This window comes from Sus scrofa, chromosome 6 (genome assembly GCF_000003025.6).
Source record: "Sus scrofa isolate TJ Tabasco breed Duroc chromosome 6, Sscrofa11.1, whole genome shotgun sequence".
Classification (NCBI taxonomy): domain Eukaryota; kingdom Metazoa; phylum Chordata; class Mammalia; order Artiodactyla; family Suidae; genus Sus; species Sus scrofa.
The window spans coordinates 135,116,701-135,242,576 of NC_010448.4; the positions used below are offsets into that span (position 1 = coordinate 135,116,701).

Here is a 125,876-nt window from a genome sequence, read left to right on the forward strand (position 1 = left end):
TAGAACATGATTGAAGACAGTATGAGGAAAAAATGTGTGTATATGTATGACTGGGTTGCTGTGCTATACAGCAGAAATTGACACAACACTGTAAATCAACTATACTCTAATAAAAATAAAATAAAAAATAAAAAATAAAACTACACCACAACAACAACAACAAAATGAGCTTCTCTCAACCCTTTCTTATCCTTAGAGTAACTTTATCATTTATACATTTTACTAGTCTGGGATTTAATAGAAGTACGAGAGTACTAACATCAAATACTTAAGAACCCACAATTCCCTTTATAGCAATTAGGAATATCATTTACATGTGTATCCTTCATTTTTAAACTTTAAATTAGATTTTTAAATGTAGATTTTCAATTACTATGCCCTCAGGGAACCCTTAAGCTGACTAAGACATAACTTTCAAATTAATACTTTCAGGATTTGAGCTTCTATCTGATAAAAATTTTACTAAGTAAAGCATATTATTTTTCACATTTGCCATATAGACAAGGACAAGGAAGAAAAAGGTCTGAGTTGGAGAAATGAGTACCAAAAAGGCAGAAGGTAAAACTGAAATCAGGTGGTGAGAAACATTAGCAAAATTACAAACAGCAGTTAACAGGATGTCTGGTGAAAAAGAAAGCAAACGTCAGAGAATGATAGCTTGAGAATGACATGGAGAATAGACAAGGAGGCCCTACCCCCTTGTCCAGAGCAAAGGGTTAGTGCTAGAGTCAGGACTAGGTCTTAGTTAAGCTCTCTGAGGGTAGGCATCACAACTTTATGTCTCCCACATGTGGGGTGACACAGACCTTAAATAATAGGTGTTCAATAATTTTTTGAAATTTAAAAATGAATATTACTCAACCATAAAAAAGAACAAAATAATGCCATTTGCAGCAACATGGATGGAAGTAGAGACTCTCATCCTGAGTGAAGTAAGTCAGAAAGAGAAAGACAAATACCATATGATATCACATATCTGGTATGTAATACACAGCACAAATGAATCTTTCCACAGAAAACAAAATCATGGACTTGGAGAATAGAGTTGTGGTTGCCCGGGGGGGAGGAGGAGGGAGTGGGATGGATTGGGAGCTTGGGGTTAATGGATACAAACTATTGCTTTTGGAATGGATTAGCAATGAGATCCTGCTGTGTAGTAGCACTGAGAACTATGTCTAGTTGCTTATGACAGAGCATGATAATGGGAGAAAAAAGAATGTATACATGTATATGTAACTGGGTCCCCATGCTGTACAGTGGGAAAAAAAATATATTGGGGAAATAACAATTTTAAAAAATGAATATTTAGGAGTTCTCGCTGTGGCACAGTGGAAAGGACTCCAACTAATATCCATGAGGATGTGGGTTTGATCCCTGGCCTCACTCACTGGGTCAGGGATCTGGTGTTGCCATGAGCTGTGGTGTAGGTTGCAGACGTGGCTCGGATCTGGCGTTGCTGTGGCTGTGGCATAGGCCAGCAACAGCTGTAGCTCCAATTCGGCCCCTAGCCTGGAAACTTCCATATGCCACAGTGCAGCCCAAAAAAAGCAAAAAAAAAAAAAAAATATATATATATATATATATATATTTGGAGAAAAGTAATCTACCAGAATGGAATAGAAGAAAAAAGAAAGCCATGTTGTGTGGCTTGGTTACAACCCTGTCAGGTACAAGGCTGAGAATCCACGACCTCTTTGGATTATCAAAAGAGCAGGGTTTATAGGAAGGCAAGTTCCCAAGGCCTGATGTGCTTGCTTAGAGCAAGAAATATTTACATTCTTTGAGATGGCAGTAGAACATGTCAAAAATGAATTATTTAAGAACCTCACTGCATTATCCACTCACCTGGCGTTTCTTCTTTTCTGTTCCTAAAAACCAAGGGATCTTTCTAGGCTAATTAGGCAAAAAGAATGTTCATTTCCAATTTTTTTTTTCTAATCTGTCTTTCTACCACCTTGAAAAATCTTTTTGAGACACACACATCTAATCTTGGTGCCAATTAAAAATGTAAGGTCAGCTTCACTTTTTGTTTTTGTTTTTTGGGTTTTTGTTTTGTTTTGTTTTGTTTTTTTTGTCTTTTTAGGGCTGCATCCTTGGCATATGGAAGTTCCCAGGCTAAGGGTTGAACTGAGGACCCAGCTGCAGGCCTACACCACAGCCATAGCAACGCAGGATCAGAGCTGTGTCTTCGACCTACAGCACAACCACAGCACGCCAAATCCTTAACACACCGAGCAAGGCCAGGGATCAAACCCACATCCTCATGGATGCTAGTCGGGTTCGTTACCGCTGAGCCATGAAAAGAACTCCAAGTTCAGCTTCGCTTTAGCTTTATGGGAATTGTAATGCAATCAGAGGTCTGACGCTTCTTTTAAAGCCACAAAAATGGCTTTTATACATATATTACCAAAATCATATATAAATATCCAAAAGCCTTTTCACTTCATAGAGTACATTTGTACATTTTCTGGGAAGAAACCCAGGGTTTCATAATTAACATATGTGAAGCACCAATCAAATAAAGCTATCATTTCAAAGCTTTCAGAGCAAGAGCAGAGCTTCTGGCTTAGAATGTAGGGTCCAGAGAGTCACATCTGAGCAAAGTGTCTTGAGATCCTTCAAACTCCAATATTCCATCTGAAAGAGTAAGCACAGCCAATTTTGTGGACAGAGTCAGCTCACTAGAAAGCAGATATAGAAGGAGAGATTTCATTAGCATTGAGGTGTGATCAGAAAAGAATGGAAATCATTAACCACAGGGTTAGAATTCACTGAGTAATTTTCTAACCACTCTTACTAATGAAATCATAAAATCGGGAGTTCCCGTCGTGGCTCAGCAGGTTAAGAGCCCAACTAGTATCCAAGAGGATGCAGGTTCAATCCCTGGCCTCAATAGTGGGTTAAGGATATGGCATTGCCATGAGCTGTGGTGTATGCCACAGATGTGGCTTGGATCCTGCATTGCTGTGGCTGTGATGTAGACTGGTAGCTATAGCTCCGATTCGACCCCTAGCCCAGGAACTTCCATATGCTGCACCTGCAGCCCTAAAAAGACAAAAAAAAAAAAAATTTATTTTAAGGAAAAGTATTGAAGATTGAAAAGATTTCAAAAGATTGAAACTGGAACATTTCAATGACCCAACAAGTAAAATAAAAATGAAAGGAAAATGCAGTGGATGGATGCCCACTCACCGAGTCCCAAACTAAAAGCAGCCTTGATATGTCCCCTAACACCAAAGAGAAATGCAGAAAAACAGGTGTACCAACAAGTTGCCTCCCACCACACAACTCAACAATTAATCTATGAAACTCACTTTTACTTCCTATCTTCAAGAACAAAATCTTCTCATGTAGATGATTTTGTCTTAAGGCAATGGGATCTGCTTGGGTGGTACCGTATCATCCATCTATGTTCAATATTTTACCAACTTTCACATAAGCCTCTACAAAAGATATTATTTCTTATTCATTAAACTACTGATTTTATTTAGAAGTAGAAGCATGGCAGCAGAGATAAAGGAAAAACACTTTACCAATCTATATAAATATATTCTGGCTATCTGCTTACTACACATCATGACAAAAAAGGCTGGATGAAGAGTTCTTTTCATGACTCAGCAGAAACGAATCTGACTAGTATCCATGAGGACTCAGGTTTGATCCCTGGCCTCGCCTCGCTCAGTGGGCTAAGGATCTGGCATTGCTGTGAACTGTGGTGTAGGTCACAGATGCAGCTCAGATCTTGCTTTGCTGTGGCTGTGGTGTAGGCTAGTGGCTATGGCTCCAATTTAACCCCTAGCCTGGGAACCTCCATAGGCTAGGTGTGTGGCCCTAAAGAGACAAAAGGAAAAAAAAAGGATGCATGGATTTTTACTAATTGGGGAAGTGAGTTGACTCAATCTGACTTCAACAGACTATGAGTAGTGGCAAAAATTGTGGATTGGCATGGTCACATCTATTCCAATAATCTTACGTGATCCTTCTGATACTTCAATGGCCAAAAAGCTTTTATTTTCTTCAAGTTCCTTTGAAGCTATGGGTTATGGATGTGACTTAAGTTCTGCCAATCACATGCAATTAAGACTTGAATTCAGGACAAATTAATTGCAAAAGGAAAAGCACATGGCATCATTTGTGCCAGTGCAGCTAGAGCAGAGTGGTATGGCCCCAGAGTTGGTACCATTTTAGCAAAAGCAGCTTCCTGACCAGGGCAGCAGCTCTTTTAGCAAACCAGTGGGGCATCAAGGCTTTGAGAATTCACCCCAGTGTCTGCCTCCTCAGCTTAAAGTCTTCTCTCCAGTCCATCTAATAATTCTGAGACCTATTTAATAACTTATAATAATCCCTTTCTGCATAAAGCAACTTCAGCAGATTCTGCTCTCTATAACTGAAACCTAAGAGGATGATTTACATAAAGTTCAGCTTAGAGGAGTCCAGGGACAATGAGAGGTCCCAGATCATAAATCAAGAGAAGAATATTCCCTCTGGGGCAGTTGGGACTGATGCTTGAAGTGGAGACTTTGCCCTCAAAGAGATGAGCCATAACCCTCCAGATACCAGAAAATAAGGCACATGGATACTGACCCCTGTGACTGTCAAACAGGAGATACAGTCTCTCACTGGCTATTGAGATTTAAGCCCATTTGGCTGGGATGTGTGGTTCCAACAAGGAAGAACTATGCTATACCTAATAAAACTCTGTGGACAGAGAAAAGAGCGATGCCAAAATGAGCCACAGATCAGCTATGTTATAACAAGAGTTTAATGTCTACCATTTACCACCTAAGTGTCTATGCTATTCCTGGAACCAATTACTAAGCTCTAGAGATTATGAAATCCTTCTTATCAAAACAACATGAAGAAGTTGGACATTTAAAATAAGATCAATGCTTACAGCAGGGCTTTTCAGTAGGTCTAGTACAGGGAAATTTTCGAGAAGCCACTGATTGCTTTCAGCTTCTCCGTTGCTTTTATATCTCTATTCTTCCCCATGAGCCTCTGTCATACCAAGACCAGTTATGAAGCCCAGAGAAAACATTTTGCATTGGAGGTGCTGAATTGATGGATGTGATCTATAAGAGAGCAGTTGCATATTACGAGGATAGGAGACTATTACAATTCCAACTTTAAACACTCTTCTTTCTGACAAATGTGATTTAACTTTAGCCAATGGGTCTCCCAAGTAACATCAGGTGATAACAGAGCTAATATATAATAAGTAAGGAGCAAAATCCTATGATAAGCACAAAAGTGATGTACCTCAAAAGTGTTGGCAAATTATTTAAATGTGAAAAACACCAAGGAGAAGAAGTGTTAGTTCAGGTGATAGCTGTTGAAATAGTAGCATAGGAATCAACCTCTGGCCAGAATTCTAATTCAATGGAAATAAAGTTTTTAGTTAATTACTAAATCTGGGGAAAGTTCAATTTGTGTTATTTCTTCAGGCAAAGAACAAATGAATTCCCAATTAACTGTTTGCTCGAAACTTATTTAAAAGTTTTGAAGTCATGAATGAGGTTTTAAAGGTTTTAACGTACCTATTTAATTTTATGCTTGGTTTGAAGCCATCTATAACTTTCACAGGATATTAACCATAATTACCTCTGTAGCATTTCAGTGCTCAGTCATTTCTTCACCTCTCACGTCTAGAGGAACCTTGGTTGGTTTTGTAGAATTAGTCATTCGCTCTGAACGCTCTCTGAAACCACACGATATCAGCCCCAAGACTTCGAGGAGAAGTTATCTGGGTATCAAAGACACTTTAGCTGTCAAGGGACTACCCTTAGTGAAATCACAGATAAGCTCAAAAATGAGACTGTGGACAAGTCAGAATGGATACGACAAAAATGTAACAAATACCTGACTTGCTATTCTGGTTCCCCCAGAGGAAGAGAGACTTGAGGTAGCAGCCAGGGCAAGCAATGCCACCTACTGGACAGCCAAGGTAAATTTTTTAAGTTGCCTAGTGAATTCCGCCATATTGGACAAGGAGATAGCAGTGGAGTTTCTAATTAGTGAAATAAGCAATAGATCACCTGGAGGAATCTTTCTAGGAATGAATTAATTTATTTTTAAATATTAAACCAAGCTTATTAAAAATGTCGATCAAGGAAGTTAACAAGGAGAGCCATAGAACTACTCCTTGGAATTTTAAAATGATCGCTCTTGAAAATGCTGCTCCTCTCTATTTGTCAGTGTACCTTCCCACTTCAGAACGTCCTTGGACCTCATTTCAATAGGAATGCGATAAACATGTCCAAATTACAAATGAATATGTAATGCCCTGGAAAGGAACATGGTTGATATAATCTTTCAAAACACCGTAGTTACAAATAGTCTTACTTCCTGTTTAATATTGAAGAAAGCCTTACAAATATTCCCTACTCATCACTCTTAAGCTGATATGTTGAAATGGACCACTCATGTATAGAAAAGAATTGAGTAGGGAACATATTCACGGAATTTACAATCATCTCGATAAACTCACCCCTTCAGCATATAAATTAAGAGTTTTGGTCCAGAAATAAGTAGTCTTAAGCAATATAACTTCCCAATTCATTTCTCAGAACTCAAGTATCTTAGTCTTAAAAATGGTTAATGATGATATTCCATGCTCCATGAAACCCCAAATGCTAATGACATTTTCAAACAGTAAAAGGCACACAGAGCATTTGATAACAAGCTGCTACTTTTTAAAATTTGTTTCATCCTATTAAAAACAAGCCTGAAGATCACCCCTTAAGAGTTTACTGAAACATAAACAATAATGACTCCAGAGCAAAATACGCAGAGCCCCAGTCAAAATAACTAAACCATGAAATCACTTTAAACAGAAGTTTTTTGAAGTGATGTTTGGTTTTTAAATTTTTTTATTATGGTTGATTTACAACATTGTGCCAATTTCCGCTGTACAGCAAAGTGACCCAGTCATACATATATATACATTCTCATTCTTGTATTATCTCCCACCATGGTCTATCCCCGGAGACTGGATATAGTCCCCTGTGCTGTACAGTACAACCTCACTGTTGATAGATTCTAAATGTAGAGTTTGCATCTATTAATCCCAAAATCCCAGTCCATCCCACTCCCTCCCCCTCCCCTTTGGCAACCACAGATCTATTCTTTGATCAAAGCAGCTTTGAAGGATTTCAGTAGCCAGAACTCATTCTCTAAAAAATGGTCAGGACTTAATCTTTTTTTGTTGTTGTTCAATCAAACTAGCAATAAATTATTATGTCTGTGAGTACAAAAAAATCCAGACTTATTACCAATTACAATTTTTAAAGAACCATTAAAATCCTTCAGTATATGATTTCTAACCTAAAATCTGTCACTTAGCCTTTTAAGTCTACTCCTTGGCCTGACCCTGTGTAGCAGCTCCCTCCCTCAGGCCAAGGAGAGCTGTTAACAGAATCTATAGCTTTGTTCCCCAACTTTTGATCCCCTCCACACATTTCTTCAGTTGAGTGACTCCAAACATTGCTCGGGTAAAGTATTAACAGGATCAATTTTGCAGAAAGCTCAGGACTCAAAAGGAAGTTCAAATCTCGTCTTTGCCACTAATCAAAGAGGTGCCGGAGCGAGTTGTTTGATTTCTTTGGACCTATTTCTTCATCTTTAAAATGGGAATAATCTTGACCCATCTCAGGGGAGCTGTTGAGGGCTTTCCTACAGCTGGACACACAGTAGGCACTCAATACGTTTGTAATCTAAGTTCCTCATCAAATGACTTTTTAAGCTCTTGCTATACACCAGGCTCCATGCTAAGTGCTGGGGATACGATGATGAGAAAGACATAAACAATCCCACCACCAAGAAGCTCATCTTCAGTGGGGAATAGAAAATAAAAACAAACTAATAAAAAAAATTACAAATAACTGTGGGTTGTGATGAAAACAAACAAGGGCTGAAGTCAAGAATACAGAGAACTGGAATTCCCTGGTGGCCTAGGGTATTAAGGACCTGGCGTTCTCGCTGCTGTGGCATGCGGGGGGTGGGGGGGGCATTAAAAAAAAAAAAAGAATATAGAGAATAAGGAGAAGGAGGAGGTCAAAACAGCCTTTTCCAGAGAAGTGACATTTAAACTAACAAAAGAAGGATGACAAGGACCAAGCCGTGAGAATAGGAGGAAGGGTGTTCAAGGCAGAGAAAACAGCAAGAAAAAAGATCTGAGAAAGGACTTGGAAGTCAAAAGAGAGCTCAGTGTAACCAGAGCACAGAGCTAAGGGGAGTGTGGCAGTGAGGAGGGCAGGACTCTGGAGGCCACTATAAAGAGCTTGAAAGGGAGTTATGTGATCCCATTAACATGCCATTTGCGGATGTCCCAGTCAGGAACCTTGAGCTAGTTCAGGTTAGCCTTTCAAGTACAGAAGCAAGGATTTTTCCCTCAGGGGCTACCAGGCATCCAAAAGACTGTATCTCTTTTTTAAAGCTTATGTGTGCTTTAAAAAAAAAGAGAGAGAGAGCCTGGGGGAGTTCCCTGGTGGCTCAGTAGGTTAAGGATCTGGTGCTATCACTGCTGTGGCTTGGGTCACCACAGTGGCACAGGTTCAATCCCTGGCCCCCAAACTTCTGCCTGCTATGGGCATGGCCAAAAAAATTTGTTTTTAGGAGTTCCCATCATAGCACAGCGGAAACGAATCTGACTAGGAACCATGAGGACGCAGGTTCAATCCCTGGCCTCACTTAGTGGGTTAACGATCCCAAGTTGCCATGAGCTGTGGTTGTAGGTCACAGACTCAGCTCGGATCCCACATTGCTGTGGCTGTGGTGTAGGCCGGCAGCAACAGCTCCAATTAGACCCCTAGCCTGGGAACCTCCATATGCCGAGGGTGCAGCCCTGGAAGGACAAAAGACAAAAAAATAAATAAATAAAATAAAAATTTATTTTTAATTTTTAAAAAAAGCCTGGGGATAGGGCAGTCACGAGAAGAAGCCAGAGGTCCCAGCTGATGGGGTGACACTACCATCAGACAACAGGCAAGACTGGTGACAAACAAAACCCTCAGTGAACACTGATGAGAGAAGCAAATGGGGATGGGAAGTGCTGGTTCTAAGAAGGCTGGAGCTCTCTGGTCAATGACTCAAGCTTCTGCATGGGTCTTGGGTGCTCAAACATCACCCCTCACTAAGGGTCCTACCCCCTCTGCGTCACGAGGAGAGATCTGGAAACTTTGAAAGACTCTTGTTCCGAAAAGGTTTTGTTGCTCTAAACTCTCCATCTAACCATGATGTGCCTGCAGGAAAACAAGGTACCGTCCTCTTCAGCTTGGGCCTTTAAACACACTGCTCTCTCTGCCCTTCCTACGCACACACATCTATCCACACCTACACACACACCTACTCACACCTACATACACATCTACCCACACTGACACACTCATACACCTACCCACACATACACACCTACACATACACACCTACCCACACATCTACACACACATCACTCACACCTACACACACACCTACACACTCACACACCTACACACACCTACACACTCACCTACTCACACCTACACACTCACCTGCTCACACCTACTTGCCCTTCCTACACACCTACACACACCTACACACTCACCTACTCATAGCTACATACACATCTACCTACACCTACACACCTACACACTCATACACTTACCCACACCTACACACCTACACATCATACACCTACCCACACATACATATCTACACACACACACCCCTACTCACACATACACACCTGCACACACCTACACACACACCTACCTATACATCTACCCACACCTATACACATACACACACACACACTCACACACCTACACATACACACCTACCCACACCTACATGCACATACACTCACACACCTACACACACACACACACACACACACACACACACACTTTAGCCTTCACCCCTTTAGTCTACACCTGTGGAAGTCCTTCATCTTGCCTCCTTCCTGCTAGTTCTTTTACAGTAGACCCTGCGGGCATTTTAGTAGAAACTGAATCATCCAAAAACTCATGGATTTGAGTCAAAACTGGTCATTTTGAATCATCCAAAAACCCTTTCCCTCAAAGATAGAAAAAAAGCTTAATGCCAAACCTATCCAGAGAAGAAAAAAGTGAGGCACTGACATTTTCATTTTAAAGGGAGCTAAAGAGTTCCCATTGTGGCTCAGCGGTAATAAACCCAACTGGTAACCACCATGAGGACACTGGTTCAATCCCTGGCCTCGTCCAATGGGTTAAAGAAAGAAAAAGAAATGACGAATATACAATTATACAGCTTCTGTCACTCAGGCAAAAAGAAAGAAAATCGAGGGAGCTGAACATTCCTAGAGCGCTCTCGTTACCATGCAGCACAGAGCCTGCGGCGGCGGCCACAGGAGAAATGACATGTGGATGAAGCAGGTGACAGTGAGGCTGGTGAGATGTGGACATACGCGGGAGGCATCTTTGAAAATACAATGGAAAGGACTTGCTGCTGCATTAGACACAGTAGGTAAAAGAGCAGTGAGGTGAATTACGGTGCCACCTCCTGTCGCAGAAAATTGAGGAAAATAGGACTTTTAAGAAAAATCTGTTTTCCTCCTAGACACATTAAGGTTTTAGTGCACCAAGTGAAGATGTCAGAAGACAGGTTCCAACTGGTGCTACAGATTCAGGGGTTGACAAATATAAAGATATTTAAAGGCACGGGAAAGGATAAGTCACCTAAGAAGAGAGTGGAAGAGGGAGAGGAACTCGGGTCCAAGGTCTGAGGCATGGATGGAGGTGAGACAGGAAAGGAAGAGCAGGAATGGAATGACTGGAGAGAGGGAAGGGCATTGCGGGAAGGTGGCTGCAATGTTTCCCTTATCCCGTTATCGTAAAGTTTCATGGGTCCTCCTCCTTCATTCCTTAAATTTGTATGACCTCGTTTCATCGTTTTTCTCCAGTGTTGTTGCAAAAGAGGAAGTTGTCTTCTTGTTTTATGGGGAAGAGAGTCTTTGGTTTCTTTCATTTTTATATTTCTGTTTACTTTTCACTAGAAAGCTGTTCAAATTAAAACAAATTATTTCCACCATAACCTATATGAATAAGGGGACAGAAATTTTAACTCGGAGAGAAACCACTTTTTCAAAGCTAAATGAGTTCATTGGATCTATAATGTTTTTTTTAAATCCTAAGTGGTATTTCCCACATATTTTTAGATGACGCATAAGAGAATGAAGCATGAATCACATTCTGCATTCTACCCCCTATAGGAAGGGACCTCGATAAGAGAAAAAAATCTATAAAAGGAGAATTCCAGTAGCATTTTTACAAGCTTCACTTTTCCATAATCGAAACGCCAGCACCCACTGAAATTCCTCTCACAGAGAAAGGTCAATCTTCTTACCGTATATGTCAATTCCATTCCCCTGAAAGCAAAAATGTTATTTAGAAACCATTTGTTTCAGAGGGTCTTTATCTACAAACTAGACAAGAATAAAAAATAAAAACCTATAAGGGTAAGAGAAAGAGCCAATATTGCATCGAGGGTAAGCATCAAATACTGCATGTAAACTGAGGCAAAGCCATCACATAGGCTAATCCATAGTGTGCCAATTAGGGAGCCTATTTCTTTAAAATAACAAATTACAAATAATGTTACATTTAGATAATCACCCACCTAGTGAAATTAAAAGAAATCCTACTGGAGTTCCCACAGTGGCTCAGCAAATTAAGATCCTGACTAGTATCCATGAGGATGTGGGTTCCATCCCTGGCCTCACTCAGTGGGTTAAGGATCCGGCATTGCCACAACCTGCGGCGTAGGGTGCAGATGAGGCTGGGATTTCATGTTGCTGTGGCTTTGGGGCAGGCCAGCAGCTGTAGCTCCAATTCGACCCCTAGCCTGGGAACTTCCATATGCCTTTGTGCAGCCTTTAAAAAGAGAAAAAGAAAAGAAGTCCTACTGTTACATACGGCTTTTTTCCCAGTCTACATCCATGCATTTCAGCACTTAGCTAATTGCATTAAAGATCTCTTTTACGCCTCTCTTTACCTTGATAGACCCTGAGCGCTTGAGTCATAACCACTGTTCCACCCTAGGGCTAGGGCCGGATCTTCAGAGACGCTCAGTAAAGGTCCATGATTCACTTCAATGAGAACCATCTGGAGGAGGTGTCAAAATGCAGATTCCTGGACGCTGCCCCCACATATGTGGAAATAGCACATTTGTAAGGATTTCTAAAAGGCCTTCAAACTTTATCAAAGAGGGACTAATGACTCCAAAAGGCAAAACTAGGAAGAGCTAGGGGCTGGTATTTCTTCCATTTATACTACTGCTTCGAAATTACTACCAAAAAATTGGTTGGATAAAAGAGAAAGTGTCACCCTGGGTAAACCTTCATCTTATAACAGAAACCATTTCTGACTATTTCTTCTTAGTATGAACAGTGCATATCTCATGTATTTTTACTGCATCAAAGCAAATTTGGGGAATTTAAAACTAAGAGACCCTGGAGGCCATACCTTGTTACCAAAGATGTTAAGAAAAAAATATACCAAAGATATGTTAAAAACATAAAGGCCTTGACAATCGCATGTGTTATTCCCATCATTTAGTTAGACAAAACTCAAAAGTCTGATATTTAAAACTCCCAATCTTTATTGTTTTCATGATAAAAACATTCATCACTTTTTTCATGAAAAGGTTTTTATTTGAGTTCCATTTTAAATATCAGAAAAATCAAATTATTATAGCTTTACAAATAATTTACTTTTTGATCAATACATGAAAATGTACATTTAAGTAGAAATACAGTAAATATTACATTTTTAAACAATATCAAAATATAATTTCTAATCTCACATATTAATAGATTTCCAAATTCAATCTCAAAAACACAGTCTAAAGTATATGCTATGATTTTTATAATAGAGAAAATATTTCTTTCTGAAAAAGTAGAATATTTCACCTGTATATGGTCAATATTATATACATGGGACCAACAGGTCATAATATAAAATATTTACTTAAAACTATCAGAAACTTTTTAATTTCTCCTTTTTGTTCCTATAGCTTGAAAACATCTATGGATATACTTAAATCTCACAGAGATGTGATACGTCCAATTGAAATAAAAATGTCATACGCAACTTTTGCTCACCCTCCTAGCAGATAATAACCATCCTGAGTGATTTCTTAGACCTAGGTTTTCAGGTAATAGGTAGGAACGAACTGTGCCATTTGTATACTTCCCAATCTTAGAAACATTTTATGACCATGATACGTGTAAGGACTGGTAATTACTCTGATATCTCTTTCAATACATGTCAAGGGGATAATAAACATGCATTTTTTTATTACTCAGATGAATTTATCACATGTGTAGTTGTATAATGATCATAACAATCCGATTTCACAGGATTTCCTTCCCACAGCCCAATACATGCATTTTACACAGAGAAATAATACTTGGGTCTGTGAGTTGAGTAGCATCTCCTATCTCTTTAATCACTCAACAGTTTGGATAAAACACTCAACTATCCTTTTAACCTATCACTTCCACCAGAACCACAGCATCTGTATATTTTGAGATGGATCACAGAGTGAAAGGATAATCATAAGATCACTCTTTTACATCTTTGATGGATTAATCTGCTCTATTTAGAAGAACCATTATTTCGAAAACACCATTTTTTGTTTTTTGGGTTTTTTTTTGCCTTTTCTAGGGCCGCTTCCCACAGCATATGGAGGTTCCCAGGCTAGGGGTCGAATCGGAGCTGTAGCCACCGGCCTACACCAGAGCCACAGCAATGCGGGATCCAGGCCGCATCTGTGACCTACACCACAGCTCATGGCAACGCTGGATCCATAACCCACTGAGCAAGGCCAAGGATCGAACCCACAACCTCATGGTTCCTAGGTGGATTCATTAACCACTGCGCCAAGATGGGAACTCCTCGAAAACACCGTTTGCAAATGAAATCCATTTTGCTACTTGTTAGGGAGGCAACGATAAGGGATGGATCCAAGAAGGCGCTCTCTGGACTTGGCGGAGGCCTAGCAATAACATGGGCCTAAGCAAAATCTGCTTTACCTAGAAAATGTCTATTTGTAAAAGGTATGGGGGGAAAATATTGCAAATGAAACATCGTTTGGAAAAATTAAATTATCTCTATTTAGCTATTTATCGGTCACATTATAATATTGGCTATAGCAGCCCCAAACAGAGGTTAACTAATTACAGCTTTCATAATTGAATTCTTAAAGAGTTTCACATCATATAATTATATATTTTTGAAACATCACAAAAACTCACAATGGATGCATCTGTGGTCATCAAAATGTGTAGACCTGATCAGAGCCAAACTATGCTCAAAATCCCATTGAACCCAACATTCATTCATCCTTTGCCTTCTCTTCACACACACAAAAAAAATGTGCATTGCTGTGGCTGTGGTGTAGGCCAGCAGCTATAGCTTCGATTCGACCCCTAGGCCTGGGAACCTCCATATGCCCTGCGTGTGGCCCTAAAAAGACAAAAAAAAACGGAAGAAAAGAAAACGGCGTGTCCTCTTAGTGGCCACTGAAAGATGCTATTTTGCATGAAAGGAAATGAAGAAGAAAATGATCAAAATTTTAAAAGAATAAAACAATCCTCCTCCATTGGGGGAGGTGAGCGTAAGTTCTTAGAGAACCAGAGAAACAACAAAGGCTTTTCAAAAACATTTAATGGGGCCAGTGAAATGGCATGTTTTAAAAAAAAATGACTTTGTCTCATTGTTCCAGCAGAAGGGCAGCCTCCACCTGTGACAACTAGAAAGAAGCCCTGCATCCTTTCATGCACTGAGAATTTTACCAAAAAGGCACCAAGTTTGCAAAGAGATGTATTTTCAGGTAAGGGAACAAAATGAGGTAAAGAAACTGACCTCGTAATCAGTTGAGCAGTAGAGGTGAGAGAGAGGCATTTCAAGGGGGAAAAACCATTAGTATTAAAGCACCGGTGCCCGGGTGACAAGGTGCCTTCAGGATAATGCTCTTTTAATGCTAATAAGCAAGTTGTCATTGCAGCTGTACATGGCCATGGGTACCTTACACATCAAAAACCTAGAAAGATCATGATGAGCACACCACTTTGTGAATATGAGATTCCACAAATCACACAGAATCTGCACCAAGTGTCACATGTGCCCAAAGGGAAGGGCAACCGGACAGCCATCAATAACAAACGATCTGCCATTTCAAATCTAGCCATCTGGTGCCAAGAGATTTTTGTTGTTGTTGTTGTTGTTTGTTTGTTTTTTGTCTTTTTGCTATTTCTTGGGCCGCTCCCGCAGCATATGTAGGTTCCCAGGCTAGGGGTCGAATTGGAGCTGTAGTCTCCGGCCTACACCAGAGCCACAGCAACGCGGGATCCGAACCGCGTCTGCGACCCACACCACAGCTCACGGCAACGCCGGATCGTTAACCCACTGAGCAAGGGCAGGGACCGAACCCGCAACCTCATGGTTCCTAGTCGGATTCGTTAACCACTACGCCACCACGGGAACTCCGAGATTTATTTTTTTGTTTAAACTGAAATGTTTCTGTGGGCATCCAATAACTTTCCCATCCCTAAAAATATCAGCTCTTTTTACCTAGGTCCTTCTATGAAAAGCGGTATGAAGAAAATAATAGGTATTTGGGGACTGCGGAAAGAAATTCACTAAACAAGCGGCAACAAATGCCTACAGCCTGGGCTGGATCCTATTTCCAAATGATGGGCAAGGGCAATGCACATTCTGCAACTACTTTTGTTACACATCAAGGACTAAAGCAGTTTCTGTGCACGTTTCAGATTAATGAGGCAAAGACTATCAGCTTCATGGCATTAAACTTCTGTACAAAAGGGAGTGGAAGGCAGTAAAAGTGAAGTTGCACCAGAAAACAACAGCGTTACCTAAGCATTACCCCAGCATGAAAAGAGAACTACTTCTGATTTCCTAGAATACAGCCCTCCCAGGTTATTATTTCTGATTTCTATGGCAGCACACAGCATTTTCCATCTAACACTTTAGAAGAACGCTTGGTCACACCATGCTCTGCCTTATTAAATGATCTATGTTGAAACCATTCATTTCCATTTCTCTTACATCTGTAAGATGTCAAGGAAGAGTGATAAGACAGGCATTTACCCTCAATTTTCTCAATAATGGAAGGTTTTAGAGAGAGTGCATTAGAACTCTAAAATAATAGGCTAATATATTTTCTCATTTTTCCTTTCCTCCTTCATTTTCACTGGGGAGAAATCTATTTCTGATAGCATCTCCTCTCATGTTTAGGGGGCTTAAAAGCATTGCTCTTTAACCCCCCAAAATGTTCTCAAACATGGTTATTTTCCAAGCAACCATCTTTGAAAAAAAAAAAAAGTTCTACAAAGACCATAAATACCTTCCCTGGAATGCTTATAAAAGGTAACACAACAGGAAATATGATTGGAAAAGTAACACTGTTGTAAGACCTGCTAAAAAAATAACCAATCAAATATAAGTGGTTTCTACCCTATCTGCCTCTTTTTCACCTTCTTCTACACGTGCAAACACATATACCACACAATAGATTACAACAAGTTTGAAGAAGCAAAGAAGCAATGACAAAGAAGCGAAAAATAAGTTCATCATTGTTTTGCAAAGAGAGAAAACAGGCCATAGACATCAACAGGCTATAGGAATCTTCCTCCCTTGGTTCAGAGGATTTTAAAAAAAAAAAAAAGGTATTCCTAAACAATATTTTTCGTAGGCATAATTCACATTTCATATGCTGAAATATTCTGCTCAAGCTACTACAACAAAAGGAAGATGCTATGAGGCAAATTGTACTCCAATCCTAGTTTTCGCTGCGTCAAGGTTTTGCAAAAGAACTACAAAGCTATTGCAATCCACTACTTATATGTGCAAAACAAAACATGGCTGTCAACAGGGAACAAAATAACCTATCTAGGCAGTTCCTGCTGTGGCTCAGTGGTAACTAACCCACCTGATATCCATGAGGAGGAGGGTTTGATCCCTGGCCTTGCTCAGTGGGTTAAGGATCCAGCGTTGCCATGAGCTGTGGCATAGATCAAAGATATAGCTTGGATCTTGCATTGCTGTGGCTGTGGTATAGGCCAGCAGCTGCAGCTCCAGTTCGACCCCTAGCCTGGGAACGTCCATATGCCACAGGTGGGGCCCCAAAAAAGCAAAAAACAAAAATAATAATAATAACCTACCTAGAAATATTCCTGAAAACTAACTTTAAAAAAGCTTTTGAATGAATATTAAAATCGATCACTTTTTAGGCAATTTATATTAAGCATACTACATGTGCAACTGCATTAATGCCCAGAAATCAAAGTTACATTGAGAATTATACTTCGAACATGTATTTCATACACAGAAAACCAAACCAGAGTCCATAACAGTGTCTAAAACAGGTCTTACTGTTTTTTTTTAAGGAACCACGGTTCATTCCTCCAGAGACGATGATTCACATCATGGTCATTCTCGTTTGGCATCACCAATGACTCCCCAAACATCAAAAACAAATTCATCTGGGAACGCAAAGTCTCCAAGAGTTTCATCAAGTGCCACCGCAAATTCATCTGGATTACCTTTGTCCTTTCCAGCTTCAAACATTGTGGTAGCTATCAAAAATAATTTTTAAAAATTAATGATACACAAAACAGCATCAGAGGACTGAGAAAAATGATACCAGGAAAATTACTAAGAGTAACATGTAGAGCTACATACGTCATACAAATTAAAATAAAAAGATACTCTCTATCAATCACGTATCAAGAGGGCAACATGGGGGGGTGGTGTTGTGTTTGTTTTGTTTTTTGTTTTTTAGGGCCGTACCTGCAGCATATGGAAGTTCCCAGGCTAGGGGCTGAATCAGAAAGAACTGCAGTTGCCAGCCTATACCACAGCCACAGCAACTCCAGATCCTTAACCCACTGAGCAAGGCTAGGGATCGAACCCACATCCTCATGGATCCTAGTCAGGTTTGTAACCTGCTGAGCCACAGCAGACACTCCACAAAGATTTTTTTTAAATCATCTGTTCACTGCACCTAGGTTTGCAGCCCTACCCCTGCCCTCTCCTCCATCTCGGAGCCCATCAGTTGGGAACTTCTGGTGTCCCTACGGGTGGAACAAGAGAAAACCCCATGGCTGACCCTGATGGGAAACCCACCTCCCCATAAACACTAGCTCTCTCTGAACCCCCTGCCACTCCTCCACCCCCAACTATGAAAAAGGAGAAAGGATAAGAATTTGCAATAGGAGTCAAGCTGGGGAGAAAAGGAAGCAGAAGGTATCTGTCTACTCATGGAATCAAGGTAACTTTCTGAGGCCCTTTCCAGTTTGGGATAGAATGTGAAGATGATACCCTTGTTCTGGTTTTCTAATAAAGTGTCTGGACCTCATATTTTTTGTCTGGGGAACCAGCATCTTCAGGCGTACATGTTCCCAGGGGACCTGCTGCACCTGCCTGGGAACCCATAAGGCTCAGCTGGTTTTTTCTCTGGCCCCTATAAGTACTAGCTACCAGGAAGAGACAGTATGGGTGTGACTTGGGGGCTTGAGTGAAGCACCCCCAGGTAAAAGAGCACCACCAAAGCCCAGCCTCTTTCTCCCTCCCAGGTTAAAGTTGAACAAATCAAAAGTTGCGTGATTTCTCTGAGTGAGCCAAGAGACCTAGTCTTTCAGCTGAGATCCACTAGGGCTCTTGAGAGCTTTTCAGAGCTACACCTTATCCCAAACAGTTCAGTACAAACACAGGTAGGCTGGGGGGAGGGAAAGAGATGTGGCCCATAGATAGGCACCACAATCAGAGCATTAGTGCAATAGGGATGGGGTGACCTGGGCAGGAATCAAAGGCCTAGTTAGAGTGATAAAGGCCTCCCATGGCTACAGAGCCTGGTGTAGGGTGGAAAGTGCAGGCATGGTAAGGAGGGCATGGGGGAGGGGGAGGAAGACAGCGGCCACACTGATGAGAGATTTGTTACATATTTGAGCATCACAATAAATCATGAGGGTAACAGATTATAATTCCATTGAACAAAAAGGAAATAATGAATCCATAATGAAATGATTAGTTGATTGACAAATGGATGGATGGAAGGAAGGTTGGTGGGTTGGTTCAAGAGGAATGGAATATTTACATAGCTTCAAAATACCTTCCCTCCAAATACTTATTACAAAGAGAAAAACCTTACAGTTTTCTGTCTGACATTTCATTTACCAGAAAGCCCTCAAGCCTCATCCATGTTGTCACAAATGACAGGATTTCCTCCTTTTATGGCTGGATAATACCCCCTTGTACATATACCTCATCTTCTTTATTCATTCATCTGCCAATGAGCACTTAGGTGGGTTCCATGTTTTGGTTACTGTGAGTAGTGCTGCTGTGAACACAGGGGTGCAGGTATCTCTTCAACGTAGTGTCTTCATTTCCTCCACACATAAAGGAATCCATACTTTTTTTAAAAAAAGCTTAAAAACAAAAGAACTGTGTCTCCATTGTGGCCTCAGCAGAAACAAACCCGACTAATGTCCACGAGGATGCAGCTCAGATCCCTGGCCTTGCTCAGTGGGTCAGGGATCCAGCATTGCCATGAGCTGTGGGTTGTGAGTCACAGATACAGCTCAGATCCCAAGCTGCTGTGGCTGTGGTGTAGGCTGGTGGCTGCAGCTCTGATTCGACCCCTAGCCTGGGAATGTTCACATGCCATGGTTGTGGCCCTAAAATAAATAAATTAATTAAAGTACCCTAAGGATTTCCTTGTGGCTGGTTAAGGATCTGGTGTTGTCACTGCTACAGCTCAGGTTGCTGCTGTGGTGGAGGTTCAGTCCCTGGCCCAGAAACTTCTGCATGCTGTGGGTATGGCCAATAAATAAATAAATAAGCCTAAGATGCAAGATCATTTTTTTTGTTTTGTTTTGGTCTTTTTCAGGCCACACCTGCAGCATATAGAAGTTCCCCGGGCAAGGGGGTCAAATCAGAGCTACACCTGCCAGCCTACACCACAGCCACAGCAACATGGGAGGCCAGGGATCTGTCCTGTGTCCTCAAGGATGCTAGTCAGATTCATTTCTGCTGAGCCCCGATGGGAACTCCAGGATCATTTTTTTTAATTTCATAAGATACAGGATAATTTTGTGACCACTGGTATGGTAAAGTATATTAGATGAAATATTTGATGAAATATTTTGAATTTTAAATGTTTATTAATAATTTTGTAATAATTTGAGGAAATCTTTTTGTTTTAATATTTACTGAAAAAGCAGTACATAATTTTTATATTACAATCAACTCTGTTTTTATAAAAATATCTGCCACGGATGGGTAAAGGGGGAAGTGTGTGTTAAAGCAATTATATAGTAAAACATCGATGATAGAATCTGGGTGATAGGTGTAGAAGTACTCACTATGAAGACTTTTAACTGTACTACATGTTTGAAAATCACGCTAGGGAGTTCCCTGGTGGTCTAGTGGTTAGGACTTGGTACTTTGACTACTACGGCCTGGGTTCAATCCCTGGTCTGAGAACTGAGATCCCACATCGAGCTGCTGCATGCAGAAGCCAAAAAAAAAGAAAAAGAAAAAAAAAGAAAGAAAGGAAAAAGAAATCACTGTAATAAAATATTAGTGAGAAGACTCTCTATACAGACAATAGAAGAAAATTTAGTAGACATATTCAAATTGGAGGGAAAGCTTTTTTTTGTTTGTTTTTTTAGCTAGGGCCTTTTGGATGCAATAAAAACAACTATGGCTGATCTGAAAATTCTGTAGGCTCATGAGTACCAGCAGAATTCCAGAAATTATGTCCTAAGCCACTAAGATACACTCTAATGTCTATAAGGAATGCCTCAGCTCTTTCAACAGTCATAGCATTACCGTCAAGAAAGGAGGAAAGAACCCAAGCACCTATGGTCAACTAATCCATGACAAAGGAGGCAAGAACATACAGTAGAAGAAAGATAGTCTCTTCAAGAAATGCTGCTGGGAAAACTGGAATGCTATATGTAAAAGAATGAAAAAAGAACACTCTCTAATACCATACACAAAAATAAACTCAAAAAAGATTAAAGACCTAAATATAAGGCCAGACACTATAAATCTCTTAGAGGAAAACATAGGCAGAATCCTCTTTGACATAAATCACAGCAACATCTTGTTTGATCCACCTCTTAGAATAATGACAATAAAGACACAAATAAACCAATGGGGCCTAATTAAGCTCAAAAGTTTTACATCCAAAGGAAACCATTGGAAAAAAAAAAAAAAAAACGAAAAGACAACCCACAGAATGGGAGAAAATCTTGGCAAAAAATCCAACAGACAAGGGCCTAATCTCCAAAATATACAAACTCGTACAACTCAACAACAAAAAACAAACAACCCAACTGAAAAATGTTTTGCACAGCAAAGGAAACCAAAAAGAAAACAAAAAGACAACTTACAGAATGGGAGAAAATACTGTCAAATGATGCAACTGACAAGGGCTTAATCTCTAAAATATACGAACAACTTTTATAACCCAACATCAAAAAAGCTAACAACCCAATGGAAAAATGGGCAAAAGACCTGAATAGACATTTCTCCAAAGAAGATACACAGATGGCCAACAAGCACATGAAAAAAATGCTCAACATAACTGATTATTAGAGAAATACAAATCAAAACTACCATGAGATACCACCTCACACCAGTCAGATTGGCCATCATTAATAAGTCCACAAATAACAAATGCTGGAGGCGGTATAGAGAAAAGGAAACCCTCCTGCACTATTGGTGGGAATGTAAGCTGGTACAACCACTATGGAGAACAGTACGGAGGTACCTTAGAAATCTATGCATAGAATGACCATATGACCCAGCAATCCCACTCTTGGGCATATATCCAGACAAAACTTTCCTTAAAAAAGACACATGCACCCGCATGTTCATTGAAGCACTATTCACAATAGCCAAGACATGTAAACAACCCAAATGTCCATCAACAGATGACTGGATTAGGAAGATGTGGTGTATATATACACAGTGGAATACTACTCGGCCATAAAAAAAAGAATGACATCATGCCATTTGCAGCAACATGGATGGAACTAGAGACTCTCATCCTGAGTGAAGTAAGTCAGAAAGAGAAAGACAAATACCATATGATATCACTTATATCTGGAATCTGATATATGGCACAAATGAACATTTCCACAGAAAAGAAAATCATGGACTTGGAGAATAGACTTGTAGTTGCCAAGGGGGAGGGGGATGGAGTGGGATGGATGGGGAGCTTGGGGTTAATAGATGCAGACTATTGCCTTTGGAATGGATTAGCAATGAGATCCTACTGTGTAGCATTGGCAACTATGTCTGGTCACTTATGATTGAGCATGATAGTGTGAGAAAAAAGAATGTATTCATGTATGTGTAACTGGGTCACCATGCTATATGGTAGAAAATTGACAGAACACTGTAAACCAGCTATAATGGGAAAAAATAAAAATCATTATATAAAAAAAGAAAAAGAAAAAGAAAAATGGGCAACAGCTAAATAGGCATTTCTCCAAAGAAAACATACTGATGGCCAAAGGGCATATGAAAAAATGCTCTACATCACTAATAACTAGAGAAATGCAAATCAAACCTACAATGAGGTACCACCTCACACTGGTCAGAATGGCCATCATTAATCAATCTACATATAACAAATGCTAGAAGGGTATGGAGAAAAGGGAACCTTCTTGCACTGTTGGTAGGAATGTAAATTGGTACAACCACTATGGAAAAGAGTATGGAGGTACCTCAGAAAACTAAATATAGAACTACCATATGACCCAGCAATCCCACTCCTGGGCATATATCCAGACAAAACTTTCATTAAAAAAGATACATGTACCCCTATGTTCACTGCAGCAATATTTACAACAGACAAGACATGGAAACAACATAAATGTCCATCGACAGATAAGTGGATTAAGAAAATGTGGTACATATATACCACGGAATATTACTCAGCCTAAAAAAGACAAACTAAAGCCATTTGCAGCAACATGGATGGAACTGGAGATTCTCATACTAAGTGAAGTAAGTCAGAAAGAAAAGACAAATTCCATATTATATCACTTATTTGTGGACTCTAAAATATGAACAGGAGTTCCTGTTGTGGCACAGTGGAAGCAAATCCGACTAGGAACCATGAGGTTGCGAGTTCGAACCCTGGCCTCGCTCAGTGGGTTAAGGATCTGGCATTGCCGTGAGCTGTACTGTAGGTCGAAGATGCAGCTTGGATCTGACATTTCTGTGGCTGTGGCATAGGCCGGCAGCTACAGCTCTGATTAGACCCCTAGCCTGAGAACCTCCATATGCTGCGGGTGTGGCCCTAAAAGGACAAAAGACAACAAATAAAATAATAAAATAAAATAATATAAGATAAGATAAAATAAAATAAAATATGAACAGATGATCCTATCTAAAAAAACAGAAATAGGTCATGGCCAAGGAGATCAGACATGGCGTTCCTAGGGGGGAAGGGGGAGGGAAAGGGAGGTGGGATGGACAGGCATTTGGGCGGGGTTGGATGCAAATGTTATATTTGGATTGGATGGGCAATGGGGCCCTACTTTACAGCACAGGCACATGTCTGTGATTGGGTCACTTTGCTGTACAACAGAACACGAACACTGTAAATCAATTATACTTTCATTTAAAAAATAATAATAATAAAACTAAAAAGATCAGTAAAGCCAAAAGATACAAACTGAAGAAATGAAAAAAGAAAGAAAGAAGGAAGAGGAGTTCCCGTCGTGGCTCAGTGGTTAACAAATCCGACTAGGAACCATGAGGTTGCGGGTTCGATCCCTGGCCTTGCTCAGTGGGTTAAGGATCCCGAGTTGCCGTGAGCTGTGGATTGTCGAAGACACGGCTTGGATCCCCGAGTTGCTGTGGCTCTGGCGTAGGCCAGCAGCTATGGCTCTGATTTGACCCCTAGCCTGGGAACCTCCATATGCCGTGGGAGCGGCCCAAGAAATGGCAAAAAGACAAAAAAGAAAGAAGAAAGGAAAGAGGGAAGGAAGGCAGGAAGGGAGGAAGGAAAGGGAGGAAAACAGCCCTCAGATTGCATCTCCACACAGTGAAACAAGAAACCAGGTGCTCAGGAAACAGGACTCCAGAGACACTCCCCATAAACCTGGAGGTTCTGTGTCCCTCCTCTCCTTCGGTGGTCCTGTCTGGTGGTCTTCACCAGAGCGGTTCCAAACCTTCTCTTCCATCCCTGACTTCTCTTGAGTTCCAAGTACCCCGTTCTGAATAAACGGTGGACAACTCTACTGTTGTGTGTTCTGTCAGCATCTCAAACAGCATGTCCAGAAACCAAACATCTCCCTTTCTGAAGAAACTGCTGCTCCTTCTCTTGGTATCACCACTGTCATTAGTGGGGCCATCATTCTCCCTATTACCTCTCTCTTCCTGCCTGTGGACCAAATACTGCCTCCCCTTGATTCTCTCCTTGCAATGTCTCTAATTGTCATTGCATCCTCACTGTCACCATGCTATTTCCTTAGTCTCCAAGTCCAGTCAGCAAACTATCCTCCACAGACACACTAGATCTCTCTTCCTAAAGCACAGCTCTGAGCCTCTTAGGTAATGAGTCAAAAGGACCAGGAAGTCCCTTTCCACCTCTGAGACTGTCTGCATCATCCTTACACATGAAAATATTCCTTAGGGCACCAATGCATGTCTTAAAAACTCTAAATCCTAGTCTGGCCTTCTGATCTGAAGGACCCCTGCTTCCCAAATGCTCCTCTACACTAATGCTGTACCCTTATAAATCTGACAGCTCAAAACACCATCTTTCCTCCTTCCTGCATGTGCCCAGGATAACCTCCTCCTAATCACCAGCTCCACCATCAGAATCCTTTCACTCATTCAAGGCTCCTTCCTCCATGAAACCCTATGTCCCTGACTGGAAGTGATCTCTGCATTCCCTAAAATCTTCTGTCAGTGCTCTTCAAACTTGAATGTGCAAACAAATTGCCTGAGATCTTGGCAAAATGCAGATTCCAGTTCAGTACTTCTGCAGCAGGGCCTGCAATTCTGCATTTCCAATAACTCCAGGAAATGCCAGTCCCCAGCTACACTTTGAAAAGTAAGGTTTCACAGTGCCTATGCAGCATTGCTTTCTACTGTCATTATTGTCGCTACTAGAGAATAAACTCCCAACTGATCTTGAAAAGCTTACTCAGTCTTTTCTGCCCAGGGGAACTAGTCCAGTGTCTTATGTACAGTAAGTGCCGGTAAATGGGTAGGTACAGGAAGAGTCTTTGTAATTTCAAATAAATAATGCATTTAGCATGCATTCCAGAAAGTGAAGCTCAGAGCTCTGATCCTGTGTGAGAGCCACGATGTGAAAGAGGAGTAGCTATTACATAAAATACTGGAAAAGTAGGACTCATTTTTCAGAATTGTGCCTAGACTACAATTCTAAATACATCTCATGGGGCCGACAGACAGCATTTAGTGAGTTGGTTATCTAAAAATTATACTGACATATGGATGATACACAGTCTCATTGAGGAAGAAATAAGATGCACACAGATAAATTATATAAGAAAGTCTACAGACCATTCAGAAACAGAAATGAACAGTGCACATGATTGATGCTGTTAAGTGCTGGAGGAAACAATGTTAGGGATCAGATGTTCACTAGGGCACCACATCAACCAATCTCTCTTCCTCCCCACCCCCTCACACTCACACAAACACACACACACACACACACACACACACACACACACACGCACTGGCTAAAAGAAACAATTTGGTGCATGGTTTCTGGGTACGTCCAGAAGCTCAGCAACATGGTCTAACGCACTGAGCAGAGGACCAACATACCCTGGACAAGGGCTACTCCAACTTGCAATCCCTGGTTTGGGTCCCTTAGGCACAAAATGAGAAAAATGATGGTTTAAGATGCCCATACAATAACCTCATGGTCCAAACTATATAATCTCACCCAGGCACACCCATGCTAGCAAATACTAAATACAGCCTCAGAGATGTCAGACCTTCTACAGGTTCCACCGCTACTCCCACTGTCATTATTACTAGTAATAATTATTAATCATCATTGCTAAGAATGAGAGTAGCTATATACCTATTATTTATGATGTGACAGAAACTTTATACATACTATTTAAATAATGCCTTGGCAACCCAATAAGGTTGTTTATCATACCCCTTTTTCAAAGGTATAGAAATTAAGGTTCAAAAGGTAATAATCTGTCCAAGGGCAAATGCTATAAAATTTGGTTGTGATGATCATGGTACAACTATAAATGTAATAAAATGCATTGGGTAATTAAAAAAAATCTGTCCAAGGGCTAAAGCTTCAAAAATGATATTAAGACTAATAATCCCTGTCAATTTACTATTTTTGTGTCTCTTAAAAGACATTTAGTCAACAAACATTTACTAAGAGTTTACACTAGAAGAGGTACTATGGTAGGAGCTGGGATTAAAAACTGAGTTAAGTTATCTGCCTTCAGGGAACCCCTGGTCTTGTACAAACAATAAAAATACCAATTAGGCAGATTCATAGTTGTGCTGGAATTATTGTATGTAATACAGTGCTCCATATATCTTTTCAAAACCAGTAATTTGCTTATGTATTTTAAAAGAAATTAAGAATGGAGCATTTGGGAGTTCCCTTCGTGGCTCAACAGTTAATGAACCACACTAGTATCCATGAGGACATGGGTTCAATCCCTGGCCTCGCTCAGTGGGTTAAGGATCCAGCATTGCCATGAGCTTTGGTATAGGTCACAAACCTGGCTTGGATCCTGCATTTCTGTGGCTGTGGCATAAGCCAGCAGCTGTAGCTCTGATTCGACCCCTAGCCCAGGAACTTCCATATGCCACGGCTGCAGCCCTAAAAAGCAACAGAAAAAAAGAAGGGAGCATTCTCTGAACATGTATGAATTTTTGCTAATGGATAAAATATAAACATAGATTTAAAATATTTTTGCAAGAAAAATAAACTGGTGTTTTATCTTTTGATAAAAGGTTGAATCTCTTACTTAATAGGAACCAAAAAAATAAATAAATAAAACTTCAGCAAAATTAAATGCTTTTTAGAGGGTTATATTACATTAACATAGTGACAGCTACTAAAATGCTTTTAATCTGTTAGCTATAATAGACTTGCAATATGCTGCAATAATATTTAGCACCTGAATACAACCTTGCAAAAAATATTCAAACTAGAATTGTTATACTACATATAACAGCTACGTGCTGACCTCTAGTGGCTATGTTGAGAATATCTTTACATTATTACCACCAGCGAACAACTTTTACATAATTGATGACAAATTTATTTGTGATTATGGGTTAATCTATATTTTCCACTAAGTTTTTAAATACTTAGACATAATTTTTCAGATATAAGATGCTACTTCAGGTGAAAAATCTTGGTATCAAAGTCCAAATATTAATTCTCAATCTTAACTTAGCCAACTCTGGACAAGTTACCAAACTCCTCTGAATCTGTTCTCAAATCTAGAAAATGGCACAGAGTAGGATTTAAATAAAGGCTAGTGACCACCATTGTTAATTTAAGTATTACATCTGTGACTGTATCTCTCTACGGAAGGTCTTCAGCTCTTACTTTCCCCGTGATTTTCATAAATATCAACCCAGTTCAAGCAACTCACATAGGAGTCAACCATCAAAAAATATAGTCAATATAGACCACTGGATGAAAATCTATTTCCAAAAATTCATTGGCTTTATCTGAGAAGGATGACTTTCTATAATGTTCATTTTGTTTTGAATTCGGTGAAAAAAGAAAATCATCCCAGGAAGAAATGTAATTATCACTAAATAGCACTATCGTATGCTTTTTAAAGAGCTCTAGAAGATTTTATAGGGAAAAATTACTGAGAAACTATCATTCAGATTTCCTTCCACCACATTGCTAGATCTCTTTATAAATTAGAAATCCTAAAATTCTGGAGCTGGTTGGATGATCTCCAAACTCTTAAATTGGTATCATCAGAAGATATTGTTCTATATACACATACACAATTGCCTTAAATATTAATGAAGAAATTTACATGACACAACTTTTTTTTTTTTTTTTTTTTTGTCTTTTTGCCATTTCTTGGGCCGCTCTTGCGGCATATGGAGGTTCCCAGGCTAGGGGTCTAATCAGAGCTATAGCTGCTGGCCTACACCAGAGCCACAGCAACTGGGGATCTGAGCCTCATCTGCGACCTATACCATTGCTCACAGCAACGCTGGATCCTCAACCCACTGAGCAAGGCCAGGGATCGAACCCGCAACCTCATGGTTCCTAGTCGGATTCATTAACCACTGCGCCACGACGGGAACTCTGACACAACTTTAAGCTAGGCCAATCCCATATAAGGTCTTCCAGGACTCAAAATCTTCCAGAAACCATAATCCCCCATGGATAACATTCCAAGGAAAGCCACGTTGGCTGGTTCTGAAATAGTTCGCAGCTTTTCCCTTTCCCTCCAGGATTACATCTACCTAAACTCATTTGAATTGCTTTCCACTTTCAAATGGTAAATACATCCCAGTACTTTTTTTTTTTTCTCTCTTTTTTTTTTTTTTATTTTCCCACTGTACAGCAAGGGGGTCAGGTTATCCTTAGATGTATACATTGCAGTTACAGTTTTTTCCCCCACCCTTTCTTCTGTTGCGACATGAGTATCTAGACATAGTTCTCAATGCTATTCAGCAGGATCTCCTTGTAAATCTATTCTAGGTTGTGTCTGATAAGCCCAAGCTCCCGATCCCTCCCACTCCCTCCCCCTCCCATCAGGCAACCACAAGTCTCTTCTCCAAGTCCATGATTTTCTTTTCTGTGGAAATGTTCATTTGTGCTGGATATTAGATTCCAGTTATAAGTGATATCATATGGTATTTGTCTTTGTCTTTCTGGCTCATTTCACTCAGTATGAGACTCTCTAGTTCCATCCATGTTGCTGCAAATGGCATGATGTCATCCTTTTTTATGGCTGAGTAGTATTCCATTGTGTATATATACCACATCTTCCGAATCCAGTCATCTGTAGATGGACATTTCGGTTGTTTCCACATCCTGGCTATTGTGAATAGTGCTGCAATGAACATGCGGGTGCATGTGTCTCTTTTAAGTAGAGCTTTGTCCGGATAGATGCCCAAGAGTGGGATTGCAGGGTCATATGGAAGTTCTATGTATAGATTTCTAAGGTATCTCCAAACTGTTCTCCATAGTGGCTGTACCAGTTTACATTCCCACCAGTGCTTTTTGAGGATAGTATTTTGGACTTTAGTCACTTTATTGCCATATTACTTTTTAAATTTTTTATCAAAAACTTATATTGACGATTTCGAAACAACATGATTCTCAACATAATTTGCATTAGGAATGAACATTTCTGAAAGCTAAGAAATGCTTGGAAGATGAACAAGTAAATATATTCATTTGTCTGTTGAATCAGTGTCACATTTGTGACTCATATTTCATGCTAATCAAATCGAATAATGAGAGAAATTCCTAATTTAACAAATGGCTGACATTCTAAACACTTTCCTTAAACTTTACCTCCTTAGGTGACTGATCACATTGCTAATCATGTATAATGATAATAATGTTTTATGTCATTGGAGGAATTTGCTACAGATGATAAATTAAATTTATAAAGGGATTACTAGTTAATTTACAAGGAATTTGTGAAGAATGATTAGTGCCCTGAATTTGTCAAAGTGAAAGAAAAGCGATCCTTAAAGAACTGTTTCTTAATTCACTTATAATTACTTGTACGGTTGCTTAACACTCTTCCCTGTACACGTGTATATTTTAACAACAAAAGATTATTAAATATAATTTATTTTACTATGCCCAATTTATACTTAAGTAGCTATAAGACCTATGCCCAGAGTTAAGTTCTAAAGTTGAACACTGCTTTAATTCTCACCTTTGAAAAGTGTGGTTCTCCTCAGTTCATCAAGAGCCAGCAACTGATACCCTGGGTCCTGACTCTTATAATATTCATCCTGTGTAAAATTTGAAAACTTTTCGGAGTTGTCGTTGTGGCTCAGCAGTAACGAATCTGACTAGTATCCATGAGGACTCGGGTTCGATCCCTGGCCTCGCTTAGTGGGTTAAAGTTCCAGCATTGCCATGAGCTGTGGTGTAGGTCTCGGACATGGCTTGGATCTCATGTTGTTGTGGCTGTGATAGAGGCCAGCAGCTATAGCTCCCATTCGACCCCTAGCCCGGGGACTTTCATATGTCACGGTGCAGCCCTAAAAAGACAAAAAAATTAAAAAGAGAGAGAGAGAGACTCCAGATCTAACCATTCATGAACCCAGGATCTATCTTTGGACTTTTCAGCTATAAGAACCAAAGCATTTTTCCCCTTTCTTTCCCTCAAGCCAGTTGGAATTAGATTTATTGAGTTTTGTTTGTTATTTGCAATTTGATAGAGTCTTAATTGATAAATCAAGATTCTGACATCCTAAACAAGGTCTTACTGTATATAGCACAGGAAACTATATCCAATCTCCTGGGTTAGGCCATGATGTAAAAATTTTTTTTGTCTTTTTTTTTATTTTTGGCTTTTTAGGGCCACGCCTGCAGCATACAGAAGTTCCCAGGCCAGGGGTCAAATCAGAGCTGCAGCTGCTGGCCTACACTACAGCCGTAGCAACACCAGATCCGAGCTGTGTCTGCGACCTACACCACAGCTCACAGCAACGCCGGGTCCTTTAACCCACTAAGCAGGACCAGGGATCAAACCCACATCCTCATGGACACTAGTTGGGTTCATTACTCCTGAGCCATGATGGGAACTCCGGAAAATAATATTTTTAAAAAAGAAAATGATATTTTTTAAAAAGTTCCTTTGCTGTACAGCAGAATTGGCACAAAATTGTAAAACAACTATAAAAAATTTTTTTAAATAAAAAATAATTTTAAAAAGCATCTGACATCCTAATAATGATGTAAGAAATACATAGAAATTCAACTGCTCATATGACTTATTAGTCATATGACAAGTGTATCCACTTTCTTTGTACAAGGTTTCAGTAATCTTATTAAGTGGGGCACAGCTTTAATATCATATTAAATATAAAATTTGTCCATTAAATCTGATGTTAAATAATATTTTTCATATGTATCATTTATAAACTTTTTCACAAATGTTTTTCAATATATATTACAAAATGATCACCACAGTAAGCCTAGTTAACATCATCACATATATTTTTAAACCCATAAAACAGCCTATGTAGGATATATATTTATAACTTATAGATTAAAAGCTTAAGTTGAAAACAGCCCATACAGGAGTTCCTGTTGTGGCTCAGTGGTTAATGAATCCAACTAAGAACCATGAGGTTGTGGGTTCGATCCCTGGCCTTGCTCAGTGGGTTAAGGATCCAGCGTTGCTATGAGCTGTGGTGTAGGTGGCAGACGTGGCTTAGATCCTGCATTGCTGTGGCTGTGGTGTAGGACAGCAGCTACAGATCCGATTAGACCCCTAGCCTGGGAACCTCCATATGCTGCAGGAGCAGCCCTAGAAAAGGCAAAAAGACAAAAAGACAAAAAAAAAAAAGCCCATACAACTCAATATTAAAATAAATAAATAACCCAATCCAAAAATGGGCAGAAGGTCTAAATAGGCATTTCTCCAAAGACATACAGATGGCCAACAGGCCCATGAAAAGCTGTTCAACACTGCTAATTATTAGAGAAAGGCAAATCAAAATCACAATGAAGTATCACCTCACATTAGTCAGAATGGCCATCATCAAAAAACCTACAAATAACAAACACTGGAGGGGGTATGAAGAAAAGGGAACCCTCCTACACTGTTGGTGGGAATGTAAATTGGTACAACCACTACGGAGAACAGTATGGAGATTCCTTAAAAAAATATAGCACTACCAGATGACCCAGCAATCCCCCTCCTGGGCATATATCTGGAAAAGACTAAGCTCTTAATTCGAAAAGCTACATGCACCCCAGTGTTATGCACAGCAGCACCATTTACAATGGCTAAGACATGGAAGCAACCTAAGTGTCCGTCGACAGACAAACGGATAAAGATAAGGTTTATCTGTACAACGGAATACTATTCAGCTATAAAAAAGAATGAAATATTGCCATTTGTATAACATGGATGGGCCTAGAGAATAGCCCTCTGAGTGGAGATAAAGACAAACATTATATGATATCACTTCTATGTGGAATTTTTAAAATAATACAAATATTTACAAAATGGAAACAGACTCACAGACATAGAAAACAAACTTATGGTTACCAAAGAGGGAAGGTGGAGAGAGGAATAAATTAGGAATTTGGGATTAACAGATACACACTACTAAACATAAAATTCATAAACAAGGATTTACACAGAGAACTACATTCAATACCCTGTAATAACATATAGTGGAAAAGAATCTAATATATATGATTCTAATATATATCTGAAAATATAGTGGAAAAGAATCTAATATATATCTGAATCACTTTGCTGTACACCTGAAACACAGTATCGTAAATCAACTATAATTTAAAAATAGATAAAATAGGAGTTCCCTTATCACACAGCAGGTTAAGGATCCAGTGTTGCCACTGCAGCAATTCAGGTTGTTGCAGTGGCATGGGTTTGATCTGTGGCCCAGGAACTTCCACATGTCATGGATGCCAAAAAAAAAAAAACCTGAAGTTTAGAAAGGTTGGCTTGGGAGTTTCTGTTGTGGCTCAGCAGGTTACGAATCCAGCTAGCATCCATGAGGATTCAGGTTCCATCCCTGGCCTCACTCAGTGGGTTAAGGATCCAGCATTGCCATGAGCTGTGGTGTAGGTTGCAGAAGTGGTTCGGATCCTGCATTGCCGTGGTTGTGGTGTAGGCCAGCAGCTGTAGCTCCAATTCAACCCCTAGCCTGAGAACTTCCATAGGTTGCAGTTTCGTTGAGGAAGAAAGGAAGGAAGGGAGGGGGAGAGGGAGGGAGGGAGGAAGGAAAGAATAGAAAGAAAAGTTGACTTGGCTTTCAGGCCACACAACTAGTAAGAGCCAGGTCTTCTTTTCATTTTTACTTATGATCTTTATTTTCATTATGCTTTTCATCACTCCACAAATACTTTTTATCTTTAAAAGTATAATTGGCTATAAATGCAAGCAAGACACAAATAAGCACTGAATTCTGTCAAATTAATAAATAAGACTTTTTAAAACACTATCATCTTACCTAAGTCGATATCTCGAATTCCCATGTACAATTCAAGAAGATCATCAATCTTTTCAATTGCCTTTGTTTTGGCTTCAGAGGGCTTTATCAGAGAAAAGAAAAATAAGATTATATTTTTATATGCAATCTCTTGAATGTCAAGCGTACATAGGGGGAAATACGATGTGGAGCCAGTTCTTGGTTGTGTACTCTAATTTGAATGGAAATATATCTAGAATGTGCTCTGTAACTCAATACACATCAGTATCAAAATACCAATCTTTTGCTGTTTGCATTAAGTATTATAGATTCAAAGAAAAGCCAGGAACACAGTCTCCAAGTAGCTAACCTTCTAGAAGGGAGACAGGTGTAAAAATTAATAACTATTTAGCAATTGAAGGACAATTTCTAAAGGATGTCAAAGGCACAGAAGTATCACAGAGGAGGTAAATTTAAATCTCTGAAAGTCCAGAAGGACTTCCAAAAGAACGTGACTTAAGAACTGTGCTTTCAAAGATGAACCGGTGTCAGATAAGCCCGACAGGGCACTGCAAGTAGAAATCAATAGATAGGCAAAGTCTATGTGAGGCTGCAGAGTCTGATAAAAGCCTACAATGTGTAAAGGAACTGCAAGAAGTCCCATGGGATGGGAAACATGGCACCAGACACAATTAGATCTTCCCTGTGTGCCATGACGAGGGCTTAGGTCTTTGTCATGGAGAGACCCCATGTATTAACAGCTCACTCCAAGAGTAAAACACTCTGATCGCATACCCTTACTGTTTATTTTTTATTAATATTATTATACAGTAGTTCCCCCCTTACCTATGGTTTTGCTCTTCTCAATTTCAGGTATGGCAGTCAATTGAGGGCCAAAAAATATTAAATGGAAAATTCCAGAAACAAAGTTCATACATTTTAAATTACGTGCCCTTCTGAGTAGTGGAGTAAAATCTCACATTATCCACTCCGTCCCAAAATCCCCAGCCATCCCCATCATCATCCCCATCATCGCGGCTCCATGACAAAGATTACCCAGCAGATGACCCGCCTTCTGACCTGAACCAGAAGGTCAACAGTCGCCTAACACTGTGTCCCAAGGCTTACATCGCTCATCTCACTTCATCTCCTCACACTGACATTTTAACATCTCACATGATTGCAACAAGGCTGAGTATAGTGCAGTAAGATATTTTAAGAGACAGACCACATTCACACAACTTTTATTATAGTATATTTTATAATCATTCTAGTTTTACTGTTAGTGGTTGTTATCTCTTACGGTGTCCAGTTTATAAATTAAACTTTATCGCAGGTATGCATGCCTAGGAAAAAAACATAGTATATACAGGGTTCGGTACTATCTGCCACCTTAGACATCCACTGGGGGTTTTGAAACATGTCCCCAGTGAATAAGAGGGCACTACTGTATGTATTTTTTTAATTTTTTAAATAAATCAAACACATGTTTTACCACATTAATATACTGTGTACACTATAAAAATATACAAAAACAGAAATTTTATAAGGAGATGATGGAATATTTTTAAATAATTTTTGTTTTGGAGTTCCCGTCATGGCTCAGTGGAAATGAATCCAATTAGGATCCATGCAGTTGCGGGTTCGATCCCTGGTCTCGCTCAGTGGGTTAAGGATCCGGCATCGCCGTGAGCTGTGGTGTAGGTGGCAGATGCGGCTCAGATCCTGCATTGCTGTGGGTGTGGTGTAGGCTGGCAGCTACAGCTCGGATTCGACCCCTAGCATGAGAACCTCCATGTGCCATGCAGGCGCGGCCTAAAAAGATAAAAGACAATAATAATAATAATAATAATAATTTTTGTTTTATGTGTTAATGGTACCAAAACATTTTTTGTTCTTCCTAAAACTATTAAAAGTTTAAATGAAAAACATGATTGGTCACATTTTATTACTATTTTAATATTTGGTAAAGTCTGGCTCTATCATCAGTTTATTTCAATACTTGGTTTTAAATGGCTTCATAAGACATACCGCCAAAAAACACATGAAAAGATGCTCAACATCACTAATTATTAGAGAAACGCAAATCAAACCTACAATGAGGTACCACCTCATACCGGTCAGAGTGGACATCATTAACAAGCCAACAAATAACAAATGCTAGAGAGGGTGTGGAGAAAAGGGAACCCTCCTACACTGTTGTGGGAATGTAAATTGGTACAACCACTATGGTAAACAGTATGGAGGTACCTCAGAAAACTAAATATAGAACTACCATATGATCCAGCAATCCCACTCCTGGGCATATATCCGGATAAAACTTTCATTAAAAAAGATACACACACCCCTATGTTCATTGTAGCACTATTTACAATAGTCAAGACATGGAAGCAACCCAAATGTCCGTCAACAGAGGAATGGATAAAGAAGATGTGGCACATATATACCATGGAATATTACTCAGCTATAAAAAATAAAATAATGTCATTTGCAGCAACATGGATGAACCTAGAGATTAACATACTAAGTGAAGTTAGATAGCAAAAGACAAACATCACATGATATCACTGATATGTGGAATCTTTTCAAAAAGGTACAAATGAACTTATTTGCAGAACAGAAACATACTCAAAGACTTTGAAAAACTTGTGGTTACCAAAAGGGACAGGTGGCCATATGCTTGGCCAAAACGGACTTGCTGTATAGCACAGAGAACTCTACCCTGTATTCTGTGATAATCTACATGGGAAAAGAATCTGAGAGAATGGATATGTGTATATGTATGATGGGGTCACTTTGTTGTACAGCAGAAATTATCACAACCTTGTGAATTAACTATACTTCAATAAAACTAAAAAAAAATGGCTTCATAGCTGAAAAAGAAATAGCCCAAAGATGTTAAACACTCAACTATAGGTACAAATGTTGAATTTAAGATCATACTGCAAAAAATTCATAATACTTTAAATACTGTTGCTTCATATTCAAAACACTAAAAATATGCACCTTATTGCAAATAAAATTTTATTTTTATTTCCTTGAGAATATTATCACAAATTTCTTATATGTTTTTATATTAACTTGGCCTTTAAAATGATAAGATACATGATATATCACTCTTGCCTTCTTTACAGTATGTTTTGAATGGTCTGTGTAAAGTGACAGGCTATGCAAAGTAACTTAGAGGTTTCTCTTTGCATCTGTCCAGCCACACTGCAAGTAACTGTAACAAGTATCAGTACTTCTCATACAAAAATGGCCACCAATATTTTAATATTCTGAAAGAACAAAATAATGGCATTTTCAGCCTTGCGGATGCAACTAGAGATTCTCATACTAAGTGAAGTAAGTCAGAAGGAGAAAGACAAATACTATATGACATCACTTATATGTGGAATCTAAAACATGGCACGGGGAGTTCCCTTTGTAGCTCAGTGGTTAACAAACCCAACTAGGATCCATGAGGATGCAGGTTCGATTCCTGGCCTCTCTCATGGGTTAAGGATACCGTGTTGCTGTACACTGTGATGTAGGTCTCAGAGGTAGCTCAGATCCCACGTTGTTGTGGCTGTGGCGTGGGCTGGCAGCTGTAGCTTCAATTTGACCCCTAGCCTGGTGTTGCAAGACATGTTTCCTTGAAAATTCCATCTTGTCCTTCTTTACTTTATCCCATCTTCTTGTCTTACTTTATCCCATCTTCCTTCTTGGAAAAAGTCACAGTGCTGGTAAATGACTTAAGCTTAAGAGCAAAGACCTAAAGGCATAAGTGACTTAAGCTTAAGAACTGTTATGTGCCTAGAGGTCAGAGTAAGAGCTTAACCCTTTACCACCTAGGTGGCTTTTTAAATAGTAAAAGAACTTATATAATAGTAAACAAACCCTGTATCATCCACCCATAGCCACTCCTCACTTGATCTCACAATAAAAGCAGTGTGGTTTCTTGAGGCAGAGCGCTCTTGGTCCCTGAGACCTTGAGTCCCCCAGCTCCCACCTTTACTTAAGATAAATGTCTCTGTGTCTTGTTTTATGTTAACTATTTTTTCTTAAGTTCCACAGCAACCGTTCTTCAGCCCCATCCTGCTGAGCTGGCCCCGGCAGCCTGGGAACTTCCGTATGCTGCGGGTGAGGCCCTAAAATGCAAAAAAATAAAATAAAATATGGCACAAATGAACAGAAACTGACTCACAGACATAGAGAACAGACTTGTGGTTGCCAAGGGGAAGAGGGGAAGGAGTGAGATGGACTGAGAGTTTGGGGTTATTAGATGCAAACTATTCCATTTAGAATGGATAGAAAATGAGGTCCTACAGTACAGCACAGGGAACTATATGAATCTCTTGGGTCAGAAAATGATAGAAGATAATATGAGGAGAGAAGTATATATGTATAGATACATATGTATGTATCACTGGGTCACTAATGCTGTACAGCAGAAATTGGCACAACATTGTAAGTCAACTATAATAAAATTTTTTAAATAAATAAATGAATAGCTCTTGATCTCATTACTCCTCTTCCACTCATTTTCTGATTGCCTGTGTTCAGTCCTGATTTTTCTTAATTGAGATATAACCGACATATAACATTTCATACACATAATGATTTGATGTGTATGTATCATAAAACAATCACCGCAATGAGTCTAGTTAACAACCATCACCACATATAGTTATAATTTTTTTCCTTGTGGTGAGAACTTTTAAGACTAGTTTTAGCAACTTTCAAATATACAGTAGAGGGAGTTCCCGTCGTGGCGCAGTGGTTAACGAATCCGACTAGGAACCATGACGTTGCGGGTTCGGTCCCTGCCCTTGCTCAGTGGGTTAACGATCCGGCGTTGCCGTGAGCTGTGGTGTAGGTTGCAGACGTGGCTCGGATCCCGCGTTGCTGTGGCTCTGGCGTAGGCCGGTGGCTACAGCTCCGATTTGACCCCTAGCCTGGGAACCTCCATATGCCGCAGGAGCGGCCCAAGAAATAGCAACAGTAAAAGACAAAAAAAAAAAAAAAAAAAAAAATTATAAAAAAAAATAGATATATATACAGTAGAGTCTTATCAACTGCAGTCACCATGCTATACCATACATCCTCAAGACTTGTTTATAACCGGAAGTTTGCACTTTTTGACCCCTTTCACCCATCTCACACACCTGCCCCCAGCCCCTGACTCTGGCAACCACCAATCTGCTCCATTTCTACATGAAGTTTTTTGTTTAGAGTTTGGTTGTGGTTTTCAGGGGTTTTGGGGGGTGGGTGGGTAGATTCCATGTATAACTGAGGTCATCTAGGATGTGACTTTCTCTGTCTGACTTACTTCACTGAGCATAATGCCCTCAAGGTTCATCCATGTTGTTGCAAATGACAAGATTTCCTTTTTATGGCTGAATAATATTCCCTCCTCTTTTATTTGTAGAGGTTTCCTAATTGGTTTCCCTGTCTGCAGTCTTCACCTTCTCAAACCCACCCTGCTCATCATCCCATCCCCCAGAACCAAGGAATTTTCCTAAAACAAAAACTGTGCTGCTCCCCTTGATATTCTTAAGTACCCTCCTACCATCCACAGGCCCTTCACATCCTGACTCAGGCCTCAACCTGCAGCCTCATCACCTCCACCAGGTATTTCCAGCACCCACACTTCAGTTCTAGGCACATTTACAAGGTCCATAGTCACTTCATGCCTACGACACTCTTTTGCCCATCTTTGACCAACTCAGTATTTCTTCTGGAGCAAACTCTTCCTGACTCCCCTGTTTCCTGACCCCTGACTACAACTGATCAGCCCCTCCTTTGTGACATTAACCTTGCCCTTCTGGTTTGTTACAGCTTCTGTTCGTGTCTCTCTTCCTTTAGAGGAAAAAATAAGATCTTCATTTGTCTTTGTATCACCAGCATCTGGATTGTACCTGTCTCAAATCATGGTATACAAATTATGAGGCATGTAGGTGGAGTATTGTTCACAGGCTTTAGAATTTGTTCTAGTGTCCTGGTGGTCTAGTGGCTAAAGATCTGGAGTTGTCACTGCCATGGCTCAGGTTCAATCCCTGGCTTGGGAACTTTTGCCTGCTGCAGGTGTAGAAACACACACAGAAAAAGACTGATTTCAGAAATTGGTACAACATTGTAAATCAACTATAATTTTAAAAGAATTTGGGCTAGGTTATGAGGGTCTGATTTGTTTCAAATCTGTACATCTTTTAGTATTTGAAATTAAATCATAGGGAATTTGGATCAAATTTAATATTAGCACCAAACTAGTTTTTTCCGTTTATTATGAGCTATTTTAATTGACCTATTTAATGAAACAGGCTATGCAAATAAGAAGTGAGTTTTAGATGTTTATCTTCAAATGAATCTCTCCTGCCTCCTCCGGCAGATCTCCAGCTCTTCCTTTCATTCCAACACCTATATATAGCAGCTGCTCAACAAATATTTATTACCCATATTTAACTGTTAGAAGACAAGTCCTCCTACTAAAGTGACACAGAATTTTTCCTGCTGACCCCTCTTCCTCTATAAGCAGTCTGAAGGTCTGTCCATTTCTCCACCAGCCACCACCACACAGCACTGCTGGTAGCCCCTACACTTCTTCCATCCTCCTACAGAGGCCTTTCCTCCCCTGAAGTGTGTTCATCTGTCTAGCAAACATGTACTGGCTTTCAGCAATGCCCAGCAGGGTGCTGGCACCGGAAAAGTAAAGACTCCGAATGACCAGAAGTCACTGCCCTGGGTTTTTCCATCAACCTGATCACCGCTCACTCTCAAAAGGCTTTTGGCTCCCCCAGGCCTCTCCGTTGTCACGTGTCTCTGGATCAATCTTTTCATTCACCCAGGACCAAGGCACCCGACTGGGAAGCCTTCTCTGGCTTCCCCAAAACTGACAACACCCCGGGTCACTCCAACATTCAACAGGACAGCCTTGGCCTCGCGGGTTCCTCCAGCCGCTGCTCTGACAAGCCACGCCCCTAATGCTGACGTCATCCCCGCACGCTTTGGAGCCACTCTATGAAAACAGCCTCCTAACCATTCACGAGCCTCTCTCTTTCACCCTCCAAACATGTGGGAATCCCAGGGCAGCGCAGAGAGATGCCCCCACCCGCGGGAGCTCCGACCCCAAGAACCGGCCTGACCTCCCCGCCCCAACAGGAGGGCTTCATCACCGCTGTTTTTCATCCATCATCTTGTGAGCAGGGCTTCATCACCGCTGTTCTCCATCCATCTCCTTGTGAGCAGGGCTTCCTCACCGCTGTTCTCCATCCTTCTCGTTGTCAAGAGACCTGCCACTTGCCACTTTGCATCCTAACCATCGCGGCCCCCAAGCCCTGTCGCCCTCCTCTTCTACTCTCCTTCCCTCCATCTGTCTCTTCTCCTGGCTCTTTTCACTCAAATTCTGACCTTTATGTAGACAGTCAGTCATCAAAACCCTTACTCCTGTCAAGCTTAAATGAATCATACATTAACTCATTCATCCAAAGATCTGAGCCCCTTTGAAGTCCCAGGTACTGTTCCAGGTGCTGGGGACACAGCGTGAACAGGGACATGTGAGAACTGGGGACAAAAAGGAAACAAAGATACAGCAAGTCTGATTGTGTTCAGCACCTTGAAGGATGTGAAGGGGCAGGAAGATTGGGCAGCGGTAGGGGTAGAGGGACGACTATTTATACAGGCTGCTCTGGGCATCATATGGGGCTGGATGTGGACAGAAATTGGGGGTGGGAGGGCAGGGGCAGCCACAGGGAGTGAGCTGTGCCCACAAATGCAGCACATTCAGGGAGAGGTAAGAGCAATATGGAGGTCCTGAGGCAGGGAGCAATCTGCAGTGTTTGGGGACAGGAAGAGACTCAGCTGACACAATGGAAGTCAGGAGGGGACCAGTGGAAATGAAATCAGAGAATGACATAGTTGGGTCACACTGGGGCTTTTACTATGAGTGACAGGGGAAGGCCCTGGAGGATTCCGAACAGATTGTTACAGAGAAGTGACAATCTCACCTGTGTTTTGTTTTGTTTTGTTTTTTTCTTTCTGAATTAGTGTTTTCTTTTTTTTTTTAATTTATTTTTTTTCCCACTGTACGGCAAGGGGATCAAGTTATCCTTACATGTATACATTTTTCCCCCACCCTTGTTCTCTGTCGCAATATGAGTATCTAGACATAGTTCTCAATGCTACTCAGCATCACCTGTGTTTTTAAAGGATAATTCTGGCTGCCGTGTGGGCACAGAGGGAAAGCGGGCAAGAGAGAAGGCAGGAAGAGTGACCAGGGGAGTATAAGAGTCAGGATGAGAGGTTGGTGCCCTGGGCCGGGGTGGTGAGAAGTAGACCCACTAGGATCTCCCGATGGAAGGGAGGTAGGACATGAAAGAGGAGCAACAGGATTCCAGATTTATGAATTTCTGGAATGATTAATCCTTTCTTGTTTATATTAAAGCTTATCGAATTACATAACTATCACATTTATAAATGATGTGCTTTAAAGGTAGAGAAAAGCAGCCCCTAATAGCCAGGCATTAATGGCCAGGCCTCAGTGTTCCTAGAGCAGGTCCAGCCCTCACAAGGAAGCCCTGGTAACCTGGTGAGAACACAAACATATTTCAAAGAATACCAACAAGAGAGTTCTCACTGTGGCTCAGCGGTAATGAACCCGATGAGTATCCATGAGGATGTGGGTTCAATTCCTGGCCCCCGCTCAGCGGGTTGAAGATCTAGTGTTGCTATGAGCTGTGGTGTAGGTTGCAGACGCAGCTCAGATCTGGCATTGCTGTGGCTGTGGTGTAGGCCAGCAGCTGCAGCTCCGATGCAACCCCTAAACTGGGAACGTCCATGTGCCACGGGAGTGGCCCTAAAAAGACAAAAAAAGAAAGAAAAAAGAAAAAAAAAGAATACCAACAACACACCAGGATACTACTCTGTGATCATTATGAAGCAAGATAAAAACAGATGAAAAAACAACATTCTCCAAATGCCAAATACACCCTCCTTCCTGGCTAATATGAGTGGCTGTTATTTGCTTTACCAGTTATAACTGTAGCCCTGCTTCACTACCTCTCACTTTCTAGACAAGAATTATAAAATACCCAAACATTGAATTACTAAATTACTTAGTTCACTAAGGTATTTTGACTCCCTCATTACAAAAAGACAACAAAACCAACTTTGTCCCCCAAAAAAAGATGATTCCAAATGTTGTACTGAGGAGACTGAAGTTCATGAACATTATCTTTTTGGGATTTGTTGTTGCTTGCCTGTGGCATGTGGACATTCCCAGGCCAGAAATGGAACTCGAGCCATAGCAGTGACCTGAGCCACTGCAGTGACAAGGTGAGATCCTTAGCCCACTGCACCACAAGGGAACTCCAACATCATCTTTCATTATCAAAATCTTAAGTATGTTTACTCTTACAGGTGGTTTGGAGACTTTTTCTTAGATCTCAGAGAGCACTGGTTGATTTAAGTTTGTTGTTTGGGGGAGATTTGGGAGGTTTGGGGGCTACATTTGTGGCATATGGAAGTTCCCAGACTAGGGGTCATTCTATACTGCAGCTGCCAGCCTACACCATAGCCATAGCAATGCCAGATCCAAGCCACGTCTGTGACCTACACCACAGCTCACAGCAACACCGGGTCCTTAACCCACTGAGTAAGGCCAGGGATCAAATCCGCCTCCTAATGGATACTAGTCGGGTTCATTACCACTGAGCCATGATGGGAACTCCCTGATTTAAGGTTTTTTTTTTCTTGTTTATAATTCCCTGATTTAAGTTTTTGAACCAGTCCAGATGTCTATATACTCTAGAAAACATTGTCTACAGGTGGCTGAGGATTGCTCTATCACACTCTCTTCTCACCAACTGAGTTTCTATATTTCCTTCTCAAATGCCTTCAATAACTTTCATACTAAGTAGGCAATGAATTAAGTCCATGCTTTAATTAGAATGTATGGCATTTTATTTAACTTCATGATGTTACCGTTATTGCCAGCTCTAACATGAATGCCCATACATGTCCAAGCAGAATAGGGATTAAATGAACATAACGTACCACTTCTTCCACAGTGGCAGGACCTTTTGATCTCAGGCGAAGCGTCTCCCTTCCAGTACCAATCTTTTCTGTTGATGACTTTCCAGCTTTTGATCTGGGCTCAATTTCTATAAACATACAATGGATGGGGAATGGTACATATATTAAGATTGCCAATGGACTGTTATAAAAGCTAATGTAGTTTCCACCACAAATTTTTGTACAGTTATTGCAGAGATGTGAGAAAAGGCTGGGTCACCATGCTGTACGGTGGGGGGAAAAATAACAGCGTATTGGGAGAAAAAAATAAAGAACAACCCCAAAAAAAGCTACGCCTTCTGATAGAATTTCCCAAAACAGAATAAATTCACCTGTCATTCATTATTCTCAAATGAGACACTCTATGAGAGAGGTCTGGCTACAAAAAGAAAAGGGAATATATGAAATGTGCAGATGGGAGGGATGAACTTGGAAGGAATAAAGAATAAAACAGTTGATTTTATTGTAAGAGAAAAGAGGTATATGTGGCAGGATAGCGGAGGCGCGTGTGGAGCCAGACTTCATCAAGGTCATGAAGAAAAGTGCTGTGTCTTGAGAGAAGACAGGAAAAACGGCACTATTATTTGGGTATCTACCTTCAGCATGATGCTTTTTTGGTTTTGTGTTTTGTTTTTTAAGGGTCGCGCCTGTGGCATATGGAAATTCCCAGGCTAGGGGTCGAATCAGAGCTGCAGCTTCCAGCCTATACCACAGCCACAGCAACATCAGATCCTTAATCCACTGAGCAAGGCCAAGGATGGAACCTGAACCCTCATGGATACTGGTCGGATTCTTAACCCACTGTGGAAGAACAGATTAGCAGAAGATGCTCGCTCAGCACAGAGTTTCCAAAAGAACACCTAAAGCAAAAGGTGAGGTCAGTCTGCCACCAGCACTGTCCAGGATTCTTCACTGCCCAGCTTGGAGTCAGGTACAGACCTACAGTGGTCAAGACGGCCTCAGCCTGGGAGTTCCCTGGTGGCCTAGTGGTTAAGGATCCAGCGATGACACTGCTATGGCTTGGGTTCAATCCCTGGCCCAGAAACTTCCACATGCTAAGGGTACAGCCAAAAAAAAAAAAAAAAAGGCAGCCTCAGCTTCCTGATACTAACCTTTGAGATAAATAGTCTGACACCCCTTACTCTCTCTACAACACCCCCCACCCCCTGCGATTGCACCAAGCAACCTACAATTTGTCTTCCCATCTAAATGTCCTACATTCAGCTATAATAGAAACAATAAAAATCTTTAAACAATAAAAATAAAAAATGTCCTACAGGGTGAGAAAGGAAGTGCTCAACTTTTCGGCCACTACCTACACATTTCTTGTGGTAGATAACACGCTGGCATTCTAACTTATTGCCAAATCTTTTGTCAGTTTGGTAAGCGTGACATGCCCCTGGGAAATTGCAAATGTCTGGATACACTGAAGAAATATAAAGGGTTTCTGGGACATACGAAGCTCAGGACCCCAGACACTGAAACATGGGGACTTCACGGAGGGGTTGCTGTCCAGGCTTGAGAAGTTGGCCAGCTTCCCTAGATGATGTCACTACTTACCTGGCCCTGACCTGCAACACCAGTAGCTAAAAGGGAAAATGTAATGTGGAGTGGAAGATGTTTTAAGATAGGCTTTATTTTATTTATTTATTTATTTATTTTGTCTTTTTGCCTTTTTTAGGGCCACTCCCATGGCATATGGAGGTTCCCAGGCTAGGGGTCCAATCGGAGCTGTAGCCACTGGCCTATACCAGAGCCACAGCAACATGGGATCCGAGCCATGTCTGCGACCTACACCACAGCTCACGGCAACACCAGATCCTTAACCCCCTGAGCAAGGCCAGAGATCGAACCCACAACCTCAGGGTTCCTAGTCAGATTCGTTAACCACTGAGCCATGACAGGAACTCCAAAATAGGCTTTATTTTTTAAAGCGGTTATAAGTTCACAGCAAAATTAAGACAGAGATCTACACACCTCCTGCCCCCACATCTGCATTAGCTGCCCCATCATCAAAACCCCCACCACTGAGGTACTTTCACTATCATCAATGAACCTGCAAGGCAAGGAACATCATTATCCCCTAAAGTCCATAGTTTACAGGATGGGTTTGGAAAATGACATATATCCTTCAGAGTAATTTTGTTGCCCTAAAAATTCTCTGTGCTCTGCCAATCCCCCGATTTTATTTTGTTCTTGCTTTTTCAGGGCTGTACCCTTGCAGCATATGGAAATTCCCAGGCTAGTGGTCAAATCGGAGCTACAGCTGCTGGCCTACACCACAGCCATAGCCATAGGGGATCTGATCTGCTTCTGCGAGCTACACCACAGCTCACGGCAATGCCGGATCCTTAACCCACTGATCGAGGCCAGGCATTGAACCTGTGTCCTCATGGATACCAGTCAGGCTTGTTTCCACTGCGCCACAATGGGAACTCCCTGATTGTGTGTTTGTTTTTTAATCATGTGTTTGTCATCTCCTCCAGAGTGTTATCTCAAAACTAACCACTTGGTGGCACCAGAACAGAAGTTAAAATTTAAGTTCTGGCTTGGCCCAGCTTCTAAGAAAGGCAGTTTTCAATGGCGGAAGAAGCAGAAGCCATGTTTCTCTACGATCCTGATTCAGGGAAGTAAATCAACCTGTTTGTACATGAAAACAGGCAGGATGGTCCTGTTTTCCCACAGGGGGAAAAAAAGTTCTGTGTGTTTTCAATGTTTTGAAATGTTTTGAATCTGGCCTTCTTTTAGGGTGCTGGCCTGTCAAAGCTTGTCTAACCAACCAGGCCAAACCCTAAATCAGTCACTTCTCATGAATGGATTGGCATGAGGCTTCTCCTGGGGCTGAATGATGAGAGGGATATGGTTCACACGGTAGGCACTGGTAACTGGCCTGAGCTTGCTGGGCTCAGTAGACTCAGGGCCCCCCCTGCTGTGTCCTCAGGACACAGGACACTCCCACAGCTGGCTCAGACGTCACCAAGAAGCAGTCACATTTGTTCCCAAACCCTTTTGTGGCAATTTTATCTGTTACTCTAATTACATAATTTAATTTAAAAGTACGTGAGCTGATGAAACAAGTGTGAAACAGGAGTTATTATTGCTAGGAAAACTAGGTTAACTGCTTTGGAAAGACTCCATAAGGGTGAGTTGCAACAACAACAAAAAAAAAAGCAGGGGGGCGTGGACATGATAATGCTGGAAGATTAGGAAAAATCTTTAAACATCCAGCATTTCTCAAATCTGGCTTTTAGCTAGGAAACAGAACCCATAGATATGCATTAAAGTTCTGATTACAAAAAAAAAAAAAGAAAGAAAAACTTTGTAGAACTCCAGTTTGTGTCTTCTACCCAAAGAGCCTTTTACATCCAAAGAGTCTTAAAACAATGTATACGTATTTTAAAACAAAATGTTTATATACACCTCTATCATTCTTTAATACCGCCCCGCACTTTTCTTCCTTTCTTTTTCAGCCATGTCAGCAGCATGTGGAAGTTCCCAGGCCAGGAATCAAAACCGAGTTGCAGCTGTGGCAGTGCTAGGGATGGAACCTGCGCCTCAGCAGCAACCCAAGCCACCACAGAAACAACACCAAATCGTTAACCCAGTGTGCCACAGGGGCATCTCCTAATACCCTTTTTATTTTATTATTTTATTTTATTTTTTGGTCTTTCTAGGGCCGCACCTGCAGCATATGGTAGTTCCCAGGCTAGGGGTCGAGTCAGAGCAGCAGATGCCAGCCACAGCCACAGCCACAGATGATCCAAGCCGCATCTTGCAACCTCCACCACAGCTCATGGCAATGCCGGATCTTTAACCACTGAGCAAGGCCAGGGATGGAACCTGCATCCTCATGGATACTAGTCAGGTGCATGACTGCTGAGCCACAACGGGAATTCCATTTATACCCTATTCTAATTGGCATTTTCAAGAAACAGACCAACCCCCAGTCCCTGCTTCATGGTGAAGGTCAGTAGAGACAAGGGGAAATGAAGATGGCAGCAGGGCATCAGCCTCCAGTCCCACCCTGCGCCCCAGGGAAAGAGGACCGATACCAGCCAAGGCCCCATCTTTAGGTGGAGCGCAGGCAACGTAGCTTCGATCCCCAACTAACAGGGGGACAGTGGGGAGGCTGGGCATTCTGCCTCTGCTCAGAACAAGGTCTGACTCTGCTCCCATGGGGCCCGAGATGGCCTGGCGTACCCATCATCAAGGGGGCACACGTGGACACAGCCATGTCCGAGAGCTGGATACAAGAGGACAAGAGAGGGACTTTAGAATCAGAACCTGAGTTAAAACACAGCTTCTCCATTTACAAATTGTAAGGACTGGAGGAATAAGGCCGTCTCTGTACAACAAGAATATCGCCTCCATAGGGCGTGGTCTTACACATTCAAAGGGCTGCCAGAGGAAAGGTGCTTCGTCCAGGGGTTGGGCTCACACACAGGGGCAGCTGCTGCTTCCGCTGAACTGGTCCACCCTGGAGCGAGAGCAACCTGCTCTTCCCACATACTCCTCATCGCAACCATCTGCCCTGGTTTTCTCTGAGACTGAGAAACATGCAAAAGTCTCCCTTCAAATGGCAGAAAATCACCACTTTAAATACAAAGGTCTCCTTTTTATTCTCTCTTTTCTATGCAACTGCTCCTTAAGCAACCCTTCTAAAAAGACCTTCCAAAGCCTGGATGCACACTGTCCATAAGCAGCTCAGGCGCTGCCTTCCCTACCTCTGCCCCCAACACACATAGACACCCTCTCAGAACAGCTGCCATAAAATCTAGCTTTGCCCCAGAATTTAAAATTTTAACGGTACAGTCTCTTTTTCTTTTTTGGTTTCGTTTTGGTCTTTTGTTTGTTTGTTTTAGGGGCTTGGTTTTTGTGTGTTTTTTGGTTTTGTTTTTGGATGCACCCATGACATGCAGAGGTTCCCGGGCCAGGGATCAAAGCCACACCACAGCGGCAACCAGAGCTACAGCAGTGAGTGACAACACTGAACCCTTAGCCTTCTGAGCCACCAGGGAACTCCTATATACCCTTTTTCTATGTGTCCTTCCTCTCTCCAACATTTCTCAGGCCTCTTTAGAATAGCTATGAGTTGTTTTTGTTTTGATTCAGCTGGTAGGGTGCCGGGGGCTGATAAGAAGAAAAAGGAGATAAGTAGATGCCACAAGGCAGCTATCGGCTTAAAAGGGCTGGTGACACATTACCCAATCCACCACCCGCCAAAAAAGCCACACAAAGTTGCTCTTAACTGTTTGGTGAGACTGAACAAATGTCAGAAGTGAAATAACTATGCCAAAGATCTTCTTGTTCTTTAGGTAAGGTATCATTTGAGAAAAACTCAGCCCTATTCATAACTCCCTGAAATTACAGGCAAAAGTTAATGTGCATCTCTGGGATAGTTTTAATACAGAGGGGACTGTGGACCAAAAAAACCATTACAAGCCTCTAGACTCTAAATGAGGAAGTTAAAAAAAAAAAAAAAGATAGCTAAAATATTTTTGACCTTTTATACATTTTATTCCACGGTATGATTTCATGGGAATGCAAAAATCAAAATTGTTTACTTTTATTCATGGTTTATTAAATAGATTTTTCCCTCTAGCTTTTAATAGTTACAAAAACAATCCTGCCAGAGTTCCTGTTGCAGTTCAGCAGGTTAAGAACTTGACTAGTATCCATGAGGGTGCGAGTTCAATCCTTGGCCTCACTCACTGGGTTAAGGATCTGGTGTTGCTCTGAGTTGTGGTGCAGGTCACAGGTGTGGCTTGGATCCTGTGTGGCTGTGGCTGTGGTATAGGCCGGTAGCTGCAGCTCTAATTTGACCCCTAGCCTGGTAACTTCCATATGCCACGGATGCAGCCCTAAAAAAAAAATAAACAAACGAACAAACAAACCTGCCAATTTTAAGTCAATACAATGTAATCTACCACATTTCCAACATGGAACCATCTATAACATTAAAGAAAACTGTTTAAAATGAGTATAATCATATTTAAAAAACACTAAAAGCAGAATGATTTGGTTTCTCTACTTCCTAGACTAGGAATACTGGCCTTTTTAAAAATAACTGTTCTCTGGTTATAAAAGTTAATATTTATATTTAAAATCTAAAAAATACAAGAAGCCTAAAGAAAGAAATCATTCATAAACCCACCACCAGAGATAACTGCTAGTATTTCCATATACATATACTGCAAGTCATTTTTATTCAATATTTAAAGACAAGTTTTACCAAAAACAGGACATTACTGTATTTTATTACTGTACATTGTTTTGTAATCTACCTTTGTACTTAAATTTATCAGATGTTTTTCCATACCTAACTGGACCTGTTTGTCCGTTCTGGGGGTGGGGGGTGCCTTTTCTTTTTTTTTTTTCTTTTTCTTTTTCGGGCCACATCTGCAGCATATGGAAGTTCCCAGGCTAGGGCTCAAGTTGGAGCTATAGCTGCCAGCCTACACCACAGCCACAGCAACACAGGATTTGAGACACGTCTGTGACCTACACCACAGCTCACAGCAACACCAGATCCCAGATCCTTAACCCACTGAATGAAGCCAGGGATCGAACTCCTTCCTCTAGTCAGATTAATTTCTGCTGAGCCGTAACAGAAACTCCCGTCTGCTTCTTTTTCTGAAGACACCCTCTGACCACAGTTTTGAGTATAATTTGTCAGATCTATTTTCTTACAATTATATGACAACTCCCACTGTACCAATACTCTCTGGTAGAATATGTGTTGTTAGAAAGAGAGCAATGACACCAAGTTACATTATGTTCACACTGTGCTGCCATATTAAGGAAGCCACTTACATTTTAGCATCTTTTTTGATCCTTTCATCCCACATTGCTATTTTTTTTCTTTTTTGGCTGTGCCCACAGCATATGGAAGTTTCTGGGCCAGAAACTGAACCTGAGCCACAGCTGGAGCCTACACCACATCTGTGGCAATGCTGCATCCTTAACCCACTGCACTGGGTGGGGAATCGAACCACCACCACCAGATAGTTAACCCACTGCACCACAGTGGGAACTCCCCACATTGCTATTTTAATTACTAAGCTCAAAACCAGCTGAGAACCGTTATCCACCTCCCACTCCTGGTTGTTAGTCCAACGGCTCCTTAAACATTATAGTTCTAAGAAATCAATCACAGTTTAGGATAAATGACTTGGGAAATACAGATTACAGAGTTTTCAGTATTATAATAATTGCACTTTTCTTCCGCTAAAAACCTGAGCATTTAATCAATTTCCCCTTTGTGAGAGTTTATAGCTAGAGCAGAGTGAATATTTAGCCTGGGTCTTTATCCAGCTGAGTCTTCACACTGAAAATACATTTATCAGTTGCACTCAGCATTCATCCAACACATCTGCCACACCCCACAAGGGAACTTGGCTCTTCATTTATCTTCTCCCATGGTATCTTTGTGGTAAATACCAAACCAATGCCTAGCTAGATGTAAGAAGGGCAGAACAAACTCCAGGACACAAAAAGATGATTAAGGGACATGCTCTACCCCAGAATCTGTCATTGTGAGCACTTGAAACCTTTGCCGAAAAAAATATATATATATGTGACAGTGCCACACTGTCCTATAAAATGCAAAACATATAAAATGAAACTTCTCTCCTTGACTTTCTCCCAAACTGTACTAAACCAAATGCCCCATTTGCAATCATCACTTTTATCACAAGCTCGTGATAGGAACCTGAGGTCACATTTGCTTCCTCCAAACTTTCTCTCCTCCCTCTTCAGCTAAACAGCACCAATCCCTATGGAACAGATAAATAATAAGCTTCTCATGTGTACAACACAGGGAACTATATTCAGTATCCTGTAATAAACCATATGGAAAAGAATATGAAAAGGAATACATATATGTATATATATAACTGAATCACTTTACTGTACAGCACAAAGTGATACAGTGTAAATCAATTATACTTCAAAAGAATGTTTTTGGGGTTTGTTTTTTTTTTGCTTTTTAAGGCTGCGCCCTCAGCATATGGAACTTCCCAGGCTAGAGGTTGAATTGGAGCTTCAGCTGCTGGCCTTCACCACAGCCATAGCAATGCAGGATCTGAGCCACATCTACAACCTACACCAGAGCTCACAGCAACACCAGATCTTTAATCCACTGAGCAAGGCCAGGAATCGAACCTGAGTCCTCATGGATCCTAGTTGGTTTTGTTACTGCTGAGTCAAGATGGGAAAGCCAATAATTTTTTCTTTTTCTTTCTTTTTTTTTTTTTTTTTTTTGTCTTTTGTCCTTTTAGAGCCACACCTGCAGCATATGGAGGTTCCCAGGCTAGGGGGTCCAATCAGAGCTACAGCTGCCGGCCAACACCACAGCCACAGAAACACCAGATAGGAACCACGTCTGCAACCTACACCACAGCTCTCGGCAATGCCGGCTCCTTAACCCACTGAGCGAGGCCAGGGATGAAAGCCACAACCTCATGGTTCCTAGTCAGATTTGTTTCCACTGTGCCATGATGGGAACTCCTTTTTTTTTTTTTTTTTTTTTTTTTAAGAGCATTCGTGCCTTTGCGATATTACTCAGGCTTTTTTCTTTCCTTCCTTCTTCCCCACTGCTGCCTCCAATCCCTGCCCTTATCATTTCCTCCTGGACCATTGCAGCAGCCTCTTACATGGTTTCTCCTCTAATCAAATACAGCCGCATTCCCTCTTCTGATCTTAATTCTCCAAAGTGTATTTCATCATGACATTCTTTGGTTCTAGTATCTCAATGATCCCTTCTTATCCTCTAAGATGAGCTCAGGTTCCCCACCTCATTTTCAGAGCTCTTCTTAACACGGCCTGAAGCGGATTTTGCAGCCTGATTTGCTGCAGTCCCTTCCAGACTGGGCTCCTTTCCACAGGAAACCATCCTTCCTCATCTGTGCTTCCCTCGCCATCCCGCAAGGCCAAGTTCAAGTGCAGTCTTCTTAAGGACCCTTTCTCACTGACTCATCTCTTTTCCCTCTTTAAATACCCATTTAAATTTCTGTAGTGAATTTAGAATTTCACCCCACAATTCTGGAGAAAAGAAATGTCAGGGAGTTCCCATCGTGGCGCAGTGGTTAACGAATCCGACTAGGAACCATGAGGTTGGGGGTTCGGTCCCTGCCCTTGCTCAGTGGGTTAACGATCTGGCGTTGCCGTGAGCTGTGGTGTAGGTTGCAGACGCAGCTCGGATCCCGCGTTGCTGTGGCTCTGGCATAGGCCGGTGGCTGCAGCTCTGATTAGACCCCTAGCCTGGGAACCTCCATATGCCGCGGGAGAGGCCCAAAGAAATAGCAAAAAGACAAAAAAAAGGAAATGTCAGGAGTTCCCGTCGGGGCTCAGCGGTAATGACCCTGAGTGGTATCCATGAGGATGCAGGTTCAATCCTGGGGCCTCGATCAGTGAGTTAGGGATCTAGTGTTGCCATGAGCTGTGGTGTAGGTCACAGATGCAGCTCAGATCTGGCATTGCTGTGGCTGTGGTGTAGGCCAGCAGCTACAGCTCTGATTCCACCCCTAGCCTGGGAACATCCATACGTTGTGGGTACAGCTCTAAAAAAAAAAAAAAAAAGAAGAAGAAATCAGATTGAAACACTATTAGCCCCTGACGCCGCAGGTTTGCTGAGAAACTGTCTTGGTTTTGCTTTGGGAGCCTCCCCGCCTCAGGATCCAGAGGGCTAATGTTCTGTTCCGTCCAACCCAGACCCTACTTCAAAGTTCAAAGTCCAAATCAATGGCCAAGCCCAGGGCCCATTGGCCTTTCACCTCAGATTGCAAGGTCATAGCTCTCAAAGCTCTAATGTCCCTTTGCAACTCTACTAGCAGTCCCGTCACCTCTCATGGGGAGTTGCATGGGCGTGGGACCTGCTACTCGCCATCTGTCCCATGGCTTTCTCTTTGGGAAAATTCCTTCCCAATCTTGCCACTTCTCCCAGCCTCCACCACTCTCAGCCTTAGGACCTTCCCAGTCAGGACAAATGAGCTCTCAGCTGAATTGCACTTTGTTTAAATCTGCATCACAGCACCTATCATATGGTTTGCCTTAGAGTCTAAAGAGGCAGAAACACACAACGTTAAGAGCACATGCCTTGGAGGAAAGAGGAGTGGAGTACTGTGTTGGCACCCGAGTGGCCTCAGTGAGGTATTTAACTGCCCAAAGCCTCAGTTTCCCTATCTGGAAAACCTTCTCAGGAATGACACAAGGATTCAATCAGGCCAGGATAGTAAGAGTCCCAGTGGCCATGACTCACATTTACGTAGCGCTGTGTGCCACGCACTGTTCTAAGTGCCTTACATATATTAACCTATTCAACTCCCCACCACACTTTATGGATAAGTAAACAGGCATGGAAGGGAACATGTTAAGTGGTCCAAGATCACACAGGAAGTAAGCAGCAGAGGTAGGAATTAAGTCCAAGCAGTTTGGCTTGTAATTGCTTCCAATGGTGGCTCCTACTGCTACTGATAGAACTACTTGATTCTTGGAGTTCCCGTCGTGGCTCAGAGGTAAGGAACCTGAAGAGTATCCATGAGGACGTGGGTTGGATCCCTGGCCTGGTTCAGTGTGTGAAGGATCTGGCATTGCTGTGGCTATGGTGTAGGCCACCAGCTACCGCTCCTATTTGACCCCTAGCCTGGGAACTTCCATATGCTGCAGGTGCAGCCCTCAAAAGAAAAAGAAAAAAAGAAGGAATTACCTGATTCTTAACTGTCTTCTTCCTTATGTAAATTGCAAGCTCCTGAGGACAGCAAATAGGCTGATTCATCCATAACAGTCATTAGAAAGCTGGCTCTGGAGGCTCACTGCACAGGTTAGAAGCTTACCTACCTCCCTCCCTAGCTAGCTCAAAAACCCTGGACACACGGCTTCCCTTTTTTTTCTTTTTTGGCCACCCCACAGCCTGTGGAGTTTCCTGGCCAGGGATCAGATCTGAACCACAGTTGTGGCAACACTGGATCCTTTAACCCACTGTGCTGGGCCAAGGATTGAACTTTTGGCCCAGCACTGAAGAGATGCCTCAGATCCCACTGCACCATAGTGGAACTCCTGCTTCACTTTTTTTTTTTTTTTTTTTTGGTCTATTTAGGGCCGCACCCTCAGTATATGGAAGTTCCCAAGCTAAGGGTAAAATCTGAGCTGCAGCTTCCAGCCTATACCACAGCCACAGCAACTTCAAATCCAAGTCTTGTCTGTGACCTGCACCACAGCTCACGGCAACACCAGATCCTTAATCCACTGAGCGAGGCCAGGGATCGAACCCTTATCCTTATGGATATTAGTCAGGTTCGTTACCGCTAATGCCACAATGGGAACTTCCTGCTTCACTTTTTAGAATGGCTGTTAAGGATTAAATCATTTCTTACTTAGAAAAGTGAATGGCAGCTATGGCAATGACATACTGATATATTTCATTATTTGATATGAGATGTGATTTATCATCTGTCTTTCCAGGATCCAGAAAAGTGCCAGAGTTTCTCAACAAATGCTTGCTAATCACCAGCTCACCCACATTGTTTTTCTCCTTTCATATGGGTTCACCTTATTTCTAAAATTACTCCTTAAAGAAAGGGCTGGGAGTTCCCTGGTGGCTCAGCAGGTTAAGGATCCAGCATTGTGACTGCTGTGGTATGGGTTCCATTCCTGGCCTGGGAACTTACACAAGCCAGAGGCACAGCCAAAAAAATAAAATAAAATATGGAGTTCCCGTCATGGCGCAGCAGAAACGAATCCGACTAGAAACCATGAGGTTGCGGGTTTGATCCCTGGCCTTGCTCAGTGGGTTGGGGACTTGGCATTGCCGTGAGCTGTGGTGTAGGTCGCAGATGAGGCTCGGATCTGACATTGCTGTGGCTGTGGCGTAGGCCAGCAGCTGCGGCTCCAATTGGACCCCTAGCCTGGGAGCCTCCATATGCCACAAGTGTGACCCTAAAACGACAAAAAGACAAAAATAAATAAAATAAAATAAAATGTTCTTTTTAAAAAGGGGCAGCTATACCTTCAAAATAATTGTAATAATAGCAGCTAACTTTTCCTGAAGACCTACTATGCACCAGGGACTCTTCCATGACATTTTTCATGTGTTTAATCCTCACAATGGGCCACTGTGGTAGATACTATTATCTTTGCTTTTTGGGTGAGGAAACCAAAGCACAGAAAGGTTAATTCACCTAATGTCTCCTTATCACACAGCCCATATGTGGCAGCGCCTACGTGGTTAACTACATACACCTTGGTGTCTCTTTTGTCACTTTTTTCATATTCCTTGGGATAGTCCGTAGAATTCAGTATTTATAAAAAGCACCAAAAGCACTGCTTGAAAAAATGTTCGCTTGAAATAGCATGAATAACAGAAAGTATTTTTAAATGTTTGAAGTGTCTATCTAAAAAGTCATAAACCTTAAAAGCCAAAGTTTCTCCGAATAGCAAATAGACTTAGTCTTTGAAAATGATGGCCATCCATTAAGCTGAATCACAAAGACGAGGTCCGAGTTTTCCAGCTGTGAATGACTCAAAGGATCAGACGTACTTCACATACTGCACATCCTATTCTGATGGACACACAGCACGGAAAAAGTCCCTAAAAGAAGACACAGCCCAGAGACCTCTAACCAAATCGAACCCCCAAACAGAGACGATCAATGCTCCTGGAGGCAAACATTCTCTCAGCTCTTCAACACCCTTTCTGGCTTTCAAAACACTTTATGAAAACACTTCAGACCTCCTACCACAAACCTGTTTCCAAAAATGGCAACAAAGACAAATTTAAGAAATCCTCCAGGACGAAAGAAGCCTAGAGTCATCAAAATAAAACCGAATCAAAGCCTCGTGACATTTAATAATTACAAGGCCTCATAGGAAAACAAACCAGTGGAACTAGTCTGAACCGAGTGCCAGTTAGATGCAAGAGTGAATTCTCATAGCCTTGGGAAAAATCTAGGTTTACAGGGCAAACTCTGCAGGGTTGAGCTCATTGTGCAGACATGCTCCTTTGCCCTGGCAAAAGAGGAAAGGAAGTGAGCCATGCCCTAAAAAAATACCACTAGACACATTCCATCTGATACTCGATAAGGACTGGGAAGGCTGCCATGAACTCATGGCTAGAAGAAGGAAAAATGTGGATCAGAAAGCAGCTGACCAGAAGAAACCATGTTAGGTATGGCAAAGATTGTCCCTTAAATTACTAGTTTTCAACAAGGGGGTCATGTAAACCAGTTGCTTTCCAAAAAAAAAATGTCTTCTGCTATGACATATAGTGAGAAATATATAAATACTGAAACACACACATATGCATAGGGAAACATTGAAACCAAAACAATACTTACCCTTACTAGGCTTGGAGCAGTATGAAAGTCTCAGGTCCATTCTACCTTGTGTTCTTTTTTTTTTTTTTCTTTGTCTTTTTAGGGCCACATCCATAGCGTATGGAAGTTCCCAGGCTAGGGGTTGAATCAGATCTGCTGGTCTGCACCACAGCCACAGCAGCTCGGGATCTAAGCCACATCTGTGACCTACACCACAGCTCACGGCAAATGCCAGTTCCCTTAATCCATTGAGCGAGGGCAGGCATTGAACCCGTGTCCTCATGGATACTAGTTGGGTTCGTTACCATTGAGCCACAGTGGGAACTCCCTCTACCTTGTGTTCTAAACACACTGGTTTGAGACCGATGGACTGAAAAACCGTGATTTAAAACAGCAGAGGAGATTCCCAGGGGTCCTTTTTATGTCTCTTTTTTTTTTTTTTTTTTTTTTTTTTTTTTTTGTCTCTTTAGGGTTGCACCCATGGCACATGAAGGTTCCCAGGCCAGTGATTGAGCTGTAGCCACTGGCCTGCACCACAGCCACCACAACACCAGATCCGAGCCACATCTGCGATATACACCACAGCTCAAAGCAATGCTGGATCCTTAACCCACTGAGCATGGCCAGAGATCGAACCTGCATCCTCATGGATGCTAGTCATATTCGTTTCTGCTGAGCCATGATAGGAACTCCTGCAGATTCTTAACCCACTGCACCATAGTGGCAACTCACCCCCTGCAATTTTTTTTTTTTATTGCACCTGCAGCATATGCAAGTTCCCAGTCCAGGGATCAAATCTGAGCCACAGCTGCGATCTACAACACAGCTGCAGCAACACTGGATCCTTAGCCCACTGTGCCAGGGCAGGGATTGAACTGGGGAACAAGGCCACTGCAGGTGGACTCCTAACTCACTGCATAACAGCAGGAACTCCCCTAGGACCCAATTCTAAATACCCATCTATGTCTTACACATTTCCAACCAAACTGTTCCTCATATTTCAAATTCTTAAGACTCAAAATTGTGCTGTAAGTACAATTTCTCTTCCTATTGCCTCACACAAGTCTATTTCTTTTCCAGTTTTCCTCCTCTCAAAGAATGACACCATACTCAAGCCACAAATCTGTAGGTCATCACTTGCAATTTCCTTTCCTTTACCTCTACATCCATTGGGTTACCAATTCTACCTTCTTAGTGTCCAGTGTTTTATGCAGATAAATGTCTAACAGTCAGCTTTCCAGGTTTAAAAAAAAAAAAAAAAAAAAGCCTTGACCTGCAGCACCTGCCTATTTCTGTGATGTAAATGGCGATTTCAAGCAGCCAACTTGATACCACTGCACCAGGAACATAAAATTGTAAAGAGATGAGCACATAGGGCTCCAGCACACCCCTGTCTATTCCTCAGAACCACGTCTTATCTCCATGTCTATTGGCACTGCCTTAACTCAGGGTCTCATCTTCATTCTCCTCAACACAAAAGAGTCTTTATTGAGTCTTTATTGAATAAATATTGATTTATTTATAAATCAATAAAGTCATAATCCATAAATCAATAAGTCATAATCCATTCCTCCCTCTGACAGTCTCCAAATATAAATTTCATTATGTTTCTCCCCTGCCTAAACTACTTCAGTGATTCTCCATTGCTCATTTTCTATCTTCATATATCAGGCCCTCAATAATTTGGTCCCCACTGACTCTGGAGCTTCATTTCCTGCCACACCACCATCTATAATCTCCATTCCACTACATCAATATACATCACATTCCCAGCTATATGATACTGCCTCATGCTTCTGCACCTTGTCTTATTCTATTCCTACTCGCTAGGACAGCTTTCTCTGATTTGTTCACTGAGCAAGCCTCTTTTAAGATGCTGCTTAAATTCCTTCTCTGGAAAGTTTTTCCTAAATGCCTTGGTTGCTTTGGTGTATCCCACTTTGAGATGTCCAGTACATTCTAACACCCTTTTTGAAATTTTTTGATATCCATCTATTCCCATTAGGTACAAGTTATTTAAAAGAAAGAATTAGATCTTTTTATGGATATACCAAGCATGTAGTATAGTGCTGGAACCCAGTAGGGTCTCAATAAATAGTGACTAGCACCCCAGCAACAAGCACCCTAAGACCAGCATATGCTAATCACTCAAACATTCCATGAATGAAAACATACTAGTATGTATTTTCCATCTGCCCAAAGCCATAGGACTGCTAAGATACCTAATCTGTAACTTCTATATTGTTAGGAAGTCCAAGATCTACTGCCACAAAGAACTTGCACTATCTTTTCTTTTCTTTTTGCTTAATATTAGTTTCCTAGGGCTGCCATAACAAAGGACCACATGGCTTAAACAACAAAAACCTATTTTCTTACACTTATGTAGGCTGTAATTCCATTATCAAGATTTCACCAGGGTTGCTTTCTTCTAAGGCCTCTCTCCTGGGCTTATAGATGGCTGTCTTCATGTTCACATAGTATTCTCCCTCTATGTGTCTCCATGTCCAAATGTCCTCTTATAAATACACCAGTCATATTGGACCAGCAGGCTACACCAATGACCTCGTTTTAGGTTAATTACTTCTTTAAAGACCCTATCTCTAAATGTAGTCACATTCTGAGGTATTGAAAATTGACTTCAACATACAAATTTTAGGGGAAGCAATTTGGTCCATAATGGTCCCCTCCCAGAGTGAGCTTCTCAAAAGGCAGGAGCTATAGCTTAGTCTTCTTTCTTAGTATCTGCTATGGCTAGCACAGTATCTGGAACACAGCAAATTCTGAAATTTTATTTCTGGGATACATAAATGAAGGACCTTCCAAGAGTACAGTCCAAATCTACAAAGTGAGGCCCCTTCAAATATGATGGCTTTAGTCTTTTCTGAGAGAAAGCTTGATACTGTTATGGCCTCCAGATATCTCATTGCCAAATAACCATTTATACAGCACCTAACTCTTAGAATAATAAAATCCTTATAACAAGACACCCAAAGCCAGTTGCCAATACCCTCATCTCTCTAGATTCTGACACACTCAGACTGACAGCATCATGCATGGCTATAGTCAGATTCAAAGATAAGAGAAAACTAACCCTTCTCTGCCTAAAGAACAAGGTACAGCAGCTTAGAGAAATGGTAAACATCTGCTTTTTCCTACCCAAAGGAAACTCCCCCACTTTCACTGCTCTGTGTGATTTTGATGGGTCTTGTAGCCTGCCCTCCCACTATCAGGATGGACGCATAACCTAATCAGTCCCCTTCCACTCCAGGAATTTGAATCCTCAGTGAAGTAACATGAAAATAAGGAATAGGAGTTCCCCGGTGGCTCAGCAAGTTAAAGATCTGTCATTGTCCCTGATGTGGCACAGGTTTGATCCCTGGCCCCAGAACAGCCACATGCCCTGGGAATGACAAAAAAAAAAAAAAAAAATTAGGGAATAACTGGAAGGAGGCAACTAAGCCAGTACCATGAAGGGTTCCTGGTTTGCACATCCCTGAAACAGCCTTGGTTCCTACCTTCCCAAGACTTGATTGTCTTTTTGTTTCTGAGACCTACCTGATAGTCTTTCCAAAAAAAAAAAAAAAATGCTTTTTCTTTAAATTATAGATAGTGCTTATTCCAGAGCTCTCAAATAATCTTGACACAAAGAGTGGCCGCTACAAGAGGGATGTGGGTAGGGACCTAAATGATGCAAATAGAGCGGGCAATAAGGGTTCCTTTATCAATGGCTGAGAGATTGTGTTCATAACCTTTGTTATGCTCCCACAAAGCAGCCCCCCATCCTGTACTTTGGGACACTGTCTAACAAACCTCCCCAGAATAAATCTTGAGCGAAGTTGGTTGGAAAAAGTCAAAATACTGGAATGTGTGGCTATTTCCGACAGCTTTTGAAAAAGTCCCAGAAATGACTTAACTTCAGCCAAAATGGCCTATTTAAATGCAGAGAAAAGAATTTTGCTTCACTTTGCCCTTTCTCCTGGTAGGAATCCAAGAGGACAGAGTCAGACAATCATGAAGGACTTTAAATCTGAAGCAACGCATCAATGAAAACGCTAGAAAAACAGAGGAAGGAAGGACACAAAGCAAAAGATTAGACTGAGATGAAGAGAATGGAGCCAAGCATGGTTCCCCAGGTGCCTCCTGATATATGCTCCCTCACTGGAAAAAGGCCACGCACAGGAATGAGGCCACAGGATGAGGAACAAACTAGCATTACCTTTATCCTAGAGGCAAAAACATCACCAAATTTAAGAGCTGAAGGATGGGCAGAGCAGTGAGGCCTACTTCTAAGAGAGAAGTTCCCAGGCTAGGGCCCCAAAACAAAGATTAATCCACAGAGTGGAAAATGCATTTAGACCAGCAGATTTAATTGGGGTTAAATTGAGATAAGCTACTGTTGGGACCTTGGAGAATAAAAACTTGTCCCTGCTCCAAAATCAGTCTCCAGGTATCCTAACCCCCACACCATCGGAACATGCGATGCCAAAACAATATACTCTCATTAGGAAACTACTACTCTTTGTCATTCTCAGATTTTTTTGTGGAATTCATGTGAAGCAAAGGAGAAGGTTCAGGGAGTTCCCTGGTGGCCTAGCAGTTAAGGACTCAGCATTGTCACTGCCGTGGCTCAGGTTCAATCCCTGGCCTAGGAACTTCCACATGCCACAGGTGCAGCCAAAAAAAAAAAAAAAGAAGAGTAGCTTCAGGAGGCACATAGGCAGTAAAGTACATTAACCATCTACACATGGGTCTCAGATATTGAGGGGGAAAAATCTAATCATGGAGCGATAATAGCTAAACACAGTGACCTCTGTAACAACCAAGACTATTACCAACCTCACATTCAAGTTAAGGTGTATCAGCAACTTGCTACAAAAAGCCCAGGGACCACATGATTTACATGCAGGCAAGGAAATATAGGAAGAGATTAACTCTAGAAAACAGATGATGTGGAGGATATAGATGTAGAAAGAAATTCCATTCCTTGAGTTGTACTAAGAGAATAACTTTGATTTACAAAGAGCTTAAATCGAATACTTACCATCAGCCTAACCAACCTGAAAGTTGGTTACCAAACAAAGCCATTACAAAAGGACCTGCTGGATAGAAATCTGAGAGCTGGCCCACCTTCCTCTGCAGGAAGAGAGCTCAGATGCTGTTATACAACAGGCAGAATCTGAGTCTCTGCACCAGCGGTTCCTGGAACGGTCCCTCCAGGAGCAGCGCTAGGCAATAAGGCGTCCTTTTCTTACATTTTTTTTTTTTTTTTCAGAATTCTGTCTCCCATAAGCAATACCACTTACACTGTATTTCTAGTAAATGACAGAGAATTGCTTGGAAGCAGAGACAATTTCTCAATTTCAGATGGCTAAGAGTGGACCCTTACTTGCTAAGGGAAGGGAAATGTGTTTCCCCAGACCCACTGCATTCTCCCATCATTATCCTGAATTGCCCTGAGAAAATAGCCATTCAAGACAAATGGAATATTTATGTTTTGTGAGCAAAGGGAAGAATATTAGGTGGGTGGAGTTGCCGGGTGAGTAAGGGCAGGCCCAGAATGATTCTGCCGAAAAGTATTTTAACACTGATGAACACTAAAGCATCAGTTGGCTTATTAAAATAGTGCTGGGTAGAGAGAGAGAAGCTGGCACATTTTCCTGTAGATGAGATGGCCCTGGGGGTTTGAACAACAGTTGGAACACAGCTGCCATGGCTAAAACCAAACAAGTACAGATGTCACACCAAAGCAGAAGTAATTTCATATCGGTCCACATTTGCCAAATTCAAAAGGCTAAGGGAGGAAACGCATTGAAGGAAGTCTTTCAGATAGACTAGCTAATTCCTTTAAACACCAATTCTGTGTGTAGCTAAAGTTTTTGCTGTTAAGGTCCATGAATGACATTTACTACTGTTTAGAGAGCTCAATCGAAAATCTCCCTGCTCAGCAGGATGAATGCAATACAATGTGCTGTTCTTGGCATCTGGAACAAATTCAGAGCCACTAGACACTAGACTTTATAACTCCAAATGTCTTTTTAAGAAAATGTCCTTCTAGGCAATTTTTTTTCTCCTTCAATGCTTGTTTTCCTTCTAAGCAGTGCTGTCTACCATTTCCTATGCTCTTAACTGATAGGCATAAGCACATGGCGCTATATTCCAGGACTCATGTCCCTTAAAAGATAAGCCAGGGGAACATTTCACTCACCAAAGGCCTTTTTAGGTTCTATTAACTTCAAGGTAAAGAGTTCCTCTTTTTTTAATTCCTTTAACTTCTTGGCAACATCAAAGTGACGCCACCCAACGATATTTTCTCCATTGATGGATTCGATGTGGTCCCCCACACAGATCGTTTTAACAGAGTCAATTACACTGCCATCTTTAATTCTCTGAAAGAAAATTAAGGATAATGCTTAATATAAAATAGAACTGAGTAACATTACTTTTCATGTTCTTGAGACATTATATTCAATGTACTGACAATATCCATAATGCAGTGTAATGTTCCCTTAAAGACAGAAGACCAAGCAACAACAGACAACCGTCCTAAACCCAACCCATTCTTCTTGTTTCTTTGCAAAATTCAGCTCCATCACAGTCCCCACCTCCTCCAAGCAGCTTTTCCTGACACCTCCCAGCCTATTCCCTCAAGACTAGGTAAAGGGTCCTCTCATGCTTCTGCGGTATTTTCTGCTGGGCTCTGAGCTAAGCACTTTACATTCGCTATCTCGTTTAACAACCTTTATGAGAGACTCAGGTCATAGATCAGGAGGATCAGGTGATTTCACAGATTCAACATACCACAGTGCAATTGTTCATTTACCCCCTCAGTCTCTGCTGTTAAATTATAATATCCTTGGGGACAGAGATGGTCTTATTCACCATTGTACGCCCTGTGCCCAGCATAATGACCACACAGAAAAATCCCTCCTTAAATGACTGCTGAATCATTTCAACATGAGGTCCATTACATCAGAATAAAGCCTGAGTTTTTTCTACCAGCTATATTATTTCAACCTTAGCTACAAATGCAAGACAAGAATTGGTACAACCTTAGCTCAGAAAACTGGTACTTAAAGAGATAGGTGAGGTTTGATCCCTGGCCTCGCTCAGTGGGTCGGAGATTCGGCACATCTGTGAGCTGTGGTGTAGGTTCCAGATGTGGCTCAGATCCCACGTTGCTATGGCTGTGGCGTAGGCCAGCAGTTGTAGCTCCGATTTGAACCCTAGCCTGGGACCTTCCATATGCTGCGGGTTCGGCCCTAAAAAGACAAAAAGAAATAAAATAAGCGTTACATTGGAGTTCCTTTGTGGCACAACAGGTTAAGAATCCGGCATCACTGCAGCAGCTCAGGTCATGGCTGTGGTATGGATTCGATCCCTAGCCCAGGAAATATCACATGCCATGGGTGTGGTGAAAAATAAAATAAAAAATAAATAAGTGTTATATGAAACTAAATGAAACACTTTAAAGACATGTATGAATCTTATCACCTAAACAGCAGAGTAGCCACAGAAGTCCCCAGAACAGGGCTCAGACAGAAGAAGGAAAGGCGGTTACCAGAAGTCAGCAGGCAGCAAGGTGAGAATCCAGGTGGTCAAGAGAAATATGTAATGATCAGGGGCAGCAAATAAGATTCTGGGATGAAGAGAGGAAAATCAGGATAAGAAACTTAGAAAAGGGCACCATAAGTGAACCAGATATAGAAACAAAGTAGGAGACACTGATTGTATATTTTGTGGGTTACCTGGGCCTTAGCTTCCTAAATAAATAGATAAAGAATGAGGTAGCAATTGAGACAAGTTTCTGAAATCTAATATACTTTACTAATCATACCATAGCTTAATAGAGATGAACAATATTACTAGAACTCTGCTACTCGGGCACAAAGGACTAGCAAGGAAAAAGAGGCATTAATTCTCTATTTATCATTTACTGAGTCACTTAACATTCTCTGTAACACTTAGAACACTCCCACATCTCGCTTTGGAGCTCAGTCCTGCGAAAGGCAAAGACAACAGCAAATCTTTTTTGGACAATGGGACTCACAATACTATTCAACTTAGAGGTTCCCAAATATTTCAGACCATCATTATATTAACTTTCATTAATTCATCCCATATAATTAAAGAATTCTAGATTCTCATCACAGAACAGCAGAACTCTAGCATGCCAACCCACTGTCCATAAAGTCTTTTTTTTTTTTTTAAATGATTAATGATTTTTATTTTTTCCGTTATGGTTGGTTTACAGTGTTCTATCAGTTTTCTACTGTATAGCAAAGTGACCCAGCCACACATATATGTATATACATTCTTTTTCTCATATTATTCTCCATCATGTTCCATCACAAGTGACTAGATATAGAGCAGAATCTCATTGCTTATCCACTCCAAATGCTGTCCTCAAAGTCTTAAGCACTAATTCAAGATTGTCTGAGCCAAGCCTACTGCCATGGAGAGCAACTCAGAGTCTGTGCTGCTGACTCTCCAAACACTGGCCTCAAACCATGTTCATAATAATGAACATTCTGGTAACAACTATAAATAGTGATTTCATTTAGTCCTAACAAGCCTGGGAAAGGAATATGTATTATTCCATTAGTGAATGAGGAAATCAAGGCACAGTGAAGACATGGCTTAACCAAAATAACACAGCTAAAAAGCAACATAACTGGATTTCTTTTTTTAATGATTTTTATTTTTTTCCATTATAGTTGATTTATAGCGTTCTGTCAATTTTCTACTGTACAGCAAAGTGACCCAGTCAAATATATATATCAAATATATATACATCTTTTTCTCACATTATCCTCTATCATATTCCATTACAACAAAACTGGATTTCAAACACGGGGGGTATAAGACATCAAGAACTTTCCAAAAAACACTCCGGATCAAAAATGTCTAACTAAGAATTCCCATCATGGCTCAGTGGTTAATGAATCCAACTAGGAATGATGAGGTTGCGAATTCGATCCCTGGGCTCACTCAGTGGGTTAAGGATCCGGCATTGCCGTGAGCTGTGGTGTAGATCACAGACTTGGCTCGGATCCCACATTGCTGTGGCTCTGGCGTAGGCTGGTGGCTACAGGTCCAATTAGATCCCTAGCCTGGGAACTTCCATATGCTGTGGGTGCGGCCCTAAAAAAGACACACACACAAAAAAATGTCTAACTAATACAAGATCAAATGGCTAGTTAAAAAAGAAAGGGCCATCAGATGAAGAACCCAAGATCTTCTGATGCCAAGGGCAGACTCTGGGGTCAGAATTATCCAAAATGACTTATCACCTTGATAATCATTTTATGATATATAAGTGTATCAAACTGACACATTGCACAACTTAAATTTATACAGTGTTATATGGCAATTACATCTCAATAAAGCGGGAAAAGTGACCTATCACCTTTGAACTCCAAATTTTTTAAACAATCCCCACCCTCCTACTCCACTTTTTCTTACCTCTACCAAAGCTATTCTTCGTCTGAATCATGGCCTCCAGATCTCAAACGTTACCTATTTTCTCAGATTTCCACTTCTATTTTGGCTTTATGTGCCTCTTCTCAAAGATATCAGCTTGCATCCCAGAACCCCCTGCCCCCCTTGATTCGACCCCTAGCCCTCCATATGCCTCAGGTGCAGCCCTAAAAAGACAAAAAAAAAAAAAAAAAAAAAAAAAAAGAATTTCATCTGTGAGAACCATGCAGTACTATTAAATACAATTCTCTGCCATTGATCTCATCTCCTAATTACATGATGATATATTGTTGTTGCCATTACTCAGTATTAGCTTTTATAAGTACCATCAAACATTTCAAATGTCATTAGTTTACACCCAAATAATCATATAAAGTATGAGCTAATAGTTTCATTTGAGAGAAGGCATAGAAAAGTTTAATAACTTGTCCAAGATCACAAAGCAAGTAAATACATGGTTGAACCAAGACTGAAAGCAGGGAGTTCTCATCATAGCACAGCAGAAACGAATCTGACTAGAATCCATGAGGTTGAGAGTTTGATCCCTGACCTCGCTCAGTGGGTTAAGGATCCAGTGTTGCCGTGAGCTGTGGTGTAGGTTGCAGACACGGCCAGGATCTGATGTTGCTGTGGCTGTGACGTAGGCCTGCAGCTGTAGCTCCAATTCTACGCCTAGCTTGGGAACCTCCATGTGCCACAGGTACAGCCCTAAAAAGCAAAACAAACAAACAAACAAACAAACAAACAAAAAAAAACTGAAAGCAGGCCTGATTCTAAAGCCCATGGTCCCATGCACCACACTGCACTGCCCGCCTAATCATGGGCTCCTTCCTCCTTATCCCTGTCTGAATCCCACCACCCTGTCCTCCTACACTGACCCATGTGGACTTCCAGCCACTGCTAAATGCATAGCAAGAGCTCACTTCAGCAACACATGCACTAAGACTGGAAGTATACAGAGAAGATTAGCATAGTCCCTGAACAAGGATGTCACGCAAACTCTTGGAACATTCCTCTTTTTTTTTTTCTGCTTATCGTAGCCAAAAAACACTGGAAGAGCAAGCCAGAAAGTAATGAAATTGATGACTTTACAGAGTGGGGGAAATGAGTAATGGGGATGGAGGAAGGAGTGACATTTCCAAATACATCTTTTATTAGAGTTTTGACTTTCAAAACTATTATATGTATTCAGAAAATAAAACTAAGTTAACACGGGAAGAAAAACTCAAAACTCAAACCAAAGAAAAGCAACTGTATTTAACAGTACTTCAAACGAATAAAAATCATGGGGTGGGAGGAGGAGGGGCAAGTGAAAATCTATTCTAAGTAGCCCCTGAAGAGAAAAACTTTAATTATACACGGACATTTAAGGACAAAAAAACTATTTTGTATATATTGTATAATTAAGGAAATGAGGAAGTATGTCAATGATGTTAAAAGTAAATATCTTAGTGGGAAACTATATATAAAATAGATAACTAACAAGGACCTACTGTATAGCACAGGGAGGTCTACTCAAAGTTCTGTAATAAAATACAATTTTAAAAAGAATTGGCGGAGTTCCCGTTGTGGCTCAGTGGTTAACGAACCTGGCTAGTATCCATGAAGACTCAGGTTTGATCCCCGGCCTTTCTCAGTGCATTAAGGATCCAGTGTTGCCCTGAGCTGTGGTGTAGGTCGCAGACGCGGCTTGGATCCCACATTGCTGTGGCTGTGGTGTAGGCCAGTGTCTATAGCTCTGATTCAACCCCTAGCCTGGGAAGCTGCATATGCCACAGGTGCAGATCTAAAAAGACAAAAGACAAAAAAATAATAATAATAATAATAATAATTGGAATTCTTCTGTGGTGCAGCGGGTTAAGGATCCAGCCTTGTCACAACAATGGCTTAGGTCACTGCTGTGGCCGAGGAACTTCCACATGCCATGGACATGGCAAAAAAAAAAAAAAAAAGTAATAACCTATACGGGGAAAAAAGGAATGGAGATTTTACATATATATATATATATATATATATATATATATATATTCATAAAAATGATTCATTTTGCTGTAAACCTGAAGCTAATACAATATTGTAAAACAACTATACCACAATTAAAAAAATGTTTAAAAGAGAGAGAGAAAGGAAAAAACTATTTTAGTGGGGAAGACAAGGAAGAACCCTACGGGGTAGAATCAGACTTGGAGACATAATTATGATTTCATAATTTCTAAAATACATGTTTTCTAACTCTTCCTGCGATAACTGTCAGGACCTAGATACAGTGACACTCTGGTAGCAATAAAGGCATGCAAACCGGCATTCGGATCTTGATTTTGAAATATCAGTGTGCACTGAAAAAACTAGAGATCCCTAAAGAAATGGCTGATTCCAAGCCCCGGGGAAAAGATAAAAGATGAGCTTAGAACATCTCGCTGCACCAGAAAAGAAGGAATTGCTCAATACAATCACGGGAGCCAGGTCAAAAGGATACAGGAGTCAGCTGAAAGGGACACCTGCAAGGCCAGATCTCAGGGAATGTGAGCATCAAAATGCCGGTAATGGACACGTTGAATAAGAAATCTTGTGTCCACGCCAATAGATAATAAATAAGTAGACTGCTTTATAACAATAGAATGTTTTAAAAGGAACAGAAAGAAAATGATGGAATTTTTAAAAATCGCCAGTTTGCAACCATTAAAGACTGGGCCAGACAAGACTCATCAATAAATACTAAATCCGTGGGGTGCAAGTAGGAGAACAAGACATTTACGTAATCTCCAAGTATCTCCCCACAAGTTATTTGTCATGAGGGATAATATATCTTTGCTGTGAATAAGACTGGCAGACACGATCTCACTCAAGAGACAAAAATTAACGTTATGAATAATGAGACAAACCAAGATAATGCACTTTTGAGGTAATACACTGAGCAGAACACGACATTACCCATCTAATTTTCCTACCCAAAATGCATAACCTATTTCTCAACATGAAGGGACATCCAAAAATTCCAAATTGAGGGCTATCCTATAGAAGGCTGAGAAATTGTTCTAGAATAAAGATGACGAAAAAGACATGATCGCTAAATGAAATACATCATCCTGGATTGGCTTTATATTAGGGGAAAAAAATGCTCTCGAGGGCATTATTAGGACAACTGATAAAACTGCAATAAGGACATCATACCAGTGACAAAGTATTGGAGTTCTCGCTGTGACACAATGGGATCAGCAATGTCTCTGCAGTGCTGAGACACAGGTTCAATACCCAGCCTGGTGCAATGGGTTAAGGATCCATCGTTGTCACAGTTGCAGTGTCGTGCGAGGCTGCAACTCAGATCTGCTCCCTGGCCTGGGAACTCCATACTCCACATGCCTTGGGGTGGCCGAAATGCGGGGGGAGGGAAAGAAGTATTCCATTTCTGTTAAGTTTTCTGAATTTCATAATTGTACTGTAGGTGTACTGAAGAGAATATCATTCTTTGAAACTACCTTCTGAAATATTAAGGGATAAAGAGACAATGTATCCAATCCATTTTTTCCAATGGCTCAGGAAAAATTACATATATGTATATGTGTGTGTACATATACACACATGTGTGTGGGGGTGGTGGGGGTGTGTGTAAGAAAATAAAGCAAATTTGCCAAGTGGTAAAAACTGGATTTTTTGAGAAAAGGGTATTATGTGAGTTCTCGGCATTATTACAATCTTTCAGTAAGTTTGAAATTATCCCCCCCCCCGCCCAGATTTTTAAAAATCACATCAACTTTGTACACAGTATGATACTCGTTTCTCTTCTAAGTTGAACTGTGTGTCAGAGGGCTGGCTTAGGCTCCACTTTCTCTTTGTTACCGTGTTCCCTGTCTCCATGGGGCTAGTGACTAGGACTCTGAGGAAGGCGCATGTTTGACAGAGCATAAAAAAATAGAAACAGAAGCTCCGAACATCAGAGGTTAAGATCTAAAAAATCCCATGCGTGTTTGCAAAACTTCCAAGCCCTTCTCTGCTGACATTAGAAAGGCATTGCTACATGGGCCTCACGTCCTGAACTTCCCCCAGATAATCCCACATGACTTTCCCAACTCACGGATTTTCCATTTGGTCACCCACTCAACCTTCAGCACAGTCATATCTTTTGCAGAGCTAAAAATAGCCATTCTGTCAAGTGGGAAGTTAAATAAAGTACTAGTTACAGTGAAGAAGATAACTTCCCCAAGGCTATTTTTTTAAAATGATGACAATGCATCAGCAAATCAAAGATTTCGACAAAATAAAGGCATGAAAGGTGCTCTGTGGCATGGAGTTGATCACTAATTCTTACCTCAGTGGGTAGGATTGCCAGCTCTGGAGCCAGATCTCCCAGATTCAAATCTTGAATTTGTCCAGCTGCCTAACTTCACCTTTTTTTTTTTTCTTTCTTTCTTCTGTTTTTTTGCTTTTTAGGACTGCGCCTGTGGCATATGAAGGTCCTCAGGCTAGGGGCCAAATCGGAGCTACAGCTGCCAGAGCCACAGCAATGCAAGATCTAGAGCTGCATCTGCAACCTACACCACAGCTCATGGCAACACTGCATCCTTAACCCACTGATCAAGGCCAGGGACTGAACCCACATCCTCATGGATCCTAGCTGGGTTCGTTACCACTGCGCCACCATGGAAACTCCTGCTTGACCTTTCTAATCCCTGTCTACACCTGTAAAATAAAGGCTGTAAAGTCCCTACCCAGAGATGAACTTCACAGACACACTGAACAAAAGCCAAAAACAGGAGAGTATGTATTATAGAATTCCACTCATAGGAGGTTTGAAAACAAGTAAAACTGTAGTGATAGAGGTCAAAATATTTGCTACCTTTGTAGAGGGGAGGGTACGGACTGGAGCCTTCTAGGTGGTGGAAATGAAATTTCCCTTGATCTGGGTGTTCTCGACAGAGATCTGTAAACATTCATTAAGCTGTACATTAAAGGTCTGTTATACCTCAAAAACTAAATGAAAACACGGTACCAGACAAAATTGTTGTGAACATTAAATGGGAAAATATATACAAAGCACCTAGTACATGATAAGCATTCAATATGTCGTTAGTCATATTATTATAATATGTTATAATAATAGAATTGTTATGGAAGATGAATCTTTTTATCAGTCCTCAGTTCTTAAAAGTTTTTCATACCATTTCAAACTTCTTTCTCCTACCTTTGCAGCTTTATATTGCCCTTTAGATAAAGGGATTTAGATAAAGGGATTATAGAGTTCCCATTATGGTTCAGTGGGTTATGAATGCAACTAGTATTCATGAGGATTTGGGTTTGATCCCTGGCCTTGCTCAATGGGCTAAGGATCTGGCGTTGAGGTGAGCCACGTTATAGGTGTCAGATGCAGCTAGGATCCTGCTTTGCTATGGCTGTGATGCTTAGATAATGGGATTACAGTTGACTCTTAAGCAATGCAGAGGTTAGAGGTGCTGACCCTCTTCTCAGTGGAAAATTTTCATAATTTATAGCCACTCTCTTTACCCTCCCCTTTACCACCCCCACTTTCCCATGTTAATGGTTCCACATCTGCAGATTCAACTGCAGACCATGTCATACTGTAGTATTTGCTATTGAAAAAATCCATGTATAAGTGAACCCACAAAGTTCAAACCTGTGTCATTCAAGGCTCAACTGTATGTACAGTTTAGAAATCTTTAAAGAGCTTTTTTTTTTTAAGATGTAAAAAAGGTGGCCAAAAAGATGTGCACTTGGATAGGAGTTCCTGTTGTGGCTCAGCTGTTAAGAACCCCACATAGTGTCCGTGAGGATGCAGGTTTGATCCCTGGCCTTGCTCAGTGGGTTAAGGATCTCACATTGCTGCAAGCTGTGGCATAGGTCTCAGATGTAGCTTGGATCCCACACTGCTGTGGCTATGACATAGGCCGAGAACCCATATGCCGCAGGTGTAGCCATTAAATAAATAAATAATAAATAAATAAGTTTCCGTCGTGGCTCAGTGGAAACAAACCCAACTAGTATCCATGAGGACGCTGGTTTGATCCCTGGCCTCACTCAGTGGGTTAAGGATGTGGCGTTGCCGAGAGCTGTGGTGTAGGTTGCAGATGCAGCTCGGATCCCTTGTTGCTCTGGCTGTGGTGTAGGCCGGCAGCTGCAGCTCCGATTTGACTCCTAGCCTGGAAATCTCCATATGCTGCAGGTGCGGCCCTAAAATGACAAAAAGACCAAAAAAAAAAAAAAAAAAAAAAAAAAGTGCACTTGGAAATAACACTAAATCAACAGAAAGGATTTGCATGGAAGTCCCCAGAAGTTGGCAGGCTACAGATCTTCAAGGGCCTATGAGAATGAGTAAGCACCAGGGCTGGGCTTTCTGTTTCAGTAAATGCTAAATTCTAGAGGAAGTTTAAACTGAAGGGAAAAGGTTCAAGAAAAGACAAAAGAACAATGGAGTTGCTGTCATGGCTCAGTGGTTAATGAATCCCACTAGGAACCATGAGGTTGCGGGTTCGATCCCTGGCCTTGCTCAGTGGGTTAAGGATCTGGAATTGCTGTGAGCTGTGGTGTAGGTTGCAGATGCAGCTCGGATCCCGAGTTGCTGTGGCTCTGGTGTAGGCCGGCAGCTACAGCTCCGATTCAATCCCTAGTCTGGGAACCTCTATATGCCTCAGGAGCGGCCCTAGAAAAGGCAAAAAGACAAAAAAAAAAAAAGAGAGACAAAAGAACAATGTCTTTGAAACATGTTTTAAAGGAAACATTACCAGTCCTGCTGAGTCAGCTCACCCTCTGAAGATCATCTCGATTTTTCTTTGGCATGCTAGATTTTCTTAAATATTACCCTCAGTTAAGTCACACAGTTATTTTTTAGGACTTACCTTTATAAAAGCATAGCCAGCACCATTATCTGTAATAGTGAGACCAAGCGAATCCTCAGATTTATACACATTCACTTCTTTTTTGATCCCTTTCACATGGGCAAATATGAAATCTTCAAGACCTATCTGTGTTCCTAAGAGTTTTCCCATGTCAACTTTAGGTGTGTTTAAAGTGCAATATAAGATCTGCAAAGAAAAAGAAATATTTGAGGTCAGCATCCATCAGGAAAACATTCTGATCATTAGTTTATTCAACAGATACCTGAGTGAAATAGTCCTCCTATGGCTGTTTTAGACAAAAATGGCTAAATGAAAATTTTTAACTTTTTTTGTTACCGGAAGAACCTTTGCCACAGATATTGTCAGCCCTTCCTCCATTCCTGAGCCTTGCTTCAGCTCTCACTTCCAACCTTCTCCCTACATCCCTGAGTTTCACACCATTCCTGGGGCCCCTGGAACCTTGAGCTTTTTTTTTTTTTTGTCTTTTCTAGGGCCATATCTGTGGCAAATGGAAGTTCCCAGGCTAGGGGTCTAAACACAGCAGTAGCCACCGGCCTACACCAGAGCCACAGCAATGTGGGATCCAAGCCACGTCTGCAACCTACACCACAGCTCACGGCAATGCCAGATCCTTAACCCACTGAGCAAGGCCAGGGATCAAACCCGCAACCTCATGGTTCCTAGTCGGGTTCGTTAACCACTGAGCCACAACAGGAACTCCACAGAACCTTGAGCTTTTAACACATCTCTAAAACTCAGGAAACTCGGAAACTGTTCAATTGCTACTTGTTAAATGGCTTTTTAAGCCCTATCAAAATATGTCTGAGTTAGAACAGCTCTCCCTGCTCTAGAGGTCCAGCATGGCTGGCAAAGTCCTAACCAAAATCCCAGAGATGTTTGAAAGGAGCGAGTGATGAGGACAAGGACAAGGCCACAGGGGACAAAAAAAATCAATGCTTACAAGGAAGAACCACAACTCCTGCCCTTTCCTTTTTCATCCAGGTCTGTGGTGAGCGGGTGCTAACTGCTGGGGCTCTGATTTAACCCTTTGTGTTCCAGCAAGGACATTTGGGTTTAGGCAAATATTCCCTGGCATTAAAAATTTATTATTCACGGGGTGGAGGCAGTCATTTAAGCCAAGAACAGCTCCTATTTCGTATTCCAATTGGGAAGTCCGCGGTATAATTAGCCTGCTAACAAAAATCATTAATAATGGGTGGGGCCAGAAGAGCGGGCAAACGCATAGAAAACAGCTTTTCTGACTTCCTGTCTCAAAATAATGGAAGAGTGAAAAGAAATGAAGTTTTCACCCTGCTCTTTTTTCAGTGAATCTGTTCATGGTGTTCACAACAGATCCCAATCACCACTAATATAAAAGCAACTTACCAAACAGACAGAAAATAAAACATTAAAACATAATGATGATAAAACAGGGTGGAGGGGGAAGTCCCCCCAAAGGAAATCTCACACAAAATAAACATCTAGTTACTAAACCACTTCCTTTCTTTCAATTTTTTTACATGCTTCACTGCAGAGTAAATACTAGATTTCCTGTAGGTATAACCCTTTTCTATTGTGTTTTCTCCCGTGCAGAATAAAGTTCCATTCTGGGCAGCCAAAAGTTGGCAGGCAAAGGATTGGGGTTTTATTTTTTCCTAGAAGGAATGGAAACTCCACCGAAAGTTGTGTTGAAAACTAGCAGAAATGTAATGGTCACTGGGAGGTGGAGTAAGAGCCCTCTGCAGCATCAGGGAACCACATCAGTTACTCAAAGGAGGATAAAAACCCATCACTCACTCAATCTCAACACACGGCTACTAAAAATATATATAGGGATAGAGTTCCTGTCGTGGTGTGGTGGTTAACGAACCCAACTAGGAACCATGAGGTTGTGGGTTTGATCCCTGGCCTTGCTCAGTGGGTTAAGGATCCCACGTTGCCGTGAGCTGTGGTGTAGGTTGTAGATGAGGCTCGGATCCCGCGTTGCTGTGGCTGTGGTGAAGGCCGTCGGCTACAGCTCCAATTCGACCCCTAGCCTAGGAACCTCCATATGCTGCGGGAGCGGCCCTAGAAACGGCAAAAAGACAAAAAAATATACACACACACACACACATGGATTCAAACCCTTCTCACAGATACTGCATTTTGAACTGAAAAAGAAGTGATATACAATTTTCTAAATGCTGCAAAGTTCGTGCTCATTCATTTACATGCAATCATCTACTGGACAGGTGCTTTTTGCCAGGTTCTGTGCTGCACACCGGGTGTACAAAGAGTTCCTGTCGTGGTGTGGACCAGTCCCCATGCACGAGGAACTCCCAAGCTGCAAGCTGCTCCACTGAGGTACAGTGGGGAAATACAACCCAACTGTTGTGCATTAAAAGCCCTTGATATTTAGGAGTTACCATTGTGACTCAGCAGTCACAAACCCAACTAGTATCCATGAGGATTCAAGTTTGATTCCTGGCCTCACTCAGTGGGTTAAGGATCCGGTGTTGCGTGAGCTGTGGTGTAGGTAGAAGATGTGGCTCGGATCCCGCGTTGCTGTGGCTGTGGTGTAGGCCGGCAGCTATAGCTCTGATTTGACCCCTCGCCTAGGAACTTCCATACACCACAACTGTGGCCCTAAAAATAAATAAATAATAAGTAAAAAAAAAAAATTTAAAGCCCTTGATATTTAAACCAAAAAGGAACCTCAAATACATATTATGAACTTTCTGACCTCCATTCATACATTTTCTTCAATCCAAAAAGCCTGTCTGCCCGCCCCCCCCCCCCCCCACACACACACCCATGCCCTTGTCTACGGAGACGCTGCATGAATGTGCCTGCCCAGGTGGAATCACTCTTTCCACTTTACTCACATCGTTTAAATCTAGCACCTCATTTGAGTGTCTGAGTCACCTTGCCTTCAAGTCCAATTGGTGTGACACGTATTTGTCACCCTCGCTCAGAGAGATGAGAGCTCAGTCATCTTTCTCTCTCCTACAGTGGCTGACACAGTGCCCTGCTCAGTTATATCCAAATGGCATTTATAGTGCACATTCACTCACCTCATTTAATAAAGCCTACCTGTGTACTGGGTTTTATTAACCTCATTTTGCAGATGAGAAAATCATGACTTTGTCCAATTAGCACAGGTAAGAAATGTTTAATGTTAAAACGAAGAAAAAAACAAGAAGCACTGAAGTGCTTATCTAATCAATGTTCATCTAAGAAATGCTTGCTTCCAGAGATACTGTAGACAAAAGATACACTAGATAAAAGGTGGTATGATGTAGACTTGAACATCATTTTTTATATTCTCTGGTGAACAAATTAAATTAAAAGAAAGTACACTCAAGGTAAGATACCACATCAGGAAAAGGATCCATCCATTAGATACAACTTTCTGATGATTTTCATTGTGAAATGAAATCCTTAACATCTTCCAGAGTATCCACATTTGGTACTTTACCACTGTCACTGCCAATTTTCAGAAAGTTGGTGGAGTACTCACAATTATTCCATTTTCTAGAGCAGCACTACCCAGTAGTAATGTTAACAAGCCACCTAAGTTTAAATTTCCTAAAAATCACATTAACAAAAGATATAGGTGAAATTAATCTAATTTCCTTAGATAACCCCATATATCCAAATATCATTTCAACATATAGTCACATTATTTTAAAAATGAAACTGAGCCTTTACATTTTTTATTAAGTTTTTAAGATCTGGTATATATTTACCCCACATTTTATCTCAATTTGGACTAACCACATTCAAAATGCTCAGTATCTATATTTGGCTTGGAGCTACCATATTGGGCAGCTCTGTTGGACCCACGTCTTTATTAATTTTATACTTTGTATTTTTCCCATCTACATATAGCTATACATATGTTTCTTCCTAAGCCAAAAATACCGTAGCTTCAACTCAACTTCTAAATGCTGTCTATGTTAAAAATCTTCCCCATCCAGCTAAAGTCTAGCTAAACTACTACGTTTTCTATTACCACCCAAAGCTAATGTTATTTCTTCATCATCTATATACCTGTTAAATTTCACACATCTCTGTGGAACTTGTGCTGCTTTGTAAACTTAGCAGGTAGGAATTATCTTATTGTCTTGTCTCATTTTGTGCTTGTCCCCATGATTTATAGAAGAGATATCTTAACAAAAGGAGAAAGCTATTGCCTTTTGGGGCCAGATGGAGCGCCCTAAATTGTCATTGTGCTGGACATGGATATCTACAGTACCTATTCCTCCCCCCGCCTCCAATTTTCCTTCCCTATTTAAGTCATATGGAAGCTAGGGGAGAAGTGACTACCTCCTCAGTTCCATCAGGAATGAATCATGATGAGGCTTAAATTAGTGAAAGACCAATTCGTTATCTAATTTAGGCCAATAAGATCCAAGAAAGAATTTGTTGGGGTTTCTGGGGAAATAACCTTTTTTTTTTTTTTTTTTTTTTTTAAATGGCCACACCAGTAGCACATGGAAGTTCCCAGGCCAGGGGTCAAATCAGAGCTGCAGCTTCCAGCCAGCACCACAGCCACAGCAACTCCAATCTGAGCTGTGTCTACGACCTATACCCTCATGGCAATGCCAGATCCCCAGCCACTGAGGAAGGCCAGGGATTGAACCCAAGTCTTTATGGATACTGATCAGTCAGGTTCTTATCTCTGAACCATGATGGGAACTTCAGGAAAGAATTTTTAGGTGTGTTTAAAGTGCAATTTTTTTTTTTTTAGAAAGCTTATTGACAGTATTCTTACCATACATTTATATTTCAATTGCTATTTTTCATTTCTTATCACATAGTTATGGTTATTCACCCTTGAAACTCAATATGGTTAGGGTGATAAGAGTCTGAACTACTGTATAGAGCTATTAATATAAGTTAATACTGCTTTTTCTCTGATGGTACCATTATATATTCCACAAGTGTGCTTTGTGAATAGGGTTAAATAAATCATTTGCCATTAGTGCTTCAAAAGATATTCTGGACCACAAACAGGTTACCCAATCTCTGCAAAAACACATCAATTTCATTTTTAAAACTCCAGGAAGTCCATTTCCAACTTTTTGTTTAAGGCTTTCCTTAAACAGGAACTGAGTTGGCCCAAGATTCCACATGTTCCAAAGATCTCTGGAAGAAACTATGGGCTTGTGTGGCTGGCATAACAGTATTTAGGAATGTGATTTTAAATATAAGCAACTGAAACAGTTACATCCTGTGGGTATCTAAAGTAACAGTGTTACTAAACATTTTAAACACATCTCAATCCACCAAGAACCTTACTAAGTTTTTATATTTGTCCAAAATAAGCTCAATAGAAATATCAGTCAATAACATTACAGAAAATAGAAAGTGCATAATAATAAAACTAGTAATTACCTAAACCATACTTTCACCAGGAGTTAATACCACATCTTTGTACACAAGAAAACCACTTGGATTATGTTTTCTATTTAATGGCTAGGGCTCTACCTATGCTATTCTTATCATCTAAGCCTCAAAAACTTTTCTCAAAAATGAAAAAAGATGTTACTTCTGTCTAGTTAATTGCCCTTGAAATAACAGGAATTAAAAACAATCTGAAACTGGGGCACAGTGGCACAGTGGGTTAAGAATCCAACTGCAGCAGCTGGGTTGCTGTGGAGATGCTGGTTCAATCCCTGGCCTAGCACAGTGGGTTAAAGGATCTGGCGTGGCTGCAGCTGTGGCTAAGATTCAGTCCTTGGCCTGGAAACTTCCATATGTCATGGGTGTGGCCATAAAAATAAAATATTAAAAAAAAATGAAACTAAGCATAATTATTTGAAGCAGAAGATTACCCACTTACTCTGAGTGCTTGAACAGAAAGAATTAACTCTAGCCAAGCCAGAGTAACACAACTTTTTGGTCTTTTTTTTTTTTTTTTTTTTTTAGGGCTGCACCTGCGGCATATGGAAGTTCCCAGGCTAGGGTTCAAATTGGAGCTATAACTGCTGGCCTAACCACAGCTCACGGCAATGCCAGATCTTTAACCCACTGAGTCGGGCCAGGGACCGAACTTGCATCCTCATGAATACTAATCCCGTTCGTTACTGCTGATCGATGATAGGAACTCCCAGAGTAACACAAATTTATTACTCAAAACACTTCCCAAAAGCTGAGTGTCATATCCTACATAATTCCTCAACCTACATGGTAGGTATGTTGTATGAAGAAACTTCCAGAACTCAGGTCTTCAGTGACAGTCATAGCCTGGGACACCTGCTCATCTCCCTTAGCTCTACAGTTTGGAGACTGGCTCCCACTTCTAGTAAAGAACTGTGAAAGTGAAAGAACTGGAGTGATGAAGGTCTGGAAGAATTTTTTTTTAACAAAAATTAAAGTCTCAGAGGAGTTCCTGTTGTAGCTCAGCAGATTAAGGACCTGACATTGTCTCTGTGAGGATGTAGGTTCAATCCTTGGTCTTGCACTCAGTGGGTTAAGGATCTAGCGTTGCCGCAAGCTGAGGTTGTAGGTCACAGATGCAGCTCAGATCCAGCAGCTGCAGCTCCAACTTGACCCCTAGCCTGGGAACTTCCCTATGCCATGGGTGCAGCCATTAAAAATAATAATAATAATTAAAGTCTCGGAAACATTAATTGATCACTTATGTGTACCAGGTACTTTCACATATCACCTCATTTAATCCTACAATAATTCTGTGTAAGAGGCATGGCTCTACCCAACTTCTACAGATGAGAAAGTAAAGTATTTAGAGAGTTATATTTTAAACTATTTTATATATTTTATATATTAAACTATTTGTTTGCAGTTAAATAGTAGTTGGTGTGAATGTTACTCTGACTCCGGTGGTCCAGCTCCAAGCTCTTTCCCCTATAGTGTTGCTCTCTGATATGTAACATCTGCACAAAGACAGCCAAGCTCCCCATCACTTCCCAAAACATTAGCTCAGCTAATCCACCTGTGCCAGCTCACAAGGGCAGGCATCCCTGTGCCCTGGACAGAGAAAACCAACTCAGACCCCTCACATGATTTGTCTAAGATCACATAGCTACTGAACAACAGAGTCAAAACCAGAATTCAAACTTTTCTGCCTTTTCTAACCCATGATGCTAGAGCTATGATGTAAATATAAACTCAGCTTTAAATTTAAAACTCCTCAAGGGCAGAGACTACAAAGCTTTTGCTCTCTACGGAGCCAAATACATTGTTTAATTAATAAATCACCCACTTCTTAAAAGGAGCTAAGTTTACCAAAATGAGCTATTTGCAACTGGTCTTTAAAAGTCAAACATATTGGGTGATGAGTAAATATCAAAGTATTAATACAGTGCTTAACTTGATTTTCTGTAAATAAGTAATTTTAAATGATTTCCTCCAGTTAATTTTAAAACTGACCATAACCCCCGAAATGAATGTAACTAAACAGAGGCATTTAAGATCTCATGCCTCCTATTTTCCCAGTATAATATGTGTAATCACTTTCTAAGATTTTGTTTTTGAAAATATACATTATTTTATAAATTCAGTGCCTCTGCCTTTGTCAATGGCTATAGCTATCTAGAAAAAAAGTTTCACCATTTTGAAAAGATAAAATTGGCAACAAGACAGGTATTTGGAAACCTGATACTGTACGCTCTATTTAGCCCTTCGTGAGGATATTGTACAAAGCCCTGCCTCGAACTATGTGGAACTTTCTATAAATGATTCACTTCTAAATTAGCTGTCCTGGGTCAGCAGTGGCAAGTCTTAAATAAAAGGTGAATCATCCTTTGTACTGTTCCTTCTCCAGTACAACCACTTTTTTCCCCCAGTGTTTTTAATGGGCAAAATAATGTGACAAAAATAATTTTACCCTCCCACAAAAAAAGATCAAATGACATTTTTAAATCTACCAAATGACTTCCCAGAGTAACCAAAAGATCATCTTCCTTTGTTAATGATACCTAATCAAAGCAACTATGCATCAAAGAAAGTCAAAAACTCAAAGCAATTCTTAAAATACTCAGAGAGATTAAAAGAATAGTGATATGTTTTAGTATTGCCTTTGTGGACATGATACAGACACTAAACTAAGTAAGATAAATCAAATGTGTATAGCTATACATATATATATAAAAAAAAATATATATATATATATATCCATCCACTTCCATAATATTCTTCAGATCAAAGGAGATATCTGAGCTAGAGCCTAGTCTAATAACGCTGCAAGGTTATGTGCCAATTTTAAAGACTCCATAAATCATTGCCATTCCCCTTGTCAGGTGTTGTCTCAAATTTTCCAGGTTTCTAAACCACTGTTTTTTAAAGCCTCCCCTTGTTTGACACTTAGGATGGGAGAGAACCTCAAATGCAAAGGAGAAACTACAACAAGGAGACCATTTTTCATCTGAGAACGTTGTGGGGTGGTTTCTGAAACATAACATTATAAATGGTATTAGTAAAGAGACCTGTGATTAAACTTTCCAGTTTACCAAATATACGAATATAATTTATTTAAAAATGGCCATTAGATCCCAAAAGGGTCCTTAAAACAAAATTTTAAAATGTGTTTGGCAGAATGCTCAGGGGGCACTGTGTTCACATTTAACCAGGAAGCAGACTTAGAAGCCTTACCATGAAATGTCGACAGAGTATGTGATATTTAGAAGCCATCCAAATAAATCATGGAAAAGTGGGAAGCGAGCATAGGGAGCCACTAGGGGTCAAGACGGAGTGGATGTAGGCGAGTGGTCTACTCCTTACTATTCCCTAGAACAGACATTCAGACGGAAAGGGCATTTTATGAAGAAAACGGGCCACGAAAAAACTGTAAACATTTTGAGAGCATGAATGATTACAATTGATTTCTATTCTAAATGAGGACACCTGAAAGACATTCGAAATATGTACTGTAGCGTGACAGGGTCAGAGGTGACAAAGGAAAATGTGCTGCACGGTTCCCTAGATGAGACAAAAGGCTGGGGTGAGGGATTTTTTATATGAAAACTTACTGATCACTTTAGAGCCTTATTCACTAGACAGTTGGAGAAGCGTTAAAAAACCTCACCCATGGGTAGGGCTAGTGTGTGACACACGGGAGGTTAGCCCTGAGTCTGCAGAGTGTGTGAAGACACTTCTCGGTTCAGGTTGCTCAGTGTTGAGCCATCTCCCACCCCAGGGATAGAGAACCCCAAGAACAGAGACTGGGAAGACGAGGAAAGGAGCTGCCAGGAATAGAATCCTGTCACAGCATCGGAGACACTTAGTCACAGCCCTGGCCGAGAGACTCACCTTTGCTCCGAGCTGTTTCCTACCAGCTCCTGCTCCCCACTCTCACCAAGCAGCTTCTTCCCACCCTCTGCCTGCCAACATTACTGCCATTCCTGCCTGTAGGCCTCCTGGGACTGGAGCAGACAGAGCAGCTAGAGAAGAGGGGACCCAGCAGTGTCAGGAAGCTTCCCGAAGATGTTGGCAGGCTACACAGCCGGGCTCCATCCTCAACTCCCGGGAATGTGTCACCAAGCCAGGGCCAGGACGAGGAGTACCAGAGACTCCTGGCTTCAAGCTTGGTGCTGACACTGTGCCTTCACTACCTGCTTCTATTTTTATGACCACACTCTCCTCTTGCCACCCCCTCTCTAAATGCCTACAATTCAAAACCTTCTTTACCACCCAGGAAACCGGCTAGTATAATGTGGGTGCTTCCTTAGCTAATGTATGAAGCTTTCTCACATTGCACTGTTCTTTTCTTCTCCTTTTCTATAATAAGAAGGAGTCCAGGTCCTAGTTTACCCCTGTTGTCCCAGCGTAGTTATTTATACCTTCCCTTTCACTCTCAGAAGTGCCTGAAAATATAAATGATATGACACCTATGGATAAGGCTTCTTCTATTAAAGCTGATCACAGAAGCATATTTCCTTTTCAAGATGGTAAGACCAGACAGCATGGAACAAAAGGCCAAACATATGATTTTTTTTTTATTCGTTTTTGTCTTTTTAGGGTCACACCCATGGCATATGGATGTTCCCAGCAACTGCCAGCCTACACTACAGCCATAGCAACAAAGGATCCAAGTTGCATCTGCGACCTACACCACAGCTCATGGCAATGCCAGATCCTTAACCCACTGAGTGAGGCCAGGGATCGAACCCATGTCCTCATGGATACTAGTCGGGTTCCTTACCACTGAGCCACAGTGAGAACTCCCCAAAACATATGATTTTGGATGTTGAGGAAAAGCAGTGGTAGAGGTCTTCCTCTATCCCTCAGCACCTAAGTAATCTTCCCCAGAAGGTTCTTGGAAGAAAATATCAGTGTCTGCGACTTGAGCCCAAGGAAGTTTCGGGAGACTTACGAGCATAGGGAGAGTTGAAAAGGAGCTCTAAATGTTCAGTGAGAGAAGGGCCTAGAACAGTAAAACTACAGGCTAAAAAAGATTCTGTCACAGGACAGAACAATTTGTGTTTAAAGAGAAATTAGTATTGATAAATGCAATACAAAATAATTCAGAATTAGTATATTTAATATTTCTCAAGTTTGATATCTTTGACTCTGATGATTAAAATAGTTTATTAGGTTTACACTAAACTTTACTGAAAAAGTCCTATTCAGAAAACCCCAGATTGGTTACTGTAAACACAGAATCCCACACTGAGATAGCTTAGTTTAAAGATCATATATAGAGATAAACTTTTTTTTTTTAATTTATTTATTTTTCTGCTGTACAGCATGGGGGCCAAGATACACTTACATGTATACATTTTTTTCCACCCTTTGTTCTGTTGCGATATAAGTATCTAGACATAGTTCCCAATGCTACTCAGCAGGATCTCCTTGTAAATCCATACCAAGTTGCATCCAATAACCCCAAGCTCCCGATCCCTCCCACTCCCTCCCTCTCCCCTCGGGCGGCCACAAGTCTATTCTCCAGGTCCATGATTTTCTTTTCTGTGGAGATGTTCATTTGTGCTGTATATTAGATTCCAGTTATAAGTGATATCATATGGTATTTGTTGTGTGGCTCACAACCTAACTACTCAGCATTGCTTCTATAGAGATAAACTTTTAAATTTGCTGTCCTTATTTCCTGGGATTAGGTAAAGGGAAGAAGAATGAAAACTGCACAAGTCTGGAATAGAATTGATACAAGGAGAATTGCAAAAAAAAAAAAAAAAAAAAAAAAAAAAAAAAAAACCCAAAATTGCCTAAAATGCATCTCTTTTTTTCTTTTTTGGCTGCACCCATGGCATATGGAAGTTCCCAGGTCAGAGATCAAACCTGCGCCTCAGCAGCAACCCCAGTCACTTCAGAAACATCACTAGATCCTAAACCCACGGTGCCACAGCAGACACTCCAAAAGTATCTTTTTTTGAGGAAAAGAGGGGAAAAACTAACATTTTTTGAATTATTATTCTAGATACCCAACATGCTATTTAATTCAATTCTCAAAACATTCCCATAAGGTAGGTATCATTTGTACACTTCCCAGGTTCAATTCCATTGTTCAATTTTCCAGATGAGAAAATGGAAGCTATTGGGTGGTACCTCCAGGCCTCAAACTCAGGGCAAATGATCTTACCCTGAGACCCACCTCCCCATCAGACAGTCCAAAAACTTTGCTGCATGCCACCTTGACTCTCCACCCATCACAGGACCCCACAAGCCTGTGAAACAGCCAGAGCAACATAGTAGCTTTGAGATATTACAAAAGCTTGCAATCTCATAAATTTAACCAAAGATGTTTCACTCTGTATAATTACCATCCTATAAGACTGATCCTAAAACCAAAAACAGGGAGTCTTTTAACTGGTTTTCCCTTCTTATTGCTTTCCCATTTTCCCCCCTTACCTCCTAACTTCACAGCACAGAGTATGTACTTAACCTCAGGCAAGCTGGCATAAAGCAATATTGCCAGGGACATGGTGATGCTGGCCTCTAAGGAAAACTGAAATTTTGAGGGAGCTTTTTTGATTATTACAATGATTGTGTGATGTCACTGGCATTTGGGAGAGATGAGAGAGAAGAGATACTATATCAACTTCTGTGCTCAGAGAGCCTAAGCCCAGTAAAAAGCTATTTGGCACTCTGCATAATTTTCATATGTTCTACTAGAGATTCATGTTGGGAAGAAAAAAAAATCTCTATGTATTTATGACATCTATATGCTATAATAAAAATATATAAACTACATATATATGTATGTATTTGAAGTGTAGACCCTAACTCTTTTACAGATAAAGAATGTTTTGTTATGAGTTTTCCTGGATTGCAATCACGATGTAAATCAAAGAAAGGCTGCCTTACTTGTGTAGGACCAAGAATTGTTCATTTCAGAAAATCAAGTCGCTGACAGCAGTGTTATCCATGTTATTTGAATTTTCAACACGAAATACTTAGTCTGCTCCTATTATTGTTACATAATTCTGTGAATATCTACAAATATCTGTCCCTTATTTCAAAAGGTAATATATAACAGAGTCAACCACATTGAGTTAACTATCTTTGTATTCTTATTCTTTTAAAATCCAAACCTTACTCACTATGAGTAGGTACAAGCGCCTGACCCTTTTATTATGTCTAAGATAGTTTTCCCAAGTATTTGCATTGCAATTCATATTTGTTTCTAATATTACTGTTGAGGAATATATTAATTTTTAATTATGTGTATAGGTAGGTATTATTGTTTAAATTTTCACTTCAGGAAAAGTAGAAGTGGTGCCACAAAATATTTGCTCTTACAGGGGAACTTTGGGTCCCCTAAGATTAAGAACCACTTGGGTAGAGGAAAGAGCTTTGGGGTCAGGCAAACATAAAAGACATCTCTTTGGACTGCATGACTTGTTTACTTCTGTTCTGAGCTCCAGTTGCCTCATATACAAATTGCAGTCATTTCTTGGGGTTCCATTAAGAGCTGCTATTTTAGACAAGATAGCACAGATTAAATGGTAATGGTAGGTATGCAACAATAATTTCCATCTCAATGCTCAAGCTATGCATCCTTTCCCTCACATACCTTTATAGAAAGGCAGGAAAATTAAGATAGGAAAGGGGAATTTAGAGACGACAGAAAGAGAAAGGGAGTAACAAATCATGATCAGTCTCTAATACCTAAATACATCCAGATACTAAGACACTGCTAGTATCAAGTGAAAAGTGTTAGGAGATTCAAGTAACATGCTGGCCCTGGGTCATGAAGAAGAGTGGTGTCACACAAACACTGCTAGGAACACTACTGCTATGTATATGTAAATTGCTTCAGGAATGGATGCAGAATTACCATTTCCTCAACCTTGTTACTGTGTATCCCTTTAAGACCACTTGAAGTTAACACTGCAACTTGAGAAGCTGTGACCTTTGTAGACTGAGAAGTAGAACCTGCATTTAGCCAATTTTTTAAGAAGCAGGAACTCGTCGTGGCTCAGTGGTTAACAAATCCGACTAAGCACCATGAGGTTGCGGGTTCAATCTCCGGCCTTGCTCAGTGGGTTAAGGATCCGGCATTGCCGTGAGCTGTGGCGTAGGTCGCAGACGCAGCTTGGATCCTGTGTTGCTGTGGCTCTGGCGTAGGCTGGTGGCTACAGCTCCAATTGGACCCCTAGCCTAGGAACCTCCATATGCCGTGGAAGCGGCCCAAGAAATGGCAAAAAGACAAAAAAAAAAAAAAAAAAAAGCAGCAGGAACTCTTCCTCTGCTTGTGCTTTGATCCTCTCCAGGGAGATTTTTATACAATAGCAAATATACGTTCTGAGTGCTGAAGTTCTTGAGCCTCTTATCCACTACTTACCAAAGGTCAGATATGTTTCTAAAAGGCAAATATTCTATCATTGACAAGGGCTAAAGTCCCTTCTTGCTTTTCACTTACCTGTAGAAGCCATAAGACCACCCTGGCATTTGTCATGTCCAAGCTTCAACTTTCTACTCCACATTTGAATACCAAAACTTCAGAATACTCAGCACACCTCAAGCAGAAGGACTAGATATTTTTGATCCCAACCCAGAAAAACAGTGATAGTCATCCACTCCTACTTGGCTGCCTCTTTATCTCCTCAAGCATAAGCCCAAAGGTATTTGCTACTTCTATCTGAATAAGTAATGTCAAGGAACACCTTTAGATGCACCCCAATGTTCATAGCAGTGCTGTTTACAGTTGCCAAGATATGGAAGCAACCTAAGTGTCAATCAACAGATGAATGAATAAGGAAGATACAGTATGTATGTATGTATACAGATACACACACACACACACACACACACGGTGAAATATTACGCAGCCATAAAAAAGAATGAAATAATGCCATTTGTAGCAACATGTGTGGACATGGAGGGTATAACGCTATGTGAAATAAGTCAGACAAAGACAATACTGTATGATATCACATATATGTAGAATTTTTAAAAATACACAAACTAATAAAAATAACACACACATACAGAGACTCATAGATATAAAGAAAATACTATTGGTCACCAGTGGAGAAAGGTTGGGGAGGGGCATAATAGGGAGAGGAGATTAAGAGGTGCAAACTACTACATATAAAATAAATAAGATGGGAGTTCCCGTCGTGGCGCAGTGGTTAACGAATCCGACTAGGAACCATGAGGTTGAGGGTTCGATCCCTGCCCTTGCTCAGTGGGTTAACGATCCGGCGTTGCCATGAGCTGTGGTGTAGGTTGCAGACGCGGCTCGGATCCCGCGTTGCTGTGGCTCTGGCGTAGGCTGGTGGCTACAGCTCCGATTCAACCCCTAGCCTGGGAACCTCCATATGCCGCGGGAGTGGCCCAAGAAATAGCAGCAATAACAACAACAACAACAACAACAACAAAATTAAAAAAAATAAGTAAATAAATAAAATAAAATAAATAAGATGGCCAAAAAGCACATGAAAAGATACTCAACATTGCTAATTATTAGAGAAATGCAAATCAAAACTCAATGAGATATCACCTCACACAGGTCAGAACCGCCATTGTCAAAAGGTTTACAAATAATAAATGCTATAGAGGGTGCAGAGAAAAGTGAAACCTCCTAAACCATTGGTGGACATGTAAATTTGGTGCAATCACTACAGAAAACAGTAAGGAGGCTCCTTTAAAGACTATAGAATTACCATATGACCCAGGAGTCCCACTCCTGGGCATATATTTGAAGAAAACCATACATTCTAAAAGATACATGAAACCCAATGTTGACTGCAGCACTATTTACAATAGCCAAGACATAGAAGCAACCTAAATGTCCACCAACAGAGGAATGGATACAGAAGGTGTGGTACATATACACGATGGAATATTACTCAGCCATAAAAAAGAACAAAATAATGCCATTTGTAGCAACATAGATAGACCTAGGGATTCTCATACTAAGTGAAGTAAGTCAGATAAAGACAAATATCCTGATATCACTTATATGTGGAATCCAACTTTTTAAAATGATACAAAAGAACTCATTCATACAACAGAAATAAACTTGCAAATTTCAAAATCAAACACATCATTACCAGAGGGGACACCATGGAAGCGGGCAGATAAATTGGGAGAATGAGATTAACGTATACACACTACTGTATACAAAACAGATAACTAACAAGGACCTACTGTATAGCAGAGGGAGGTCTGCTCAGTGTTCTGTAATAACCTATATGGGAAAAAAGGATGGATATATGTATATGTATAACTGATTCATTGTGCTGTATACCTGAAACTAATACGACATGGTAAATCAACTATATTCTAATAAAATTTTTTAAAAATAAAAAAAATAAAGGCATTCCCACTGTGGTGCAGTGGGTTAATGATCTGGCTTGACCTGTGACGTTGCCAGTTCGATCCCTGGCCCGGGAATTTCCATATGCCACAGGTATGGCCAAAAATGGGGAAAACAAGTTTTTTAAAAAAAATTAAAATAAGCTACAAAGATACACTGTACTACACTAGGAATTTAGCCAGTATTTCACAATAACTAAAAATGGAATATAACCTTTAAAAAAATATGCATTATGTCGTATACCTGCAACTTAAAATGCTGTATATCAACTATACCTCAATAAAAAAAAGGAACATTTCTGGTTACCTTAGGTGATGCAGGTTCATCATAACAAAACACAGGGAAGCAAAAGAATCACAGGAAACCATTTTAGAAGAGACAGACTTTTTGGAAATTACTAAAAATTGGCTCATTGTAGGGAGTTCCTGCTGTGGCTCGGCAGTAACAAACCCAACTAGTAACCATGAGGATGTGGGTTCGATCCCTGACCTTGCTCAGTGGGTTAAGAATCCAGTGTTGCTGTGAGCTGTAGTGCAGGTCATAGACATGGCTCAGATGCTGAGGTGCTGTGGCTGCGGTGTAGGCCAGCAGCTGCAGCTTCGATTTTGACTCCTAACCTGGGAACTTCCATATGCTACTATAAAAAGAAAAAGAAATAAAAACTTTTTTCTTTTCTTTATTTATTTATTTTTTTTTTACAGCCATACCTGTGGCTCTGAGCAAGGCCAGAAATCAAACCCACGTCCTCGGGGATACTGTGTCATGTTCTTAACCCACTGAGCCACAACAGGAACTTCCAAATAATTTTTTGCTTTGCTTCTACTATCATCTCTGAGAAAAAAAAAAAAAAAAACCTTGCCTCTAACTCCTGTTGGTGGAGCACTCCTTACTCCTTCTGGTGTGGCACTGCCCAAATCAATTTTTGCTCAAATATATTCTTAATTTTAATATACCTCAGTTTATCTTTTAACAGAAATAACAGGGAAAGACTAGAGGAAAGATTTCCAGGGAAAGGGAAGAACAGTGGATAAAAGTCAGAACCAAAAAAGGTCTCATGTTCTGTATAGGATATGGAAGATGCCTGCCATGCCTCTGATTCAAGAAATCTCAGAGGACTTGCCCTGCCCACCATCCCCTCCAAAAGGGCTCCTATCCACTGCTCATCTGAACTTTGTACCACATGACCTACAGACTGGCCCAGACACGAGCCCAACCCACAGGCCAGAGGGACCTGCCCCATCTGTCCTGTATCCTGACTCACCACCAAAGACTCTCACTCTCAGGGAGATCAAATTAGAGACAGGAGGAGTTCCCATCGTTGTTCAGTGGAAACAAACCTAGCTAGTATCCATAAGGATGCGGGTTCAATCCCTGGCCTCTCTCAGTGGGTTAAGGATCCAGCATTGCTGTGAGCTGTGGTGTAGGTCACAGGCATGGCTTGGATCCCGTGTTGCTGTGGCTATGTGTAGGCCAGCAGCTGTAGCTCTGATTTGACCCCTAGCCTGGGAATTTCCATATGCTGTGGGTGTGGCCCTAAGAAAACCAAAAAAAAAAAAAAGAGAGAGACAGGAGGGCATAGAAAGTACAAAGGCAAAGAACCAAGAGACAGAGAAGAAAAGGGCAGTAAGGGCTTTCAAGGAGCAACGTCAAAGGATGAAGGAGAGAATCAGTGATGAACAGAATGAGAAGCAGGGAGGAGTTCCCGTGGCGCAGCAGAAACGAATCCAACTAGCATCCATAAGGATGCGGGTTCAATCCCTGGTCTCGCTCAGTGGGTGGGGGATCCGGCGTGGCCCTGAGCTGTGGTGTAGGTTGCAGTAATGGCTTGGATCCCAAGTTGCTGTGGCTCTGGCATAGACTGGCAGCTGTAGTTCCAATTCAACCTCTAGCCTAGGAACTTCCATATGGCGCACATGCAGCCTTAAAAAAAAAAAAAAAAAAAAAAAAAAGAGAGAGAGAGAAATAGGGAGAGAGAGGCAGAGTTGTAAGGTGAAGGACAACTGGCCTTGCTCTTCATTCTCCAGAGTCTAAAGCTAAGGCTCCCTATCCCCCCGAAATTCCCGAATACCCACCCCACCCCTCACTCCCCCTGAATGGCATGATTGATGTCCCAGCTGCCCATGGAACCTGGCTGCCCGGCTGCAGGGCTGATCCTGAACTTCCTCACCTCCTTGTATATCCTAAGATAAAAACACATTCCCACACACTGCCCCAGTTAACCTGAGTGTCTCCAACTCTCACAACCTGCAAGAGGCTCCCAGTTCACTCGGGATGGCTGAGGGGTGGGAGCGGGTAAGGGATGGCAAAGGAGCCACCATCTGAGTACCAGGTAAAAGAGGCTTGGGGAGGAGTTGAGCCCTGCCCAGGGGTTCAGACTTGATTTTAGAGTGGTTCACACACCTGCTGGGCAGCTTATAAATAGCAAACTTATTGCTAAAACTTATAGCACACAAAGCAAGCCTTACCCATGTCTTATCTTCCTGATAGCAATGAGGCCTATATATGGCAGCTGGCAAGACTTTCCTTCCACTCCTCAAAATGAGTCATGGTTTGGGGATTTTTCTTTTCTTTTTTTTGCTTGAGCTTTTCATATGAAAATGAGGCTGACGTTCATGAGGAATAGTAAGCATCCATAATGATTGTAGTATATTTAGAATCTGTCAGATGGTCCTGAGCAATTATGCAGAAACTACCATTCTATTTAACGTAAACCAAACTTTAAAAAAAAAATAGCAAATAGAACGATGGACTGTGTTTCAACTTTATAAAACACCAGACAGGGAGTTCCTGTTGTGGCTCAGTGGGTTAAGAAACCAACAGAGTGTCTGTGAAGATGTGGGTTCAATCCCTCTTCGATCCCTCACTTCACTCAGTGGGTTAAGGATGCAGCATTACCATGAGCTGCAGCATAGGTTGAGGATGCACCTTGGATCTGGCATTGCTTTGGCTGTGCCATAGGCCAACAACTGCAGCTCCGATTCGACCCCTAACCAGGGAACTTCCACATGTTGAGGGTGTGGCCCTAAAAAGACAAAAAAATTAAAATTTAAAAAATAAATAAAACACCAGTCAGGGATCATTCCTCTACCGAAAAACACTTGAGTTATTCTTCCTGCCTACAGAATTTGTAGGTAATTTCTCCAAGGACACCTCCAAGGACATTTGTAGTCTCATTTTTCTCTGTATCTTTAGCTCCATCTCCTACTACATCCATTATCTTTTTTCTTTTCTTTTTCTATTTCATCATCTACTTTTATTTATTAAACTTTATAGAGCAGCTAAGCCATCTAGCAACTCTGAAAACAAGATTTAAAAAACAAACAAACAAACAAAAAACCCTCCCAGCCCTCGGAAAGAGGGAAGTAACTAGATTTAATACAGTGTGTTAATGCTGTGTTAAAAACATGCAGTAATGCAAAGCTCAAAAAAAAAAAAATGCAGTAAAGAGTATCAAATATAATCTAGATTGGCAGATTCACAAGGTAGGCTACTTGGAGGAGGTGACAATTGAGACTGGTGAGATGATTAGGAGCTATCGGAATGAAGGAAGAACATCATGAGAAAAGGCATAGAGAAATGAAACAGTTATATATTCTGGAATAAAAAGGGGACTGTTAGATGAGATCAGAGCAGTGGGTCCAGGGCAGGACTATAGAGGCAGGCAGGACCAGGAGACATTGTTTGGCTAGTGGGAGTTATTTGTAAGTGCTGTGGTCTCAATGTTTGTGTCTCCTCCCCCAAAACTCAGGAGTTGAAATCCTAGTGTGAATGGGTGGGGCCTTTGGGAGTTGCTCAAATTATGAGGGTGGAGCCCTCGTAAATGGGATTAGTGCCTTATCATAGAGACCCCAGAGACACCACTGGCCTCTTCCACCACGTGAGCACACAGCAAGTTGGTTGCCAGGGATGAACTAGAAAATGAGCCTTCACTAGAAGGTGAGCGTGTTGGCACCTTGATCTTGAATGTCCCAGGCTCCAGAACTGTGAGCAAGAAACTTTTGTTGTTTATAAGCTACCCAGTTGGTGGTATTTGGTTATAGCAGCCTGAAAGGAATAAAGACAGTAAGTAACTGGGAGCCTTGTAGGTTTTTGAGACTGGTATGATCACAGCATCAATATTAAAATAGAAGATGGGGGGAGTTCCCTTCATGGCACAGTGGTTAACAAATCCGACTAGGAACCATGAAGTTGCGGGTTCGGTCCCTGCCCTTGCTCAGTGGGTTAAAGATCCGGCATTGCCATGAGCTGTGATGTAGGTTGCAGACGTGGCTCGGATCCCACGTTGCTGTGGCTCTGGTGTAGAACGGTGGCTACAGCTCCGATTAGACCCCTAACCCAGGAACCTCCATATGCCACGGGAGCAGCCCTAGAAAAGTCAAAAAGACAAAAAAAAAAAAAAAGATGGGTGGACTCAGGGAAACCACAGTCAGGGTACCCCTTTATAAGCTGCATTATAATAATCCCTCAGTGCCTTCCAACCAAAAACCACCAGTAATTATCATTTCCAGTTTACTGTTTCTTGCAACAAAGGAGACAACACACCTTGGGAAGAAGGTCTGAGTAAGAGAGTGTTGGGAAGGATGTGAGCTTGTGTGAAGTGAGGTTAGCACAGCATGTGGGGGCAATTTTATGATTCAGTGTCTTAGTAAACCTGTCCTCAAGATGGGAACACCTGTCAAATCTAAAACTGTGGCTGGGAAAAGGAGCCAAGGTCATTACATCAGGCCAGACCAGGGATGCCTGGTCATTTTTATAATTTGAACCATGTGCTTTTGTCTCTGTTCAGACATGATTACAGAGTAGTCTTATTTCTGTCTGATCCATCAGTTATTTCGAGAGGCCTTATCTGAAGTTGATGTCCTAGAAAATCACTTATGTCCAACAGGAAACCACCAAGGCCTGCCTGTGAGTGTCAGGCCAGCACCCAGATGTCAGGAACTGACTTTCTTTCTCACACTCTTCCTACTCAATTTTGTCAGGCTTGCTTCATAATCCTCAGATCTCCATGGTAAAATTCGCACTGAACTCCCGATGCCTTGATTTTGGGGTGTGTGTTTGTTTTCATTTTTCCTAGGAGAGCAGTATACAAATCACTGAGCCCCATGTTGCTGTTCTTCCAGGACTTCCCATTTCTGAACCAGAAAGACGCAGTTTGACTTGCCAGTTATCTGCACTGCTGGAAAATGACGGTGTCTGCAGCACAGTTCGTGTCCTCCAGAAATGCCACAGAAATACAGGATATTGACTCTCACAAGGGCTTGGTGCTGGTGCCAGCAAGGTGGGAAAAGCAAACAGTTTCAGTTTCTGGAAAGCTTTACAAGGTAGCACTCCATACACAGTAACTCACCCAGGAAGCATTCTGCTTGCAAACAGAACCTCAAACCTCATAATTTCTGCAAGTGTAGACACACAAGCATTTGATACAAATAACTTTTACTTAGCTTCCAGGTCTCCACATTTTACACTCTTACCACTCCCCATTCAAGATATGAGTGGTGGGAGTTCCCCGTTGGCCTAGTGGTTAAGGATTCAGCACTGTTTTACTACTGTGGCTCAGGTTTGATCCCTGACCAGGGAACTTCTACATGTCACAGAGGCAGCCAAAAAATATAATATATCTGAGTGATGTCCCGCTACTCCAGCTGTTCCCTCCAAGAAGTGCTAGTCTCTTTCCTCACACTACAAAATGTTTTAAATTGTTTGGGGTTAGTAGATGCAAACTACTACTAAGCATGAGGTCTTACTGTATAGCGCAGAGAACTATATCCAGTCTCCTGGGATAGAACATGATGGAAGATAATACGAGAAAAAGAATGTAGGGGGGGGTGTGGGTGTGTGGGTGTGTGTGTGTGTGTGTATGAGACTGGGTCACTTTGCTGTACAGAGAAATTAGCACAACATTGTAAATCAACTATACTTTAATAATAAAAATTAAAACACCTATATGATACCACATTGTAACAAGTACTAAAGCTTTATGCCAAAGTTACAGGATTTTGAGTATTGTATTTGTGAGGAAGCTTTTATTCAACAACTTTGAGCTCTAGCTATAATTCAGGTACCGTTCTAGGCCCTTGGGGATGCATCAGTAAACAAAATAGACAAAGTTCTTGCCTTTGTGGAGCTTATATTCTAATTCTTGGGAGAGGAAAAAAACAATAAACAAAACAAGTTAAATACACATAGGATGTTAGTATGCTGTGGAGGAAAAAAGGAATAAGAGTGTGCTATAATTTTAAATAAGATGATCAGTCCCAGCCTCACTGAGAAGGTGACATTTGAGCAGACCTAAGGAAGAAGGAGTTCCCACCGTGGCTTAGAAGTAACAAATCTGACTAGTATCCATGAGGATGTGGGTTTGATCCCTGGCCTCACTCAATGGGTTAAGGATCAGGCGTTGCTGTGAGCTGTGGTGTACGTCACACACACAGGGTTTGGATCTGGCATTGCTGTGGCTGTGGCATAGGCCGACAGCTGTAGCTCTGATTTGACTCCGAGCCTGGGAACCTCCATATGCTACAGGTGTGGCTCCCCCCCCCCAAAAAAAAAGAAGAAGAAGGAAGAGCATTCTGCAAGAAGAAGTTCTGGTAGAGATGAGAGCCAGTGCAAAAGCCCTAAGGCTCCAGAATTCACGGAATAGCCAGGAGGCCAGACTGGGTGGAGCATAAGGACTGGTGATGTTAGCAAGACCTGTGACCATCATCAGACTTTGGCTTTTGTTCCAAGTGAGATGAGGAGCTATCAGAGTTCTGAGCAGAGAGATGAGATACAGAAGGTATTTTACTGGAGACCACAACTGCTGTGTGTTGCTATAAAGGAGAAATGAGGGAGTTCCCATCGTAGCACAGTGGTTAACGAACCCGATTAGGAACCATGAAGTTGCGGGTTTGGTCCCTGGCCTTGCTCAGTGGGTTAAGGATCCCGCGTTGCCGTGAGCTGTGGTATAGGTTGCAGATATGGCTCAGATCCCACGTTGCTGTGGCTCTGGTGTAGGCCGGTGGCTACAGCTCCGATTAGACCCCTAACCTGGGAAACTCCATATGCCGCAGGAGCAGCCCAAGAAATGGCAAAAACACACAAAAAAAAAAAAAAAGAAAAAGGAGAAATGAGGTAACAGGATAAGGGATGCAACAGGTGGCAAGAGGGGTTTTTTTTTTTTGTTTGTTTGTTTGTTTTAAGAGAAATAATACCCTGATTGTATGTTGAATACATGATTTGAAATGAAAATCATAATTCTTGCCATTTCTGCTTCCCAAGTGCACTGCTTATTTTTTCCAAGTACACTGCTCTGTTTGATTGCTTTATATATTGAAAGAGACGGACTACATTTTCTTTTTTTTCTTTCTTTTCTTTTTTGTCTTTTTAGGGCCGCACCTGCAGCATATGGAGGTTCCCAGGCTAGGGGTCTAATCGGAGCTACGGCTGCTGGTCTACACCACAGCCACAGCAGCAATGCGGAATCCGAGCCGCATCTGCGACCTACACCACAGCTTATGGCAACACCGGATCCTTAACCTGCTGAGCGAAGCCAGGGATTGAACCCACAACCTCATGGTTCCCAGTTGGACTCCTTTCCGCTGCGCCACAATGGGAACTCCAGGACTACATTTTCTTTATTCATTCATTCAATGGACTACTTAGTATCATATCATACACAAAGTAACATAACCAAATCAAAGTTAATAATTTCAGAAATGTATAGTTTTCAGCTTCTGGACATGTAACGTATCTGACTACAAAAGTGATATCTTTCAAACTCACTAAAGCGCACTTTCAAATTCACTCTTTTCCCATAATCTTTCTTCATAAGGGAATTAAAAAGACATGTCATGACACAAACTACCTGTCAAAAAATTACAACAGTCAAAGAGTAAAATGCCTCTTCAACAAACTTTATGACTACAGCTCAAGAGTTTAGTGATCAATTCATTTATGTATCCTGAATATTTTATTTTATTTTTTTTCTTTTTTTGGCTGACCCTGAAGTAAATGGCAATTCCCAGGCCAGGGAGCGAATCCAAGCCACAGCTGCAACCTACACCATAGCTGTGGCAACGCCGGATCCTTAACTCACTGCACTGGCTGGGCATGCAACCAGCACTTCCACAGAGACAAGCCCACAGTGGGAACTCCAAGCATCCTGAATATTTTTTAAAAGGCATTAAACTTTCTGTAAATTGTCCTCCCAGCATTTATAATTTAACAGGTAACTCATGTTAACAGTTAACATTTATGAGTTAACAGTCTTTTTTTTTTTTTTTTTTTTTTTTTTGTCTCTTTAGGGCCGCACCCACAGCATATGGAGGTTCCCAGGCTAGGGGTCTAATCGGAGCTGTAGCCACCGGCCTATGCCAGAGCCACAGCAACGCCAGATCCAAACCTCGTCGGCAACCTACACCACAGCTCACGGCAACACTGGATCCTTAACCCACTGAGCAAGGCCAGGGATGGAACCCGCAGCCTCATGGTTCCTAGTCGGATTTGTTTCCATTGAGCCAGGACAGGAACTCCGAGTTAACAGTCTTGTAGATGCTGTTAGGTTTCTTTTTACTGAATTGCTCATTTAGCTGTTTAGAAAAATGACATCAGCTCTAAGATATTTTTGCATAATTGGTCTTCTGTTTCAAGGTAACGATTACAGACTGCACCCTGCAAGCAATTCCTAGGTTTCATTAAGTTCCTCCTTCAGAACCAGGAAATAGGTGAAGCCCATATCATCAGTTTCACAACAGCCATTTTTTGAGGCAGTATTTTGGTGAGTCTGAAGCTTTACTTGAAAAGATCATTTGTTTAAAAACGAAGTTTTGCTGGATTTCTATCTGAAATTTGAGTGCAGTTAAAGAATCCACAGCTGCTATGTAATGAACTTGGAACTGGGAAATCTTGATTCGAATCCCAACTCTGCCCCCCGGCCAGTCCAGTGACTCTGGGTAAGCTGCATGACTTCTCAGAGCCTCACGTAGCTCAGCAGTAAAATACAAAGAATACTAGCCTCAGGGCTCTGATGAGGATGGAATGAAATGACTGCCCTGTAGACTTACATGCCTCGCACATTCTTGGGTGCATTACAGACTCCCGGTAAGTCTGCCTGGTTCAGGTTGAGCCAACTCCTTCCCTTTTTCCCTCAGCAGAGAGTATAGCTCTTCATACAATGCTATCTGTATCCTTCTGACCACCTCTCTAGAGGAAAAGCAGGACTGCTGAGATAATCATATTAGGGAGAGAAATGGTTTGTGTTTTCTCCATCAACATCTCAAAAGTTTACACCGTTACTCCTCTTGCTGGGGGAATGGGATGAGAAATGAGATCCCACTGGAGTGCATTTTATTTTAATAAATTACTTGTTTCAGAAGTAACTATTGAGGAGTTCTCGTTGTGGCTAGGAGTAACGAATCTGACTAGGATCCATGAAGACTCAAGTTGGATCCCTGGCCTCACTTAGTGGGTTAAGAATCTGGCGGTGGCTTCGTGAGATGTGGTGTAGGTCACAGATGCAGCTGGGAGCTGGCATTGCTGTGGCTGTGGCATAGGCCAGCAATTGCAGCTCTGATTCAACCCCTAGCCTGGGAACTTCCATATGCTGTGGGTGCAGCCCTAAAAAGACAAAAAAAAAAAAAAAAAAGTAACTATTGAGATACTTTGACATTTACTATGATGCTCAATACTATATCCTGATTATACTTAACTCTTTTAAATACAAATGGAAAACCTCCATTAATGTTGGCTATATGCATAAACATACTAATATATATCTAGAGTTATAAAAACTTATGAACTTTGATAAAGCATATCAAAAGACCTAATGTTTATTTTATCTTGAAAGTCTAATTCAAGTCAGTGCATTGGAAACAAAATGCTGAGCATGGTTGCCCAGCTATTTCTGAGACACCCTGGAAAACTTAGGAAGCAATATAGCAATATAACTTCATGGAATCTGGAGCCAGGGAAAAAAAACAAAAACCTGGTTTAAACCCAGGCTCTGCCACTTATTATGTGTAATTGTGAAGCTCTTTTGAACCTCAGAGTATTAGTTTCCTATCTGTGAAGCAGAGCTAATAATAATATATCTCAGGGATTAAGTAAATTGAATAAAGTCATGCATCTAGAGGTCTGAATAATATTACATTATGAGGGGGAAGACTTAAAGCAAAGAAAGTAAATTTTGGAGTCCCTGGTTATCACAGAGACCTTATAACTTAAAGCTGTCAGTTAAGAAAGCTAACAAGCTCCGAGTTTAAATAACAGCCCAGTTCGTTGTTGTTGTTGTTTTCTTGCTAGCTATGGGCCAATCACATTGTAGATCAGCCCCCCCCATTCAACTGTTAGATAGTAATAATATTAGTTACAATTTGTTAAGCACTGACCATACACCACACAATCTGATAAGTTTATATATGAGCTCCAGTCTTTCTTTTTTTTTTTTTTTTTTTCTTTTTTCGCCTGGTCTTTTTAGTGCTGAACTCATGGCATATAGAAGTTCCCAGGTTAGGGGTAGAGCTGCAGCTGCCAGCCTACGCCACAACCACAGCAACTCCAGATCCTCCAAGCTGTCTGCAACCTATACCACAGCTCACAGCAAGGCTGGATCCTTAACCCAATGAGTGAGGTCTGGGATCGAACCGGCTTCCTCATGGATACTAGTCAGATTCTTACCCGAAGGAGCCCACAATGGGAACTCCTGAGCTCCAGTCTTTACAATAATCCTTCAAAGTAAACATTCTTATCTCTATTTTACAAATGGCTGAAACTGAGAGAAGTTCAACTTGTTCAAGGCCACCCAGCTAGCATGTGGTAGAACTTGCATCCATATCCACATTTATCAGTTTCCAAATCCTGTCCTTAAATTACTCAATGAACTACCGGCCACCGACCTCTCCCAGAGGGGATACAAGAATGTTATTCCTGCAAGAGTGCCTTTTTTTTTCCCCCAGGCCACACCCACAGCATATGGAATTTCCCATGCTAGGGGTCAAATCGGAGCTACAGCTGCCAGCCTACACCACAGCCACAGCAACGCTGGATCCTTAACCCACTGAGTGAGGCCAGGGATGGAACCTGTATCCTCATGGATCCTAAGCAGGTTCGTTAACTGCTGAGCCCTGGAAGAAACGCCAAGAATGCTTTTTGAATTGAAATGTCCTATACAAATGTGAAGTATTACTGTTAATACTCTATTATCAAGATAAGTAATTCACAAAACGTGGTTGTGATTTGCCCCTCAGTGCCTGGGAACCCTTGAAGAACAAAAGATTAGTTTCAAGGTCTCTTTCACCTCCTCTTGGAATTTTGCCCTGGCCTCAATTTTGCTTGACCCAGCTGATAAATGACATTAAAGAACAGATAGCCAAATGCTGCTCTGTGCCACTCAAAGGCAGCTCTCTGCGGCGCTCACAAATCCAGGGCAACAAGATTTGGTGCTTTTCCTTGAAATGTGGACAAACTGTTTTCTTGGGCTAACTTCTCACCCTTGTTCATTGGCAGTTAGCTTGGTAAGTGTAAATAAAGTGGTCGACACAAATGTCCACACAAACTAGTGCTTTGGAAATCAGCCCATCCTAAATGCTAGTTCCAGGCACACGTGCAATCGACCTAATTAAAACAAATTTCAGTCCCTTTTCAAGGATATGGTGTAAAATTCAGAACTGCTTTCCCCTCTGAAGGTTGGGTTAACTAGTCCCTCGGAGTTAAATTTAACTCCTTCGTTATCCACCCTTGGAATAATAAGCTTCTTGGAAATACCAACGTGTTGATGCGAGCGAGTCATGGCACAGGAGGGGCAAAGCAAGGCTCGGTTTGATATCACCTGGAAGGCACTCCCCAGCCGCCCCAGAGCTGGAGATGCTCTGCATGGTTCTCGCCCCAGTGAAGGAAGCAGGAGGGCAAAGTCCAAATAAAGTGAGGGCGCTGAAGGCGCCAGCCGCAGAATCTGGAGCTACTGGAGCAGGCTCACGTGCATGCGGAAGAAAGGTAGCCCCCAGGCTCCCAGAGGCCGGAAATGAGACTTTCTCTGGTCCTGGGACTTACCGCTTCCCTTCCCAGTAAGGGCTTCTCGCTCCCCATCCTGCTTCCTACCTCGGGAACCGGGAAGTGTAGCTCCCGCAGCAGCGGCCAGTTTAAGGCTCCCCGGCTCCAGGGAGGGGCCGCGTGAGGCTGAGCCCCTGGCGCTTACCTCGGACGGCGAGATCTCAAACACGCCCGCGATCTTGGCATAGAGCTCTTTGATGCTGGAGAAATCCTCTACTCTGCCCGTGGCGCTGCCGTGGGCCAGCTGCGTGTGGAAAACCAGCCTGCGGGTGGGCACCGTGGGGTGGGGGAGGCTGCTGCCAGCCGCATCCGCCTGCTCGCCTTCCACCAGCCGAGAGGTCTCCTTGCTCTTGGGTTTCTTCTTTCTCAGCAGCCCCAGGGGCATCTTGCCTGGCCGAGGGCGGGCAGCTACCTGCGCTCCGACTGCTGCCTCCTTGGCCTGGGCCCCCGGACTTTGCGCTAAGGGCCTGCCGGCTAGGGGCAGGTGCAGCCTGGGCTGGGCCAATGGCAGAGGCGCTTCCGCCTGGCCCCGCCTGGCCCCTCGTGGTCAAGGCCCCCTCCTCCTCTGGGAGGAGCTGCACCTGCACGCAGAGCAGCCACCTGCCCGCCCTCTTGATGGATGCGGGAGAAGGAAAGTTGGACCCTCAGGACAGGAAATGTTGCCTATCATTCCAGTTCTGCAAGAAATAAACCTTCAGCCACTGCCAGCTGCCCCCATGGTGTGCCCTGAGGGGAATTCAGGAAGGAGAACACGAGGAAGCATTCTGTGCTTTGGTTATTGGCCTTAGAAGTTAAGATGCCTATCGAAGGAAAAAGTGCAATGAGTCCTGACGCGTGTATCCTCCCCTACTGAGTATATTTAGGGCAGAAATGCACTAAAATCTTAATTTGAGATGTCTGTCCTTTGTGATTAGCTGTAATCTTTTGATGTTTCACAACATGGTTTTGTGGGGGAGGGGGGTTCCCCAACCAAAACTCCTGTACATTCTGGCTTCTCCCTTACCCCTTCAGAGTAGTTCCTCAGAGCTATCTGAGAGGCTGTCTCTTTGGATATAGCCCTTAGTAAGGTCCCCAAATGAAACTTAACATGACATTTTTAGGTTATGCAGGTTCAGTTGATAACCTATTCCCAAAACTCATCTCCTGGCTTCTCTCCCTCCTTTAAAAAATGGCTCAATATCTATAGAAGCCTTAGGGTGCTGATTCTACAGAACAGCATATCTTAGAATACAAAGATGCTGGCCCCTCTGGTGATGGTCAAAAATGTGTGATAGGCACTCACAATGATTGGGCCATATACCTTCATGTCTGTACACTGGGGATAAGAATTTTGTGTGTGTGTGTCTTTTTAGTGCTGCACCCACGGTATATGGAGGTTCCCAGACTACGGATCAAATCGGAGCTGTAGCCATTGGCCTACGCCACAGCCACAGCCAGATCTAAGCCACATCTGTGACCTACACAGCAGCTCACAGCAACACCATATCCTTAACCCATTGAGTGAGGCTAGGGATCGAACCCGCATCCTCATGGATGCTAGTCAGATTCGTTTCCACTGAGCCACAGCGGGAACTCCTGTGTATAGGAATTTAAATGGATGACAATCTCCATCTTTCTCATCTGTACCTTAGACACTGCAAGGCAGAATTGGAAGGGAAAGTTTTGAAATTAGTGCCACACTGAATTCATAGTCAAACACCCTTAGCCAAGCCCTCAGCCACTCTCTGTAATTGTTTTTACTTTTTTTCTGGGCACTTTTCTCTCCCAAATGTTCAGCACTCTCCCCAAGTGATTTGCTCCACCTCCTACCTCCTTGATCTCTCCAGAAAACCTTGTCTCTTATTCTACAGAGGAAGTGGAGGACATTCAGCCTGACCTTTGATCTCCCTCAATGCTCCAATCCTTGAGGCACCCACCTCCCTTCTCCAAACTCTGAAGAAATCTCTTTATTTGACCTTCGTTCTGATCTCTTCTTTCCTCAGGGATCTTTGCGTTTAAGCCACCTGTCGATTTCCTGTCTTTCTCCTCCTACCTGGTGCCACTCACTGATGGTCAAATGTCGCAATCTGTTACATTGTTTTCAAGTCCTTGACCACTCTGTCCCTTCAGTTTCCTCTGCATTATCACCACAATGTGAAACAGTCTTAATTTATTAACTGCATTTCTCCAATTCCCCCCTTTGGTCTCAGACTCACTGTGAAATGACTTTGCCCCCATACTCTACTGAAGTTGCTCTGACTATGGTCAGCACTTAATCATAAGATGTGATATCTCTTTTCTTTCTTTCTTTTTTTCTTTTTTTCTTTTTTCTTTTTTTTTTTTTTTTTTTTTTTTTTTTTTGTCTTTTGTCTTTTTAGGGCCGCACCCATGGCACATGGAGGTTCCCAGGCTAGGGGTTCCATCAGAGCTTTAGCGGCTGGCCTACACCACAGTCACAGCAACACAGATCCAAGTGGCGTCTGTGACCTACACCACAGCTCATGGCAATGCTGGATCCTTCACCCATGGAGCAAGGCCGGGAATCAAACCTGCGTCCTCATGGGTGCTAGTTCAATTCGTTTCCACTGAGCCAGAATGGGAACTCCCTGATCTCTTTGTAGTCTTTATCTTACTTGACCTTCTGGAGCATCTAACTATATTGGCTATTTTATTCTTAAGTCACACCTCTGTTTTGACTTCTACCTAATGAAATAAAAATGCATGTGAGAGCTGTGAGTTTCAGTTTTATTTAACTGAACTTATGGAGAACTATAGCCTGGGAGATAGCCTCTCGGATAGCTCTGACGAACTGCTTGGAAGAGGTAAGGGGAGAGGTCAGTATACATGTGATTTTGGCAAAGGGGTACATGCAACCAAGCACACAACTCAGTAGAATGTTGTTACTAGTCATGAGGCACAGATATCTCAGTTAATAGTTTTAGTTCTTTTCTAAGTATGGGAAGATATAAGAATCCAGATTTATGGAGTTCCCATCATGGCACAGCAAAAACAAACCCAACTAGGAACCATGACATTGCAGATTCAATCCCTGGCCTCGCTCAGTGGGTTAAGGATCTGGTGTTGCTGTGAGCTGTGGTGTAGGTCGCAGACACGGCTCAGATCTGGCATTGCCGTGGCTGTGGTGTAGGCTGGTGGCTACAGCTCTGATTAGACCCTTAGCCTGGGAACCTCCATATGCCACGGGAGCAGCCCTAAAAAGCAAAAAAAAAAAAAAAAGAAAGAAGAATCTGGATTTATAAAAAAAAGTCTCCTGAAAATAGCCAACCATCTGAAGGTTTGTTCTACCAGTTTTCCCAGAACCCCTTTCCTAATCTCTGACCCGAACTCCTCTTAGGGTGTGTTAAATGTCTGTAGCTACAGTGGCAAATAACTCAGTCCTTACAGAGTGGATGGCAATTGACTTCCTTCAGTTGGCAGTGTGCCCTCATGGTCGTAAACTCCACTGAGGTTTGAGAAGCATTTAATGACCATTTTGTCCCACAGTACTAGGAATGCTCATTCCTAGGTCAGGCCAGTATTTCCTTGACAGGCCACTCAATGTGCCAGGAAAAGATTTCCTCTTTTTGCTTCTTCCCATATCTAGAGTTACACTATTAAAGTCATCGATCTCATATAGAACTATCTATTTGGTCAATCAATTCAAGTTGCCTAGTCAACATTTTATTTGAAGTTCGGTCACACATTTGGGAATGCAAGAAACAACAATCTTGTAAAATAGGCAGAATACATGTCATATAGTTAGTAGGTCATGAGTAAGAATTCAAGCCAAGAGGGAGTTCCCATCGTGGCTCAGTGGTTAATGAATCCGACTAGGAACCATGAGGTTGCGGGTTCAATCCCTGGCCTCGCTCAGTGGGTTAAGGATCCGGCGTTGACATGAGCTGTGGTGTATGTCGCAGACGTGGCTCGGATCCGGCGTTGCTGTGGCAGTGGCGTAGGCCAGCGGCTACAAGTCTAATTAGACCCCTAGCCTGGGAACCTCCATATGTCGCAGGTGTGGCCCTAGAAAAGGCAAAAAGACAAAAAAAAAAAAAAAAAAAAAAAAAATTAAAGCCAAGAACTTCCATTAGGTGCACCTAGTATATTCCCAGGTCATCTGACCCAGTCTATTCTGTACCAATCGCTATCTTTAAAGATAATGGTATATTGGTATTGTTCATAAGGCACCCAGCCCAATTTCCTAGTGTTATGAGGCTGATTATCCTTAGTAGGGCTTAATTGTTCCCCGCATAAAGGGGCTTTTAAACTCAAATGACTGTGGCCTGGTGTTAACCATATAAATCCATCCCATAATTGAGAGAACTTATATTATTTGATTGAAGTTTAGCAGATAGCTCTGATTGAGCTTGAGTAACTTTATAAAAAAAATTCTCAGGAGTTCCCGTTGTGGCTCAGCAGGTTAAGAATCCGACTAGGAACCATGAGGTTGCGGGTTTGATCCCTGGCCTCACTCAGTGGGTTAAGGATTGGGTGTTGCCATGAGCTGTGGTGTAGGTCACAAACATGACTCAGATCTGGCGTGGCTGTGGCTGTGGCATTGGCAGGAAGCTATAGCTCCAATTCGACCTCTAGACTGGGAACTTCCATGTGCCTCGGGTATGGTCCTAAAAAGACAAAAAAAATTTTTAAAGGCCTTTTTGTCCTTTTTTTTTTTTTTTTTTCCTCAGTCTCAGGAATTGGAGATGGTCTAGATAAGCTATGAGTTCCTGAGGGTCCTAATAGAATATTTACATCTCAAGACACAGAGAAAAATGTAAGATTCTCCTAGAAGGACTTGTTCCCTAAGGGTCAGAATTCTGAAAAAAAATGTTTTATCAAACCAGCTTTCTTGAACTTAACTGTATATGCCATAAAGGAGCCCCATCTTGGCCATTTTAGTGGCAAGATTTCCTTTCATTCCCAATTAAGTGAGTACTTGTTAAGTGTAAGTTTTACATGTATATACACCTGGCTGAGGTGTTGGTTGGAGGCTGGCTTCCTTATTTTATTTTATTTTTTCTTTTTAGGGTCGTACCTGCAGCATATGGAATTTCGGGGCTAAGGGTCGAATCAGAGCTGTAGCTGCCACCCTACACCACAGCCACAATGCCAGACCTGAGATACATCTGCAAACTACACTGCAGCTTGTGACAACACCGGATCTTTAACCCACTGAGTGAGGCCAGGGATCGAACCCCCATCTTCATGTATACTAGTTGGGCTTTTAACCCACTGAGCCACAACAGGAATTCCAGAAGCTTGCCTTCTGATGCTCCTTATTTAGGAAAGACATCAGGCCAGCCTCCCACTTAATCACACAATCCAGACTACTCAGGGTCTTTCAATTGACCAAATCTCAGTGTCTTTCAACTGGGCTTCCCTAGTATCTTTCAACTGGGGGGGGGGGGGAAGGTATCTGTCATATACCACCAAATAAAACTTAGGATCATCAATCAATAGTTGGGAGATCCAAAAACCCAACGGGGCTTACTCGAACTTGTCTGGACTCGCTGAAGTGGTGGACAAGCAAAAGGGGCCCTGCTGGTACCAAAGCTCTGAATACAGCAGAATTTAGGCAAAGGAGAGAAGTCTGCTCTGGGCCCCTTCATGGTCACCAAATCTGGTCAACTGAAATAAAAATGCACAATGTAAAAGCTATGAGTTTCAGATTTATCTGGAGACTTAGGTCTATAATACAAGAGACAGCCTCTCTAATAGCTCTGAGGAACTGCTCAGAAGAGGTAAGGGGGGAAGTGAATATACATGTCATTTTGGCAAAGGAGGTATGTGCAACCAAGCACATATCTCAGTAGAAGGTTGCTGCTACTCAAGAGAAACAATTTTTTTTTTCTTTTGGGGCTTCGGGGGGGGTCTCTTTTATTTTATTTTATTTTTTTAACTTTATTTATTTAATTATTTATTTTTGTCTTTTTGCCTTTTCTTGAGCCGCTCCCACGGCATATGGAGGTTCCCAGGCTAGGGGTCTAATCGGATGCATAGCCACCGGCCTATGCCAGAGCCACAGCAATGTGGGATCCGAGCCGCATCTGCAACTTACACCACAGCTCATGGCAACGCCAGATCCTTAACCCACTGAGCAAGGGCAGGGACCGAACCCACAACCTCATGGTTCCTAGTCAGATTCGTTAACCACTGCGCCATGATGGGAACTTCCAAGAGAAACAAATATTTTCATTAATGGTTTTGGTGCTTTTCCAAGTATGGGAAGACGCAAGAATCCAGTTTCATGAAAACTTTCTCCTGAAAATATCTGCCTATCTGAAAGCCTGTCCCAAATGTCAGTTTTCCCAGAGCAGAGTGCCTCCCTCCTGATCTTTGCCCTGAACTCCTTTCAGAGTGGGTTAAAAATCAGCAGCTAAAGTGGCAAATAACTCAATCCTTGAAGATCCAGATGGTGACTGATCTTTTTTAATTGGCACTTCCTTATGTGTTTCCCACTTTGCTAATGGCTACTCTCCAGGAACTGAATTCTCCAAAGCTTTTTCTCCTTAGCCATCTTGTCTTTTTACTCTGCATGTTCTTCCTGAATGACCACATCTATTCTTCTGGTTTCAGCTGATGTTGTTGACCTCCTAATTTGTATCTGAAGCTCAATCTACCAGAAAGGGAATATACTGCAGGAAACTCAAATTGAGATTGGACAAACTCACCCTTTCCCCTAAAAGATTTTTTCTTTCTTTCTTTCTTTCTTTCTTTCTTTCTTTCTTTCTTTCTTTCTTTCTTTCTTTCTTTCCTTCCTTCCTTCCTTCCTACCTTCCTTTCTCTCTCTCTCTCTCTCTCTCTCTCTCTCTCTCTCTCTCTCTCTCTATCTCTCCTGGATCACATACTCAATGGCCTAAACCAGGCATCTTTGAGTCATCATACCAAATATTTTCCTTTTCCCACACCTCTCACATCAATTGAGTCCTGAACATCTATTTTTCAAATTAAGGTTAGCGGGAGCTCCCATCGTGGCTCAGTGGAAACAAATCTGACTAGCATCCATGAGGACCAAAGTTCGATTTCTGGCCTCAGTCAGTGGGTTAAGGATCTGGCATTGCTGTGAGCTGTAGTGTAGGTCGAAGACACAGCTCAGATCTGGTGTTGCTATGGCTCTGGTGTAGGCCAGCAGCTACAGTTCCAATTTGATCCCTAGCCTGGGAATCTCCCTATGCCACAAGTGTGGCCCAAAAAGACAAAAAAAAAAAAAAAAAAAAAAAAAAAAGGTGGCTCAAATTAAGGTTAGCAGGTGTACAGGGGGAGAGGAAGGGAGTCTATCAATTCTTTAGGACAACTTAACATTTTTTGTGTTTATGCTTCTTCAACTTAACAAATTAATATAAACATATTCTGATTCATCTTCTGGTTCCTACTCTTTAAAAACGGAATACTGCTACAGGATCTCAAGGCTTAAATTTGTTATTGTATTTATGACTGTTATAGCACCAAATAACATTACCTTAATTGTCTTGTACTAATGAGAAAAAAGAAAACCTATTAAGTACTGTACATAATGCATTCCCATCAAATGGCTGCCAAAAAATTACAAAGTATCATATGAATGAAAAGCTCACTGAGGTTCCCACTCTGGCTCAGTGTGTTAAGAACCCACCTAGTATCCACGAGGATGCAGGTCCAATCCTTGGCCTCATTCAGTGGGTTAAGTATCCAGCATTGCCACAAGCTTTGGCATAGGTCACAGGTGGAGCTTGGATCTGGTGTTCCTGTGGTTATGACATAGGCTGGCAGCTGCAGCTCTGATTCAACCTCTAGCCTGGGAACTTCAATATGTCATGGGTGCAGCCCTAAAAAAAAAAAACAAAACTCACTGATGTTTGATTAAGAAGACAAGTAAGTTATCATAAGGTATATGGCAGATACATTATCAATATCTATGCATGAGGTATGAGGGTTCAGTACAAGGGAACACAAGAGGGTGTGAAATTAAGAAAAACTTCAAAGAGAAGAATGCATTTAAGCTATGTCAAATAAAATATCACTGTATAAACAGGGCAAAGGTATTAGCATAGAGCGGGAAGGTTGGATTCTACAGCCTTTCAATTCCCTTTAATTTTTTTTTTTTTTTTTTTTTTAATGGCTGAACCTGTGGCATATGGAAGTTTCCAGGCTAGGGGTTGAATCAGAGGTTCAGCTTCCAGGCGGCACAACAGCCACAGCCATAACAGCACCAGATCTGAGGTGCATCTGTACCTACACCACTGCTCATAGCAGCACCAGATCCTTAACCCACTGAGGGAGGCCAGGGAGCGAACCTGCATCCTCACAGACACTATGTCAGGTTCTTAACCCTCTGAGTCACAATGGGACCCCCCGCCCCTTTAATTTCTAAATCGTATTTTTCTTTGCCTAGAAAGTGAATGTTTCTCTCAAGGCCTACATCATGTTCACCTTTACTGTAAAATCTCACTTAAGGATGCTATATGTTAATTATATCTCAATAAAACTGGAAGAAAAAGTCTCTCTCAAGGAACCAGTTGTATCAGCCATTGCAACAGAAGGAAATAGATGGCACCCTCAAATTAAGACTATTTGGCGATGGTTAATAAAAGGAATGGACAAGTTTAGTCAGGGTGTACTGATACCATAGAGCATGGTACCACAGGGCTCTTTCTATTCCAAAGTCCAAAGAGATGAGGAATTAGGAGATTCTGTAGAGAGAATCACCTTAAGAGGAGCCGTGACATTTGCTTGAAGGAAATAATAATCTAGAAGAAGGAAAGCAGCTGGGGAAAGGACTAGCCTGGCCTAGTATTACCCTGACATCTGAGCAGAAGAAGCACTTGCTCTGGCCCTCCTTCAGCTGCACAAAATCCTACAAGATACAGAGTCCCCAGGGTCAAGGGTCATGATCACCAGGAACTCAGGCCCTCCTTTCTAAACCATGCTCTGGAGACCCGGGATCCTGAGTTTCCCTGCACAAGTGGCCTCAAGTCTGCTTCCCCAAACTGTGTAGGATCTCCTAGGGTCTGCAGGCCAGCACCACCCACATGCGCAAACTTATGCCTTGGGAGGGTGGCCCAGGAGCAGCTCCATGCCAAAATAGAAGGTGGGGGAGGGGTGGAATGCAGAACAGAGCTGGGTAGGAAAAGAAGGGGGTAGGCTGCAGGCAGAGGCCTGTTTCTCCCCATGTCTCTCCATTTACCTGCGTAACGCTGATGAACTGGAGGACTTGAAATTTGAACTTGGACTTTCAGATCATTATTAAGATGCATGGGTAAAAACAGAAGGCTAGGAGTTCCCGGTGTGGCTCAGCGGAAATGAATCTGACTAGCATCTATGAGGACCCAGGTTCGATCCCCGTCTCACTCAGTGGGTTAAGGATCCATCATTCCCATGAGCTGTGGTGTAGGTTGCAAACACAGCTTGGATCTGGTATGCCTGTGACTGTGGTGTAGGCCAGCAGCTACAGCTCTGATTCAACTCCTAACCTAGGAACCTCCATATGCCACAGGTGCAACCCTAAAAAGACAAAAGAAAAAAAGAAAAAGAAAAAAGAAAAAGAAGGCTAGAGCATATATTACAGTTTGTTTTTAAGCAACCAGTTTTCAGTGGTTAGGAATTGCATCTGGCCATTTCAACTGTACTCATGCCTCTACCACAGTCCCATGCAGTGCCTACCCTGACCTCATTCTCCCTCAGGTCACCTGCCCAAACCCAGAATTGAAGCAAACCAGATGCCAGAGAGAAGAGTCTCTGTTGACATTGTCCAGACGGCAGATGCCTCCAGGAAAAAATGAAAAAGGTCAAGGGTGGGTCTAGAGAAGCTGGATACCAGAGCACCTAGTCCCATCTATTGTACTAGAAATAGTTCTTTACAACAGAGTTTTGTATTTGCACATATGCTGACTTTTCTCACTTATGGTCAATTGTCTAGCTACACAGTACCTTGAGGGTAGAAAATATGTTTCATATTTTTCTTTGGTATCATCTCTAGATTTATTTTCCCTCTTGGGCATGCCCAGGGCATAAGGAAATTCGCAGAGGCCAGGGATTAAACCCGCCACAGCAGGGACTACCCTGGATTCTTAACCCACAGGGCCACCAGAGAACTCCTCTCCAGAATCTGGCTTGGTGTTATATATGTAATATGTACCAATAAATATGATTGGACAAAATAATCTGACCTTTGTTCCTACCTAAGATAAATGAATTAACTACAGTTAATCAAAAATATTAAGTCTTGGAGTTCCCATCGTGGCTCAGTGGTAATGAGCCATGAGGATTCGGGTTCAATCCATGGCCCTGCTCGGTGGGTTAAGGATCCCGTGTTGCCTTGAGTATGGTGTAGTTCACAGACACAGCTCGGATCCTGCGTTGCTGTGGCTGTGGTGTAGGCTGGCCGCTGCAGCTCCAACCCCTAGCCTGGAATATTCCATATGCTGCAGGTTCTGCCCTAAAAAGCACACGCACGCGCGCGCGCACACACACACACAATGAAGTCTTCACTTTACATCTAGGCTTAAAGTTCAATCCAGGTTATCAATCTAAAATATTTCCTTTCAGTAGCATTAGTTGTTTCAACAACAAGGCTACAAGTATCAACTATAAAATCAAATGTAGGAGTTCTCTTGCTGTGCAGCAGGTTAAGGGTCCAGCATTGTCACTACAGTGGTTTGGGTCACTGCTGTGGTGTGGATTCGATCCCTGGCCCAGGAACTTCGACATGCTGTAGGTGTAGCCAAAAATAAAAAAATAAAAAAAAAATAAATCTAATATGTGTGAGTCATTTAAAAAAAAACTCGAGGACTAAGTTAACATAACTTTACATGTCTGCCAAAAGCAATATTACCTTGTTTGTAAGAAAGCATGTAGTCATCAAATGAATCATGAGACAAATATACTAAATTGTCTTTCCCAGCCAATACAGCCTGTAATTACAACATGTAACATTAGGAGTTCTGAAGAAACACTGCCGACCCCACTCAACACCCTTCCCCTCCTCCACCCCAGTTATGTAAAAATCCAGTAAGCAAATACTTGGGAGAAAATAAACACAGGATTTGTTAAACCATACGCAGTTTTCCCTGAAACTAAAGATAGCATGTTTCATAGTTGCATGGCAACAATGAACAACTGAAGATGACAAGTGGACAAAGAAATAGCCTTTATTTAGCTGAAATTCATCAAATCCTTTTAGGAATAATTGGTAATAGAGAACTGGAAAATAGGTAGAGGAAAAGAGAGGAAGTGATATAGTGGGAAGAATAAAGTTAATAATATGTAGGTATTCATTGAGCACCTACTGTGTGCCTGGCATAGTGCTCACTGTTTTGCATGCATTATCTCATCCATGGATACTTGGAGGAAACCCTCTGGCTTAGAATTCAAATAACTGCATCTCCAAGGTTATGGTAAACAAAACAGTAAAGAAACAAGAATAGATGGGAACAGCAAACTAATTTAGCATAAGTTCTTGTACAATAATATGAATATGAAAGAGCTGCATGGGATTTAGAAAACAGTCATTTTAATCATTCAAGAACTGTATTCAAAACTGAAAATTATAATTAGTTGACATATAAGCCCTTGATGACTCTTCAGGCCTAGACAAATAATTTCCTTTACACAAATCCAAAACAGTATTTAGAGTAAAACAAATATTTTCAATGAAAACAATAAGTAACCTTTGAAGATAATCAGTATAGTGATTTTAAGATCAAGATGTAGCAAAGGCAAAAAAATGTAATTTTTTTCAGGAAAAATATCTCACATGAGAGTAGAAGTTTCTGGAGTTCCCGTTGTGGCGTAGCAGTAACAAACCCTACTAGTATCCATGAGGATGCGGGTTCAATCCCTGGCTGCACTCAGTGGGTCAGGGATCTGGAGTTGTTGTGAGCTGTGGTGTAGGTCACAGATGCAGCTCGGATCTGGCTTGGCTGTGGCTGTGGCATAGGCCAGCAGCTGCAGCTCCAATTCGACCCCTAGCCTGGGAATTTCTATATGACAAGGATGCAGCACTGGAAAAAAAAAAAAAAAAAAGAGTAAAAGTTCTGAAGTAATCATTTCACATCAGAAATACGAAATTTGGGGCATCCCACTGTAGCACCATGGCTTAAGGATCTGGCACTGCCCATAGCTGTGACATGGGTCTCAGCTGCACCTCAGATTCAATCCCTGGCCTGGGAATTTTCATATGCTGCAGGTACGGCCAAAAAAGAATAAAAATATATGAAATTTAGGGTCACTCTACTATTCATTTGCTGGGGGGAAATGTGCCAGATGGTCAGCACCTAATAGTCATTACCTGGTTCCATTTTTCTTTTATTTTTGTCTTTTTAGGACCACACCCACAGCATATGAAAGTTGCCAGGCTAGGTGTCGAATCAGAGCTCCCACTGCAGGCCTATACCACAGACACAGCAGTGCCCAATCCAAGCTGCATCTGTGACCTACACCACAGCTCACGGCAACATTGGATCCTTAACCCACTGAGCGAGGCTAGGGATCAAACCAGCATCCTCATGGTTACTAGTCGGGTTTGTTACCACTGAGTAATATGGAACTCCCAAATGAAATGTTTAAGTGGGCATTCTGCTTTCCACTTTCTTTTCAAAAGTCAAGTAAACAAATAGAAATGTCGAGTTCATATATTTTTAAAAAGGGAAAAAAATCAGCCATAAGAGAATGTTAGACAGAGATGGTATTTTTTCCTATACTTTCCACAACTGTTCAAGATACTGATTAAGTGAATAAGTATTGGATTAAGAGACCTAATTCAAGTCATTAAGATACTATATAATAGTAGTTGACTATGATTTAGGGAAATTTTTTTTTTTTGGTCTTTTTTCCATTTCTTGGGCCGTTCCCGCTGCATATGGAGGTTCCCAGGCCTACACCAGAGCCACAACAACGCGGGATCCAAGCCGCATCTGCGACCTACACCACAGCTCTCGGCAATGCTGGATCCTCAACCCACTGAGCAAGGCCAGGGATTGAACCTTCAACCTCATGGTTCCTAGTCAGATTCGTTAACCACTGAGCCACGACGGGAAATCCTAGGGCAATTTTTTAATCTTTCAGCTAATTTTTCAGACATGAAGATATTTACTTCTTATGGTTAATGTGAAGGTTATATGAAATAACATTTGTAGATCAGGTGGCATAACACATAGCACACAGTGATCAAGAAATATTAGTTATTATTGCATAATAGATAATAATGAAAATGAATGGCATATTGTGAGGTCCTGTAGTATTTCCTGAATCAAGCGTGTGTTCTATGTTTGATAATAGTTTTCACATGGCATATTTCATTGTACACAAACTTTGAAAACAGGCTATCTGAACGTGGATATATTTATTCAAAATAATGAATTAGAATATCTTATTGCAGAGTAATTGTATTTAGATCAATAAAAATTGATTTAAATAGCAAATATAAATTATAAGGGAAATATTAAAAATGCTTGCAATCTAATGGAAACTATTATATACAGAATGGACAAATAACAAGGTCCCTCTGTATAGCATAGGAAACTATATTCATTATCCTCTGATAGGAGTTCCCTGGTGGAGCGCCAGTTAAGGATCCAGCATTGTCGCTGATGTGGCTCAGGTTGCAGCTGTGGCATGGGTTTGATTCCTGGCCATGGAAATTCTGCATGCCATGGGTGTGTCCAAAAAAAAAATTCTCTGATAAACCATGATGGGAGAAAATATGAAAAAGAATACATATATATGTATATTTATAACTGAATAACTTAGCTGTACAGCAGAAATTAACACAACATAATAAATAAACTGTACTTTGGGAGTTCCCTCGTGGCTCAGCTTTAATGAACCCTCCTGGTATCCACGTGGTTGCAGGTTTGATCTCCGGCCCCATTTAGTGGGTTAAGGATCCAGCTTCGCCCTGAGCTGTGGATAGGTCAGCAGCCGCAGCTCCAAATTGGACCCCTTGCCTGGGAACTTCCATATGCCACAGGTGTGACCCTAAAAACAAGTAAACAAACAAAAAAATCCTGTACTTCAATTAAAAATTTTTAAAAAGCTTGCAATCAATCATTTAAAAATATAATAGGATATTTCAACGATTATGCTTATCATCACATTTTTATCTGCTCATTAAATCAAATTCTGAGGTACACTTATTTAGCAAATAAGTATTGTTAAGCTATAACGTAAACTGGAAAATGATCAATCCATCTTCAGATGTATTTGATATTTCTTTAATTCAGAATAGTCTACCTCTAAATCATTTCAATCTATTATGTTTCAAAGACATTTTGCGTTATCTGCCTCCTTGGACAGCTTTCTTAAATAAAAATATTAACAAATTTCACAAAAAGTCTGTTTAAATTATTCAGCATAAATTCAGTGCAACATGTATTGAGAAATTGTTTTGTATAAGGCCTGACCTAAATGCTAGAAGAGAAAAGTCTATATTCAGGATGACCCAATCAAGTGAGGAAGATTAACATAATTGTGAGTTATACAAGGCATATTATAATGAGCTCTACGAGGAAATAAGCAAAATAAGGGAAAGATTGATGTTGATCAAAGAGATCAGGAATGTCTGACATCTGAGGCTGACCTTGATTTTGATGGAAGATGGGCTTAGAATGGTATAAGGACCACAAGAAGAGAAAAGCTGGGGGATTTCTTTCTGCAGAAACCAATATTCGATGTGAATGGCTTGTTTATAAACATGCTTAAGTTTGGAATAAATATGTAAAACGGAAGAAGCAGGTCAACATAGATTATAAATGATCTTGAATACTAGGAAGAAGTTTGAAGTTAGTTTATTTTGTAAGCAATTGATGATAACCAATACAGAACACTGAACCAGCAGTTGGAACACCTGGTCCAGGCGCTACTACCACCTACTTTGTGCACACGTCTTCCAACAGCTCTGGGCATCAGTTTCCTCACTTGTACTTTAAAAAGCAAAATTGAAGTTAGACTGAATCATCTAAGAATCTGTTAAGTACAAAAATGCCATGAAGAAAATAGAAGCTACAAACTTGAAGGACACATGGGCAACACATTTAACCAACAGGCAATTAATATCTAAAATATATAAAGAACTGCAATAAGAAAAGAGAAACAACCCAATAGACAATGTAATAGGGAGTTCCCGTTGTAGCCCAGCAGAAACGAATCTGACTAGAGACCATGAGGTTGCAGGTTTGACCCCTGGCTTCGCTCAGTGGGCTAAGGATCTGGCGTGCTATGAGCTGTGGTGTGTGGCTCAGATGTGGCTCAGATCTGGCGTTGCTGTGGCTGTGACACAGGCTGGCAGCTGTAGCTTCAATTCCACCCCTAGACTGGGAACTTCCATCCGGGCGTGGCCCTAAAATGCAAAAAAAGAGAGAGAGAGAGAGAGAAGAAGAAAATGTAGTAGGAATAGTTACTTCACTATGGAGAGAAGACAAATGAGCAATAAACATGTGAAAAGCTATTCACTCATTGGTAATCAAGGAAACACAAGATAAGGGCACAATGAGATACTATTTTTATATTCAGTATTTAAGAAGTAAACAGAAATTATCATGTGAACTTGGACACATCTTAAGGCACAGACTTTCCCTTTTGAGTATTTACCCTAGAGAAATTTGTGCATATGTGTGCCAAGGGCAACAGACAAGAATTTTCTTGGCAGCACAGTACATGGTAAGCAAGACCCACAGGCAACCTGTACACCCATCACTGGGAAGTGGTGTGTGCTCAGTCAATGGAATAGTATCCTGACATAGAAATGAACTCCACTTCCAGGCAACAATATGGATAAATCTCTCCTTAAAAAAAAAAAAAAAGTATATAGACTTTTTTTTTTTTTTTTTTTTTTTTTTGTTCTTTTTGCCTTTTCTAGGGCTGCTCCCGCGGCATATGGAGGTTCCCAGGCTAGGGGTCCAATCGGAGCCGTAGCCTCCGGCCTACGCCAGAGCCACAGCAATGCCAGATCCGAGCAGCGTCTTCGACCTACACCACAGCCCACGGCAATGCTGGGTCCTCAACCCACTGAGCAAGGGCAGGGATCAAACCCTCAACCTCATGGTTCCTAGTCGGATTCGTTAACCACTGCGCCATTGTGGGAACTCTTTAAAAATACTTTTATTACAGCTGATTTACAACGTTCTATCAATTTCTGCTGTACAGCAAAGTAACCCAACTATACATATATACACGCACATTCTTTTTCTCACATTATCCCCCATCGTGTTCCATCACATGTGATTAGATATAGTTCCCCGTGGATAAATCTCATAGACATGTGAAGCCATTAGCAAAACATAAAAGAACGTATGAATCCCACCATGTAACACTTCAAAACAGACAAACCAACTATACAGTTAGGAATGTAAAGGAAAGATACAAAAAGCCAGAAAGTATACAAACAGCGAAAAATGTGTAACATCAGGTCACTAGTTACCTGTAAGAGAGGGAAGGAAGAGGTTAAAATTGGAAAAGGCACCCAGGTTGTCTTGGGGTCCTGGCAATGTTCTGATTCTTTACTTTTGGAAGAAAATCCAGCCAGATTCAATGTGCTCTAGAAGACAGCACACAGTTCACATTCCCTGGAGGAGTATTACTCACGGGGCCACACCTAATTGCAAGGGAAGCTTGGAAGTGCAGTCCAGCTGTCTGGGTCCACTGCCGCCTTCCGCATGCCCAGAATGCACCTGACATCTGAATAGATACCAGTCAAATGCGTTGAGTGAATACTGGCTGTGACTCTGGACAAGCGAATTAACCGCTGAAGACATTTGTCCCCTCTCTTTCTTAATGCAATGTGACTTTAAACAGGGGTCATTATAAAATAACTTCATGGCTATAAATATAGCATGTGCTCCTTGGAGAAAAAAATTTTATCTCAAATTAAAATGAAAGCAACAGTTGCCCTTATCCCACCATCTCAAGATTATCACTGTTAAACATTTTGGCTTGGTTGTCTCCCAGTCTTTTTTCTATCAGTAGCACTGTTTTCTAATTTTTAAAAATTTGACCTGCTGTAAAATAAATAATTTGTAAATAAAACTTGGAAGTCAGCACTCTGTAATTCTCCTTGTTAGAAATACAATATTTTGGGAGTTCCGTTGTGGCACAGAGGTAACGAACCCAACTAGTATCCATGAGGACACGGGTTCAATTCCTGACCTCGCTCAGTGGGTTAAGGATCCGGCATTGCTATGAGCTGTGGTGTAGGTTGCAGATGCGGCTCAGATCTGGTGTTGCTGCGGCTGTGGTGTAGGCCAGCAGCTACAGCTCTGATTCGACCCCCAGCCTGGGAACTTCCATATGCTGGGGGTGTGCCCTAAAATGGCAAAAAATTTAAAAAAGAAATACGATACTTTCAAGTGTCCTAGGACTTAGAGATCATCTTACTAAATTTTTTATCAATGAGGAAGAACTAAGGGAGAGAGGTTAAACCACTTGTCCAAGGCTGCAAATGTTAGTTATTGGTAACCTGATGCCTAATAGTATTCTTCCCATCACCATTTTGCTTTCCTTTATATTTAATAGACCACTCTCTAGTGCTATATTATTATGTACTTTATTTCAGTTTATACTTCAAAAGTGAACAAAAACATTGCTTATGAAAAAAGAATAAAGGCGTATCCATTTTTTTTCTCCAAAGAAATCTGTAAAGAAACATGACTAGTTTGGGTATTTTAATAATGGTGGAATATGAACAACTAAAACATAGTACAAACAACTTACCTATCACCTTTTCAAGGTTTTTTTTTTTTTTTTAGGTCCACACTTGTGGCACATGGAAGTTCCCAGGCAGCAGCTTCTGGCCTACACCGAAACCACAGCACTGTCAGATCTGAACCACATCTGCAAACTACGCCACAGCTTGTGGCAACACTGGATCCTTAACCCACTGAGCGAGGCCAGGCATCCAACTGGCATCCTCATGACACTAGTTGGGTTCTTAACCTGCTGAGCCACACTGGGAACTCCTGGAAAAGCTTTTCTTTTTTCTTTTTTTTCTTTTTTTTTTTTTTTTTTTTTGTCTTTTTGCCATTTCTTGGGCCGCTCTCATGGCATATGGAGGTTCCCAGGCTATGGGTTGAATGGGAGCTCTAGCCGCCGGCCTACGCCAGAGCCACAGCATCACAAGATCCCAGCCACATCTGCAACCTACACCACAGCTCACGGCAACACCAGATTGTTAACCCACTGAGCAAGGGCAGGGACCGTACCCCAACAACCTCATGGTTCCTAGTCGGATTCGTTAACCACTGCGCCAGGACGGGAACTCCTTTTTTTTTTTTTCGTCTTTTTGGAAAAGCTTTTCTTAATCTGTTAGGATTTAAACCTTATGAGTCTCTGGTATGAGACACCACAAGAGACTCCACAGACCCCACCCCACCCCCAGAAAAATAGATAAAAATTATTTTTTAGAACAACAATTTAACATCTCTAGAAACTGGCTTTGTTGTAGTTGTTTTGCTGTACGTGTGGCACATGGACGTTCCCGGGCCGGGGATCAAACTCTCACTGACACAGAGACAACACCTGATCCTTAACATGCTTGTGCCACAGCGGGAACTCCTAGAAACTGTTTTAATGGCATGCAGCAAATGAAGAAACATTTATTCAAGAAAAGTACTAAAATTTGGTAAGAATAGTGAGAATCTGTGGTATTTGACCTAAGACTCATGTTATCCCACCCCCTTCCACCTCAGTGAGATGGAAACTCCACTCCAAACTACCACCGCCAAGAATACCCTTCTTTCCAAGGAGGAATTATAACCCAGCCACTGGGGTATCCTCCTGGAAAGGCAGGACATCAGTATTTCCCATCCTGCCCCCTCACCTGTTGCTGAGGCTGAGTTCTGGGTGAGCCGGAGGGACAGTTGGGGGATCCCTTCTTCTTTTTTTTTTTTGTCTTTTTAGCTATTTCTTGGGCCACTCCTGTGGCATATGGAGGTTCCCAGGCTAGGGGTCGAATCGGAGCTGTTGCCACCGGCCCACGCCAGAGCCACAGTAACGCGGGATCCGATCCGCGTCTGCAACCTACACCACAGCTCACGGCAATGCCAGATCCTTAACCCACTGAGCAAGGGCAGGGACCGAACTCGCAACCTCATGGTTCCTAGTCGGATTCGTTAACCACTGCGCCACGACAGGAACTCCGGATCCCTTCTTCTATTCCCACCTTGGGAGGGAGGATCTACATTGGGAGCAGCGCAGCTGAGAATATGGGAGCCCTCAGTACCCTTATCCTGGTTCAGGGGGCAGGGTTTCCATGCTGGGAGAGACAAGCTAAGAAGACCCAGGGTCACTCTCAAATGGCCCCCCAGCCCACCAGCACTGCTAATTTGGGATTCAGTCAGAATGAAAAGCAACATTGCTCCTCCCTGCCAGCAGTAGTCAGCTTGAGAGAGCAAAGAGTCAAGTGGGAGGTGCCCTCCTGGGGTCAGAAGGAATCACAAACAAAACTTCAGAATTATTCTTTCAGGGAGTTCCCATTGTGGCTCAGTGGAAACAAATCCAACTAGTATCCATGAGGAGGCAAGATCGATCCCTGGCCCTGCCTCAGTGGGTTAAGGATCCGGCATTGTCATGAGCTGTGGGGTAGGTCACAGACACGGCTTGGATCCCATGTTGCTGTGGCTGTGGTGTAGGCCAGCAGCCGCAGCTCTGATTCAACCCTTAGCCTGGGAACCTCCATGTGCCATGGGTGCGGCACTCCAATTAAAAAAAAAAAAAAAAAAAAAAGACAGAATTATTCTTTCAAAGGAATTTGATTTGGTCAGTTTTTGGAGCAAGCTATGGCCAGAGGACATGGCTGAAAACAATAGAGTCAGCAATTACTAGCTTAGCAGCAGGGTGTGGTCAGGGTAAAAGACAAAGAGAACTTTACCAAAACCACTGTCATCTCAGGGTGATGGAGCAGACTCCAAGCTGAATCCTCTGAACAGCCACATCAGAGGTTTTCCATCACAACATTCCATCACAGGGAGAAAGTAAACTTCACTAAATTATTCAGCCAGTCACTCAACAAGTAAATAACAAGTCCTAAAGGAAGATGGGCACCAGTACCTAGAGTTGCTATAGTACTGACAATGCTTAATATCAAAAAATAAACAGGGCATACAAAGAAACAGAGTATTACCCATATACCAGAAAGTAAGAAGGCGAAAGAATTACATGTGTGAAGCAACCATATGTTGGATTTTTTTTTTTTTTTTTTTTTGGTCTTTTCAGGGCCACACCCAAGGCATATGGAGGTTCCCAGACTAGGGATCAAATCGGAGCTGTAGCCACTGGCCTACACCACAGCCACAGCCACAGCCACAGCAACATGGGATCCGAGCCATGTCTGTGACCTACACCACAGCTCATGACCATGCCAGATCCTTAACCCACTGAGCGAGGAGAGGGATCAAACCTGCATCCTCATGGATGCTAGTCAGATTTGTTTCTGCTGAGTCACAACAGGAACTCCCAGATGTTGGATTTAACAGACAAAAATTTCAAAGTGAGACAGGAGGGAAGGCGGCAGGGCACAACCTTAGTCCTTGAGGATATAACAAAAACTGGTTAGAACCAACTAGGTCCAAGATGGTGGATGATTTGACCTCCAATGGACCTTGAGCTTCATTAAACCCTCATGGTAAGACATTAGCAGGTGCCATGACAGTTCCAGGCCAACCATAAAAGGCCAAAAAGTGGGTGGTGGCCCAATTCCTGGAAATGCCCCCTTCCCAGAAATAGCTGGAATAATCCTTCCACTCATCAGCGTTTGAAATTGCCCAGCTCATAAAAGCTTGCCAACCCATGTTTCAGGGCCACTCACCCTCTCACCTCTTGCCTTCTGAGATGGCCCACATTGCGGAGTGAGTTTCTCCCAGTACCGCTCTTCTGCCTTTTGAGATGGCCCACACTTTGAACATTTCTCAATAAGTCTGCTTCTTACTTATCACTTTGCCGCTCACTGAATTCCTTTTGTGCTGAGACATAAAGAATCTAAATTTCAGGAGTTCCCATTGTGGCTCAGCAGGTTAAGAATCTACTAGCATCCATGAGGATGTGAGTTCAATCCCTGGCCTTGTTCAGTGGGTTAAGGATCCTACGTTGCTGTGGCTGTGGTGTAGGCTGGCAGTTGCAGCTCCAATTTGCCCCTAGCCTGGGAACTTCCACATGCCTCAAGTGCGGCCCCAAAAAGACAAAAAAAATAAAACCTAAAATTTGGTAAGTCCTAGAACCAGCTATATGATTTTAATTAAAAAAAAAAAAGCAGTGGGGGGGAGTTCCCGTCATGGCGCAGTGGTTAACGAATCCCACTAGGAACCATGAGGTTGCGGGTTCGATCCCTGGCCTTGTTCAGTTGGTTAAGGATCTGGCGTTGCCATGAGCTGTGGTGTAGGTCACAGACACAGCTCGGATTCTGAATTGCTGTGTCTCTGGCGTAGGTTAGAGGCTACAGCTCCGATTAGACCCCTAGCCTGGGAACCTCCATATGCTGTGAGAGCAGCCCTAAAAAAGGCAAAAAGACAAAAATAAATAAATAAATAAATAAACAAAACAGTGGATTTGAGTCCCAGTCTAAGTCTTGGGTTAGAGTCACAGCACATGGGTTTAGGTCCCAATCTGGGTTTTGGCTGGCTATGAGTCCTGGCCCATGGGTTCGAGTCCCAATCTGAGTCTTGGCTGGGTTAGACTCCCAGTGCATGGGTTCAAGGCTCAGTCTGAGGCATACGGTTTCAGTAGCAGCCATTATAAATATGCTCAAAGAACAAAAGGAAACCATGATTCATTTAAAAAGATTAAATGACAGTATCTCATCAAATAGAGAATGTCAATAAAGAGAAATTATGAAAAAGAACCAAATGGAAATTCTAGAGCTAAAATAACAATAAATAATCAAATCGGTAAATTTAAACTGGTAGGGGAAAAAATTAGCAAACTTGAAGATAGGTTGCTAAAGATTATACAATCCAAAGAATAGAGAGAAGAAAGAATGAAGGAAAATAAACAGAACCTCAGAGAAATATGGAACACCATTAAATGCACCAATATATGCAAAACTAAAGTACCAAAAGGAGAGGAGAGAAAGCAAAGAGAATGAAAAAGAAATATTTAAATAAATAATGGCTGGAAACTTACCAAATTCATTGAAAATATTAGTCTATATATCCCCAAAGTCAACAAATTCCGCAGAGGATATGCACAGAGATGCATAGACATCAGAGTAAAAATGCTCATAGCCAACAAAAAGGAGAAAAATCTTGAATGCAGCAAGAAATAAATTACTCATCATTTACCAAGGAACCCCAATAAAATCAGCTTACCTATAATTTATAGGAAAAAAAATCTGTCAACTAAAATCCTGTGTCCAGCAAAGTTATCTTTCATAAATGAAAACAAAAGAAAGACATTCCCAGATAAACAAAAACTGAGAGAATCTGCTGACAGCAGACCCACATTTTAAGAAATACTAACAGATCTTCAGGCTGAAAGCAAGTGGCCCCAGACAGTACCCTTAATCCACATGAACAGAGAGCACTGGTAAAGGCAATTGTGTAATTATAAAAGACAATGCAAATGCATATTTCCTCTCCATTCTTTCTTTTGACCGATTTAGAAAACTGTATAAAACAACATGTATAGAGTGTATTGACTATAACAAATAGAAATGGGGAACAATACTGTATTAGAAATATTACAAATACCAAACCAGTCTCACACTCCTAGAATAAATCCTTTGACCAAATCCTTGTTCATCATGTATACCTTCTTAAAACATAATAAGAATAAACCTACATAACCCAGCAACTAATTAAATAACACTAAGGCCCCATTATCCGTTAAGTATTTCAATATTTTTTGGTCTTTTTTGGAGTTTATTTTTCCCTGGGTTTTTACTTTTGTTTTTGTTTGGTATTTCTTTTTATTTTAATGTTTTTTGTTGTTTTAAACATTTTTACTTCTAGGAGTCCCAGTTTTAAGTTCCGAGAAATTTCCTTCAAGATTTATGAATCAAATATTTTTTGGGAAAAAAGCATAAAATATTTACATCTATTGTATACTGAATAGGCTACTCTGAGGTGGGCTGTGCCAATTTTCAAAGTTGCTTTAATAAGTAAGGAAGTGCAATTTATAAAAAGCCACAGTAAAATATAATTCCCCCAGTTGAGAGGGTTATGTTTCTGAAAGCATTCGGTAGGAAGACAATTAGGGAATTTAAATTGTTATGGAAAAAAAAAAGTTTTAGGCACAACTCTAAGAAGTTAGCTTTTGGGAGGGAGGGGAGCGGGGTTGGGGGGGGCAGATTTAAGGCTTTATTAAACTGGAGGAGAAAAGATCTCCAAACTTTAAAATGCTGGGCTTCCTTTCGTAGTGTATGTTTTCTCCCTCCAGCTCTGCCCTATCCTCGCCAAAAGCAAAGCAAGGTCGTTGCAGCAAAGTCAGAAAATCCATGTTAGCCATCAGGAATCATACACACACCCTTCCCAATACAGGTACAGGGACAGAGGCTGATCCCGGAATGAGTGCATCACCCCACCGACCACCCTGTGGTTTGTAACTGAATTTGTGTCCTCAATCCCTCAAACAGGAATCTCTGGATGGTTTCAAACACCCCCCCTCCCCCATATGCACCACAGAACAGAACATCTTATTGAAAGAAATTGTTTCAGAAGCAACTCCACTCGAAGAAAGTTTCTGAAGACACGGACAGAAATAATCAAAGACCCCTTATTTCCCCCCCCCCCCCCGCCCCCCAACTGAAGATGGCACACAGAAATACACTCGGAAACCCAGCCCTGGGGAATATGAGTTTCCAACCAAATTGTCCTCTTACTCAATCGCTTTTTAGATGAATGCTTTTCTAGGAGCTGCGATGTGGGGAGACCAGGGTTGGTACCCTCGCCCCAGCGGGCAGGTCCTCTGATGAGGCCGAGGTGCCCTGCCCTTCCTTGTGGTTGGTGGATACGCCGGCCGGAGGCTGAGACCAGTGGAAGCGCGGGCCTGGGAGCTGCCCGCCAGTGCGCGGGGTGGGGTGGTTGAAGAAGAGATGCCCCCAGGCGCCAAATGGCAGTAAGAGCCCGGGATTTGGATTAGAGGGGTCCTGGCGATGGGGGTCGCCGGAGGTGGGCGGGGTCAGTGCGGTGTTTCTGGGGGTGGGACGCAACCCGAAGGACGAGGAGGCGCGGAGGTAGGTGGGCCCGGGGATGGGGATGGTGGGCCTGCGGAGGGGATGCGGCGCAGGGGAATGAGGCGGGTGGGCTTCAGCCAGGGGTTAGGAGCTGCACATGTCTGGGTGCGCTGCGGCAGGCGGCCCGGGAGCAGGGGAGATGGCCACGCAGGCTGATCCGCGGCCAGACGTCGGCTTTTATGCTCCCTAAATTGAAGGTTGTATTACATAAAAAGAATGATGGTTTGTATTTTTAATTAGTAATAAATATTATATAGTTTACCATTCCTTGCTTACTAGAACACTTTTCAGGATCACTTATTTTCACACCTTCAATAAGATGCTTACAAATTTGTTTTTACTTTGTTAGGCGTAATAGGCATATGAAGAAGGCAATTAAGAAAAAGAGCCTAACCTCATTCCAAATGTTTCATATTTTTCGGATCTTGTGATTCTCATCTCTTGAACCCCTTCATTCCCAGTCCCATAAATGCAAAATATGTATTTGAAATTAAAATATATAATTTGCAACCTTTAATCTGTTAGGGAAACATAACTAAAGTTTTCCCAAGCTCTTCTCTAATGCAGAACTCTCTATTACAATTTAGTGTCACACTAGTACTTCTGGTCCAGACTTTTTGTCTTCATTTCAGCACCATCCCTTTAGCAGAAACAGGAGTGGAGTTCTTCTGCTTTTATTTCTCATGTTTAAGGTTGTACCCACAACTTCTCATTTTCCTGTCATTCACTTTACTCTATTTTCCCAAATCTCAAGTTTCCTCTTTATAAGAGTGGTTTAAGAACTACAGTCACATAAACCAAAATTCTAACAGCTACAGAGATAATATACCAGTCATATTTTTAGTTGTAGGAAAGATAAGCATGTTTATCAATTAGCTTACTGAGTTCCGCAATGCTTCAAAACCATTTCAGGTATCCAAGAACCTGGTTGAATTTATTTATTTATTTATTTTTATTTTTATTTTTTCCTTTTTAGGGCCACACCCACAGTATATGGAAGTTCCCAGGCTGGGGGTTGAATCGGAGCTATGGCTGCTGGCCTACACCACAGCCACATGGGATCCGAGGTCCACAGCCACAGCTCACAGCAACGCCAGATCCTTAACCCACTGAGTGAGGCCAGGGATG

The 125,876-nt window shown here is 41.6% G+C and overlaps 1 protein-coding gene across 4 annotated transcripts; it reads right to left on the minus strand.

The window, feature by feature from the left end:
- Positions 12,598–101,131, minus strand: GIPC2 (GIPC PDZ domain containing family member 2). Of its 4 annotated transcripts, XM_021096424.1 has the most exons (7): positions 82,141–82,888; positions 81,484–81,618; positions 72,886–73,071; positions 62,766–62,946; positions 43,233–43,339; positions 33,243–33,324; positions 12,598–17,614 (listed from the first exon to the last, which is right to left on the minus strand). In XM_021096424.1, the coding sequence occupies exons 2-7, from the start codon at positions 81,520–81,522 to the stop codon at positions 17,469–17,471; spliced, it is 741 nt and encodes a 246-aa protein (XP_020952083.1). In that variant the 5' UTR covers positions 81,523–81,618; positions 82,141–82,888; the 3' UTR covers positions 12,598–17,468. The 4 variants fall into 4 exon arrangements, with proteins under 4 accessions (XP_020952083.1, XP_003356469.2, XP_020952082.1 ...); XM_003356421.5 differs by lacking the exons at positions 81,484–81,618; positions 82,141–82,888 and adding an exon at positions 100,782–101,126; XM_021096423.1 differs by lacking the exon at positions 82,141–82,888 and having other exon boundaries at positions 81,484–82,109.

Bases quoted from the DNA above. Each gene is read 5' to 3' on its own strand.
- GIPC2 (XM_003356421.5), bottom strand. From the start codon at position 101,021: ATGCCCCTGGGGCTGCTGAGAAAGAAGAAACCCAAGAGCAAGGAGACC. The intron at 73,072-100,781 runs GTAAGCGCCAGG...TTTTCTTTGCAG, and splicing joins TTGAGATCTCGCCGTCCGAG to ATCTTATATTGCACTTTAAA. The intron at 62,947-72,885 runs GTAAGTCCTAAA...ATTTTCTTTCAG, and splicing joins CTGGCTATGCTTTTATAAAG to AGAATTAAAGATGGCAGTGT.